The sequence below is a fragment of the Abramis brama genome (assembly GCF_963993115.1).
Source record: "Abramis brama genome assembly, chromosome: 22".
Classification (NCBI taxonomy): domain Eukaryota; kingdom Metazoa; phylum Chordata; class Actinopteri; order Cypriniformes; family Leuciscidae; genus Abramis; species Abramis brama.
Window position 1 is genome coordinate 27,316,205 of NC_139984.1, and position 121,896 is coordinate 27,438,100.

A 121,896-nucleotide genomic window follows, 5' to 3' on the forward strand; every position below is an offset into this window, starting at 1 on the left:
TTTTACAGTCTATGGTTGAAACACACGGTTATGGTAAGGGGCTTGACATTTCCCAAGCACACTCAAAGCGGTTGCCCAATCATAACACTGATCCAGCCGACCAATCAGAGCACACAGCGCTTTTCAGAAGGAGGGGCTTCATAGAGACAGGAAGTAAACTGAGCGTTACTGACAGACTGGGAAGAAAAAATATGTAAAATATGGTGCTGCAACAATGTCAAATATGTAAAAAAGAATATTTTGTGAACATTTAAGCATGAAAAGCAATTCTAGTAGACACCAAAAACAAAATCAAGTCACTCTTATTTATATAGTACTTTATACGGATTGTTTCAAAGCATAGCATAAAGCAAATGATGCAAACAGAATTCATTTTGGCTGTACAGCAGCTCTAAATGAAAATAGTGCCATTGTTCAGCTGAAGTCAGTTCAGTTTCGTTGTAAAGATCATCAATTATTAAATTAGTTAATTTCAACTAAAGCAGTTCTGCAGAAAACAGTGATGTCATCGATCAGCTCAGTTCAGTTCTCATCCTACAGCATCAGTGCAGTCAAATCAATAATATTGTTGAATATTAATAATCCCCAACTAAGCAAGCCAGAGGCGACAGTGGGAATGAACCCAAACTCCATCAGGTGACAGAATGGAGGAAAAAACCTTGGGAGAAACCAGGCTCAGTCGGGGGCCAGTTCTCCTCTGGCCAACGAACGAACATGGTGCGATTATGATTCAGAAGTCAGAATTACCGAGACTGTGGATCAGTAGCATTCAAATATTCATCCGGTCTCTTTTGCTTGAAGATCGGACTCCTCATGCCAGTATGCAGCTGAAGCTGGTCATGGGTCTGTGCGGAGGACTTGTTTGGTTCTTGTGGTCTTTGCTGAGGTTCTGTGCCGATGGCTGTCGTGTGGACGAGGCCTTCACAGGGGATTGGCTAGTAGACATGGTCTCTTCTGACATTCAGGGATGCGTTGTGATCGTGTCTAGACACAGGTCCTCCATCTGATCTGGATACGGACCGGATACGGCAGACTACGGTAACCTCAGGATAAACAGAGAGACTTGTATTAGCATAGATGCCATTCTTATTATTATGTAACGTGTACATCGGGTGTTATTGGAAGTCCTCCTGGTTGCGGTTGACCTAGTTTATGCAGCCTAACAATCTAATGGATGTGAATTATAGAAATGTGATAATTTGTTATGTGTAAGCCAGGTTAAAGAGTGTTTTTTGTCTAGATTTAAACTGAAGGAGTGTGACTGCTTCCAGAACAAGGTTAAAGGGGCATTCCACCCATTTGAACATTGTTTTTTATTTAAAGTGGGTCATATATGTAGTCGAAATGTAAAATAAATTTTGAATTTGGTGCCTTCGTGACCGAGGAAAGACAAAAAATAACTTCAGGATGCATTTGTATGAAAGACAACAACTCCCACAATGCACCACATTGCACAGCTCCGCAAGCCACTCCCACTAATCCAGAAAGCGCATATCTGCCTATAAGAGAAATCACTCTTCCGTCTACAAGGCTAGCTACCACCAGAGCTTGAAATTAATTTCACACAAAATGTCTAGTTAGTGGGCGAACTCATTAGTGCATTACTCCTCGTTTGTATTTCTTTCGAAAAGGTGAATTATTGCATGGTACCGGGATGTTCAGTCAGAACATATGCGGTGCGAAACTAGGATAGTTCACAACACAAACGTCCGTGTCCTCGTCTGATTCAGAGATTTCGTCCAGGAGAAATTGTCATCGTTGAAATTCTTTGCCGCAGACGGACTCTATCTCTGTGTTCGTAGCGGTTCGTAGTTGCATAGTGAGATCACCGGCGCCACCAGTCCGCCCTAACTCGAGCCAGTCCGGGCTCCTCGTCCGCGACAGGCAGGTCTTCTGCCTCGGCAGCTCTTCGCTATAATGCGGCTTGTAAAGGTAGCCACAAACACCTGATTCAAGCATCAGACTTCCGAAATCCTCTTCTTCTATATCATATTGAGCACTCTCCTCCGCTATTGTCATAACTTTACATCTGTCTCCACAGCGCCTGTTAGCTTAGCTTCAAACAAGATGGAGGATGTTGCTTTCACTTTCAGATCTGTAATAGGTCTGTAGCGTGAGCGGGTCCCGCCCCCTGGGAAAGATGAGGAACGAGTGTCTGTAGTCTCAACAGAAATCCCCCCCTCTTACACTTCCTCCTACAATGACGCAAAATGACGATTTTTGCGTCATTGTAGGAGGAAGTGTAAGAGGTAAATAACGGATTTCTCCCGTCTCAGGGGAAAATGAGAGAGTGTTGCACGACCATTCAATAGTATGACTGGGTTTCTAAAAATGCAAAGCTTAATGCAAATGGGTGGAGTGTCCCTTTAAGAATTTAGGTGCTAAATAGGAGAAGGAACTACCGCCTGAAGTTGATTTTGATATTCTAGGTATTATCACCTGGCCAGAATTTTGAGATCGCAATAAACGTGAAGGACTATAATGCGTTAAGAGCTCGCTGAAGTACTGAGGCGCTAAACGATGATGTTTAATGATGCGGTGTTGACAGAACCGAGCTAAGAACCCTTTAAGGTATTCAAAATCTGTGCTATATGGAGCTTAAAAGATGTTTTATTTCATTTTGTGCCCTTAGGTTGTACATTCAAAACTCAGTACGGCCAAAAAGACATGGAGAGACATATGTTAACACATACTGGTAAGTAATTTCCATTCTGTGTGTTCATCTTACACTTATCTGACATTATCAAAATTATGCCAGGTGAACATTAAAGTGCTGAGATCTGTCTCCTTTCTACAGGCGAGAGGCCTTTCGAGTGTGAACTGTGTCATAAACGTTTCAGTCGTCGCGATAAGCTGAATCTCCACAGCCGTTTGCACACGGGAGAGAAACCACACAAGTGTAAGCACTGTCCGTACGCGGCGGCCGACAGCAGTAGCCTGAAGAAGCATCTGCGTATCCACTACGACGAGAGACCCTTTAAGTGTCAGATATGCCCCTACGCCAGTCGCAACTCCAGCCAGCTGACCGTTCACCTCCGATCTCACACAGGTGAGGACAGCTGGGGATTATGCCAGTTACACTCAGGTTTGGGGTTAGTAAGATGTTTATTTCTTTTTAAAGAAATTGACACTTTTATTTAGCAAGGATGCATTCAATTGATCATAAGAGAAAGTAGAAGCATTTACAATGTTACAAAAGATTACTATTTCAAATAAATGCTGTTCTTTTGAACTTTTCACAAAAATATGAAGCAGCACAACTGTTTTCAACATTGATACAAATCGGAAATCGGATCATGTGACACTGAAGACTGTAATGATGCTGAAAATTCAGTTTTTCCATCACATGAATAAATTAGGTTTTATTAAAATACAAAAGTTATAATAAAATGTTTTAAGTTGTAATAACTCGCAGTATTACAGTTTTTATAGTATTTTCATCAAATGAAAATAAAAGGAGCCTTGATGAGAATTGAGAGAAATCAAACCTTTTACGGTTGAGTGTAAATATAATGCATTATATACTGTGTGTGTGTGTGTGTGTGTGTGTGTATGTATATATATATATATATATATATATATATACACTGCCATTCACAAGTTTGGGGTCACTAAGATTTTTAATGTTTTTAAAAGAGTCTCTTCTGCTCACCAAAGCTGTGTTTATTTGATTAAAAATACAGTAAAAATTGTGAAATATTATTCCAGTGTAAATCAGCTGTTTTCTATGTGAATATATAGTAAAGTGTAATGTATTCCTGTGATCAAAGCTGAATTTTCAGCATCTTTACTCCCGTCTTCAGTGTCACATGATCCTCCAGAAATCATTCTAATATGATGATTTGATGATCAAGAAACATTTCTGATTATTATCAGTGTTGAAAACAGTTCAGATTTCTGTGGAAACCGTCATACATTTTATTTCTCAGGATTCTTTGATGAATAGAAAGTTCAAAAGAACAACATTTATTTGAAATAGAATCTTTTGTAACATTATAAATGTCTTTACTGTCACTTTTGATCAATTTAATGTGTCCTTGAGGAATAAAAGTATTCATTTCTTTAACTTCTTTCAAAAAAAAAAATTTCTTACTGACCCCAAAGTTATAAGTTATAAGTTATATAAGTTATGTTATAAAAAAAACAAAACAAGATCAACTAAAATCTTTAAAAGGACCACAAAAATCAAGTGTTTTTTTTTTTTTTTTTTTTTCTGCCACACAGACCATTTCCAGGAACTACTGATATTTGAGAATTTACACTTGCATGTGAAACTTGCTAGAAGATTAATGAGATAAAACTGTTTTCCTGTTTCTTGTTTGAGAACACACACAATCAATTATAGAATTTTATATAGTTACATCATGAAGTTTTCCAAAATAATTTTATAAAATGACAAAATAGTATAGTTTATAGTTAAACAGCCTTGTACATTACAAAAATTGCACTTTTTATTTTGCTTGATTAGTATGTTGGTAACAAAAGGGGCTTTCGCACCGGAGGAACCTTTTCATAGTTCCTAGAACTAATGGTGGGAGTACCCACTTTTTGGCGTGTTCGCACCTCAGGAACTGGGAACGATTTTAGTTCTAGGAACACCTTTTGGGGGAACTAAATCACCTCCTACTTCAGAGTAGGGTCTAACCCTGCACAATAGAGTAGTGCAGGTATGACGTCACTTTGTTGGCCAACCAGCAGTTCGCATCACACTGGTTCCCTCGACAAAAACCCAATAGGATTTTGGATTATCGCTAAAAACAAGCTCTGTGATCAACAAAAGTTTATGATACTTGGACGTTTTGTTCATCAAGATAATTTTCACAGATGAACACAACTTTCATGAATTTTGAAGCCTAAATGCAGTCGCCAGAAGTAAAAAGCTAAAGGTAGGCTATAAACGAACTACACCATGGTCGCGCAACTTCAATGTCATCATCACTAAGCGTCCGACAACTCTTTCAGTTTTTATCAAAAAACATTTTCCCAGAATGTTTGAGTTAGTTTGAATAGTTGAATAGTTTGTAAGACCACAATTATAAACACAATGAGGCTTTTTTTATATCCGTGAACACAGTTTATAGCCTGTATGTTTACTTCACTAACTAACTCTACGAACATGGAAAACAGTGATAGATGGACCTCTCAACCTTTACGCTAAGGAGAAAATCCAACGCAGCTTTGAGGGGACCAAGTGAAACATGTTTATGTATTTCTGCTCAGCTAGCAACACTGGACATCAACCACACAGCAAACGCTAATGCCTTCTCATATACTGTCTACTTTCTTTGAATAACAGTTCTATGTAATGATGTATGAGACAGGACTGTTAAACAGATTGTAAACTAAAGACAGATAATGGAAGCGCTGTGTGCTCAGGCTCTAGCGTTCTCCGCTAGACTTCCGGTTCATTAGCCGCTAAAGGGAAATAACAAGAAGAATAACAAACTGCAGTAAATGGTCAAACTGTTTTTGCGTTACAAACCAGCATGTTTATAATTAAGCCACTACATTAAAATAGTATGTAAAAAAAATCTTTATTTGTCCCTTTACAGGGCAATTTAAGCAGCTTCAACCTCACAAACATACACATTTTTATAAAACAGAAACATCACGAATATCACAAACATCACAAACCCCGGGCATTTACAATAATTCTTCATATAGCTACTATTAAAATTCACGGTACTTTTATCTTTGTTTCAAATAAGTATTTACACTCATAACTGCATTTGAAACAAAAGACCTAGAACAGGGTTCACCAATCTCGGTCCTGGAGGGCCGCTGTCCCTGCAGAGTTTAGCTCCAACCAGCTCCAACACACCTGTTTGAAAGTTTCTAGTATGCCTATGAGACCTTGATTAGCTGGTTCAGGTGTGTTTAATTGGGGTTAACTAAACTCTGCAGGACAGTGGCCCTCCAGGACCGAGATTGGTGAACCCTGACCTAGAAGCTTTAACAGTCCTCCACTTGGGCACTCTATACCGCCTACCTGAGGGAAGCAGTTCAAATTCTGAAAACAAAATGTGAGATGTATCATCCAAGATAGTCAAAGACTTCCTAAGAACATTCCTCTCACACAGAGCAGACAAACCCAGCTGTACAGAGCCTGTAATCTTTGACCCTAAATGAATAATGCTCTGAAGCTGGGATCTACTTTTAACATTTAATCCATAAAACCAACAGATCATGGCAAAGGTCAAAACAGTTTCAATAAAAGATCTATAAAACATTATCAATATAGATTTATCCACTTCAAAGGATCATAGAGTAAGAAATACCAGTTGCAATATCAAGCAGGATAACAAGCTTTTGTGTACAGCTAAAATAACTGGAAGTAGATGACACCGGAAGCCGAAATGGCCACACACTTTTACGTGAAAAATAAGGTGTGAATGCAACCAGGAAAACGGCCATAGGCGAAAATTTAGTTCTCGGAGAACCACCCTGGTGGCTAGTTCCTATAACTACCCGGTGCGAAAGCCCCTAAATAGTATTCCTTTTTTGTGAATTATCAGAACCAGTATTAAAAATTGTGTTATTTGTGTTCAGTTCACATGTCTGGATGCTTCTTCCTCAGGTGACGCCCCATTCCAGTGCAACCAGTGCGACGCCAAATTCAAGATCAACTCCGACCTGAAGCGTCACAGCCGGGTTCACTCCGGCGAGAAGCCTTATAAGTGTGATCTCTGTGAGTATCGCTGTGCCATGAAGGCCAATTTAAAATCACATGTACAGCTGAAGCACAGCGCCTCCGACTCCTTCCGCTGCTCAAAGTGCGACTTCCAGTGCTCCACCAAAGCCATCCTGCGACACCATTCCCGCCAGCACCAGCCGGCCCAGCCTTTGCAGTGCAGCGAGTGCAGTTACTCCTGCTCCAGCAAGGGGGCGCTCAAGATCCACGAGCGCGTGCACTCGGACGAACGGCCCTTTAAATGCGAGCACTGTTCGTTTGCTAGTAAGCAGCGCAGTAATTTGTTAATTCACAGGAGGAAGTGTCATGCGGATAAACCGGACAGGCAGGGTAAGGGCGGGACGGGGGAGGAGCCTCCCAAACCTCTTAGCTCACGCTACCGGGCGAGACTGGAGGCAACGCGGGCGTTTCGTTGCGACTTGTGCGAGGCTTCGTTCGTCAGGGAGGATTCTCTTCGCAGCCACAAGAGGCAGCATAACAGTAACGCACAACAACAAAGTCATAATCAAGAATCACAAACTGTTAACAAACAACCTGTAGAAAACGCAGGATTTGCCCCTATTGCAACCGATTCGCCGTCTTCCTACAGCACAACGCATCTTAAGATCATTGTGGCGCCCTCTTTAGGACCGGAGGCTACTTTTGTTCAGGCTTCCGCTGCAAAAGCGGGAGCAGTTTTGCTCGGTCCGGATGATCACGACGTGCTTTTGAACCCTGTAATACAGCATGTGAACATGCTAGCACCAGAAGGCGGACTCGGGCACCAGACGGTTTTACTCACTCAAATCAGTCCCGGTGAAACCGCCCCTCAGACCAGCACTCAAAACTTCATCGCCTCCTGTTCTGCATCAGCTTCCGATGGCACACACACCTTCATCACGTCCTGCTCTGACCTGGAAAGCCTCCACAAGCTCATCCAGGAGGGCGGGACTGAGGTTACGGTGGTAACAGAGGCCAATCCGTCGATCGCCGCCACAAAGGAACCACTGAACATTGACGGTGCCTCTTCTCAGGACATGTCCAAGCACTCAGAGGACGCTATGCCTGTAGACAGTTTAGATATTGGTCCACCAGGGACCATTCTTGTTCATAGTCTCCCTCTGTCGATTTCAACACAAGACCAGCAGGCTATTAAGTACTCTCTGTCTCCCCACCATATATTTTCAGACTCCAACACAGTGGACATCAGTGATTCGTAGTTAAGCAAATCATGAGATGTCACTGTGATATCATAATATTTTTTTTCCTGTTTCTTTATCCAACTAATGCTTCATTCACATTGTGTTGGAATTCCTGTAATTATAAGATGGCAACTTGGACGTTCGGCTCTGAGGTGTTCATGGAAATGAATCAATGTGCAAGTTTGTTGGTAATGACAACAAAATACTTCATCACTACTTTCTTTAATTCACATTGAAATACAAAGAAAGCATAGCCACTGCCATTTTGGTGGAAATCAGAGCTTTCATAAAATTAACGGTTTATAACTTATAATTATGAGTTTGACAAAGACGTGAATTGATCTTACAAGTTGAAAATGTGTTATTATGGAGATTCTGGATAATTCTGGCATGATGTAACATATAGAGGTTGCCATGATGGATCAGGGTGTCATATTTTCATTTTCAAGTAATGCATCAAATCAAATGTGGACAAATCTCTCTACAGTAGGCTAAAATAAACATTCTTCTTTTTCAGTTTTTGACTTGCTTTTACCTTTTAAGTTATGTTTTTGTGTATTTCCTGTTTCTCAGGTGGTTAGTGTTAAACACTACTCTGGTAACAAAAAAGTAAACCTTCAAGAAACAAGTCATTCAAAAGTTTGGAGTCAGTAAGGTTTAAAAAAAAAAAAGATTTTTATTCAACAAGGACGCATTAAATTGATCAAAAGTGAGAGTTAAGACATTTATAATGTCACAAGAGATTTATATTTCAAATACATATTCTTTTGAACCTTTTATTCATGAAAGAACCCTAACATTATTTTTATCATGGTATCCACAAAAATATGAAGCAGCAAACTGTTTCGACATTAATAATAATGTTTTTTGATCATCAAATCAGCATATTAAAATTATTTCTGAAGGATCATGTGACACTGAAGACTGGAGTAATGATGATGAAAATCCACAGGAATTGCAAATAATTACAGTATTGGTGAGCACAAGAGACTTATTTCCAAAACATTTTTAAAATCCATTTGACGCCAAACTTTTGAATGTTAGCTACACACGCTTGAACGGGTTGCTTGTGCCGTGAAGTAAGTCGTAAGTTGCCTTTATATAAAAGTTTGTTAAATAACTAGGCTACTTATTTTTAATGCAACACTTTACAACAGGGTCTCATTTGCAAACATTAGATAATGCATTTTTTAAAGCATTTGTTAATGTTGGTGAATAAAAATACAATTCATTGTTCACATTAGTTTCAGTGCATTGATATTAATAGGCTACTCAACTTTTGAGTTGACTTAAGATTAATGTTAATGTAATTATTATTAATAGTATGTAGTTCATCTTAACTAATGTAGTTAACAACATATGAAACCTTCTTATAAAGTGTTGCCTAGTTTTCAAATAGCGTGTATCTAATATCTATAGGGATTTTTGTCACACAAAAAATCCCTTCATGTGTTGTATTCTTGTTATGACTAACTATTTCATTCTAGTCAAAGCCAGTGTACTAAGCGGTGGCGTTTTACTGGTTTATTCCCATTTGGTAAAGGAACAAGCTGAATTTCTCAATGGGAATAGAAGAATACAGTTTAGCTAGTACATTTTTTGCGACAAGTTTCAAATGTTTTAACAAGCAACACCTTTCTTGCCTGTAGATGTCAGTGCAACCTTCAAAATGCTATACTGTAAAGCCAGAGATCTCGGTAAGGCATCGCATCAGTCATCTCTTATCTCATGTTTTCAGTGTAATTTAGGAAATAAAAGTGCACTATGCAGATATTACACGTATGATCTTTGATTTCACGCCAGTAACTGATATCCACCTTGTAGCAGTTAACCAATGCCTACACACGCATGCGAAATATCGCGTTTCCTGCAGTGACAGTTGCGAGATAAGATCTTTCAGGCAGTTGTAGAGATGCAGATGGAGACGTATGAAATATGAGTGCTGCATTTTGCCTGTGCGTGCTTATGTCTGACCACCAGTCTCATATCAGGCCATTTCCCCCGCCACAAACTAACGCTCAGCTAATCCAACCAGATAAAGCCTGTGACCTCTTCCTCTCAGTGGATGGGTGAGCTGGAGAGCACCTGTTTGCACCGGTTTTCTACCAACAACAATCACATTTCATATTTTACTTATGGCTAATATCCTCTTGGTTGCATACCAGAACTGCTTGAATGTAGGGAAAATGCTTTTTAGTTGTGAAAACCATTTTCAGCGCTGGTTGTGCGTCGGTAGATTCAGTTCTTCTAAATTAATATTTTTTTATATGTAGCCTACTTATTTTAGTTATTAACTGTATAATTGTACAGTGTTTTCTTGACAATGAAAGTCACCACACTTAAATCCACTAGCTCTGCTTGGATTCACGTTTGCAGTTAAAGGGATAGTTCACCCAAAAATGATTTCATTAATTACCCACCCTCATTGTTCTAAACCCGTAAGACTTTCGTTCATCTTCCAAACACAAATGAAGATCTTTTTGATGAAATCTGAGAGCTTTCTGTCCCTCCATTGACAGCTACGCTACTATCACTTTGACACTTCAAAAAGTTCATTAAAGTGGTAGTTGCGTAGCTGTCAATGGAGGGACAGAAAGCTCTCAGATTTCATCGAAAAGATCTTCATTTGTGTACCGAAGATGAACGAGTCTTAGGAACAACATAAGGGTGAGTAAATGATGACAGAATTTAAATTTTTGGGTGAACTAATCCTTTAACTTTATAATCGTCAGTGATTTCATAACAGCAAGATCATGAAATAAATTCCAGCAGCCTTTGACGAGTGTTGATAGGCTAAATGTTTGATTTTTCATAATCTTTTATTGCATTTTGTTAAATAATGAATATTAACTGAATGTGTACTTTTTTGCTGTTAATAAGTAAAACTGTATAATTGTTCAGTGATTTCATCAGAGTTATGTGGATTGGTTATTTGCCAGTGTGATCTCTGGCACAGTAATTGAGTCTCTTAAAAGAGACTCTCTTTGATTCTCTTTCTGACCTGATGGTCACTTTCCTCATGTTTCTAAAAGCATGAGCTCTCCACTGGACACAAGTCAATATTTGGCGACCTCACTGTCACTGTCCCCCTCTGCATTCTTCAGACAGCCGAGTGTTTGCATGGAAGTGAAGGCTACATCTGAGTGGGAGTCTCACAGGGACAAGAGCACATTGATTTTTCCGTCAGTGCTAATAGATTTAGCAGCTCAGTACTGACCGCGCTCTCTCTTGTTCTCCTCTGAAGAAAACACTCTGTGACTTCGTATGAATGATGTTCAAACAGAAGAAAAGCCGAACGCTGTCAGACGTGCCATGTTTTGATTATCCAGCGCTCCATGAAGCTGTGCTGTGAGCAGATATCTGGAAAAATCTCTGTGTCTGAGGCCTTACAGTCATTGTCTTGTTCTGTTTCTAGTTTCTGGTCTTGGTTTTCCTTGGCTGTGTCTGAAATCGCCCCCATATCCTCATTCACTAACCTCTACATTAGTCCACTAATATAGTTCACTTGAGGGAGTGAGTGAGAACGAGTGAGTGAATTCAGACACTGAGTGTGCCGCTTTTGCATAGTTTGTTCTTGCTGTTTAATAATCATTTGAAACTTAGCAAACTAGCTCCAGTAGAAATTAAAAGATTTATATTGAACTCTGGTGTGGAAACTAGGTTGTATAAACCTCAGTTAAACAATTTAATAACCAATTAAAAAAGGATTTTATACCTGTATGATATTATGCTGTAGCACATTGGACCAGTGGTTTGGAAAATGGATGGATGGATGATTCAGCTGCGGACGCCATCTTCTGGTCAGACGTGGGAATTCATTCAGCGCGCCACCCACACAGTGCATTATGGGTATTCTCTAGCCATTGAGCGTAATGTAAGTTGTACACTCGTTATTGCGGTCCATTGTGGGATTTAATAAAAGCACTTGATAATGTCCACTGTGATTTCGGACACAAATGGCTTTCCCCTCAAATAGTGCCATATTTAAGGGTATAGGGGGCGATATCGGACACAGCCCTTGTTACTGTGTAGTTGTCATAGTTTCTGATTAGTTCACACCTATTCACTGTTCCGTTGATTATCATTCCGTGTGTATTTAAGTCATCAGTTCTTTGCTAGTTTTAACATTATCTTACTTCTGTTGTGTGCGTTTATCTCTTGGTGTTCGTTAAAGTCTCTATATTCATTCATTCTGCATCACACTTCATCGTCTTTGGATCATACTACTCAGCTCACCTGTGACAGATCTTTGCTGTGGTGGATTATGTGTTTCACTAGCACTGTTTTTTTTTTAGGAATATAACATTATGAATTCAACATGCAATCAAAACTGACCCTTTTGACTTTCTTAAAGGCCCACTGAAGTGCCTTGAAACCCACAGCATTCAATGTATTGACGAAATTTCCACTGAAACAGGAAGACAGGGTGGAACATATTGATCTGCTCCTCCTCCGCCAATAGCGTTTAGTTATAAATAGCGTTTTAGTTTTAAAATATAGCATTCTGTGTGGAATTCAAATGGGTCTGATATATTTTGTGATCGCACATCTGATCCGCTCTGTGCTATCGTGTCTCTGGACCGGAGCAGACTGTGCGCCCGCTGCGGTTCATGTGACACTAACGTGAAACCAGACTTCATTCTCCCCAATGGAAAGCGTATTTACACTGTCTGAATCGTTCCCTATTCCCTATATAGTGCTCTGTGTCATTCACCATGTAGAAAATAGTAAATATGAACAAGTGACTGATTTTAGTCGCGGCTTCAGCGTCTATTTATAATGTAGGGGGCGGAGCTTCAGATTCTAGAGAGCATTTGATTGGACAGGAAATCTGATGCGAACTGAAGTGCATAGTGATGTCATCAAAATCACTGATCCATATTGGCGGAAGTGAGAGACCCATTTTGAACGCTTAAATCTTCTAAATGCGAGTTTTGTCTTTGTTTTGGAGCACATAGATAACAGTAAGGCTAACATATTCATACTAAAAGCCCCCAAACATTTTTTGATTTCATGGGGACTTTGATGTATGTTCCTAGTCTTATCGGACACAATTAATTAGTGCATATTATGTTATGTGTTCATAATCTTTCATCAAAATGTAATGTTTATTTGTCAATTGTCAACATGTCCCTATTTTTTACCCCCTCTCCGCCAAATCTGACTCATTCTAGTACGTAATGCCAACTATTCGATTCCTGGTGGATAAAATGAAGTCGGACCCTACATTTGCGTTTCCCATTTTTTCACAGCTTCTGTAAAAGTAAAAGTTTGATGGTTTTTGAGACAAGAACCCTTTTCTTTTTTTTTTCTTTCGCTGTAAACGTTTAGTTAAGCTATAGTTCTTTGGCGAATAAAAAAAGAAATTCTTGATGTTCAATTATTCATTCTTCAGATCAGTTGACTCGGATGAATGTCACACATTTCCAATTCTAAATTTTGATTACCAATAGTGATTCTCATTGAATATTGTACATGAATGATGTATAACCATCATTATTCTTATCATTATTTGCATGATGTAGAAATACATTGTGCTCTAAATAGTTATTTTTGTCATATTACAGAAATGAGAAGGAGATTTTTTTATTTTTTTTTACATTATGATAAACAAGAAGGGAAACCGTGTAAAAAAAAATCGTAATTAAGTCAAATTAAATTTCCTATTTCTTTTCATTTTCATATTACCGCAAGACATGTTTGTTACAGCTTTTGTGAGATTCATCCACTAAAATCACAACCAAACTCCTGGGTTTGTTGAGCCACCAGTACATGTGGTGTAATTCTCTCCTCTGCCTATATGAGTCGCTAGTATCCATGAAAACAATGTCCACTTCAAATACTGATACTGATTAACCCTGAGTTAGAACTAGTTAAGATGGAACTCCTAAAAAAAAAACAGTAAGTTTTGTTTTTGAACTTCCATTTATTTGTTTTGCCCTCTTCATTTCTGTCGTCATGAAATTTTCCTTCGTCCTTTGTGTATATGTAAATGTTTTACTCTCAGTTTGGAGCGTGAGTAAGCACACAACTCTGGGTATGACGTGTCAGATGCATGCTTTCCGAATCCAAAAGGATGTGATTTGTAGACTTTTATAATGCACATAAGGACCATTTGATTGCTTATGAAACTTTTGGCACAGGCTGTTTTATTACACCAGGGAAGTGGCCCAGCCCCCTCTTTTTTTGCGAGACCCTTAGTGCAGGGCCCTTGTAAAATGGCATTATGCGTAAAGATGATTTCTATGTGGGAACAGCATAGGGCTCTCCTGCTTTTCCTTTGATGTATTATCTTGCAGACTTCCAGGATCTAATCCCAGCCACCCATAAGTAAAGACAACCCCTCCTTCTCTAACTTTCTTTCTCTTCCCGCCTATTTTTTTAAGTCCTAATATCATTAGTTCACCCAAACAACTGGAAATATTTGATCTTATGTTCTAATTCATGTTTTCTTTCTTTTTCGTCATAACGAGGGCATTCATTCATCCTATACATTTGAGAAAAGAGCAAAGACAATGTAGGGCGTTTAGGCTGGTTCAAAAAGGAGAAAGGAAGTTAAAGCGGACCTCTTGATACTGTAAAGCCCTTCTGGGTTCCTTCCTTCCTGTGTTTGAGATGTCAGCCTTTAAATGAGGTCGTAAAGTGCCCCCCAAAATGCAGAAGTGCCTTCACAGCTGTATCTTCACCTTCAAAGCATATATTCAGATGCATTCCATCCTGATGTAAACACATCTAGAAAAGGTGTCCTTGAATGTGGAAACACTGCAGGCCTGACTCTTTTGCAGCAAATGGACAGTGAGAGGAGGTGCTTAACCTTCAGGAAACGTTGACCATCAAACTAATTTTATATGAACTGTTTTGTCGTTGTTGGTTGTTGTTGTTTTGTTACCAAAGTGTTGGACACATCCGGTACAGATTAAACCCTGATTTGTGTTTTTTTTTTTTTTTTTTTAGCAATTAACATTAAATATATTTAAAATGTAATTATATAATTATATATATAATTATTAAAACAATTATGAGTATTGTTTGTTTTTAATGGTTTTCAATGGGAGGGTCAAAGTGACACTGACCAAAGGGTGTTTTTAAAACGGGCTATTTTTCATGCTTACTTAAAGGCACAATATGTAACTTTTTTGCTTTAAAAATAGCAAAAATCACTATATCTAAGTTATATTTTTTTTTTAGTTGTGTACTTACATTATCCCGACTGTTTCCAACAACTTTCAAACCAGGAGAAATTTGTAATTTAATTCGAGAAACGTCCCGTTTCTTTATTTCCGTTTTGTCGCCGCCAATGCCGTCATATCCGCGTTGTCCCTGGTTTCCGCTCGTGCTGCCATGGCAACCAGAGCTATGAACCAGAGCCGTCTGATAGTAACCAAAGCTACTGACGCAGACAACTTTGTAGTTCGCAATGTCTATCTGCACGCTGCTGTTGTTTCGTTCAAACATTACGGACCATGGCAAGCAGACTTTGGATAAAAAAGAGAACTAAAACGAGAATCAATATCAGTGCTGTGTTTTCGAGATGCCGAGAGCTCCCATAGACAGTATATAAACGACAGCTCCAGGTCCGAGACTTCGACCGCTCCTACATGTACTTTATTAAACAGGTGAGCACATTTACATAAAACTAATCAATGTTATATAGTTCAACAATGATAAAATGTCTGAATATGATCTGTATGTTATTCTAATGTTGATCTAGCTTACTGCTAGTCTCATACAGACAGACTAACACATACATTTCAACACATTCAAATGCAGTTTAGTGTGCTAGTGTAATGTTAGATCAAGTGAAACAGTGCTGTGTTACCTCACAAGTTTAATTTGTCTAATAAACTGACCTGTGGGTTGTAATTCTGCACTCGCGTGTAGTTCGGTAGAATGAAATGTCCATATTCCTTTTAACTGTTATATCCGCGGGATCGCGTCGCGTGTGGAGCTGATAGCTGTCTCTTAGCAATCCCGAACTGCTTCATATCACAGTCATGATAAAAGCATCTGTATTCAGTCATCCATAAACATTATTAGATCGGTCGGCTTGACGTTGACGACAAGATCCATAATTCTTAGCAAATGTTGCGTCATCAAACTACGCCTTTGTTATTGTAAAGAGGTTAGTGACCCCTAGTGGCGAAAAATTCCATACTGTACATTTAATTTATGTACAGTTTAAAACCCTGATTTTTGTGATTGTCTTTGTTTCTAGCAATAAACATTTAAGTAACATCAAAAATAAATAGCCGAAATTCATAAAATAAAAAATAAAAAAGAATTGGCCGCCATGTTGTAGAAAAGGTTACTTCTTGGATTTCACAACTTTAATTATTTTGTAATAGTTTGGAATACACTGTAAAAAATGATAAGATCATCATGCCAACATATGTTTTTTCATTATTTTAAATCATCAAAATAATTTAACCAACTTATACAATATTCAACCAGGCAAAATTTAAGAAAAAAGAATGAGCTGAAATTACTTTTGTCATGAAAATGACTTTTGAGTTGAAAAATTTAAGGCAGCAACTGAACTTTTGAACTTCATATCTGAAAGTCACAGGGTTATATCACATTTATATATATATATATATATATATATATACACTGTGTATATATATATATATATATACCAACATTTGTTAGATGAATTTAATATTAATTTTGATTATAATAAGTGATTATTATGAAATTGTTGTATGTGATTTGTGATTTGAATGTTTAGAAATTATCGAAGAGGACAGCAATGATGTTTAAAACTAGTTATTTTTAACTATTCTCACTTTAGAGGGAATAAAGCCAAAAGAAAGACAATACTTGTGTGTTGTTTTGTGCGATCTTATATCACAATTGGGGGCATTTTGTGTGTGCTTTTTCTACTTCTCAGCAGTTCTTTTAATCAGACACTGACGCAACAGCTCTGTCCTGCTCTTTCACAGTTTGATAACAATATGCTTTTGACCTTTTTTTGTTTTGTTTTGTTTGCATGCAATTTGATGACCCATCACCAACAGACTCAAGATGGCCTCTAATGTAATTAACCGGTCTAGTCAATGTTGATATGGATTTCTCCTCCCTATATGAGCATCTCTCAGCCTTGAAGAAAAATCAAAGTATTGATATGTTCCAAGAGGTTGGAGTGTTTTGCAAAGTGGCTTCTTTTATGTGTTCCCTTGTTCGTTTTTCTCAGGTAAACAGATTTAAAAAGAAGGACAGAGCAAAATAAAAAAAGGAAAAAAAAGCTCCTTGTAATCAACAGACCGTGTGCGTTTATGCCTCTTCAAACACTTCCCTTAATTAAAAAAGGATTATGAAATTCCATATAAATGAATAAGGTTTATTTGCATAGAGTTTGATCATTGAAAGGCCAGTGTCTTGCACTCAGAACAAAAGACATGTCTGGAATATTTGGTTTTGTTATGAAGCCGTGGCTCCGCTCTTGTAAATTGTATGTTAATGTCTTTAACTGAGGCAGGGAATTCTTGCTTTAATATGCAAATGAGAAATTGAAGAACTCGGGAAGAGCTTGTGTGTCGTGATGACGGTCATTTCTGTTTGAGCTCTGGAACTTACAATGAATAAGCTTGTGTTGAAATTTAAAGACGGCTTTTTATAAAAGTATATGTAAGTGTGTGTGTGTGTGTGTGTGTGTGTGTGTGTGTGTGTACACACATATGAATAATGGTTAATGATATTAATGGTTAACTTTAACTATATATATAGCTAAAGTTATCCTTGGATATTATTAATCATTGTCCATTATTCATAGCCTTAATTAGTTAAATGAGGATGTCAGCTTAATTTAGACTTTTTAGCCACCGTTTGACTTTTTAAATTGTCATTTCATTTATACGTTTAATGTAAATTTATCGTTTTATTTTAAATGTTGTTATTTAACACAAAACAAACAAGATGGAATGCTTTAAGGTGCTATAAAACATCATAGAATTTATTCAGTACGATTTTTTATTATTATTATTATTATTATTATTATTATTTTCAATTTCTCATCAAAATGGATCAGTATTGCTAAGTGTAGCAAAGTATTCTGATTAAAAAAGAAACATGTAAATGTATTATTGTTTTTATATGTTGCATATGCAATGCTTTTCTAGAAGAGAACTGTATGCATTTAGTAGGAGGAGGCCATTCACAGGTCTTGATTTGTCAAATCTCTTTTGTGGCTGTTCTGTATTCACAGTTGTGTTGTTTTTGTCTCTTATGCCTCTTATCCTGGGCTGTCAGGAAGCATTACAATGTGACAGCTCTTTTGTTGTTCTTTTGAGATGGAGGGCAGTGTTTTAAAACAGTTCCGCGGGGGGTAGAAAAATAAGTATAATTTTTTGCCAGTGGAGAGCATCTGAATGTGCCGGTTAAACCCCCATAAAAGTGCTTTAATGGACAAAGGAATTCTATCCCACTCCTCTGGCCAGAAATGTCATTTGTAATGACCTGGGTGCTCCACTTTTTGTTTGCAAAGAGCCATTCAGAGAGATACAGTGCTACCTAAGACCACAAACCTCCCATTGTTATGCAATGACTTTATGTAAAACATCAGAGCCATTGTTCTCGAGGTTTTTTTTCTTCTTTTTTTCTGAAAGTGTGATGCAAATAATTGCAGGGAGACGGGAACATGGGAATTATCAGTGCAATTGGCTTATATTCTTTTTATTGTTGATGTGTTTTTCTGTGAACATTTTAGTCTTTTATATAGTCAGTCCAGGGTTATTAGTTAACTGGTACTAAAACCATAAAAACATTTTTGTTTGTATAAATAAAATAAACATTAACTGAAATAAAATAAAATATTTTTAAAAAAAGTTAGTTGCCAAGGCAACATTCCTCATTTTCATTAAGTTTAACTTTTAATCAAAATGAATAAAAACCACAAATTTAAAAAGAAAAGAAAGAAAACAAAAATTACTAAAACTTTAACTAAAATGAAAATGAAAATGGAAAAATATGAAAATAAATCTAATTCAAAATATTAATAAAAACTATAAATAGTATCTGAATGTATGGAGCCCCTAAAGGGACATGGTGATGGAAAAAATATGAGATGGGAGGGGGAACAATTTTTTCAATGCTTTTACCACCGCAAAAGTTTTGCATTCCCCTTGAGAAACTTTACGTTCACTCGCAAAAGCTTTACATTCCCTCGCAAAAACATTTGCGTTCCAATGAGAAAAGAGTTTCTTGGGGGAACACAAACATTTTGCAAGCAAACACAAAGTTTCTCAGGGGAACGCAAACATTTTGCGAAAGAACGCAAAGTTTCTCCGGGAACGCAAACTTTTTGCGAGAGAACACAAATTTTCTCAAGGGAACGCACACATTTTGTGAGAGAACACAAAGTTTCTAGGGAAAACGCCAACATTTAGCGAGAGAACGTAAAGTTTCTTGGGGAACGCAAACTTTTTGCGAGATAACGCAAATTTTCTCAGGGGAATGCAAAGTTTCTTGAGGGAAAACAAAACATTTTGCAAAAGAACGCAAAGTTTCTAGGGAAAACGCCAACATTTAGTGAGAGAACGCAAAGTTTCTTGGGCAACGTAAACTTTTTGCGAGAGAACGCAAATTTTCTCAAGGGAACGCACACATTTTGTGAGAGAACGCAAAGTTTCTCAGGGGAACGCAAAGTTTCTTGAGGGAAAGCAAAACATTTTGCAAAAGAACGCAACGTTTCTCGGGGGAACGCCAACATTTAGCGAGAGAACGCCAAGTTTCTTGGGCAACGCAAACTTTTTGCGAGAGAACGCAAAGTTTCTCAGGGGAACGCAAAGTTTCTTGAGGGAAAGCAAAACATTTTGCGAAAGAACGCAACGTTTCTCGGGGGAACGCCAACATTTAGCGAGAGAACGCCAAGTTTCTTGGGCAACGCAAACTTTTTGCGAGAGAACGCAAAGTTTCTCAGGGAAACGCAAAGTTTCTTGAGGGAAAACAAAACATTTTGCAAAAGAACGCAACGTTTCTCTGGGGAACGCCAACATTTAGCGAGAGAACGCCAAGTTTCTTGGGGAACGCAAACTTTTTGTGAGAGAATGCAAAGTTTCTCGGGGGAATGCAAAGTTTCTTGAGGGAAAGCAAAACATTTTGCGAAAGAACGCAACGTTTCTCGGGAAAACGCCAACATTTAGCGAGAGAACGCAAAGTTTCTCGGGGGAACACAAAGTTTCTTGAGGGAAAACAAAATATTTTGCAAAAGAACGCAACGTTTCTCGGGAAAACACCAACATTTAGCGAGAGAACGCAAAGTTTCTTGGGGGACGCAAAGTTTCTTGAGGGAAAACAAAACATTTTGCGAAAGAACGCAATGTTTCTCAGGGGAACGCAAAGTTTCTTGAGGGAAAACAAAACATTTTGCGAAAGAACGCAAAGTTTCTCAGGGGAACGCAAAGTTTCTTGAGGGAAAACAAAACATTTTGCGAAAGAACGCAACGTTTCTCGGGGGAACGCCAACATTTAGCGAGAGAACGCAAAGTTTCTCGAGGGAACGCAAACTTTTTGCGAGAGAACGCAAATTTTCTCAGGGGAACGCACACATTTTGTGAGAGAACGCAAAAGCATTGACTTATTATTATTCCTCCCATCTCATTTTTTTTCATCACCATGTCCCTTTAGGGGCTTTATCTGAATGACACTAAAATATCACTGAGTCAGTCTAAACCTTGTACTCATTAAAATGATTTCCTTTGCCTTTGCATCTATCAGAGTTTAAAACATGAGTTGCATATGTTTGATTGCATGTGCGTTTGCAGTGCACTTGTTTGCTTCTCTTGTAAAATACAGTGTGCTTTGTCATTGAGTTTTAGCCTCAGACGTGACTTATTTTACTCCAGTCAGCAGATTTTGTTGTGTTGGCAAAGTCAAAAGCTCATAGCTCACACTACATAAAGAGACAACCTTTGTTTTCACTACCGTTTGGGAAAAAAATGGTTGATGACTCCTCCCACAGGAAAGAAACATCACATGTGCAGAGATCTCTTTATATCTCAAATTGTGTCCTACACTCTTAGAAGAAAACGCACTATATAGGTTCTGTCAGGCACTTCATATAAAGAACCTTTCAGGGGTTCCCATCATGGGATCATTTTATGGATTTAGTTTTCATTTATTTTTAATTCAACTTTATGAATTAAGCAGTTCTATGGACAGTAATAAGATTAAATGGAGAGCATAATAAGACATTTCTCATGAGATTTCTCATCTCGAACTGTGGACAGATTTGCTAAAAATCTGCAAATGTCAGAGATCCCAATATGAACTTACATGACCAAATGTTCTGAATTATGATGTCCATTTTATTTGTGTTGATTTCAGGAGAAACATCTGAGACAGGGTTGATACTTAATCAACTTAATCAGAGTGAGCAACAACAACAAAGGTAATTGCAACTTTATTTCTTGTAATTGTGACTTTATACCCAATGCGAACTTCACAAATTTCAACTTTAATCATGACAGTTGTGCCATTTTATCTGATGTTATATTTAACAATATTACTTTAAACTTGGTCTCTCAATCCCCAGTTATCTTCCATACAAGTCCTGTGATTTTTCATCACATTTTGCTAATTTTTCTCACGTACTGTAAGAAACGCTGAACAAAACCACTCTTAGCCAGAGAGACGATTTGAAATAAACCACCTTGGATGAATGCAAATCAGTGGCTCGGTCGAAAAGCATGTGTATCCAAATTCAGCAACCCCAAACCATGTTTTGAATAGTATGAATATGGTCAGATAGGTCTGATTGCGGGGGGGGGAGGCCGTTTAATGAAACAGTCAAGAGGGCGTCTGCTCTTTTCAAGCCATGTGCTTAATAAAACAAATTAGCATTAGGCTTTTTTAGAGATTCCACCACATTCGACAGATGGCCACGAGGAAGGCCAATATTTTCTTTGCCAGGGCATACCTTATCCTAAGAAAACAAACATGAAGGAAATCTGATCTCCACGCATCTCATCCCATTGTCCAACTGTGTTTCTCGCTGACTCCTGGCTGTGTGCGTTTCAAAGACCTCGTTTGCTTTACCTGCCCATTCAAGCTTGCATCTTCAGTGGAGCTGACAGCAAATGCCACGGCTGATATTTCAGGATGGAAATGTAGCATTAGCCATTATCTCTGAAAGGAAACAGATAAAATGAACAGCGCTGCTTGAAAAGGCCGAAAATGACGCCAAAGATTATTAATAGATCTTGTTTGATTACCAAAAACAGCATTTGCAATTAAGCCCTACCATTAGTAAGTGGAAAATTGCTTGGTCCTCTCACGAATCTGTGTCTTTCATTTGAAAGGCTGTTTGTTGGTCAACAATATTCTATGTCCTCCCGCTGTTTCTTTCAAAGCGACACAATGCACCGTCTGTTTTATTTCTAGCATGCGTCAGTTAGTCCATTAACTATTCTTGTCGTAGGAATTATTTCAGTCAACACAAACCTTCCTACATTAGTACGTTACTCCCACTGGATTAGTGTTGAAAACCATTTAGATTTTTTTTAAACACTCAAAACAAATAATTTTTCATGGCTTTACAAACTATTTGTTTGCACTTGTGGGAAGAGGCTTAAAAAAGTGTAGTTACTACTGTGTATATATATATATAGATAGATAGATAGATAGATAGATAGATAGATATGGTTAAAATGCACAGATTTTTATATTTTATTTGATCATTTATTGATATTTTTATTGTCATTTTTAACTGTTAGTATTTTTATTTAGTATATAATATTAGGTTATAGTATATTATATAGTATATTAAGCAATGTTATTCTACTAAGCAACTATACACACACACACATTTTGCTGTATTAAATGGGACATTATATATATATATATATATATATATATATATAATATATATATACTGGTACTAAAACCATAAAAACATTTTTGTTTGTATAAATAAAATAAACATTAACTGAAATAAAATAAAATATTTTTTTAAAAAGTTAGTTGCCAAGGCAACATTCCTCATTTTCATTAAGTTTAACTATTAATCAAAATGAATAAAAACCACAAATTTAAAAAGAAAAGAAAGAAAACAAAAATTACTAAAACTTTAACTAAAATTAAAATGAAAATGGAAAAATATGAAAATAAATCTAATTCAAAATATTAATAAAAACTATAAATAGTATCTGAATGTATGGAGGCCCTAAAGGGACATGGTGATGGAAAAAATATGAGATGGGAGGGGGAACAATTTTTTCAATGCTTTTACCACCGCAAAAGTTTTGCGTTCCCCTTGAGAAACTTTACGTTCACTCGCAAAACCTGTATTAAATGGGACATTATATATATATATATATATATATATATATATATATATATATAAAATTTTATTATTATTATTTTTCATTTTTAATAAGAATTGTTAAAAACATTTAAAATATTGAAATGTTAGTATTCTTATTTCATATATATATATTATTATATTATAGTAAATTATTAGGTTATAGTATATTATATAGTAGATTAATCAATGTTATACTACTAATCAACTATACACACACACACATTTTGCTGTATTAAATGGGACATTATATATATATATTTATTTATTTATTTTTATTATTATTATTATTAATTTTTTATATGAATTGTTAAAAACATTTAAAATATTGAAATGTTAGTATTCTTATTTCGTATATATATATTATTATATTATAGTAAATTATATACTATATCATTAAGCAATGTTATGCTATATGAAATATATATGACGTAACCAAAAGTGGATCAGAAACCAGAATTGTTAACTTCCTTGCGATTCTCATCCCTCCATTCCTCTGACATTGTGTCATTGGCCAGAACGTCTCTATGAACCCGCTGAACTCATGCTAATGAAAACACCTCATCAATACGGCACAGGGGAAAGAAGCCACGAGCAGATGAATTCTGAGTGCATGAATGGACAGATAATAGCCATCAAGAGCAGGGATGTGGAAACTTCCACTGTGGAGTGAAAACACCCTGGTCAGAGGGATCAGATTACTGTATGGGACTTAAGAAGGGAAATGACATTTTCATCTTTCATGCATATTTTGTATACGTGATCAGATTGATTATCCATTTAGGGGGGAAATCACAGTGTAGATCTCTAATTAATATATATATTATTTTTTTTTTCCTCTCATAGACATTGCTTGCTAAGGCTCATACTTAACACTCGTCTAGTCTAATTTGTTTCTGATTGTATTTGATCTATAAGGAAGTTTAGGAAAAACATCAGAGACAAAACTGAAACTCTATTGATAGCTATGTAAAAGACAGTTTTCATCTGAATAGATTTGAAGAAAAACATTTATATTCCAAGACAGTTTTCCTGACATGCACATTAGCGTACTAAGTATCGTCCTCTCGTTTCATTGATATTCATGCCGAGGTTGGGTCGCTCCGAGTGGACACTCAGTGGCACTTCCAGATGGAAGAATGATGCTTTGTTTTTATAGGCGGCCTGGAATGTGTCCAGATCTGTGGACATCTGCCAGATTAGCATATGAGATCCCACCCACCTGCACTATGAATGTGTTGGTGGTCTGATGATCTCTTCATGGATGAAAGTCGGCAGACGTTTTAAGAACTCAAGTTCTTTCAAATGTATGAAGATATGCATTGGTAACTAAATGCACTAAAAAAGGAAAAGTTGTTTGGACTTGGACACACTTGACTACAGTTTTTTTTTTTTACATTTTATTTCATATATTTTATTTTATTTCAGTCTGATTTTGTCTAGCATGCATGCAAACCCTTTTAATATAGTCTAAATATAACCTAATGCAGTTGTTTTTATTAAGTATGTACATATACATTTAGATTTTTTTTGGGGGGGGGGGGCATGTGACCTCTTTCAATACAGTCCTTGCTGAATAAACATTTTACTTTTTATTAAATTTCTTAAATAGTACAGTATCACAGTTTTATTTTATTTATTTTATTTATTTTATTTATTTATTTTATTTTATTTTATTTTATTTTATTTTATTTTATTTTATTTTATTTTATTTTATTTTATTTTATTTTATTTTATTTTATTTTATTTTATTTTATTTTATTTTATTTTATTTTCAGCCTGATAGTGTCTAGCATGAATGCAACCCCTTTTAATATAGTTTGCATAGAATAGCAATCTGTTACTTTAATTTCCTATTATCACTGTAAAGCTGCTTTGAAGCAATCTATATTGTTAAAAGCGCTATATAAATGAAGGTGACTTGACTTGACTTATTATTATTACTTGACTAGTATTTTCTAAGTATTTTTAAGTATGTATATGAGTTTTTATTTATTATTGTTGTTTTTATTATTATTATTATTATTTATTTATTTATTTTTCCAGATAGTGTCCAGCATGCATGTGAACTCCTTCAATACAGTGCAAAATAGCACCTCGTTCAGTGTTTTGACACCCGTTCCTCATCACCTTTTTTTTCTTTCTTTCTTTTTTTGTGTGTGTTTGTGAATTATGCAGTTGCTTTGAGAACACACAACCTGTCGAAAGTCATTCGAGCTTCTCTTGACCAATTCCACCTGTCTAAAACATTCATAGGGTTCCTTCCTTCCTCTGTGTGAAAACAATCCCTCAAATGCTCGTATGTAAATACCAACACCAATTCTTAGTAATGGATAAGATGCATATGCAAGACACACAAGACACACAAGCCCAGGGCCAGATATCATCTATTAAAAAGGCCCTGGTGTAACCCAACACCAATGTAGGAATGCATTCAATCACCCCTATTGTGTTTGGTTACATACAGTTCCCTTTTGTCTGATAAGTGCACCCTGGCCGGAGAGATAACAGCGCTGGCCTAAAAGCTCAAATGAGACACTGGGTGTCAACACCTCGGCCAACAGGATTCCTGGACAGATTAATCTTCTGGGTTCAGGGTCTATGTAGGTGGTAATAGTCTGGAAGTCATGATCTGGGAATATTTAGGTCGGAACTTTCTTAAATTAATGTTTGACCGTTTTATTGCTCAGGCATAATGAAACTAGTCTGACACCTAATGAGATGTCAGATACTGAAAATACTGGAGACAACCTGGACAATGATTAGTGCTTATGTTTTTTCTGTGTTATATATTAATAGCATCAGTTGGTATATTCTTGTTGTTTGGTTTGGTTCTTGTAAAATTGGTTGTTTTATTAAGAAATATTCTTATTGAATTCTTACCTCTTTTTTTAACAGAGCAACACCACTTTTTTTTTTAGTTTCCGAATCTTCCATTTAAAGATAAATCCACTGCAATCCTTGTGTGTTTCACTCTGTAAATCTCACTTAGGAACCTCAGCCGACACATCTGAACATGCTTCCTCTGTGAGTAAAGCCAATTAGCAACTCTGGGATTCAAGCCTCCCACTTCGGGGAATAAGCGAGTGCAGTTTGTAAGCATGGCCTACAGGTTTATTCTAATGTCACCGTTTAACATTCAGACTTCACAGCTTCTGCTCTTTTCCACAGACTCTCTCATGCCTGGACTGTTAGTCAGGATGTAATGAGCACTATAAACCGAGTCTAAACGGCCAGTCAAAGGGTCAGCATCTGAATAGGTAACATCAATTTTATGCCTGAGTTGCTGTGAGTCAGGATATGAAACCTCTAGGCATTGAGAAGAACAGCTTAAGATAAAAGAGCGAAGCGGAAGTTGACGGAAGATTTGTCATCCGACTTTTTCTTTTCAAAGTGCATGGGCCTCTTTAAAGTTTTAAATTACAGAAGACTTAAGTCAGCTTCATTTATTATTCTGTGTCATATTAAATTATTTATTTAAATATATATGATTATTATATAAAAATAATTGTAAATAATTATATGTCATAAAAAAAAAAAAATATATATATATATATATATATATATATACTTTTTTTAAGGCAGTGGCTAGATTCTATTTACACTAAAAACAGTAGTGTAAATGCAGAGACTGTTAGTGGCAGATACTATTTGCACCTCAGTGTTGTTGTGCATTAAACGCTATGCAATAATAACATTAAATGTAAATTATTATATTTATTAAAATGATCAAGTGGATGCCGTCTTATTGGGACAATAAAGCCCTCCCTACACCTAACCCTAACTGATAAACACTTTATTATAGCACGTTTATTTCCATTATTTTCTTCATTTTTAATACAGTCTTTCGTAATTTTGTCTGGCCCAATCAGACGTCAGTGGGCGGGGTTAGTGTAAATAGCCTCTGCCAACAAGGCGGGCTTTTTGCACTTAGTGTAAATAGACAATGCGTTTTTTTACTGTAACAGTTTTGTGCTATATATATATATATATGTATGCATATTTTATGTTATTTAGCATTATTTTATTGTGAAAAATCAGTGTCATCAAGTCAAAAATAATTTTAAGGCTTTTACAGTATTTTACACAACAATAAAATCCTACCTTAAAGACAAAGAGCAAATATCTAATAAAAATGTGCTAAAACTTAAATTATTTCCCCTGGATTAGAAAATTTAATGACTTTTGGAGAGACTAGCTCAAACTTCAGCCTGTATAATAGTTTCCATATGTAAGGCCTTACGCACCTTTAACAAGGTGTTAATTGCACAGTTTGTGAAGGGAAGCATTAGTTATTTCCATCTCGCTTTCTCTGTGGTGGGACACATTTTGTGCACAAGTTCACACAGGACCGGGCAGTAATTATACATGGCTCGTATGTGCAGTCAGCTATATCAAGAGAAGCACTGTTTCCCAACGCTCGAATGATGGGTGAATTCAAGTGCTATTACAGTGTGGTCAGCCATGAAGCGCACTAAACACTCCTCACGTCTCCAGTCACTCCAAAAAGAAGAGGTTAACAAGCTAATTTCCTAATTAAAATCCCCAAATCAATGCTAGCGGAGAAGTTTTGAACCCTTCAACCTGTATTTTAAGAAGACACAGACTTGAGGAAATCACAACAAGCAGAGTGATTTGTTGGTCTTGATCTTTCATCAGTTTTTTGGAGGGGGTCTAATCCAGAACAACTGTGCAGCTTTGGCAGGAAGGCAGCGTTACACAGTCGGGGGAGGCAGAGCCCATCTATTGTCCTTGAAATTGTTTAATTATCTCCTCAGCGGGGGTGTGAGCTCAGTCAGAAGGCCGGTCTGTGGAGGATTCAGGATCAGAGGCTCGACACCTTTCACTGCCGAGTCAAAGAGCCATTACTGAGAGTCAGGAAGTTAGGGCAGTTTAGCTTTGAGGGCTAAAAAATCAAATTTCACGCCTTGATTTTGGAGGTGAAATATTGTAACTTATAATAATATAAGTTGCAAGTACTTTCTTCCTTGCCTCGGTAAATCAATTCTAAAGGAATAGGAATGGAATTCCTGACACCAAGTTTAGTTTCCAAAGTTTCCTGTATACAGGTAATATAAATATACATTTTTAATCTGCTATTCAAATATGTTTAATCACTTACCAAAGTGAGGCAATTTTCATTTATTTATTTTGGCCTTTTTTGACTTTTTATTGACAGGACTGTGAAGGAGAAAGCAAGGAGAGATAAGACCATGATCGGAGAAGGACTTAAAGGGATAGTTCACCCAAAAATGAAAATTCTGTCATCATTTACTCACCCATAAGTTGTTCCAAACCTGTATGAATTTGTGTCTTCTGTTGAACACAAACAATGATATTTTGAAGAATAGTTGTTTCAACCCAAACAGTTGATGGGTCCCATTGACTTCCATAGTATTTTTTTTTATACTGTGGGCCCCGTCAGCTGTCTGGTTTTCAGCATTCTTCAAAATATCATCTTTTGTGTTCAGCAGAGTAATAAAACTCAAACAGGTTTGGAATAACTTGAGGGTGAGTAAATGATGACAGAATTTCAATTTTTGGGTGAACTATCCCTTTAAGTTATCCAATTTTCTCTAAAGGTAATTGTGGTATGTTGTTATACACCCAGAAAGACAATCTCCATTAAAATGCACTGGAAGGTCTTCTGTAACTCTGCAGTTACACCAAGCAGCCACTAGTAGTGCTGTGAGAAAGCAAGAGAGTTTGAATCCACAACACTGACACATGTAACTCCATGCTGCTCTGTATATATATACAGTATATATATGTGTGTGTGTGTGTGTGTGTGTGTGTGTGTGTGTGTGTGTGTGTGTGTGTGTGTTCACATGCCACACCTCATGGACATAATAGAATCCTACTGAGACAAATGACATATTATGTTTCATAATACAGCTAGGTTAACACAATTTTTGTGTAATCAAAATATTAAAGAGAAAATCTTTTTTCTTCTTCTTTTTCTTATTGCAAATGAAAGGTTACAGACATTAACAGTGAGAAGAAAATAAATAAATAAAACAAAACGGGGGGCTATACGGACATCATAAGAGATTGAATTAGGCTATGCAAATCAATACAATATTCAATTTAGTCAATATGAAAAATTAAAGGTTCCTTACAACAGACTCAAGATATTATATGGATATTATTAGAGTTCAAAGGTTTCTCATACAGGTTTGAGATGACATGAGGGTGAGTAAATGATGACAGAATGTACATTTCTATGTGAATTATGAGGTTATTCAAATAGTTCAGATTGTATCCATGCTGAGGATGGGGGGGGGTTGTCCTCAGAAAGAGTGTCTTACTCTTCCAGTGTTCACCAGGGCGGGTCGCCAGACCTCCCACCATACTACACAAATCTTGCATGTGTGAGTGTGTGTGTGTGAGAGAGAGAGAAGTGACGATATGCCAGACAGTTACAGAGAAACACTGCCTTATCAAACCATCAAGAGGCCAAATATAGAGACACACAGCTACAAGTGGACACAGTCCAGATATAAACAACTGGTAAACAACTAGCCAAATGCCTAAATATCACCGCTCAAGCCACTATTCTGTACTTCACTGGGATAGTTTGGAATGGGTAAAGAAACTAGATTAGCATGTTAAAGGGGTAGTTCACCCAAAAATGAAAATTCTGTTGTTTACTCACCTCACACTGACTTTTTCTGTCCAACAAAGGCAAAAATGTCAAATGTAATAATATTCCAAATATCTTTGTGTTTTGCAGAAGAAAAAAGAAAGACATTAAGTTAAGCAAATTAAGCAGAGATTTTATATATGTATAAAAGTGTAAACTATAATATCTCTAGTAAGAAATGCCTTTAAGACAACTACAATTTCTATATCCAAGGCTATTATAAAGTTATTTTGCTTACACTTTATTTGAAGGTGTCCATGTTAAACTGTAATTAAAAGTCATTTTAAGTAACTTCCTGTACTTACTATGAGGTTAAGATTAGGGTTTGGTTTGGCATGTAATTATGCATCATTTATAGTTATTACTATAGTAACTACATGTAACGTGTGTTAGGATACTGTAAAATAAAATGTCACCATTCATTGAGTGCAAATATTGAAATATACCCAGTTTAGAAGAGCATGATTGGGTTGGGCACTAAAATCAAATTTATAAACGTCATGCTTTACTAGTGATATGAGTCTAGACAGTCTGATCGCCCGCTGTAATAACGGCTTATCATATGATGGGAAAATTTAGGCCACCCCATGTGACCACTCTGAAAGATGACTCACAGCTTATGAACATTTTGCCATAATGCTGACCTCTGGGAGCATGAACAGGCCAGTAGAGTTCAATCTTTGATCAGCGTCCCTAAATTTGAGATACTATAACAGAACCCTGCACTTTTTCCCACATATTTTGATCCATTTTAATTTGATTGTGAAGCATTAGACTAATCTTGTTTGTATTTTGCGGGTGTGTAGATGTCCCCACCCTCCATTGACCCATTAGCTCTCCCAAGTCAAACACACCCAGCCCCCATCTCGCTCTTTCTTTCATAGGAGGAGGGGTGGTGAGGAGAGATTACAAACCATCTGAATCTCTTTTAACTGAGTGCCCAGAGAGAGGGATGAGGGCAATTATTCCTGCATGATGCATTCCTTCCCAAAAGAGCATTCCGGTTTTGTGCAACACGTGGAATGCAACCTAAAATGCATCTAAAGCAGATTGCATGTTTCCATGACCTCAGTTTTGGAAACGCAGATATAAACGCTTGTGTTATAGTCAAATGATTGGATTTGTACATTCAGAAATCATTCATATATGCTCATTTGTTGCTCAATTAATAGATATTCTGAGTCTTTTGAAGTCATACAGAGCACAAATTGTGTGAAATACTTTTATGGTAATTTTTGTTTTTTCTCTGATCTTTTAGGAGCTTGAGTGCTGTCATTGAATGGCAAAGAACTGTGTGAAGGTTTGAAGCAACATGAGGGTGAGTAAGTAATGAAATAATTAATTTTTTGTAATTTTTTGGGTCATTACTTCATAGATGTGGTATCGCCAGAGCTGTAGATGGCCAGCTGGACTCGAAACACATGACAAATGATAAAAATCCAGCTGCCGCAGTTTGAAAAACAGAAACCTGCAATTAGAGAAGATTAATAAGCACATGCTCTAATGAAGACCCCCACCCACCCCGAGCGCCCTCCCTCCCTCCCTCCCCCCTCAGCGGATCTCTGTGAGAAAAACTGTTTGTTTGTTTTCCCTCTCTTGGATCATGTTGATTATGAGAAAATGGTTCTTTAGTTGTAACTGTCACATGGAATTTCCCGCCTATTTTTTTAATCAGAACATTCATATTGCTCTATTTTAACAAGCCAAAACCTTGGGAATGCTAAATACTCATGGGCATTTGTTTTAATGGAAATTTCCGTTCTCATAATTTCAGTGAGAAAGCTGGGAAAGCATAAGAGTCTTATTTTTCTTTTCAGAAATTTATTTTGTTTCTTCCATTTGGTTATTTTATTTTATTTTATTTTATTTTATTTTATTATTTTATTTTATTTTATTTTATTTTATTTTATTTTATTTTATTTTATTTTATTTTATTTTATTTTATTTTATTTTATTTTATTTTATTTTATTTTATTTTTACTTCTGTCGTCTGTTGTTTTCCTCTTCAGAATTATTTCAAAATCTACAACCCTGTCTGTTTTATTTAATATTTTTCTATGTTTTATCTTATTATATTATATTCTATCTTTATTTTATTACATATATTGTTTTATTATATTGTTTTTCTCTTCATAAATATTTTATTTTATTATTTTACTTTTCTTTTTTCTTTTTTTTTCTCTGTAGTCTGTGTTGTTCTCCAGAATTATTTCTGAATATTTCCATAACCCAAACCAACTGACTGTCATTCCTTTTTTATTAATTTTGTCATGTATTTTTACTTTTTATTATTATTATTTTTTTTAGTCCAACTTTTAGTTAACTTTCTATATCAATCCAACAGTACTCAAAGCATAAACCTCCCATACAACCTTCAAACTTGCCTACATTTTCTTTTCTAGTTCCCCATAAATCCATCAGACGTATAGCTTGCCATGCCGCCCACAGCGCGTGTTCACACAGGTAACCCAAGAGCATCATAGTTCACGGTTGATGTTTTGCTATGAGTGCTCTCTTGTATGTATGTGTATAGTTTTGGTCAGTCATGTCTATCCGTGGTGTTAAATGAAGCACATCGTATCCCAGAACCCTCACTGTTCCCCTAGAAACACGACACCCCTGCGAGTATCATTTGCTGTTGCCTCTATTGGTTTTAACTGAGGCGTAGTCAATCGCTGCCACTTTGAACCGAGTAGCAATAAGCAGCAGAGGTAAATATAAATCTGATGAGGTGAAGAGACTGTGTTTGTCTCATGCTACAGATCAGGGCTCATCCTAATGGACGCATCTGGTTTATATTTTTCTGTGATGACGCTAAACATGTGTTTGTGTTTTTTGCGACATGAGGAACAGGAACTTGACTGATTGAGGGATCTCAGGGAAATGTTTATGCTGTGTCTTCTCATAAATAACTCGTTTGGGAACAGCTAGGAAAACTGACCAATACAGAATTCCTATTATATTGAACAGTTCTCTTACAAACAATTTTACTTCGGCATTACATTGATGGCATTCGATGGACATACGATGATGGTATTTATAGTGCATGCTATAATTTTACTCTGTTTTGGGGGATTCTTTATGATATGAGAGCTAAAGCATCCCGAATGTCAAAGTAAAAGGTGCCATTTTCCATGAACTCCCAAATGCTGTGGTAAAATCTTAACAGACTGTTTCCATTGTCTGCCTTTCATCTGCAGTCGTTTTGTAATGACAAGCCCCGGATAGGTCAGGGTTAACCACAGGCACCATTAATGTTCTGTAGATGATAAGAATGCAAACCAAAGTTTACGACTTTCTAAGCCAAGCCATATTTTTGAAACTGCAGTAGTTCAGAAATAACTGTTAGTTCAAGAGATTGACACTACTTTCATAGATGGCACCAACATTTTCTTACAAGGTAAGAGTCCTGCACGCAGGCGAACTGCTAACATATGATGTGGGATAATATTTACGTGGTCATTTGGCATTGGCGGACTGCGGGTCCAATAGCCAAGACTATTTCGACTCCGTTTGGGACCCACTGATAGACGCCTGCTTTCAAACGGTCCCATGCTTATCTGTGTTCACGCTCTCTAGTCTGAAGACCATCAAAGGTTTCTATTTACAACACGATTTTCAGCGTTGAGCATGTTAGCCAATCACGCTCCAACAGAAGTGATTGACAGCTTCTGTCATTAAAGGAGTGCTCTTTGCTCGCTTTCTGTGTAGGCAATTTAAAGGGGTGGTTGATTATGATTTCACTTTTTTAATTTTAGTTAGTGTGTAATGTTGCTGTTTGAGCATAAACAACATCTGCAAAGTTACAACGCTCAGAATATGACAGAATATGCTAATCAATGACTAGAAGATAACTACACATAAGCTACATAAATTTATCAACTAACCATTCAGAAATGTCCTGTTGCTTCTACATGTTGTCACTTCTTCTTGAGTCTCTCATCATTGTCTGACTCCAGTTTGAACATAAAAGCCTAAACGTTTTTGAAATTTTTAAAAAAGGACATGAACTCTTGAAGCTCCGCCCTCTGTGCCGGGAGCACCTGCTCATTTGCATTTAAAGGAACAGACAAAAACGGTGCGTTTTTGCTCACCCTCAAAAATTGACAATTTAACATGCTATATAAAAATATCTGTGGGGTATTTTGAGCTAATTCTTCACCTACACACTCTGGGGACAACAGAGACTTATTTTACATCTTGTGAAAAGGGCATTATACCACCCCTTTAAATAAAACAATTATTTGATATGCTGCTAAGAGTACCAATGGCCATATATACACCACAGAGTTTCAGGAAACACAACCACATTTAAATGCAAAGTGAATCCGCTAAAATATCCCCAATATTATATGACGTTAAAGGCTAATGTTTGGCCATATGTTCTTTTAATTGGAGACCTCTCTATATAGCCTGTGGTGTGATTAATGCACATTTGTTCAAAATAGCCTGTATGGGCAGATGTAGGCAAAAGTTTTGTATTGTTTACATGACGGATGCACGTTCTCATCTTTTTTTCCTGTTAATTATTACCATGTTGGGCTGCGTGTCTATTTTTCTTAAATGCATCCTCTCAGAATGCTGGTTTGATTGCTTGAGTTACATGAGAAAATAAAATGGATGTGGCCTGTTCTGTTTCGATGTATATATCGTGATATGCATATCGCAACGGCTTGCAATAACTGGGGTCATGAACAAAAGACAAAGAGAAAATCACTCACTGCTCTCGGCTGAATAACTTTTGTAGCTTTAATAAGAATCAGTATATATTTAATACATACAGTGAAAACTAAGCAGTGTTTTATTTTTACATTTGATTAATCAGTTTCTGTTGTTAAATTACCCTAATGTACGCCTTCCTGAAACCCTAAACCCTGTGGTTTACACTGATGTTAAAATAACACTTCTTATGCTACAGTAAAACACTGCTGTTCACTTTCAGAAGTTGTAGGGATATTTTCTTGTCACAAAAAGAATGTGAAACACATGTAGGTTATATAATTTGAAATATATTTTAAAGATAATTTAAGTTTATTTTACACATTTTAAGCATTAATCGTATTGCGTATCAAATATCGCATTATTTAATGAGTTATCGCATATCGCATTTTTCTTCAATATCGTGCAGCCCTAACATCAACTGTACGGACATTTCTCAAGTCTCTGATGTTCCATAGAAGAATGAAAGTCTAACATGAGGGTGCATTTCATTTTGGAGTGAATTGTCCTAAAAAAAAAATTCTTCCCTAAGATTTAATTTATGAACCTTCAGTCCTAGCAGCCGAGTCAGGTTATCTGAGGACGTTTATTTGCTGATGCGTGTCTCTTACCAGATCTCCCAGATTAACCAGTCTTAAACTGCAGCTATGCCTGGAATGTGTATAGTCATTGCACTGGTTGATAAATGACAGCGTATACCTAAACAAATGTGTCAAATCATGATCTATTACCTCACATTTTCACCTTTCCTCATTGACATTTACATTGTGTTGCAAGGGAACATCTCATTAACATTCAGTCTAATGTCTTATTCCTCAGAAGGACACACTTTTGGTCACATCAAATCAATGTTTTCGCTGATTATATGTGATATGTTTGTCTTAACCTCATTTTCCTCACAGCCACAGATCAATTTTGTTGCCGATCTGCCATTTCAAACCAGAGAACTTGAGCCACATCTTTTGTTAACTGTAATGAAATACATGTTTAAAAAGGAGCACACGCATTAATTTTTCATGTGGATTGTGGTTGACAACTTCAGCAAGGTCCACTATAACAACCTTCAAGGGCCTCCTGACCCTGGGAGGGGGTGACCTCTGACCTTATTTGGGCCTCTTTTATGAGGATTTTTTCAAGGCTCTGTCCAGATGGCTGAACTATCAAAGGCTTTTTTATGAGAAAAATCTGCAGGCAAAAGCTGAGTAGTATATTTCTCTCATTGTGCCTTTCAGATGCCCACTGGAAGTTTCAGCGGAAATTGGAACATTGGTTGAACATTTGGGCAACATATCAACTAGGTAAACCTCTTTACACCTTGTTCGGGAAACTATTGATCATAAAAAGAAATATAAGAATTTAATTAATATTTTTAGCAAATGTTTAGTTTTTATAATTAATGATATAATTTTATATAATTAATAATTTATATACATATAATTACACACACACACACACACATATATTAATAATTATATATAGTATAACAATATATATAATAGTATATATTTATGATATATAAAACTTTTATTTCATTTTACATATTTTAGTCATATATTAGTATATATATTTTATTTATATTTTTAAACAAATTATAATTCATTATTTTATTATATAATTTAATATATATATTTATATATTTATATATATATATATATATATATATATATATATATATATATATATATATATATATATACAATTTCATATAGAAAAATATATATAATATTAACAATTATATATATATATTAATATTTTTCAGAATATACTAAAATAAACATTTAGTTTATTTTAAAATGTATATATTAGTTAAATATTAGTATTTAATATATTTTATTTAAACTTGTAACAAATTTTCATATTTTGATAATTAATTATTTTATTATATAATTCAATATCATTATTATATATGTATAATTATGTATAAAATGAATATATATTAACAAAAAATTATATATATATATATATATATATATAATGAATATTTTTAAGAAATTGTCATATATTCATAATTAATTATACACATTGTAAAAAAAAAAATATCTGTTAAATTTACGGTTAAAAACAGCAGCTGTGGTTGCCAGAAATTTACTGTAAAAAATACGGTAGCAACATTTTAGATTTTACAGGCTTAACTTAAATTTACAGTAAAAAAAACATATTTCATTATCTGCTTTAATGTTAATTTACCCACCTATTGAAGTACTAATATCTGTTTTGTACCATTTTAATACACTGACATCCACCAATCACAGCGGAGATGAAAGTCACATGATCAATCAAAGCTCATCACAAGCAGCTTTTCCACAAGAAAGTTAATACTAATATATAGAAGCTGCACAGTGTCATTCACACACACACACACACACACACTAAACACACTAAACACACATGAAATGAAAAAAATGCAATAAACATTCATTTAACAACATTAAATGTAACATAAAACCCTAATGTACATAACCGATTAGAAAAACAAAGAAAAACTATGAAGAAACAGTTATTTCAACAAAAATGCATCAAATGTGAAGTGTCACGCAAGGAATTGTGGGAATGTCAATTTTCACCGTTGCATTTTTACAGTCTTTTACTGTTAAAATCACGATAATTTTTTACAGTGATATATATATATAATTAATTTTATCTTTAATTTAACAGTTAGCCTTATTTATTGTCAGCCACAAGTACCCTCAAATTATTTCTCAAATGTTATTCTCATAACAACGAATACAGGTGCTGAGTTTAGTTGCAGCATTAAAAGAAAAACATGTGTGTTCTGGAAAAGATGTGTCTTCACTCTTACACCTGTGTATTGATATATTTAGTAAAGGATGGCATTAAATGATATTAACACATGTGGGAGCGTACATGATAATCCACAGAAATCCACAGCGAGAGGATAACTAGTGTTTTTGGAAGGGGGAAAGAGTTGTGTGTCCCTGGGTCACTATAACTTCCTCGCTCCACATCACTCACATGGCTTCTTTATGAGAGATGAACTATGTGGATGGATTGGGTTTCTGAGGGACCACTAGTTTCGCACAGGCTCCCTTCACTGTCAGCAAACAGCCTGGCTTCACTAAATACGATAATGTTCCAGATCAGGGCTCAGATTTGAAGATTATGGATTTTTATTTTAATATCGCAGCTAAACAACAGTCAAGACCCCAAGCTGCAAGAAAACAACTATTCAATGCTGTAGGGTATTCTGGGCATTCTGTGTGTTGTTAGTGCATTTCTAATGTGTTTTATGAGGTTGCTAGGGTGTCGCTAGGTTATTCTGGGTGGTTGCTAGGGTGTCGCTAGGAATGTTCTGGGTGGTCGCTAGGGTGTTCTGTGCAAAAAAAAAAAAAAAAACTGATGGGAAGTAGTGGAAGTTTGTGAATTTGTAAGTAGCCTAAAGTCTCTGGCTTTCATTAATAACACTGCAGCTGATTGGTGGATGGCTCTCTGGTCAGGAAGTAGTGCACTGGGTTAATGACAGCTGCTGTAAACATTACCAGTCGGGCACCCTCACCACCCCTCGTCTCCTCCTTCCCCAGAGCATGCTTCACTTTTTCCATGTAAAAACTTCAGGAAGAAAAAAAACACACATGTAAGAGCACATCTAGAGCAGAGTACACTGCTCATGTTCATGCATTTGTTCGATCACTAATGCACATGTACACTGTTGTTGATTATTTCAGCCCCATTATTTTTCTGTTTGTTTTGTTGAAAATACTCATTTATCATTTATAATTTATTTAATTTGATATACATTTTCCATGCAAATTAAAGATTACAATAAATTGTCAATAAACAATAACAGTGGAGATTGAATAAATGATATAAAACAAATATAAGGATTCATTTATTATTATTAATAAGAAATAAATCAATTGATTAAATGTTATTTTGTCATATTTTTTATGATTTTGTACTAGGTTGATGGCTGGTCTCATTACTGTTTCTGGCCTTTTTAATTTAAAACTTTAAAAAAAATTAACTTAAAAAGGTAAAATAAAATAAAAATAATAATATTTTTTATTATTAAAAAATATTATTATTTTAAAAATGTAATATTATTATTTTATTATTAAAAAAATATTTTTATTATTATTTTTATTTTTTATTTTTGAAATATATTTCCCACAATTTCCTTTAATTTGTCTCTAATTTTTCTATGATTTTGTACTAGGATTATGGTTGGGTGTAGGTCTGTTTTAGCTTATTTTTATACCTTTCCGTATGATTTCTATAAAAGTGGACGTTACACCAAAACATTTAATAACGCAAAACCACGATTAATTAATCAACCTGATTTTGTTCAAATATTTAGATTACCTTATTTACAAGAGTGAAATTGCAATTGGAGCAAATGCATTTCTAAAATGTTGTTCTGTCTTTGTTCTTCATAAGGAGGTAACCTAAGCTGTCCTGCGCTTGGCGTTTTAATGTGTCCATTCCTGTTCTTGATTGCACTTGGAGGTCACCAGGATCTAAAGTCACTGGAAGCAGTTAAAATAATAGAGCTGACCACATGTTGGAGGTTATGAGATGCGGCCCCCCTGACATACAGAGGAGCCGCTGTTGGGAACACTGCTGTTGTGTCTCGCTGACCTGTTTGTTTAAAACTTACACAAATATTTGTGTAAACTGATTTACAGAAACATTTGATTCAAGTTATTGCTGATATTTCAATACAAATACACAAAAACCACATAAACTAAGCTCTTTTTCTTTCCATTTTTTAGATGGCTCTGCTTCTTTTCGTGTAATGGTGAGTAAACATGCGCATGTAAATATAAATCAAAATGTTGGTGTGTATGATTGTTGGGAGACGGCACACTTCCTGTTTACCTTTCCTCACTGACACTTTACCTTTCCATCACTAGTGCATTTACACAAATATACACATACTTCCACTCATCTTCATTACAGGAGAGAGGGGAGGTGGGGGATTGGGGGTTTATTTGAGTTAAGGGCTGGTGCAACTGTTCAGCAAATTGCACCATCTTTCCTATAAATTATTATTTCACACATGTGGTGGTAATTTCCTGTTCATTTATTTCACACATGTGAACATATCAGTCACAATATACACTTGCATGAACTTACAGTGAAATAAGTAAGGAATAATTGATGACGGGCCGTTGAATTATTAGAAAATAACACACACCCGAGGTGGTGATATGGACAGCGCCTCTATTACCTCGTTGTGGGTTTTGGTTCTTTTGCTGTTGTGGGCTAGCCTGGAAATCCAGACCTAAATCTGAAAGATTAATGGTCTGGCATTGAGTAATGAAAATCGGCCAGCTCGAGGGGCGGCACCAAGCATGCATTTGAAAATCTCACTGCACGCAATTGGATAACACTACGACCAATCACAACAAGCCCCATACGCTTAGCTACCAGCGGAGCTAACTGGTAGATTAGACTCTTTCCGTATCCGGTCGGCAAAACAGCAAAAACACCCTTCTTGCAAAGGAACGATTCGAGCGGCGTCTTCTGTTCCTCTTTTAGAGAAAAAGACAAGTCTAACTCGTTCATTGTAGAGGCCAAAGCCGTTTCAAACAACTGGTGTTCATCCATAGCCATCTTGCAATGTTTACTAATGACTTCGACGTCACAGCGCTGTCGTCATCTGTTTAGCTCGCCTCTGGCCCGCCTATATCAGATAACCTGATGTGATTGGTGCAGCTCGGATACAAGGGCATATTTAATGAGCATCATTACTCGACGCCAGAGTAAACTCGCTGAGCAAATTCAACTTGTGCTCTCGCGAGAACTCTAGATTTCCAGGGTAGTTGTTGGCTGTAAGGGCCTTTGAAATAACTGAAATCATTTGGCAAAGTGATACGGACATGTAATGCGGTCAAGACTGGAACTACCTTAGCCGTGCGTTTCCCTGAAAATAATTGCATACCTTTGAATGTTTGTCAACCAATCAGATTCAAGCATTCAACAGCCCCATGGTATAATACTGTTCAATGTGTGATATATCATAATGTGATATTGTAAAATACAGTATCCATTCCTTTATAAGCTACTGTTTCTTTCTCTGTTTAAATTCTCAACTCGTTATGACGGGATTGTATTAGTAGCTAAGTAGTGAGTAGAGATTTAGTTGGTATTTGCTAATGCAAGCATTTCTGTTGCTCACGCTTTGACCAAACCACTATTTTAAGCGTCAAGTATTTCAAAGTTGGTGCAAACCCTCACTTTTCTAAGCTTTTCAAATGGATCAAACTTGATTTTCACTGTTTCACTTTAGGAACCGCTTACTTATGTTCTAAAATTCATGTGGAACATCATAGCAACCACATAGCAAGCTGCTAAAATACACTTAGAGCAACATAGCAATGACATAGTGCTAAAAACCACATAGAACACCTTAGCAACAGCATAGCAATGTGCTAAATACACCTACAACACCATAGTAATGACATAGTGCTAGAAACCTCCTAGAACACCCTAGCAACTGCATAGCAATGTGCTTAAATACACTTACAGCACCACAGCAATGGCATAGCAATGTCCTAAAAACCACCTAACACCATAGCAACAGCATAGCAACGTGCTAAAATACACTTACAACGCCATAGCAATGGCATAGTGCTTTAAAACCACATAGGACACCCTAGCAACAGCATAGCAACATTCTAAATACACCTACAACACCATAGTAATGGCATAGTGCTAAAAAACACTTAGAGCACCCTAGAAACAGCATAGCAATGTGCTAAAATACACTTAGAACAGCATAGCAATGGCAGTGCTAAAAACCACATAGAACACCCTAGCAACAGCATAGCAACGTGCTAAATACACCTACAACGCCATAGTGATGGCAATGTCCTAAAAAACACCTAAAACACCTTAGCAACACCCTAGCAATGTGCTTTAATATGCTTAGAACACCTTAGCATCATGGTGGCAAGTTTTGCAGGGGCAAATAGTTTTTTTTCTTTTTTGAAAATAAATGTAGTTTCATCAGTAATTCCTCTTTTCCCTCAGTAAAAGAAGACTGCATGTCATCCCTCCAGTTACTGGCAACCTTGAACGGCTGTGCACTGGGAACAATTTGGATTAATGAATAATCAGACCCTTCTGAAACCGAATGGCCAAATCAGCTAACTGTTATCCATCTCTTTCCTCAGAGCAGCGGCCACCAGCCGGGCCCGGTCGCGACAGTGACCCTCAGCTCTGCAGCAGCGCACATCTGCAGCCCACGAGTGTCTCCAGCTGCCGGCGTCTCCGCGTCGTGTGGACACACACCTGTCCAATCCCAGCATCCGTTCAAAGCATCCGCTTGAGCTCGTTCAAAGGACCGCCTCTAGCGAACGGCAGCGCATCCCAAAATGACTTCCGATTAGTCTCTTGACTTTGAACTACCCAGCTGCTTTGTGACAACTTCTCCATTGGTCTGCTAAGCAGCGTACAGCGAAGTCGAGGGCCTGAAACGCTGACCGTTTAGTGCGCATCCAAAATGTGTATTTCATTAAGTCGCTTCTTCAACTTTTTCCTAACAATCTTTAATGGTGTCAGGAGTCGCGCAACCATCAGGGAGGCTTTTCCGTTCCGTACGCGCGGTTCGCTCGTCTCTTTATGCTAATCTTCTGAATGGCCTGTGATTGAACAGTGGGTGTCTGCCAGCTCCTTTCTGTGCTGTGCTTTCTGCTTTCTAATTTTTAGTTACTGTTGAATTCGCCGAGCTTCAGAGGACACAAAGGGCTCCTGAACGCAGGCCAGCCCACCCCACAGATGGTCGGGGGGATCAGAGCCTGTCAGCACACTCCAACAAGCCGGGCACCGGGGTTCAGTCTCCACAGGAGCATAGCGAGTCTGAATGGGAGCATTTCCACTCGCTTCTATAGCCCCCTGCCAGGCATTTGTAAAATGATTTGTGGCAAATTTGTTGGATCAATATGGATGCCCGGAGGTGAGGCTCCTTCTGTGTTGAAGCACCGCTTGGTTCCTCATGGCTAAGCTAAAGTGGATCCGTTTGAAGCGCTGCGGCGGTAAAGACATCTGGAGCTCGGGAGGTGATGACACGTTGACCGTGACAGAACTCGCTAAGCCGTCCAAAACACGCTGAAGGATTGTAATTAGTTGTGATAGGCTTGGGACAGAGCGATTGTGTTTGAGGTGACTCGCATTTGCTAAGTGAGTTTGTGAACATCTGGAAGCGTGACGAGGAAAAGGAAGAAAGGATAGGTTAGGCTAGTTGGTAAAGGAACATTCTGGGTTAAATACAGATTAAAAGTGAAGTGTGCAAGTTTGGCACCATTCATCGAGCTTCAGAGGACACAAAGGGCTTTTTTTTGTCTCCAAATCAATGTTTTCCCATTCTCTTCTGCCCAAAAAATGTACACCTGAAGGGTAATAATAATATATAATATATATAATATAATTATAATAATATGAAATAAATAGTTATTATTATAGGATGTTGTTGTTTTTTATTGTATTTTAATATTTAATTATTTAAATTTTATAATTAGAGCTAATAATAATAAATATGTATTATACATATTTATTAATACATTTTTCATATTATAAAATAAAAAAATCTTATTTTAGGTATCTTATTTAGGTATCTTATTTTATTGTATTTTATTTTGCAGTACAATAGGAATATTACAATAGTAATTTGTCTCATTTTCTAAAAATTAGCTTTAATAAAATAATAATAAATTATTATTTATTTATTTTTATTTATTAGTAATATTTATTAGTATTTTCTTAAGAAATTAAAACAAAGTACTATTGTAATATTCCTATTGCACTGCAAAAGAAAAATAATTAATATTATAAAATACTTTTTTATATATATATTGTTATTATTACTATTTTTAATATTATTATTTTTTATTTTTTTTATTATCTTTTGCTGTTGTACACATTCTTTTAAAGCAGTAATAATATTGACAATAATGATAATAATTATTGTAGGTTATTTATATTTTATTTATTTTGTTTTATTTTACTGTAAAATAGTAATATTACAATAGTAATTTGTCATAATTTTCACTACTAGAGTTTATAAAAAATAAATATTATTAGTACACATATTATTAATGGTAATGTAAAATAAAATATATAAAATCCTATAATATTAAATTATACTACTAATAATCATTTTAATTTTATAAAAAATTATAATATATTATAATAATTATTATATTTTATTTATATATATATATATATATATATATATATTACAGTAAAGTTCTTTTGACAGCAAAATTCATCACAGTTATGTACCTACAATGGACGTCTATGGAGCAATGGTATTATTTTAAAAGCAGAAATGCAAAGCTTGTATTTTTGTGGACCAGCCTAAATGATGGTCAACCAGCATGGTGCTTCAGGCGCTTCATGTTTTTCTGAATTTTATTGCACATTTTGATTGAAGTAAAGCAGTGTAGAAAGACTTTAAACCTGCATTGTGGCGTAAGCGTAAGCAGGTGTTAAATGCACTTTTTGCGGTTGCCTGCTGCTTTACAGGAGTGAATGTTCACATCTGATCTTCCCTCCCAGTCCATCTTTGTGTATCTCTTTCTCTCTGACTTTTTGTATCTCCCCTTTTTTTCAGTCTCTCTCTCTCTCTCTCTCTCTCTCTCTCTCTCTCTCTCTCTCTCTCTCTCTCTCTCTCTCTCTCTTATATAAGCCGTTGTCCAGCTGGATAGCACAAGGACAAAAGCTTCAGTCACTGCTGTTGAATTGACCGTGGTTACAGGTCATTGTTGCTGTGATTCTCATCTCATATGCTCACATCAAAAACCTGTTGCTAGAAATGTCACATCAAAAACCTGTTGCTAGAAATGTCACATTCACATTTCATTTACACATGAAAAACGGCAGATAATGCGTAGACACCTAATCCATTCGAACACGTTTCCATGCATCACTTCCACATCTGCACGTCGACTGGCTTGCATCCCAAAAACAATAGGTCTAAAAGCCTTCGATGTGATGTTGTGGTCAGTGCGATTGCTTAAACCCTGCTGACCGCTGAAGTGGGTTGGATTTCCTGTGGTACATAAACATCCCCAGTGATACACTAGCAGGTAAACTGAGGTTAGACACACCGCCACAGACCGCCACAGACCGCGGCCACACTGTTTGCATATTGTAATTTTACCCTGTTCACAACCCCTGCGGTTGCCTAGTGCTGCTACCATTTATAACTTCAGCAAGGCCTGATGGAGATGCTGCATTAGGCAGAACATCCCAGAGGAACGTTTTAGTGCTCAGAGGTTGATCGGGTGACATAGAGGTCATGGTTATGATCTGTTTAAAGGGGTCCTATTATGCTTTTGTATATTTGCAACTTTTTTTAGTGTGTAATGTTGCTGTTTGAGCATGAAAAAGGTCTGCAAAGTTAAAGCACAAAGTCCCTCCAGCGGGAGTTATTCTGTATATCAGTAACTGTTTCTGAACTCCCTGAAACGCCGCCATTGTAGTCTTGAGTTTTCTTCCGGGAACGAACACGTCACAATATTCCTCATTTAAATAATTAATACGCAAAATAAAGGGACGAGGCCTGGCTGAGTTAGTTAGTAGCGTGTTGAAACTCAGGGTTATGGTAAGGGGCGGGACATTTCCAAAACACAATCAAAGTTGACCAATCATAACACACTGATCCAGCCGACCAATCAGAGCATCATAGAGACTAAACAGAGTGTTACTGACAGACTGGGAAGAGAGGTGCTGCAACAATGTCAAATATGTAAAAAATATGTCTCAATATTCCTCATTTAAATAATTGGGTGGGGCCTTGATGAGTTAGTTAGTAGTGTGTCGAAACTCGTGGTGATGGTAAGGGGCGGGACATTTCCAAAACACAAATATGTAAAATATAATGTGTTTTTTGAACATTCAAGCATGAAAACCTATTCTAGTAGACAGTGACACCAAAAACAAAATGAAGAGTTTGTAAAAGGGCATAATAGCCCCCCTTTCAGAACAATCATCTCTGTTTCTCCTAAAATTCATGTAAGGAATCATTAATGACGGGCCGTTGAATTATTAGAAAAAAGTGGGTGTGCATTATTTTTCTAATATTTCAACGGACTACAGTCAATTATTCCACTTATACTACGGTCACCACACCTCAAGACATTGTTCAGATGTTGTATTTCAAGACAGTTGTCAGGTGTTTTTCTTTAAAACACTCTTGTGTGTTGGATAATGAAAAAAAAAAAAAATACATTTTTGATATTCTTGATAATATGTTTGAAAACTTTTCTGAAAAAGATAATGATAAAAAATCATCTTTTTGAATCATCTTTTTTTGTCATCTTTTCTAACAATCCTCGTCCTGTGCGTTTGTTCGATGGTCTCACTGACCTGAACGAGACTGATGATGTTTTTACTAAACAGCCCAAAATATGTGAGCCAAGGGTGTTTTTTGTAAAACTGAAGTTGGCTGATTTCCACAGCAGACTCGTGTGTTCCTCCGTCTGCCAGTTTTCAAAGAGGGCGGCGGCACAAAAAAAAAAAACATAATCGGCAGAACATCCCATAATTCTGAATGTGAGGCAACAGATGTTGATGGTGAAGAAAGGGGCTCTCAGGACCCGGGCCTGCAGAGCTGTCCATTGTTCGGCCTCAGAGCCATTTATGTGGTCGCCGTGGCAACGCTACGCCACTTTTATCCATTTCCCTTCGCTGGTCGCATGCTAATGCGAGATCATAGCTCTTATTGACAAAGATGATAGAAGCAGAACAACAAACAGAACGGCGTGGATGAAAGCTAACAGGGCTCCGAGCTTTCATGTACAAGGTGCAAAACAGAGTTTTATTTAGCAGCACACAGTTTGTTTGATTATCATTAAGAGCATAAAGCGAACAGAATATTTTATGATGTTCTCGTTCAGGTGAAAACGATGCTCTAAGTTGTTTACAGCTTATAAAATGTCTCGGCGGTGGCACTTGTTATTGGAATCCAAGAGCGATTTTGGTAAAAATGTCAGAATGACAATGTTGTCCATCATATCTATAGTGTATTCTAGAACGGTCTGCACGTGTCTGGAGGAGGTCAGCGCTTGTGCTTGTAATGGACGCAGATTTTCTTTTTATATGACAAAAAGACTATTGTCCCTGAGACCAAAGCTGTCCGTGTCAAAGGCAGTTGTAAAGTGTCCGGCCAGGTGTTGATCAGTCTTTGAGCTGCTGGACAATGGTGGGACTCATTGTTAACTGCCCTGTGCCGTCTCTCTAGTCCTTCACTCGCAGATATTGTTCATTCACTCGTAGATTAAGTCAGTTTTATGTGGGATTTGTAAGAAAGGTGGTTTTGGTACTTGAGGTATACAAATGTTTGAAATACTGTGAGTTATATTTCCGTCACACAACTGGAATAGATCTGCTACACTGCTGCTTTTACACTGCCAATACACACGACATGCTGTGTGAGCAAGTAAGACATGCTGCTGCTGTACAGTATAGCGTACATGAATCACCCATAGCAGATCTGTACAGGTGGAGCTGAAGGGTTTCTGAAAATGCAAACAATAGGCAAGAATGTTGTGTTGAGCAGCGAGCTCATTGGCTACCAACACAGCGGGAACCAATCAGCTGTGCCTTATAGAGAATGATTTAACTGCAAGCTGATTGGGTTAAAGCTACAATATGTTTGTTGTTGTTTTTTCGCCGCTAGGGGTCGGTAACCTCTTACAATAACAAAGGCGTAGGTTGATGAAGCATAAGCGGAATTATGAAACTTGTCGTCATGCCGAAGGATCTAATAATGTTTATGGATGAGTGAATACATTGATGTTTTAAACATGACTGTGGTGTGAAGCAGGACGCGATTGCTAATGAGAGACATCAGCGCCACACGCGAGTCCCGCGGACATAAAGGAATAAGGGCATTTCATTCTACCGAACTACAAGCCAGTGCTTCATTACTACTCACACAGGTCAGTTTATTAGACGAATGAAACTTGTGAGGTTTCACTTGGTCCACACTATCACACTAAACTGCATTTGAGTGTATTGAAAGTTATAATTGTATTCTATGTGTTAGTTTGTCTGTATGAGACTAGCAGTTAGCTAGATCAACATTAGAATAATATACTGCTCATATTCTAACATTTCATCATGTTGAGCTATATAACATTGATTCGTTTTATGTACAATTGCTCACCTCTACATTTGCACGTCTCTGTCAAGTCGAAGTTCGTCGTGGACGTGGAGCTCTCGGCATCTCGAAAACGCCACGCTGATATTGATTCTCGTTTTAGTTCTGCTTTTGTCCCAAAGTCTGCTTGCCATGGTCCATAATGTTTGAACGAAACAACAACAGCGTAAGCGTGCCACTAGACGTAACGCAGTTGTCTACGTCTGTCGCCATGGTTACTATGGCAGTACTAGCGGAAACCAGGGAAAAAGCGGATATTACGTCATTGACAATGACCATGGACGAGCCGTTATTTAAAACTGTATTTTCTATGAAATTTAAAATCTTTGGGAACTTTTGGGATATTGTAAGTACACAACTGCAGGAAATATATCACACTGTGCAAGTGATTTTTGGATATTTTATTACAAAATTCTTACATATTGTACCTTTAAGGACTTATGAGTTTGCGCTAGGGCTTGACATTAACTTTTTTGCTCACCAGCCACTGTGACTAGTGGTTTTCCAAGGTTTCTAACCACTCAGCATTTTTACTGGCCACAATTTTGACATCAATACCATGGGGAAAAGCTGCCATATAGATATTTTTAATATTATCTCATAATTTGGCAGCAGGAATATTAGGCTGCTGTCACTTTAAGACCTGACGCATGGATACATTATACTTTTACACATGTGTTTACATTCTCAACTGTTTACACTCACTTAAAACATAACTGACTGTGTCGCCAAGACGGGCAATTTTTGGTAAAGCTTGCGCCATATAGAGTTTCATGACATTCTCCTTGCTTATAACAAAAAATATATAATAAAAAAAAAACATTAAAAAAAGAAGAAATCCAAGGATACAGGCATGATTAAATTAACTTTTTGCCACATCTGAAAATCACATGTAGATTGAGAAAAAAAAATTATTATTATTTTTTTTACTTTTAAATATTTCATATTTTAAAATATGTATTTTTATAGAATTTATACAATGTCAAAATATGATGTATAATGTTGACATATCAATAATGTGTCACCACGCGTTTTATTATTTTATAACAACAAAAGGAGTCAAATTTCTGCTTACTAAAAGATGCACTGCAGTATTTCTGATTAGATTGTATCTATTTGATTTGGTCAGTAAGATTTTTAAAAATGAAGAAAAATTTAAGTTTATTAAAACAGTCATATTGTGAAATATTATTACAATAACGGTTTTCAATATTAATCTATTTTAAATTGTAATTTATTACTTGTAGTTCATTACTCCAGTCGTCAGTGTCACATGATCCTTCAGAAATCATCATGATAAGCTGATTTGCTGCTCAAGAAACATTTCAGCTTATTATCAATGTTGAAAACAGTTGTGGCGCTTAATAGTTTTTGTGGAAACCGTGATGCATTTTGTTCGAACGAGTTCAGAACAAACAGCAATTGTTTGAAACAGAAGTCTTAACTGTCATTTTTGATCAATTTAATCCATCTTTGCTGAATCGAAATATTAATTTCTTTTAAAACATCTTACTGACCCCAAACTTTGAATAGTGTATGTTGTAATTACAAAAAAAGAGTTAAGTCCAACTTTTACTTTCATTTGGCACTTGGCACGTTAATTACTGCTAACCGGTACGACATTATACAACCAATTTTAATTTCAATAAAAAGTCATTTTATTGGCCTTCAATACGACTGACAAATTGTTACAGAATCTGGATATCCAAACAAGTAGTAGTTTTAGTCCTCAGAAGGGTTTAAGCCAGAACCGAGGAGTTTACAGATGTCAGAATCTCATTGAGCCCTTGGGCAAATACGTAATCCTGCGTTACTTCAGACGAACTGGCCCTACAATTAGTGTACTTCAGTGTACAGGTGAAAAGCATCAGCTAAAAGGCGAGTGACTTGTAATATCAGTAGCAACAATTGCAGGTTGAGCTCTCTTTAAACTATGTGCACGTTTTCCACCCTTTTGCCGGTGGCATTGCGCTGAAACATTGGTGAAAAAGTCAAATCCACTCTTGCTCTGTCTGAAACTACAGTGTGCCTGAGGCGAGGTCTGAGAGTCATACCACACTGTAGTTAGCTGTGCTCCTCAATGGCTTTATGTTTGTGAGTTCAAACAAACGGAGTAATGATATATCCATTCTCAAGCAGAGCTTAATGAGAGACTTGAGTCATCTGTAGAGCCCGTGGACAAACGTGTTGATTATTTGTATATTTTAATAAATCAGATTCATCAAAAGTGTTTGCAAGTGTAAATTGTTTTGATCAAAAGACTGCACTTCTTGTTGACAATCAGTCTTGTTTGTAATTGATTTTACAGTATATGTATCGACTTCAAAGGCTTCCAGTGTGCATGCAAGCAGCTGATAGTAATAAAACGCTTTCATAATGATCTGTTTTCTAATTTCTCCTTTTGTTTACAGAAGCATCAAAGAAGCTGCTTTTGATAGAAAGCCGTATTTGTTTTTGAAAATTTGAACAATTTGAGAGACGCGTTTGTTTAATTTTTATAAAACACAAGCAAAGGACTAGAGCATCTTGATGTTGTTTGAACTGCAACACAATGTTGCTACTTGTATTGTCAAATCAAGTTGCCAGCAATGATAATAATAATAACACAACCATGCTAAAAACCACACGTAAATGTTTGTCTGCATGTGCAAACGAACACTAAACATGTGTATTCCATCTGGTTATTGCCTTCTTTTAACCCTATACTTTTCTGATCAATCAAGTCACATGTCAGTGAATATGCAAATTTGCATATTTAACTCATTTTCAAATGTTTTGTGTTAATTCAGGACAAACAGCATAGCATGGAGCCGCCAACGCTAAGGTAATGGGTTTGATTCCCAGGGAAAATCACAGCAGCATTGGCTTTAGCGGTTGTATTGATTCTTGTTCATATTGGGTTAGTCTTATTATTGGACATGTGTCTTTTATAATCTGCTTAATTAATTGTTACAAAACAGCTTCTTATAAGTCACTCTGACAGCATGCTCTATAGTGACACAGATGTCAGGTCATTGTCAGGAAACAGGGTCATTTGTGCACTGTGTGTCCCCATGACTTACTGCAGGTATTGAACAGAATATTGATAAATGTTTGTTTTTCATTTGAGTGTGTGTGTGAGTGTGTGTGCGTGTGATTATTTAATGTATGTTTAAACACATTTGTCATGAAAACAAGTTATGACTGTCACTGTGTAAATTATTATATTTCAAAAAATGTGGAGTAGAAAATTAACTTTAGAATTAGATTTAGAAGTTAATGCAAATCTGTGCATTTTTTTTTTATTATCATATCTAAAAATAAATAACAACTGTATTTAATAATTTGGGTTCCTGTTGTTAATTATAACCTTTAATATTATTGTATGTGTAATTAAGGGCTCCCTGTAGTTTACAGCATTAGCTAAGATAGATTTTCATATCCTTAAGAAAATTAATTATAATATAATTTAATTAAACACATATACACATTTGTTTTAAAAAAAAAAACAGTTTAATAAAAAAAAGAAAAAATAAGGAATTTTGTGTTTAGTTTTCTCCCCCGCTGTACCGAACTGAACCATCATGTTTATATACACACACACACACACAATTAAGCAGATTATAGAAGACACATTCAATAATATGATATATATATATATATATATATTGTTTGTTTGTTTGTTTATATATATATATATATATATATATTTATATATATATATATATACACACACACACACATATAGGATTTTTGCAGTTTGCATGTTTCAATTGTCTATAGTATGTGAAGATGCTTTATCTGTCTCTGTATGCTGTATTCAGTGAAGGTGTGTGTGGTCATTAGCATATAAGTTTAGACACAGGGTGCCTCCCGCCTGGTAAATGTTTATAGCCCTGTTCTTGAGATTGCGTCTGAGATTTGAAGAATTGAGCTCCTGTTGTTTCACAGCATGGCGGTGACGGCAGGACCCTTGTGTATCTCAATCGCTTTTCATTCTCCTCCCCTCCCATATCCATCTCATAACTCCAGAAGACCAAGACCTCTCAGCTATGAGAGATAGAAGACGTATCACAGATGATTTATCTCCTAAACTCCTAATATAGTCACCTGTTTGCTTTTCTTTTCTTTTCTAGATATCCAAAGAAATCACAGATGTCTCAAACTCTGCTCAGATGTAATCTAAAGTAAAAGATCTCAGTATGAGCTCAAATACTTCTCATCAAATTCTTCTCATCAAAGACAAATGATCTGATAATGCTATTAGCATTCCTTTTATTGCTGTGTCAACATGTTTATTTTTTGTTTCTTAATAAGTAAGCGTACTAGAAACTTCTGAGGCATACATAAATCAAACATTAATGAGAATTCATTTAAGTAGTTTTTATATACTGTAAAATGCTGTATTATGCACTTTCTGTAAAAATGTATTTTATGTGTATACATTACTATATATACTACATACTATATACAAACAATGAACAAAATCAAAATGGTTTTATTTTATAGAATATAGAAATGTATTCTTTTTATAAAAATGCTTTGTTTTTAGCAGTGTCTGTATATCTATTAGGCCTATATATACACTAAAAATAGACATTTTAGATATATATTGGGGCTGTCAAATCAATTAATCGCATCTGACATAAAAGTGTGTGTGTGTGTGTGTGTTTTATTTAGTTTATGGGAAATATAAGTTTATCAATATCTATAAACCAACATTTGATCTGAAATCTTGGAATTTTATTTAGGTTTATATATATATATATACAAACATATAAACAAACTTTTATGTTAGATGCTAGATATATATATATATATATATATAACATAAAAGCTATATATATATATACAAACATATAAACAAACCTTTATGTTAGATGCTAGATATATATATATATATATATATATATATATATATATAACATAAAAGCTATATATATATATACAAACATATAAACAAACCTTTACTGTCTGGAAATCCGTAATCTTCTTCCAGCGAGTGTTTGCCTTCATTAGGATGTGTGATGGGGGAGTTTATGGTGAGAAGTGTCCTCGGCAGGGGTCTCTGTTGACTGTGTGGCCCTTTCTCCCCCTCACACTTTTATTGTTTGTTGATGGAAGCAGTTGTCATACTCTGGCAATAACAAAAGCAGGCCCATCACTCTGTTTACCTCTGCACAGGAACCAATGGGCAATTCTCCATTAAATTACAGCCATGTGTGGAATCCAGATGCGTCTCCCCCTCATCTCCTCACACACGCTTTTAAAAGTTGGTGTGAGATTCAGTAGCTCATTTTTCCTTCTCTCTCTCTCTTTCTTTCAATGTGAATTTTTAAGAAACATTTCTGATTATTTATCAATGTTGAAAACAGTTGTGCTGCTTCATATTTTTGGACAGACCGTGATACATTTCTTTTCAGGATTCTATGATGAATAGAAAGTTCAAAAGAACAGCATTTATTTAGAACAGAATCTTTTGTAACATTATAAATGTTTTACTGTCACTTTTGATTAATTTAATGTGTCCTTGCTAAATATATATATATATATATATATATATATATATATATATATATATATATATATATATATATATATATTTGTTTAAAAAAAACTTTGGACGTTAATGTATACAGTATATATACACATACACAAGGGACAAAGCTATTACAAATATATATATTTCTTATATATATTAAACTATATTTCTTTCATTATTTCATTATTTCTTTATTTCATGTATAAAAAAATCAGTCTTTTCATAGCACAAAAATACAGACTGTATATATGATGTGGTGCTTGCTTTTTTATATCTTCATATAATATTTTTATATTTTCAACCTTACAACATTCAACTTCAGAAAACTTTAATGTAATGGTTATATTTAATAAAATAACATATTTTGAAAGAAATGTTTCATTTAAGAATTAATTTGTATCTCTGTTCATTCTAAAACCCTTTAGGAGAATAGACAAAGACACAAATGAGATGATGTTGACATACAGTATAAGCATTTAGATCTATAAAATTAATATGGAGATTAATAACATTAATAACAGCTTAGATCATTTAATACACTCTTAAAAAGAAAGGGTGTTTTCCGCAGTGCCATAGAAAAAAAAAAACATTATTGGTTCCTCAAAGAACCAATTTTTTCTTAAAGTGTGAAAAACAAAATTTGAAATATTCCAAATAACCTGAAACTTTTGTGCAATGGAAATGTTCCATGGATGTTAAAGGTTCTTTATGGAACCATCAGTGCAGACACAGAACCTTTATTTTATATAAAAGTGTAAAAAAAAAAATTTAAATAAAAAATTTCTAAAAAAGTTTCATATTCAGATCTCTGAATTATGTTTGCACTTTTTGTATCTTGGAAAATCTGAGCACATTTTGAAACATTATTGATATCTCTTTTTATTTATTTTTTTTGATATTTTTTCCCTATAAGAAAAGTAAGAAAATTAAAAGGTGAAAATCTCTATTTGCTCTCCATTTAATTCCTGAAACACTTTAATTGAGATATTATATTACATATATACGTTTAGAATCAGCTCTTCTTGCCACTCACACATACATTTCCAGCATCACATTCAACAAGCCAACGTAAACTAGTTTGAGACATGCTACTGAGTGTAATTTGTCCCGTCCCGTCCCCACCCCCGCCTCCCCTGTGATTGTCTCAGACCAATAAGCAGTTTACTTGTTATCTTAAAAGGGTCGCATCTCTCTGAGGACTTCCTGTGAGACATTCATGTGGACATTGCAGCATTGTCTTAGTGTTATTGCCAGTCATATACTCAGCATTTCATTACTCTGGGGGAATTCACTTGTCAGTATGAAGAAAAACAGAAGTGCTCAGAAATGTTGTTTTTACATTTATGCAAGTTTTATATTGAAACAATTCTTAATCTTAATCTTCATAATATCCTGTATAATAACTTCTAATATATATTTTGTAATAATATAATATGTTCCTCTAGTCAAAACCCTAGGCAGATATTGTTCAAGATTTATATTCAAAATGTCACTGTTCTCCAATATAGTATGTTGTTTATTTTCGGGGTCAGTTTGACCTCACCAAAAACACACTGGAGGAAGATATAATAAAACAAATTGTGCCGGGCATTTGGCAGGACTCTGTGACCCCAAACAGAAGTAATATAACATTTTTCTTGGAGGACATTTGATGGATGTTATTAAGCTGAAATATGAGTTCTCATCTCAATCTCAGTTCTCATAAGTTCAGGAAAAGTCAGGAGGTATCAACCTGATGTTTCAATGTCAAGTATGTTTTTGAAGGTTTATATAAATATATATATCGGTTTGTGTGCCAAAAAGAAATTAAGAGTCTATATGTTTTTATTGTTGGTCTTGTTATACTGTCTAAATCTATATCTATGTCTATAACTCTCTATATAAGTGAAAATTGCAAAATTCATGAGGTATCATGTAATTTTTACATTTTTACACCATAAACAAATATTTACTTACCAAATTTGACGATGGTGAAAGGATTCAATCTTGTGCCGATAAGCTCTCCATCATGGCCGACGAAAGTCTTCTGTCTGCTTCACGCTTTAAGAGATCTCGTGATAAATGTTGAAAACGTTATATTGATATTGAATTGAGTCAACATATGTTTTTAAGTTGAGGCAGCAAATGCTCTCATTAAAGGGACAGTTCACCCAAAAATGTTAATTCTGTCATCATTTACTCACCCTCAAGTTGTTCCAGAGTTTCTCTCTTCTGTTGAACACAAAAGAAGATATTTTGAAGAATGTCTGTAATCAAACAATTGATAGGGCTCATTGACTTCCATAGTATTTTTCTTCATACTATAGAAGCCAATGGGACCCTTCAATTGTTTGATTACCTATATTCTTCAAAAAATCTTCTTTTACGTTCAGTAGAAGAAAGTCAACATACAAACTAGTTGATACAGTGAAAACTTAACATGTCAAGTTGAATGAACAAATTCAGAAACTTCACGTTGTGCCAACATAAAAAATTACATTGAAACAAAAGAACTGCGAAATCATGATACTTCAATGTCAAGTATGTTTTTGAAGGTTTAATGTGGTTTGGGTGTGTGTGTGTGTGTGTGTGTGTGTGTGTGTGTGTGTGTGTATATATATATATATATATATATATACATATACAGTGAGGAAAATAAGTATTTGAACACCCTGCTATTTTGCAAGTTCTCCCACTTAGAAATCATGGAGGGGTCTGAAATTGTCATCGTAGGTGCATGTCCACTGTGAGAGACATAATCTAAAAAAAAAAATCCAGAAATCACAATGTATGATTTTTTAACTATTTATTTGTATGATACAGCTGCAAATAAGTATTTGAACACCTGAGAAAATCAATGTTAATATTTGGTACAGTAGCCTTTGTTTACAATTACAGAGGTCAAACGTTTCCTGTAGTTTTTCACCAGGTTTGCACACACTGCAGGAGGGATTTTGGCCCACTCCTCCACACAGATCTTCTCTAGATCAGTCAGGTTTCTGGGCTGTCGCTGAAAAACACGGAGTTTGAGCTCCCTCCAAAGATTCTCTATTGGGTTTAGGTCTGGAGACTGGCTAGGCCATGCCAGAACCTTGATATGCTTCTTACAGAGCCACTCCTTGGTTATCCTGGCTGTGTGCTTCGGGTCACTGTCATGTTGGAAGACCCAGCCTCGACCCATCTTCAATGCTCTAACTGAGGGAAGGAGGTTGTTCCCCAAAATCTCGCAATACATGGCCCCGGTCATCCTCTCCTTAATACAGTGCAGTCGCCCTGTCCCATGTGCAGAAAAACACCCCCAAAGCATGATGCTACCACCCCCATGCTTCACAGTAGGGATGGTGTTATTGGGATGGTACTCATCATTCTTCTTCCTCCAAACACGTTTAGTGGAATTATGACCAAAAAGTTCTATTTTGGTCTCATCTGACCACATGACTTTCTCCCATGACTCCTCTGGATCATCCAAATGGTCATTGGCAAACTTAAGACGGGCCTTGACATGTGCTGGTTTAAGCAGGGGAACCTTCCGTGCCATGCATGATTTCAAACCATGACGTCTTAGTGTATTACCAACAGTAACCTTGGAAACGGTGGCCCCAGCTCTTTTCAGGTCATTGACCAGCTCCTCCCGTGTAGTTCTGGGCTGATTTCTCACCTTTCTTAGGATCATTGAGACCCCACGAGGTGAGATCTTGCATGGAGCCCCAGTCCGAGGGAGATTGACAGTCATGTTTAGCTTCTTCCATTTTCTAATGATTGCTCCAACAGTGGACCTTTTTTCACCAAGCTGCTTGGCAATTTCCCCGTAGCCCTTTCCAGCCTTGTGGAGGTGTACAATTTTGTCTCTAGTGTCTTTGGACAGCTCTTTGGTCTTGGCCATGTTAGTAGTTGGATTCTTACTGATTGTATGGGGTGGACAGGTGTCTTTATGCAGCTAACGACCTCAAACAGGTGCATCTAATTTAGGATAATAAATGGAGTGGAGGTGGACATTTTAAAGGCAGACTAACAGGTCTTTGAGGGTCAGAATTCTAGCTGATAGACAGGTGTTCAAATTTATTTGCAGCTGTATCATACAAATAAATAGTTAAAAAATCATATAGGCCTATTGTGATTTCTGGATTTTTTTTTTTAGATTATGTCTCTCACAGTGGACATGCACCTACGATGACAATTTCAGACCCCTCCATGATTTCCAAGTGGGAGAACTTGCAAAATAGCAGGGTGTTCAAATACTTATTTTCCTCACTGTATATATAATGAAATGCTTTATTTGTTTATTTGGTCTTAGGCCTACATGTACGGTGAAAATTGCAAATAAAAGATATTGGGAAAAACAAAAATATTATTCTGACGCTTTATCGATGTTCTCAAGGTATTTAAAAAAAGGGGTCTTTTTATTGTTTTCATCCATGGGATGGGCAATATATCAATCAATAATAATTAAGTAGATTGTATGAGAACAGCTCATGCGGAGAAATACATGCTGTTAATTGGCCACCTAAAAGCTATTTTGTAAACATATTCATCTCCCTCCACATCATGCTTTCATCCATTATGTTATGTCTGCAATTATCTAAACATATAAATATGAGGTTTGCGTCTTTCCTTTCATAATCTCTCGCACAAAGAGAGTTTAGTTACAAAACAGATGAAGATAAATGCTGAATGAAGTCTGAAGTCACAACATAAAGAAACAAGGTTCACCCCTTGATGAAACTGTTTACAGAAACAAAAACCATGTTCTCAGAGAGAGCAACAAATGAATCGTACAAGCCATTTATTTAAATCAATCTATTTTCCATTTCTTTATTTGTATGTTTAATCCTTTGAGGAGAGCAGTCGCTGAGCTAAACAAATTATTTTTAGGGTCGAATCATTCCAGTGTGTAGAAACTTGAGCGCTTTGCACATTAAGAGTTGCTTAAAGCGCTTGTTTGATTTTGTCATTTTTTTTGCCTTATGATTCATTTTAATCTGGCCGAGCGTTTTGAGTGATGAGATGTTCCTGTTGGTTTGATGTTGATCACCAGCTGGCACGCCAACCATCAGCTCAGAGACTCAGCCTTGCCAGCAGCTGCTTCGCCACAGTTGTGTTGGAGGTGCCAAGACAAGCACATGGCATGCAAAACTGTATTTTTCTGTAATAAAAAACAATATTTTAAAAGAATTTCTGGTAACACTTTACTTATATAATGCATCCTATCTTTTTATAATAAACCTGTTGCATTATAATATTTGCAGCATCTAATTGGTTGCTTGTCACGTGTTTTAATGCATGATACTTTCTAAAGGTGTGTTCAGTGAATAGATGCATATAACTGTGGTTACAATTATTCATGAGACCGCACAATGCATAATGAGGTCCATTACAAGGCATAATTAATGCATTAAAAATACTTTCATAATGCATTATACATAAAGGCTTTAAGTAAAGTGTTACCGACGTTCTTTCTCTCTTTTTGAAAAACATCCAGGTTGATTGTCTTTTCTCAGTGACTTTTTGGTTTTGATCACTTTCCAGAAACTGACGTGGCACACAGTGATGGGAAAAATTACAGCAGCGTCTGATTGGTCTTTGTGTTTCATGCTTTACGCAGACGCGGGGAACATGTGTTCGGTTTACAAGTGCACTTCAAGCGTCACCCTGCTGCTGTCCAGTAGCTATTAGCCCTGATACCATCAGAAGAACTTTTTATAGAGGCCATCTGAAAAAACACACAAGGCTGAGTACAGAAATATCAAACGGGGTTCTTTTCCATCACCCAAAGGTTTCTCAAGTTAAATTGTAACATATTGACAGCTTTACAGTATTATTTGACACCCAAGGTCAAAAATTTTACAAGCTTGTTATTGGAAAGAATATTTAACAATGAAAGAAGAAGCTTTAATGATATTTGAAGATGATTCCATCTTGACCAATATATACAGCATATATATATATTGGTGAAAAAGGCATTGGCTTGCCTTTGAATTCACTTACCAAAAATATGATTATGATTTTTTTTATTTAAATGTTTAATAATACATATATATTGTTTAAGATGCATGTATATATATATTGTTTGAAATACATACTTATTAATAATATTGAGAATATATATATTGAGAATATATATAAAATTGAAAATATATATTATATATATATTTTTATATTATATATATATATATGCATGCATTTTGTCCAGTCAATAAAAAATAAATAAAATAAAATAAAATAAAATAAAATCAATTAAATATACATATATTTAAGTTTAGTCTATAGTTTGATTCAAACAATATATATAAATAACAAAAAAGGACAAGGAAATAAAGTTTTTTTAAAAAGTAATATTTTTGAAAATGTTATAAATTTAAGTGTTTTAAAGATATTTATATCTATGCACTGTATTAATGTGTATAGAGAGAGACAAATGGCACACATTTTGTAGAATTACCCATACACACACAAGTAAGTCATAAAATGTATGCAAGGTCACTCATAGTATAACTAAAAAATTGAAATAGAATTAGTTCATGATGTTGCATCTTATAGAAGTTAGCTGCACACAAATAAGATCAGAACCATTCATCATTCAATCACATTATCGACATTGTGTTTCTGCCAGCTTTATCCCAGAATCATAACCATCAGTCCACGTATCATTAATCAATCCAGAGCATCGGTGTGAATCTTCAGACAGCACGAGGGAAATTGACGTTTTAAACACTGATGTGCATGGCTTCATTCACGCAAACTGATGGAGTTTTCCTTCAATACTTCACTTATCAATACCTTCAATACCTTTATGTCAGCTCTTTAAATGTCCACTGTCAAAGGTTAAATCTTTTCAGAGTAAACATCGCCAGATATCCACAAACAAATATCTCGTCGTCTCTCAAAACAAAGGACAGGGAGAGGTCGAGGTCAAGACCTGTACACAAGTGCACAACAACGGGCAACAATAGTGTATGGCATAGAAAAGGACTTCACACTATTCATTTGGAAAATGTCTACACTCCTTTCAAAAAAAGGTTTCAAAAAGGGGTTTTTCAGCGATGCCATATTTTTGGTTCCCCAAATAAATACAACCTTTTTCTTAGTGTGAAGAACATTTTAACAATCAGAAGAACATTTTCCACACATGATCAATAAGTTATGGCAACGTATGTTTTTACATACTCATCAAAATAAATTAAGTTATACAAGATTCAACTCATTTTTTTTAAGTTGAAATGACTTGAACATCCAAGTTGATTGTACTTGAAAATTTAAGGCAGATATGGAATGGAAAGGTTCCATGAATGTTAAGTCAACACTAAATATATAATTATGTGTTTTCTGTTCTAACTGAAACTACTTTTCCATTTGCTAAATACATACTTGTTTAAAAGTAAAAAGGTTTTCAGAAATATTATCAAGTTTTATAAAGTTTTAGTATATGTTTTCATTAGTTCTCCAGTCATTGTGGATTGAGGATAAGAATTTTTAAACATTTTTGTTGCGTTAACTCCATTATGTTTTATAGTTTGCGCTCACAAAGAGCATTTTCAAACAATAACTAAACATGCATGACTTTTTAAGGGTTTCCATAACTTTTCCTTTCCAGTCTTGGAAAAATAGTTTTTGAATGTTGTCACATCACCGCTTGAAATACAGCTAGGCCTACATTAATGCATAAAACGCCATTATTTCTTTTGTCTTCAAAACCAGACCCCATCATAAGCACCTCAAAAAGAAACAAAAACCCCATCTGTCCATCCGTAGAGGAGGACAAATATAAGATGAGAGTTTTCTCATTCCCACCGTCCTGGATTTATGGCTCACTTCTTACAAAGTGAGAATTGTTTAGTTTGAGCACAACAGGAACACTGAACCCAAGCGAAGTTTCTTATTGCCGTCATAAAGCGTCTAGACTGCACACCCCTCCTCTCTGCACCTTCAGTCCGTGCGTGATAGACGTTTGTTTTTACTAAATATATAGAGTCCTCTTTGTGTCCTGATGGACAGACGCTCCATTTTTAAAGGCTTGTCTTTATCTAGAAACAGCGCTATTGGTGAAATGACACGGCTGGTTGTAATTAGCAGGACAACAATAAAACTTGATGCTAAACTGATTGAAAAATATTGTGTTAGGCCATTTCTAAACTCTCCGAAGCATCAAGATGTATAAGTATGAGTGTATGAGTGTGTATACACTGTATGAGTGTAAGATGAGTGAGTCACATGCAGTGCTTGCTTTGACCTCAGCCCTCGGTTGGTTTTAATGGATACAACACTTACATGTCTGAATTGGGGAAATGGATTGAAAATATTGGTTCTTCCTGTCCGCCTAAGTCACTGAGGGCCTCCATTAAGTTTAGGGGCATCAATCTCCTCTGGTGTAAGGCATACGCTGCTGACAGTGAGACGGGGTGGGGGTGACGGCCTATCTTCTTTTGAGAAAAGCTATAAATTCTTTCGCACCCTCAAAGCACTTGCCGTTCTCACATTGCCTTATGAAAAAAGGGGGCGGGAGGGAAGCGGGGGTTTAAAAAAATCTCATTCATTCCGAGCCGGGACATTTACAAAACCATAGCTGTCCATGGCAGGACAGGATGTGCCAATTGGTGCGTGCTTTAACAGCAGTTACTGACACATCTGACGTGCCGAGATTATACAGTGAAAAGCTGCGCATAATGCACGTTGTGAGCTCTAAAAGGCTGGTTGTGTGAGTTAAATAAGAGCCATTTGCATTCAAATCTAAGTGAAGAATTTTTAGGCAGATTTATCCAGTGTGTGCAAACACAGCAAATGACTCCTGCGCCGCCTTATCTAATAAACATCTATGGCATCCATGACACATCCTGACTAAAACCAACAGACCCAAACAAAAGACTGCTGACCAGGGCGTATTTTCATACGCAGTGAGTGACATCATTAAAAACGAAGACTCTTTCAGTACATTGTGTCTTGCTTTAAAATATTTCGGCCATTTTGACTTCATACTTGTTTAAGCAACTAAAAAAGCAACTAAAACATAATATTTTTATTAATGGAAATACAATTCTTATATGCACATTGTGATTTACAAACATTATGTTATGAGAAAAAATCAATAGAACAGAGAAAGTAATATATATATATATATATATATATATATATATATATATATATATATATATATATATATGTATAAAAGTGCTGTCAAATCGATTAATCGCAATTAATCGCAATAAATCGCTAACATAAAATTATCTGTTTATATAAATGTGCATAAATATATATAAAATGTATATGTGTGGATGTGTATATTTACACGCACACACACACACACACACACACACACACACACACACACACACACACACACACACACACACACACACACACACACACACACACACACACACACACACACACACACACACACAATAGCCTATATACACACATTTATTATATAAACAAAAACTTTTATGTTAGATGTGATTAATCGATTAGCACTACAGCCTATATATATATATATATAGGCTATATATTCCCCATCATATTTTAAAGTTATTAAATATTTAAATAAAAAATGTCATAATGCACACACACAAAATATATTGTTTCTTAACTAATATATCCATGTTTTCTCGTAAGGTGAGACAATTGCTTTACATACTGTATTTGAATGAACTAAACAACTGCAGTTTTTTTCCTCATTTCTCCTTTAACATTTGCATATATTTACTTGTCTGCTCTTTATTTGTACATTACACTATCAGTACACTGTGGCAGGCAGATCTTTGTGTTTAATGTGATGAGGACTTTATGTCAGTTGCAATTTCCATATTTAAATCACAGAGTGAAAAGGCACGACCAGATTTGTCTTCATGTACACTGTAAATAAATGTTAATGTTGGCTTCATTTAGAATAGAGGAAATCCATCTACATTATCAAGTGTAAAGTAACTTGTCTGTCACATTTTATTTGAAATATGTATGACAATGTAAAAAAAAAAAAAAATGAAAATACAATCAGAAATGTAAATGTTATACATATAAAAAATATAACACAAGCTAAATATATATTAGGATATTAATTCATAAAGTGAGACACCCAAAGATCCATATAAATATCTAAAATAATAATACAATAAAATATAAAATCATTCAGACATTAAGATCCATATGATATTGTAAAAAACTGAAAATACAATCAGAAATTGTATGATTTAATAATACTTATATAATAGGATATAAATTCCTAAAGTGATGAGACACCCAAAGATCCATATAAATATCTAAAACAATAATACAATTTAATATAAAATCATTCAGACATTAAGATTCATATAATAGTTTATTAAGAATTAGATTGTTCTTTTAAAATTATTCTCCCCGCTTGCGCGTTTTTCCTTCCCTCCCTCTCTATCTCTCTCTCTCTTTCTCTAACACACACACACACACACACATCTCCTCCCCCTTTCTCTCGACTCTGCATTTCTCATCAATGAAGCCTCATTTGAATAATGCGCGAGCACTTTGGACCGGAGCCAATCAGCTGTCAGAAGAGCATGATAAATCGCAATGCATTATTGATAATAATAATTACTTTGACATGCGCATTTCTACTCGAGGGGCTAATTTCCCCCAACCTGGAGAATTTCTAAAGGAGAGGGACTAAATAGTCTTACTATTCGCCCCTGATGGTTGTAGGTTACCATGTCGCGGCGCAAGCAGTCCAAACCACAGCATATCAATTCAGACGACCCCGCTTCGACAGAAAATGGTAAGTCTGAAGCGACAAAAAGTAGTGGGAACTTTGTTTATATTTTTGAGTTCGTGTACTGTAAGTTACGTTATGCGTTTAATTTCATAATCTGAATTATGTACTTCGACGTAAATGGAATCACAAGCCTTTAAATTGACTGGTTTTATGAATGGCCAAATCAACTAAAAAGTTGCTGTATACATCAAATTTGTCATAAATGTGTAAACTAACTTCGGCGACCGACGCGGTTTAATTCAGGTGAAGAAAAGGCGTAGTTTGATTTATTTTTCTTTAGTTTGTTGGTTAATATATAGAGACATTTTTTTTTTTTGCTAGTCTAATGTATTTACTAAATCGCTAATATTTATCGACTTTGTGCGTTTTACATTCTGCGAGTCAGCGGCATCTTGTTTTCACATATTTAGTGTTGCGTTTTGATGGGTGTCTATTACAGATTGGCTATTGAGAGAATATGCTAAGGATAAAATATAAAAATAGCCTATGTTTTGTGTTTGTTTTTGTTTTTTGTTTTTTTTTGGTTGTTGCTTCGATCAGCTGTATGACTGTTGGATAAATGTACATGTATATTTCAGACTATGCTCATGTGTTTTAATATTTGATGTGGCGTACTGGTATCACTGACCACTGTTAAACAAAGGTGCTCAACAGGTCGGCATGAAATGTGAGTCGCGAACATGCTTGACCACAAAGCAATAAATCCCCCACAGTTTCTTTTGGTCGCATATGGAGATGTGGATGGGGGATGGAAATGAAGTTGTGTTGCAATGGGGGTGTAAATGTAAACCACATCTACATGACTAACTTACGGTACATGACATACCGAAATGTGGTTATTCTTAGAGTAAAGATGGTATAGATGTGTTTAATTGTATATTGACTGAGGCTGATTGGGCTTTATTTGTTCTGTTTGTTTAAAGTTGACTTTAATCTCAGCCAGTTGAGTTGTACAATATTGCATGTGGAATTCTCTCTCAGTTAAGGTACAATCAGTATAACACTATCAGTAAAGACACATTGTATCCCTTGTACATTGATCAAACGCCCCCTTGTGGTGAGCTGATTTAATGTGCAGTTCAATTGATCCGTTCAACCCTAAACGATTAATTTTCGGCACAATTTGTTTAAATCAAGTCCTTTTAGCGTTTGATTGTACCTCCACTGTTTTTTTTGTTTGTTTTTTTTTTAAATTTAACATGCAATCAAGACTATGGCTTTTTATCCAGTTTTTGAAAGTGGATCCTCTTATCAAACTTTTTTTTTTTTTTAATCAAACTTCTGTTGGTTTGAGGTGTTTGGTTATCTGCTAGCTCTGAGAGCATTTTTTACATTTAAAGGGATGGTTCACCCAAAAAGGAAAATTCTGTCATTTACTCACCCCAAGTTGTTCAAACCTGTATGAGTTTCTTTCTTCTGCTGAATACAAAAGATATTTTGAAGAATGTTGGTAACCAAACCATAGTATAGTAAGTCAAATGGATCCATCAATTGTTTGTTTATGCACAAAATATCTTTTGTGTTCAGCAGAAGAAAGAAATTCATACAGGTTTGGAACAACTTTAGGGTGAGTAAATGATGACAGAATTTATTTTGGGGTGAACTATCCCTTTAAGTTGTTTGGTGAACAATTAACATGTCCAGTTTCGCTGTCAGAATGTTAACAGGTGGTCTTTCCCATTCATGAGATGATGAAATTTGCATTTAACAATGGCTCTGTTAAAAGGACCTCCCTAATGGTGCTGTAGCCTAATTTAATTTTCCTGGCTTTTTCTGCTATACGAATTACCGACTGGCTCCTTTTAGACTGTTATCAGCATTCTTTTATAATTCAGTAGGACTGCCTAACAACATTTGTATGTTAATTACTTGAACATCAGTTAAGCATATGCTGTGTGTTTATGAGCCATATGCATTTTGTTTGATTGAGAGATGGAAAATCTGTTGGAGGAAGGAGAAGTTTTTAAGTGCTGGTTAACCTCATTTTATTGGTAAATATTTTCTAGTAAGCTTTGGATTTCATGCTGTAAATGCTGCCATCGTCTGGTGGGACTGCATAACTGAAAAGTTGTATGTGACTGCTTATAATAGCAACTTGAGTTTATCTAATAAGTGTGTTTCTCAATGTTAAGCATCTGTTATGCAAATTAACATATCCAAATGTGCCACTTAATTCGTGATTTCAGAGTATAAATGCTAAATAGAAATAGACTTCTCTATAAAACTTTAATTAGCAGGGAGTACTGTTAACATGTATAATTGTTTTCCTTATTTACAGCGAATTGTTAAAAAGAACTCATGTCTTCAACTTTTTTTCTTTTTTCTTTTCTTTTTTCTGCAGGGATCTTGCACAGTGGTCAAAGTGAGGAAAATGGCAATGAGGCTAAGAGGCGACGATCAGAGGAGACCAGGGTTTGCTACAAATGTTGCGCTGAGTTCTTCGATGAGGCCGAGTTTCTTGAACATGAGAGAAACTGCACCAAGAGTCAGCAGGTAGTGATCATGAAAGATGGTGATCGGAGTGAAGTGCCCTCTGAGTTCTCCCAGCGTTCTCCGGGTAATTTCCTGGGTGATCACGGCGATAAGTCTACCAGCAATTTGCATTCAAAGCATAGCACAGAGTCTGATGAAATGATGGAAGGAGAGCTCATGCTCAACCAGGATGATCCCTCAAATCACGATCAAGATGTGTCTGGCAGTCCAGACATGAGGTACTCGGCATCTTCCAAAATGCAAGACTCTAATGTGACTCTTGAGTCCATGCCTGCTACCAAAGTCGCTGTAACACAACACTCATCCAATTCGGCCAATCAGAAGTCTCCACCCCCGCAACCACACCAAGATGCCCTTCTTGCAATCCCCATGATCTTGGAGCAGCTGGTCAGTCTCCAGCAGCAGCAACTGCAGCAGATTCAGCTAACTGAGCAGATACGAATCCAGGTGGCAATGATGGCACCTCAAAGTCTCCACTCTGCAGTAGGCGCTGCTGTGGATCCACTGAAAGCACTGGGTGCACATTTATCCCAGCAGCTCTCAGCTGCAGCTGCCCTCATTGGCAAACGCACGGGCTCCCAGAACTTGTCCTTGGAAGCCTTGAAGCAAGCAAAACTACCTCAATCCGCCACCATCCCCACATCCCTCGCTGGAGGTTTGGGCTCAATGCCCTTAAAAGCAGACATTAAAGGACTCCCTGATTTAGCTAGCCGACTTCCAGCGCTGCTTCCGCAGTCTCCAGGGGTCATGGGATTACAGAGTCCCTTTAATAGCCTTGCAGCAAGCATGGATTCCTCTAAAAAGGCGAAAAATAAGGTCCCTGTGATGCCCGAGTCAAAAATGGTCTCTGGCGAACACATGCTCAAGCACAAATGCAAGTTCTGTGGTAAAACATTTGGAAATGACAGCGCTCTACAAATCCACTTGCGCTCACACACTGGCGAAAGGCCCTATAAATGTAACATCTGTGGAAACCGTTTCACAACTAAAGGAAACCTCAAAGTGCATTTCCAGAGGCACAAAGAAAAATACCCACACATTAAGATGAATCCACATCCTGTACCAGAACACCTGGACAATATACCAACAAACAATGGCATTCCTTATGGCATGTCTTTGCCCCCCATGGAGGAAAATAATTTTAATGACACCAAACCAGTGCTGGGGATTCCTTCGACAAGTCTCCATCCACCAGTGCTCCAAGCATTCAAGCCCTCATTTGATATTCCAGTAGGTGGGGACATCTACTCCCAGAGGCCTTCTTCATCTGGCAGCGACGGTGCATCCATTTCTTCCAGCATGTTCGGTCAGGAGATGGCGGGACTGGATCAGAGCAAAGATTCGTCGGATGCGCTGGCTGGATTTCACCACCTAAATGGTAACAGTCTATCTGGTGAAAACGGCTCTGGTACTGCAAAACTTCAGCAAATGGTGGATGGCTTGGACAAGAGGACAAATGACCCCAATGAATGTGTTATTTGCCACCGAGTGCTGAGCTGCCAAAGTTCCCTCAAAATGCATTACCGCACACACACTGGTGAGCGACCATACAAATGCAAAATCTGTGGCAGGGCTTTCTCCACCAAGGGCAACCTTAAAGCTCATTATGGCGTTCACAGGGCCAACACTCCTCTTAAGATGCAACACTCTTGCCCAATTTGTCATAAGAAGTTCACCAACGCAGTCGTCCTCCAGCAGCATATTCGTATGCACATGGGCGGCCAGATTCCCAACACACCTTTGCCAGAGAGTCAGTTTGAAAGTCCTGAAGCACTGGATGCTAGTATGACTGAGGATAAGAACATTGACTCCACTGGGCATGAAGAGAGTATGGAAGAACAAGACTTGGATTTGGACATTCAGGAGAAGCTGAACAACTCTATAGAGCCCCAGCCCGACGGCAAAGAAGATCAGGCTCTCCAAGGTCCACCATCTATGTTTACAGGCATCGCTGCCCTGGAGAACCACATGAAGAGCCTTACTTCTGCACTGAACCTTCAACGGCAAAGCAGCACTGCTTCAGAGAGCGATAGCGGGCTGAAAGATTCCCCTTCAGGGTCTGGGGAAACGGATTACAAGAATGGCCGCAGTCCAGGTGTGTCAGATTCTGTGTCCTTTCACTCTTTGTCCCCTATAGACGGTCTCCTGAGTAATGGTCCGTCAAAATCCCCAGAATACACAAACCCAGACGATGGTGTTAAATCCAGACCAGACTCTGATGCTCCTCAAGATTTTAGTGAAAACAACGGAGCACTGGACTTGACATCAAGTTTTGCTCCAAAACCCATCAAAGAGGAGCCGGGCTTCTCCTTCTCCAATGGCGACTATGGTACGTTTTGTTAATTTCAACATGCTTAACTTTGGTACTGATGTTTTGCCAAACTAATAAATTTGTTCTCTCTTAGGTTCTAGCCAGTTACCGTTCATGAGGGTGCCTCCAAGTCTGGTCAAACTGGAGATGCAGATCCCTCCTGAGACTCCAATGGGTGCCCACAGTCTGTACAGCTCCCAGCTGCCTCAAGGAGCTGCTACTCCTCCTTCTACTTCTAATGCTCCTCGTCGGTCCACCAAGCAACATCTCTGCAACATGTGTGGGAAAAACTTTTCATCTGCCAGTGCCCTGCAAATCCATGAACGTACACACACGGGCGAGAAGCCGTTCGGGTGCACAATTTGTGGCAGGGCTTTCACAACAAAGGGAAATCTTAAGGTAACGCTGTCTTTTGCTTTGACTTTAGGCTTTTTAAGTGAATCAAATGCCCCGTGTATACCGCAGTAAATCTCATGAACTCTTATGTTTTACAGGTCCATGTTGGGACGCACATGTGGAATAATACAGCAAGGCGAGGTCAGCGCCTCTCATTGGATAACCCGATGGCTTTGATGGCCATGGGCACCGAATCCAAGATGATACCAGACATGCTGCCTCCCCCAAAGGATTTGATTCCCCCACCGATTAATTTCGACCCATCGGTGTGGAACCAGTACGCTGCTGCCTTCACAAATGGGCTGACCATGAAGACCAATGAGATTTCAGTCATCCAAAATGGCGGCATCCCTCTACCAGGAAGTCTTGCTGGAGGTCCTTTAGTGGGCTCTACTGGGGGAATAACCAAGATGGAGTCCTCTCAGGCGGGCATCCCTGGCACAGTTGCAGAAATGGAAAAGAATGGCTCTGAAAGCCTAGCAAAGTTTCCACATTTTATGGAGGAGGGTAAAGTGAATTAGAAAGCGAAAGGACTACAGACAAATGTTCCCAATCGACAGTCTGCGTTGTGCTTATGAGCCTGCTGAGATGTTATGAACTGGGCTATTTATTAATTCAGTCCTTAGTTGGTACAATCAATTCATGTGTGTAAGATTGCTTTTAAGAAGTTGCAAATTTACATACCCTTGTTAAATGAGCCTATACCTTAAAACGGGCCATGCCTTCCTTTTTGGACCCTTACATGCTAGCGATTACTTCTAATTGAATCTGATCTAACTACTGTAGTTTTTTTCTTCTTCCCCTTTTCTTTCTCTCTATTAATATATGCGGGTATTTTGTCAGTTTTGTTTCTAGAAGTTGAATGTAAGTCTTACTTGAAATAGCTTTATTCTGGAGCAGTCTCATTAGTGATAGGACACTCTTTTGAGTTACATTGTGCTCAGCTCTATGACCCTCAGGAGGATCTCTGCCACAGGTGACCAGAGATCTCAGTGTTTTAACAGTTAACATCTTGTTCATCTCTGCTTGGCTTCTCATGGTCCTGTTCTTAAGTTGCGTTCGATTTAAGGTCATTAGTCACAAAATGACATCCGTGGCATAGATGCCATACAGCAAATGTGTTTGTGGAATTCGTGCCTAGAAAAATGTAATTAATTGACCATTCCACACAATCTACTGAATCTACAGTTTCATTGAGTAGTTATAGTATAGATGTTTGTTTTGAAACTGGATTTCACTAAGTTATTATGAATTTTTTTATTCTCATAGTTTCTATCTGCGCTTAATACCAAAAATTTCGCTAAGTGCCTGTCTTGGAATTGTTTTATTTTCCCCTTTCTCTTCATTTTTTTTTTTTTTTTTTTTCCTATCACAAAAGACACCACAGGATTGTAATAAAAGCCTTTTGGATTTCATCTTTTGTTTAGAACAAAATATGCTGTATTTTTGCATTTAGCTGTAGCCCATTCATTTATTTTGAAAGTGATTTAATTGGAGACTTGTTTTCTTGCTTTCAGTGGTCCTTATCAAATATTGCATTGAGTTGCTTTCATTTGAGACCTTTGATAGGAGTTAAAAAGGCCGGTATAATACTGAAATGCCTAATCATTCCTTGCACTTTATTTTTCCTCATTCTGCTAAGATCTGATATAAACCAAGCTTTTGCCATTTATTCTGTGAACTTTGTTTCTTGGACCCATCATTCAGATATCATTTGCTTGCTTGCTGCCGTTTTAGGATCCACTGAGTTTTAGAATTCTGTAAATTTGCCGTTTTCCATGCATTTTATACCCATGTGCTGAGCAGGCATGCATATCTCGTCCCAAAAGGAGTCAGCAGTCATTCTTATTCCAGGAAAGTCATGGTTTACTACCCAAATGTGTATTGATTGTTGTGGGGACATGTTTAGAGATCGTAGCCATGCATTCTTAGTGAAAGAATGGACTTTTGTGTGTATGCACGCAGCGTATCTAAACAAAAACTTTATGCTGGTCAAATTTCTACCTCATTTAGATGTCGTTTTTTTTTTTTTTTTTTTTTTTTTTTTTTTGCATTGTGTTTGGAGTTATGGTTGCATTGTGCCCCCATAACCTGCTGATTTCTGTAATATAATGAATGTATCGCCAGACACTTTGCACAACACTTGTTCAGAATAGGCAGACTCCTCCTGTAAATTCTCTTTCTATTATGCATTTACCAAGTTGTGCCTTTTTTTTCCCTAGATGTAAAAAAAAAGGTGGTGTCAGATCTTGGTTAAATGGGGTCATGTCTGTACGATTGTTCAAATGTTGAGTCTGTTTTAGGCTTGTTTACAGTGTAGACTTTTTGTAAATGTTTGCTTTTTGTTTGTTCTCCCTTCCGTTCTGATATTTTTGAGAATAAAACCAAGGATAACTTTTCCAAAATGTTGTTGTTTAAATCCACATGCAGTCATTACATTACATTCGGAAAAAAGACACTTGAGGACACCAAAGTGGATATTGATACAATATGAAGGATACTTGTCTAAATTGATTCTAATGTAGGAATACATTAGCTAATAAGGTGAACTGAGCAAAATCAATGGTCATGGTATCCGCTATTTAAAAGGACTGTCTCCATTATCATCTGGTGGATTGCTTTACAAAAGTGCTGTGTCAGTATGGTGTTAAATTTTTTTTTTTTTTTTTTTTTTTTTTTTTTTTAATAGAACACTATGATATTTAATATCATTCACATTGAAATCATACTGAACTTTAACGTGATACTGAATCATTACCATATCCTCCTGGAACCCAGGAATAGACTTTTGTCCACTGTAGTGGACATTATATTTTAATGAATTTCTCTGACACCATACATGTCACAGTTACCAAAATACCAAATGTTTGGAGGTTTCACCATGACAACAACTTCTCCGACATTAATTTAGTGATAAAATTATGACTCTTATGGAAATATATTTTGTATCCTTTAAATCGGACTCATTTTCAAATTTTTCTCATGAATATGTTATGGGGTTTCTAATCAAGATATGACTTTCTGTTATGAAGCAGGGCAGTGATTCATACATGTCCACTGTAGAGGACACCAGGATTTAAATCATGTTTATCAGGCATTCTGGGAGACACAAGTGAATAAGGAAAGGAATTCTATATCAATATTCCTATGAAATATTAGATATGATTATGAAAATGTTGCCAATTATTAATTTTATTTTTTTTATCACATGTTGCCCAAAGAACACATTAATATGCAAATTAGATACAGTGTATAGATGCATTTAATGTAATGTGACTACCCATTTATGGCAATTTTACCTATGTATTGCATAAAGTAAAATGGTATATCAATTCATTTTATTATATCTTTCATAACATAGTTGAGAAACATCTTTATACAAATTTTTTAAAATCCTGAAACCTAAAAATGTATAGGTGAATGAAAAAAAAAAAAAGACATTTTTTTGTCTTTTTATTTTTTAAAACAACTGTCCTGGTGTCCACTACAAAGGACATAGCATAACATATGAATAAAATATATTTTCCCCCATTGGTTTCTTATGCTCTAAACAATTTATCATGTTATTTCACTTACAAAAAAAGTATTGTTGATGGTATACAATTTGAATTGTTTTTGTAAGGGACTATTAAAGTGTGGTTTTAGTTTTTGTGGTTTATGGATATTGTACTTGTGTGTTAATATAAGTTACACTTGTCTAGCTTACATTTTTAGTCAAATTAGTTTATCTAAGCTAAAAACATAGAATATGTGTGGAATGGCAATATGGCACACAACTAATATGCTGAATCTACAAAAAAGTATAGAAGCATGCCAATCAGCACAGACTTATAGCTATAGTTTGAGTAATTTTAAATAAAGAAGAAGGCATAATGATAAACAACTAGCTGAAACACACATGCCAGGGTGCTGATCTGGAAGCGTCCCATCATCATCATCATCATCATCGTGCTGGCTTGGCTTTACGCACAGCCCAACCCCTCAGCCTCCGCCCTGCGCGCGGGCGACTCCTGCTCCACTGCGGACAACAATGACGGACAACATTCCTCTGCAGCCCGTCCGACACAAAAAACGACATGACAACAAACGAAGAGACGGGTAAGAGCATAACACAACGTTAAATGAACGTGAAATCGCGTCGGCTGGAAAATGGAGGCTTTGTTTATGGACGGTGTATGTGAGATAGCATGGTGGCTAACAGCCCAGCTACCCTTAACCCGCAAAATAATATGTTGATAATGACATTATATCGCGACATGACACGAGTAGCTCTTTGTTTATTTTGCATATCATTGAATATTTGCCATGACGATGTCGTGAAGTGAATTTAGCGTCTTGATATTATTGTATATAGGAGAGACAAGTGCACATCCTTGTTCCGGGACACAGGTGATTTGTTGTCAATGATGTCACAATATGTCTCCTAAATAAACATTTCTTCTTATGTAGTCCGTTATCGCATAATACATATAAGGCCGCTTGTTAGGATGGTCGAAACTAGGCACCTAGACCAAGCTTTGAATGCAATATAATGCTCGGTTATTTATAATGGCCCTTAGAAATAAAATCCCCATTGATGCCACTATATTACTGCGGTGGCTTTGCCTTAGCAAAAAAGCACCATATAGCCTACCAACATGTTGTTTGGACATTATACCATGGTGGTGTACCATGTAAATTCGTTGCACATACAGGTATTCGCTTGCAAATAAGTTATATATATATATATATATATATATATATATATATGTATATATATCTGTGTGTGTGTGTCTGTGTTTATATATATATAGATATGTGTGTGTGTGTGTGTGTGTGTTTATATATTATTATATTACAATTTAAAATAATAGTTTTTGTTTGAATATACTTTAAAATATTATTTATTTATGTGATCAAAGCTGGATTTTCAGCATCATTACTCCAGTCTTCAGTGTCACATGATCCCTCAGAAATCATTCTAATATGCTGATTTATTGTCAATGTTGGAAACATTTTTTATAACCTGAGATACTTTTTTCATGATTCTTTGATGAATAAAAGGTTGAAAAACAACAGCATTTATTTAAAATAGAAATCATAGTACAACTGTTACCAACATTGATAATACATTGATAATAACTGAGTATCAAATCATCATATTAGATTGATTTCTGAAGGATCATGTGACACTGAAGTAATGATGTTGAAAATTTGGCTTTGCATCACAGAAATAAATTATAATATCTAATATATAAAATAAATGCAGCCTTGATAAGCATAAGAGACTTATGCATACATACATACATACATGCAGAACTAGTCAAAAGTTTGGAAACATTACTATTTTTAATGTTTTTGAAATAAGTCTCTTATGTATACACACACACACACACACATATATGTATGTATGTGTGTGTGTGTGAGACTGTGTGTATGTATGTATGTATTTCTGTTAAATGCAAAACTGTCATCTATAAGGAAGTACAATATCCAATACAAATCATTCTTGATAAGAGGTTGTTTGATGAAGGTGTTGGTAGGAGGCAGACGGTGAAAGCTAATATTTACTTTTAAATAAAAACTTTTTTTTTTTAGTGAAATTCCAGTATCTGTATGTGAAGTTTCTTTCTATTAAAGGGTCACAAAGTACTTGCTAATGCATTGCCATATTAATTGAAGTGCTTTGTGAAACAAGCTACATGTAATGTTGTTGTATATTTAGGTGCTGCCCATGGTCCAGATGCTGCGGAGGGGGAGATTTCCGTCCGCGGACCGTGTGGTTGGGCCATCCGGAAAAAAGAGAGCAGAGATACCCAAGAAATGTCATAAACAACCAGAAATACAATTTCTTCACCTTCCTGCCTGGGGTAAGAGACTACAAATGCTCAGGGAGAAGTTGGTGTTAACCACCAGAGTCATTTAGGAACGTGTTGAGAAATGGTTTATGTTGCTCAACTTGTTCTTTATTTGCTCTGGTGGTTAACAGAGTTGCCCATGACACACTGAGGCTGATATAAGTTTTCTTCCTGAATTTCTTTTTGAAAAACTCCTAAATACAACTGTTAAACCTTTTACAAATCTTGCTGCTTGTCGAGGAGATGTGCGTTATTGCATTTGTGATCAGAGTTTTGATTTTTCAGAGTTTTGATTTTTATAAATGCCATTCTTTCATAAAAGTCTTTAATTTTGACTTTGGCCAGTAAGGAACCATCTAGTCACATCCTAGCAACCACCCAGAACTCCCTAGCAACCATAGAACACCTTCGTATCAGTAGCTGCTTTTCCACCGTCGGGCCGAACGGTTCTTATTTTACCATGGTAACGACTGACGCATTAGTGTTACGTTCCAAGGAGCTCCGTTATCAGCCACACAGTGGAAAATGAAACCATATCCGTACCGGCTGGCCTGAATTGGCATGGAATGGAACGGATAAGCAAAGAGAACTCTTTCTGCTGGGTTGTTTCAACTCAAATATAGAGAAATCCAGCTTTTGGGTTAAATTTGTAAATTACATTTTTAACCCAACGTTTGGGTTTGTCCATATTTGACCCAAAATTGAGTTAAAACAGTCCAGCATTTTTTTGAGTGTAGCAATGCCTTGGCCACTATTCATTACAGCCTAACACAGGGGAGTCCAAACCCATTTCTGGAGGGCCACTGTCCTACAGAGCTTAGCTTCAACTTGCCTCAACAAACCTCTCTGGAAGTTTCTAGAATGCCTAGTAAGAGCTTGGGTGTGTCTCAATCTGTCTCTAGCCTCCTAGCTCGTGAATCAGTGTATCATGTTCATGAATTCAGGCACTGGTAAAGACCTTGCTCACTACACATTGGGACACTGATGACTATTTCCGGCGACGTGACAACGTCCTCATTGTACATCACTACTGATATTTATGAACAACAGCAGAACTGATATCTTTCTGACATTACTTGTAATGTTATTTAAAGTACATTATGATAAATGCTTGTTACATATACATGCAAAATTTCAGCCATAAATAAATTATAAATGTTAGCTAGATTATGTCCATTACATGTCTACCGATGTATGTTTAAGCTGAAATATAATAAAATAATGGTTTGTATTTTAAAAACATCAATCGCATAGCTCACGTGATTTAAGTTTCGTGCTTCAGAAGTTCCGTTAAGGGAACATAGTGAGCATCGATGCTCCTTGGTTCTCACGGTGCATTTTGGGAATTTTTAGGGCGTGAACGTTTCAGTGCACCGTAAGGATTTCGCGATCGAGCTCTTAAAATGGCCGACTCCCTGATCAGTGCCCTGACTACTGAACTAGGGAGCAGATTGAGACGCACCCCATGATTAGCTGGTTCAGGTGTGTTTAATTAGGGTTGAAGCTAAACTCTGCAGGATAGTGGCCCTCCAGGAGCAGGATTGGACACCTTTACCCTAGCATCTTGGGTAGAAGATGTCACGAACACCACTTGCAGTGCAGAAAATGTAAAAATCTGTTTACTCATGCCATGCCGAGCTCCACCAGTTTAAAAACAACCTTGACCAGATTGCTGTATGGAAAACATATTTTTTGCATTGCAAATGCCTTCTGGTTATTTTGAATGATTTGAAGGACAAATTATATTCAGAGTTCAATTCTGAATGTTTTGTAAATGAGTAGAACTCATAAAAAAAAAAAAAAATTAAGCTCTGTCTGGGATCGTCAAGACAAATGTCATTCCAGCTGAACAATGGTTGCTAATGTAGCCTATATGTGTTTCATAGTTAATGAAAATATATTGAATAATTGAATCTGAAAATATTTGCACAAAAACACCCTAATATCACTAACAAAAGAGTATGACATTTTTTTTCCTTAAAAATATAAATTTATACTTTTATTCAACAAGTACACATTAAACTAATCAAAAGTAACAGTAAAGGACATTTACACAAGATTTCAATTGAAAATAAATGCTGTTCTTTTGAAATTTCTATTCAATAAAGAATCCTGAAAACAGTGTATCATGGTTTTGACAAAAATATGAAGCAGCACAACTGCTTTCAACATTGATAATAATGAGAAATATTTCTTGAGCAGCAAATCATCATATTAGAATGATTTCTGAAGGATCATGTGACACTGAAGACTGGAGGAATGATGCTGAAAATTCAGCTTTGATCACAGGAATAAATTGCAGTTTACAATATATTAGAATAGGAAACACTCAATTTAAATTGTGATAATATTTCACAATATTACTGTTTTTACAGTATTTTTGATCAAATTAATGCCTTGTTGAGCATTAGAGACTTTAAAAAACATAAAGAAATCGTACTTACGCCAAACTTCAGAACGGTAGTGTATGAATCTTCAGTACTATGGTATATTTCGTCATACAATCACTTTTACCAAGTTTTGTTCAAACTTTGAGCTGTAAAATGATATCATATCTGGTTTAAAATGAAAATATATTTGTATCAGTTCACAGGTGCTGTCTTTACTTATCGTCACGTGTTTGTGTTTATAGGTGTTATTCAACCAGTTCAAATACTTCTTCAACCTGTACTTTCTGCTGCTGGCCTGCTCACAGTTTGTGAATGAGCTCAGACTAGGGGCTCTGTACACATACTGGGTTCCTCTGGTGAGTCACAGTACAGTTTTGTTATGATATATAGGCCTAATACTAATGTTCACACGGTCAAATTGTAATAAGGTTTTCTGCATTTTTTCCATCAGGGGTTTGTTTTGATTATTACGATCGTGAGGGAAGCCGTTGAGGAGATAAGATGTTTCCTACGAGACAAAGAGGTCAATTCACAGATCTACAGCAAACTCTCCACAAGAGGTGAGCTATTGTTTCCAATGAGAAAGCACTTTGTGTGCCAATGAGTTTGTGGTGTTTTAATGTAGATTATTTTGGGATGGTTTGTTTGGATGATATTGAATGAAGCAGATTCCTAATGCATAGATTTGTTAGTTAAATGTGTGGTAAATATTGTGAAGTGAGCAATCAGCTGGAGAGGATTATTTGTTGGTTTTGTACATTTCACTTGTACGTTCAAGTTTTATTGTCTGGTGTAGATTTGAATGTGAATTGTTGATTCCTTATGCAAGGATTTGTTATGTAAATGTGTTGCAATAAGTAATGAATTAAAGGTTTTTGTTGTTAGTTGTAGACCTAAATGGCTTTTAAGTTGATTCAGTGTGCATGGATTTGTAATGTAGGCCTAAATGTGTTACAAATAGGGCTGGTCGATTATGGCAAAAATCATAATTACGATTATTTTGCTCAATATCGAAATCAGGATTATTTAACAAGATTATTGGTGGGTGATATGATCAAAGTCTTATTTCATGATATGAGTCATTTTAAAGGGGACATATCATGCCAAATGCACTTTTTTAGCCCTTAAATGCATTTTGTTGTATATTTGGAGTGTTTAGAAGTACAGAAAATATGAAGTTATTCTCTTCAGGTGCTTCGTTGATATCTTTATATTCTGTTTTGGTCATATTTTTCAACCTGTTCCGATTTTTCTGTTATCTATGACGTTTTTTTAACTATTACGTCACAGTATTTGCAGCGGAACTGCCAAATAAGGACATTGACTTCCGGCCCAACACTTCGAGCAATCCGCCATTTTTATTTCTCGCTGCAATTTTGTAGTCCAAGCTAAAGGATGCAGAAGTTACGAGAGGGTAAGTTAAAATGTTCGGTTGTTGGATGTAGTAACCCACACGCTTCATTACACCGTTTAATGTAGATGAACTGCTGCGCTTGTTACAGGACGCATGTTTAACTGAAAGAACGAGCAGAGAGAGAGACCCGGTCGCGCGCGCGCTCACTCTCTCTCCTCAGAGCCAGGCGAAAGTGTAAACAAGACTTCACCGTCTCCAAACTAGACGCTGTCTTGCTCTCTCTCCCTCGCACATATTAATCAAAATAAATCGACACGGTGGTAAAAGGTCGGAAGACCAAAGTTTCATGTGTAAATACAGTACACACCATTGCGATACATCCATATGAAGACGTTGTTCTACAGGTTCGTCGTCTTCATTTTCATCTCGCTCCTGCTCCGACTCTGGCTCGAACATGTAAGGCTGGCTGGACAAGTCTTCCGTTGTTGACATTTTGTTAATAACGTGTGAATAAAACGTTTCTGTGCCGCTAGATAATCGTATCTCTGCTATCAAACTACAAAAATGGCCGAACGGGGTGGAGTTGAACCGAGTGTGGGCGGGGTATGAAGTGTCTCAATTGTATTTAAAGAGACCGCACCAAAACGAGTTGCTCTCAGACGCACATCAGAAAAGGGGTAGAAAAGGGTCCTGTGGAGCTATAATAATGAGGAATTCAGACCCAAGCATTGCAGTTCCGCTTTATATAGACTACAAATGTATGATTTATATGTAAAAAGGAACAATTTAAAAGCATGATATGTCTCCTTTAAATGTCAGTGAAATTTCACAATTATCAATACTTCAGCAAAAACTAATACTAGGTTAATTAATGTAAGTAGAAGTCCTCAAAAGAGTTAAAGAAGACAAGTAAACAGTCAGCAATACAGTAAGAACAAAGAAACTGATTACGAACAAAACCGACAAAATTAAATAAACAGTGGTTTAGGTTTTTCAGGAAGATGTACTAACAGTGGCATTCAGCTAAGTAATAGCCTACAACAGAAATTTAATAAAGTAATCAAATGTAAAATAGCACTGCTGTATACATTAAATATAGACTTATCCTTATTAAAACTACAGTTTATTCATTCAAGAGCAGTGAGTTATTTTATCTTTGTCATTTGTTATTTGATTATCATTAATGACAGCAGGTTAATTAGGCTGCTGTCACTTTAAGAGCTACTGCACATATCCAATATACTGTTACACACGCGCCCTTTCTCAGAGTTTACATTCACTTAAGACATAACCGACTGTGTTTACAAGGATACTTACCAAAAGAATTTCGACATAGGCTATCTGACCGTTTAGGCGCTTATCTGAAGCCCACAATATACTTTTCTAATGTGTGTGACCTCCCGTCTCGAAGCGCGCACAGGAGGCCGTCTAGGGAACAATATCTCTTTTGTGGCTTAATACACTTTTAATAACACTGTTTAATATCAAGCATGTCCTGCAGTTTAGCAATAGTAGACTGCATTTTACAATACTCCCTTATTTGACTGATTTGGATGTTAAGTTTGGGCTTTTAGTGAGGAACGAAATCGCACCGCTGTGAAGGACAGGAAGGTGCGCTGGACGGAATGCGGCAGCGGCATAATAATCGTTTTATCTTGATTATCTTGTTTTCATAATCGTTGCAATCCAAAATCGAAAAATCAATTACGATTAATCGTAATTGAAAATTTCACGATTCTTGGTAACCAATTTCGTTACCAGAGCAAAAACTATTGAATTAAGTACTTCAAAAAATGTTGTCCTGTTTTTTCTCATCCGTTGGAAATCTGTCGCAGTTTATTCAATTGCGCATTTAAAAACAGTTGTCAATCCAGACACTTTTCAGTGTACTTGGCAGCATAAACAGCTAAACTTGTATTCAGGGGCCGGTTTCACAAAGATAGACTTTGACTTTGGCTTAGATATTGTAGATAGTCAGACTTCAGATAGACATCTAAATCAGACCGTTGCACCAAGCACTTAAGACTCTGACTATCTTAAGTAGGACTACACTGCAATGCATCCTGGGTAAAATAAGACACTTTTCAAAACAAAAAACATGGCGGATCGAGTAAGCGCATTCAACCGCTCACAGTGCAGTTTACCTCAGCGGAAAATATGTGTTTGTTGGAGGACTATAACAGTTACAGGGACATTTTACTTGGGAAATTTAGCAGAGAATGTAACAAGAAGAAATGTTTAAATTATGAGCCATTTTCCCTTTTCTTTTGGCAGTTTGTAACTGATTGTTACTGCTGGTTGCCAAGGTAACATAGAGTCTTAGACCTAAGTTAGCCTGGGGGTAAGGTGTCTAATTTTTTTGGTCTAAATTAAGTCAGTCTTTATTTTTGTGAAACAGTCTAACTTGCATTAGCCTAGTCTATGAGCAAATTTTAGACTTGTCTAACACTATAGACCGGTCTAAAATAGGTTTGTGATACCGGCCCCAGATTGTTCATGGGTAATAATCAGAAAGCAATGAATTCTGCACTCTCTACAAATATACTTTGTAACCAACCAAAATTGTAACCAACCACTTTGTTGGTTCTAATAAAAGATTTGCAAGTGTGTGGCTCGTGTTGAAAAAAACAAAACCTTGTGTGTTTTCAGCTGTGTTAAGTGGATTCTGACTAACTTACTGACTTCCACCTCTGATTGGCTATTGCGTTCACACTCAACAGATATGATTGTGATTGCTTTATCAGTGACGCACGAGATGCGATGAGCCTTGGTCAATGAAAGCTGCGATGGAGTGTGTTGTAAATGGAATAAAACATTTGAAATTGTGCAATATATATAAATTGTGCAATATACAATTAGTTAAAGATTTATCAAAATTTATTTTTGTAGTATGAATATAGAAAGTCAATTAGAAGTCATCTGTGAACTTTGCCATATAATTGCTGTCATTGAAATGTCTATGAAACGGAAAAAAAACAGCAACAATATGGTGCCTTTTTTATTTAGATGAGGCTTGCTAAAGTATGCAGATGCATCAGCAATAAAGCAGACTGCAGTTTGTCTTTAATTTGAAGTAGGGATGTAAATTGTATCATATACTGGGGGATGAAAAGCATCTGACAATAAAAAAGGAAGAGAACCTCCTGTCGTTTCCATCACACGCCTTCCTTTGATGTGGCAGGCTCTCTTCTCTCATAAACTCAGTGTATGCGCGCTCAGCACTAACGGCCTCCATATAAAGCTCATGGAGCAGAGCTGGGGCATTTGCTAGCTACCTGGGAGGGCTTCTGATTGCCCTGCCCAGACCAACAGGGACGAAAAACATCAAAGTTCATCATATTTAAACTGGCCCTCAACTCGTTTTTTAATAGACTCACACCATTAAATGTGGGTGTGGGATTTATGGTCGCAGGTCACACCTTCCGGAGCAGAAAACTAGTTTTTCCCGGCTTCTGGATGTTAAAAATTTAACCTGTAGGGGTGTGACCTAAGCCATACTTATGTTTCTTCAACAACAACAAAAAAAGATTAATTGAAAGATTAATCAAAACCAAATATAAATATTTAAAAATATATAATGTGTGTAAAAAAAAATCTGCAACAATAAAGCATTGAAACTTAAATGCAATAAAAGTGTCCTTTCATTTCCAAAAAAATGCACATATACATATGTGCTAATGTCTTACATATGCATTGGTAAAGGTCTCCACAGGGGTTAAAGGTCCCTGACCTTTTCCAAACAATTTTAGCTGTGCATTTGCAATGGAATGAGAGATGGTTCTCACAGCACTCTTGTAAAGCCGTATAGGAGGGTATTGTTCAAAAACAAATGGAAATCTAATATGCACTCAGAGCTTTTGAAAAATCTGAATGGGGACTTAAAGAAGGCTTACATATTTGAATCTCCACTGGAGGTTTGCAATGAAATATGCAGATTTACGACCAGTGGTGAAACCTCCAATAGTTGAACAGATGTTTTTTTTGTTTTTTATTATTTTTTTACATTGATTCTTATTATGCAAATTTCTGTTGAAAATTATTATAAAACTTTTCTGATTCACAATGTATGTGGAATCAACAGAATTCTCACAGACATGGACAACCTGGAAATATCAGGATATCTTTGAAAGAGATACCCTGTAGTTTTCAGGGTATTTTCAGTTTGGGCATTGCTGTTTTTGATATATTACTTATAAATAGTTAAATATTGTTTTTAAATGTTTAAAAAGATCATTGTATGCATCAGCCACAATTTTTTTTGAAATGCATCGGTCTGATTGTCTCTTTATCTCTCTCCGCAGGAACTGTGAAGGTGAAAAGTAGTGGAATCCAGGTTGGAGATCTTATCATTGTTGAAAAGGTTGGTTTGCTAATCAGCTCGGTCATTGTTAGGAATCGAGATCTTTTGACAAATGGCATCTCATACCTCTCAATGCTTTAGCTGTTTACCTTCCCTAGAGATTAGGGCAATTCGACCCCCGAGTGGGGCAGTAAAGACATAACAAGCTTTATATGCGTATGTAAAATGAAAATAGTTCTTCAGTGCTCCTTTTCAAAAGGAAATTTTACGTTTTCACCCGTGTAAAACACATTAGAGCTATTTGGTAACAGATCTAAAGATCCAACATAGAACATTCATATTGTATTTATTTATTTATTTATTAAACTAACCAATGGATCAAAAAGCTCTATGATGTATTTAATGCTGAAAAGAGCTGTCAATCATTTTGAATGACTGAAGCATGTGACCCGAGGCCAGTGGTTGGTTATTAGTAATCCTGCCTAATTCCACTCTGGTATTTAGTGTTGCCTTTTGTTCAACTGTTGCCTTTTTTCCGTGTGCGGACTGAAGCCTATTGTAAGGAACTGGTTTCCCCCTACAAAGTCTGAGAACATGAAATCTGAGACATGTCCGCAGTCTCCAATTACCCATCAGGCCAATTTTCTTAAAAATGTTGATTTTACACAGAAAGACGACTCACACATGCTGCGCTCAATCTGGTTTTGTTAAAAAAACAGTAAAAAAAAAGAAAAAAAAAAGAAATGTGTGAATCACATTCTTAACCTAAGAAAAAACACATTTTATAATTGTAATCGTATCTGCCTGTTTTGCAAAAAGAAAATGCATTATGGCATTATTTTTCCCCACCAAATTCTAATTAATGACTCGCAGCATCTGGAGTTTTTTTTGTAATTCATATTATTCTGATTAGGTTACTGTTAGAACTAAAGTACATTAAAAAATTACTTTAATGAAAAAATCTACATACATTTTTGCATTACGGCACTGAAAGTGCTTGATTGTCATGAACAATACAAAAAAAAAATTCTTCAATATAATGTATATAACAATAGAATAGAATATTTCTCTCTCTTTTTAATTTTTGGGGTGAAATGTCACAGGTTTTGAAGTACTTGAATTATTCCGACTTGATAAATCAAATATGTCAGCAGCTTTCTGGCGGTTTCTGGCAAGCGTTGTGTTTCACCAGAACCTTGCTGTAATATGTTTGATCTTCTAACCCTAATCTGCGTAAAATCCAATTGGGTTTAATATTTAGAGGTTGCATATGGGTTATGGGTTACATATAGTAAAAGCCTAATTGATTAAAAGCGTAACCCGCGTTTAAGATACCGGTGTCACGTCCGATGTTTTGAAACATCTGCCGAGTTTAATAGCGTTGCGAATTCATCTTCTAATAACTACAAACAGAGCTGGGAGTGAAGCGAGGGTCAGGCCGAGTGGAACTGGCGGTCAGAGCTGCCACAGTGGCACCACCCAATGATTTGCTGCGGGCCGTACTGGTAATTGAGTAGATTAAAGCCAAACAGAACTTATACAACTAAACCAAGGTGACTGCTGCTGACGACATACTTGAGTTTGAGTCTTTACTTTTTATCTTTTACCTTGTTTTTCTCTTTCTCTTCCTCCCCCCAATCCCTATCTCTCCCTCCAAACTCTTTATAGAACCAGCGTGTTCCTGCTGACATGATCTTCCTAAGGACCTCTGAAAGAAATGGTAAACATCTGTCGGTCATTCATCCAAACTTCCCAAACAAAAGTGCAGGGGAAATGACATGGCCGCGAGGGCAACTGCATGTAGATGGAGGGATTAGCCTAAACCTCGGACATTTAATGAGCTACACTGAAATTGCCCAGAAAGATGGCATGCATTGCGATTTTTGAAATTCTCTTTAACACACCGACTGCTTTAGATTAGGGTGACCAGATGTCTCTGTTTCCCGTGGCATGTACGTGCTTGTTTAAAAAAAAACATATCAGTGCATACATTGGGTAAATTGTTTTTAGTTTTTGAAAAAAGAATAAGAAACTCTTTAAACAAAAGACAATTATAAAAAGTCACAAACAAACTGAACAGAACATTTTATATATTACATTGGTCACACTTTATTTTAGGGTCCAATTCTCACTATTAACTACGACTTGTGCCTCAATAAACTCCTAATTACTGCTTATTAATAGTTAGTAAGGTAGATGTTAAGTTTAGGTATTGGGTAGGATTAAGGGTTGTAGAATATGATCATGCAGAATGAGGCATTAATATGTGCTTATATACAATAAACAGCCAATATCCTAGTAATATGCATGAGCAACTAGTTAATAGTGAGAATTGGAAAGTGGAAAGTGTTACCATTACATTTTATATTTATATAGTAAAAAAGACACCATAGTTATTACATTCTCGTTAATTAAATCCATTTAGATAATACACATTATCAATTTAATTTGACGTTATTGTCGACAGACATTCATTTCATAAGTTTGCTGTTGACTAAATATAATTTAGAGTAGCATGAGAGTATGATATTCCATACTATTTATCTTGATCACACAACTGGTAACTTTGTCTCTATTATTTAAATAATTTCACATTGATATCTTGAGTTTGAAACCAGAAATATCCCTGGTTGTCATTACAGAAATCTGATCACCTTACTGTTGATCCTGTGTTTGGACTGATGCTATCTTGATTGACATTCTTTTTGTCTTTCAAATTTCAAGGCAGCCGTGAGGAAAATCAAGGCATGCAAAGTAGCTCAGAAAACTGAAGAAATAGATACGGCAAACAAATTTAAAGTGCCATCAGGAGTGAAAAAAGACAATGTTTCCTCTGAATAAGAAAATGGAGTAAAGTATTAAGATGTAGTCACATTCTTGCTTGGTAAATAGTTTTACATTGTTTATGATACAAGTTTTTTGTCAACATTTTTTTTAGGAATTTGGAAAAATTAGTAGGTACTAATTGGTCTAAATAGGTCCGATAAACATTTTTTTTTGATCTCTGGTTGTGCTGGAATTCCGCCTGGCTGAGATTTCCTTGTTTCAGGGGGTGGAAGTTGCCAGTAGTAGTTGATGTGTTATTTTTACGGGAAGGGAAGCATTGTTATCTGCCCCGCAGATGGACACCATTAGGCAATTATTAAGAGTCCAGGGTTGAATGGCAGAGCGACATGTCTTCAAATGAGTGGGGGTGGGTGGCATGTCCTAATGGCAGTACTAGCTTTAGGCTTACTCGAGTGGTTTGCCTGACTTTAGTTTTGGCGGCGAACACATTTCATTAAAGGTGTATGATCTTAGGCACTGCATGCGGTGTGTGTTAAATATGTTTTTCAGTAAAACAGAGTTAAAAATGTTATATCACACTGGCTGCCCTTCGGAGTTCACCAGTAAGACATTACAATGCATTTTAAAACGTATCCAGGAACAATGATTAGGAATATTATACCAAAAACTGACTTTTGGTCAATCCTAAAAGATTTGATGCATATTTAGACACTGATTTTTTTTGTCCTAAAGGCTCCTGTTTTCTGAGGACTGATCAGTTGGATGGAGAGACCGATTGGAAACTACGCCTCCCTGTGGCCTGTACGCAGAGACTCCCCACTGCTGCTGTGAGTCAGTCACCCATGATTCATTTGTTTCATATAAACATTACACAATTTTGTTGCTGGGAAAAGTATGTTAGCCCTTTACCTGGAATGAGTTCATCATACAATTTGATTGGGTCCAGTTGCATAAACTGCTTAGACTACTTGTTTTTTGTTTGTTTGTTGCAAAAGGTAACTATATTATCGCCCAGCTCTTTATATAATGTTGGATATATAAGTATGTCCAGCTTTTTTCCGCTTACATACTGTGGAATATACTCATGTAAAGCAATATATAGCAAATCTCATCTGCCTGTGTCGTCGCAAAATGTATATTATTGCACAGCTCCAATCTGCTAAATGCAACTATAAAGCATTAGGATGCTTTATGGTTTTCTGTAAAGCTGCTTTGAAAGTGCTTTATAATTTTTTTTGACTTAATTCATTTTGAATGCTATTTGATGTTGTCATGAACCATTTCTTTAAGCCTTTTTATATGTTCCCTCAGGATCTTCTGCAGATCAGGTCATTTGTTTATGCTGAAGAACCGAACATTGACATCCATAACTTCATCGGTACCTTCACTAGAGTGAGTGCATGTCATTGCTCGAGTATAGCGGCGTCAGAGGAGTTGCATTTTTTTGAGACCTGGCAAAACCCACATTGCTTGACAAGTTTTTTTTGTGTTTTACATCTGACAGGAAGATGGAGACCCTCCAGTCAATGAAAGTCTGAGCATTGAAAACACTCTTTGGGCGAGCACTGTCATTGCTTCTGGTAACCGACAGAAAGTCATTTCTAAGTATATCAAATAGGGGTGTGCGATATGTACCGTTTACAATAATATCGTAATTTTTGTTTTAATTATGTCACTTACTTTGCAAAACTGTAAAATAATTTTACATTTTGAATTGCATTTTAGACACATTTGAGTGTTTTCTGCTTTTGCTTTTTCAACAAAATATATTGTATTAAAAAAACGTGTCAAATTAGTTTAATGCATGATTCAATAACTATGTTTCCATCCAAAGTTACGAATTTAACTTAAATGTAAAATTGGATATCGCATAAAACATTTGCTAATAAAGCATCGTTTCCATCGCATGTGTTCAAGAGCACAAAATCACCACTTCCATTTTTATTACAGATATTTTGCACTAATTTTATTTTTTCCTACATTATAAATGACTTGTGTGACTTTTTTTGTGTGTGCGTGTGTGTGCGATGACCCAAAATTTGCATAAAAATAGGTGGATGGAAACTGGTCTTGGTGACTGAATTAATCAGCTGTTTGAACGAATAATTTGAATGAATGACTCACTGTCAATGCTGTGAACTAACCACCGCAAAGAATGAAGATTATGAAGCCTTGGGAGTCTAATTATCATTATCGACAAAATACCAGAAAATATCAAGAAATTATTTTTCTGTCAGGATCGCACACCTCTAATCTCAAAGTGGCTTAATGATTCTCAGCCATCTTATAATGTGCAAAAGGGCACCATTCCTTCTTTAAAGCCGAGAGAAGCTGAAAAAAACGTGTTACATAATCCTCATAAATGTTTTGTCCTCTAATCCAAGGCACAGTTGTCGGGGTGGTGATTTACACCGGTAAAGAGCTGCGGAGTGTAATGAACACCTCCAACCCAAGACATAAGGTAAAATTAGCAGTATCATAAAGTCAACAAAATCTTAGACATTTGTGTTGTCACACTCTTTCTGTATGTGACGTGCTGTTGCAGATTGGCTTGTTTGACCTGGAAGTGAACTGTCTGACGAAGATCCTGTTTGGTGCCCTGGTGGTGGTGTCACTGGTCATGGTGGCTCTGCAGCACTTCGCTGGTCGCTGGTATCTCCAGATCTTCCGCTTCCTTCTGCTCTTCTCCAACATCGTCCCTATCAGGTAGAAGTTTACTCTCATTGTCTGTAAAATCTAAAGCCGTTTGTTCAGTCTGACTCACAAGTTCGGACAACTTGAAGATTTTGTAAGTGCATTTAGATGTGTTTGTAATCAGATTGTAGTTTGATTTCTCACATACTGAATGCCTTGTAATGCTTGTTAAATGGTATCAACCAGAAATTTGAATACATATTGGCATCATTTCTATACATTAGCCTTTCAACAGTCCTCATATTGGTGACACACGTTTGAATCTAGTTTCCTGATCCCATCCCTCCATAATGTCCTGTTTTCTCTCCTAAAAGTGGCAAAAGGCCACTCATTAAAAGTACTTATCTTGCTTTATTTCCAGTTTGCGTGTGAATTTAGACATGGGCAAAATGGTGTTCAGTTGGATGATTAAGAAGGACTCTAAAATCCCCGGGACTGTGGTTCGAGCCAGCACCATACCAGAGCAGCTGGGCCGGATCTCTTATCTGCTCACCGACAAAACTGGTATGATTTCCTTTTCTGCTTGACCTGAGACATATCACAAAGCTTGAATGTCATATATGTATTTACAGAGCTTTAAAGTTGGCATGAAACGGAAGTTGCGATAATCGTTTCTTCCATGTCGTATATCAGTGAGAAACGACTACTTGAGCAAGAAAAAGGGTGTGACTTGATTTTGTCCATGGGGAGTTGATTGGATTGTTGTGGTTTTCTATTGGTGGATCCCATGTGTGTGTCAGGTTGTCCCGCCCTCGCGCCAGTAAACATGTCATCAGAGAAGAGAAGAGATGTTGCTGCAAGAGGGAGGGGAAGTTATTTGAATTTAAAAAAGATGGTTGAGCGTGCATAGATAAATGATTTATAATAAATACTGAAATAATCCGTCAATTTTGATTTTATGATGACTTTAATTGAACTGTAAAAGCGTATGTAAAATCTGCATCTTTTTTGTTGACAAAGTGACAAAAGTTGACATTATAAATGCATTTTAATGCATTTGCCTTTCATAGTGTGATGATGCAACCGTTAAGAAATGAAGTAAGAAATTAATACTTTTATTCATCAGGGATGCATCAAATTGATCAAAAGTGACAGTAAAGACATTTATAAATAATGTTAACAAATATTTCTGTTTCAAATATATGCTGTCCTTCTGATCTTTCTATTCATCAAAGAATCCTGAAAAAAATTGATCATGGTTTCCACAAAAATATTAAGCCGAATAGCTGTTTTGAACATTTATAATAATAAATGTTTATTGAGCATCAAATCATCATATTATAATGATTTCTGAATGATCATGTGACACTGAAGACTGGAGTAATGATGTTGAAAATTCAGCTTTGCATCACAGGAATAAATTACATTTTTAAAAATATTCAAATCCAAAATTTTATTATTTTATATTGTAATAATTATTCACAATAAAACTGTCTTTACTGCATTTTGATTAAATAAATGCAGCCAACTGCATTAAAAAAAAACATAAAACATTTTTTATATATATATAAAAAAGTCATCTTATTGACTCAAACTTTTGAACTGTAGTGTATTTCAGAGTAAAGCAGAATATATTGTAGGAAATAATGTATGGTGAGATATTGCTTGGGTTGCATAGTTATCTTTATATAAGGGCAAGTTAATTGTAAGAATGGACATTTTTATGTGACTCAGGAGAAAAGGAAAAAGGAAGTTGTGAGTTTGACAGTTGAATTTATGTTCCTTAATGCAAAGGGCTTTTCTGAATGAACCAAAGCAGAAATGAGCCCATTATGCTGGTGTTTGAGAGTTGATAGTGCTGAAGTGTTTCCCTCAGTGGCTCACAGGTATCTGAGGCTCTTGCCATGGGGCTTAAACCTGTGTGCTGAGAGCGCAGACATGCCACTTATTACAGCTACAAATCAGAGATGACCTGAAGGCTCTCATCCTCACACACTAACCACACAGAGTCAGTGAGCTCTACCCTTCAAATTTATGCTTTTGACCGCCTGTAAAATGATGGCCTCTTTCCCACACGGACACTGATGTAGCTTGACTGAGCCAGTGAATAAAGGGGGTCAGAGGTCATTGTAATGTAAGGGGTAGACCAGCGACGCCTGACTGAAATACTACCGTGAGGCTCTGTTAAAGAGTGGCCAACGCAAGAGGTGTCAGGAAACGAACCTGAGGCTCTTTGTCATTAACAAGCCATTAGTGTTAATATTGTGTAGTTTGAGGTTTTTGGCTACAGGAAGTGCATGTCGATCAGGGAAGGTTGTTAGAGATGGACATTTCCTTTCACAGATTTGTCTCTGTTATCGGTTATGTTCGAAATTGAACATGGTGTACTGCATACTGCCTACTATTCAAAAAAACAGGATATAGTATATATTTTACAGCTAAAATGAGTTGTGGTGTATTGGTAAAAGATCTGGGATGGTAACCGATAGATTAGTTTTATTTATAATTACCCCGTTGTGACCTTGATCTAGACGTTTGATCTCATTTATTTGATAGGCCTGTACCAGTAAATGCATTTTAGTTTGTTTTAGTGATTTTGTGCTTTTTTCCCCCCTTCATTTTTGCTTTTTAGCTTTAATTTTATTATTTATTTCAGTTTTAGTTTCAGTCATTTTAGTACTTCATTCTAATATTTATATTATTTCATCTTTATTTCAATGAACAAAGACCATTTTTAATCATTTTAGTATTGAAAGTTACTAAAACATCTGCTAAAATGAATATACTTATAATTATATAAGCAGATCTGTTTATTTAGGCATGATGGGTCGCCCTCCTCTAATGTTAATGGTTTTCACAGGGACTCTCACTCAGAACGAGATGGTGTTCAGACGACTCCATCTTGGAACTGTGGCGTACGGGATGGACTCCATGGATGAAGTGCAGAGTCACGTGTTCAGCGCTTACACTCAGGTATTCCCAGGATTCTCTGCATGGCAAAATACAGGGTGGGCCATTTATATGGATACACCGTAATAACATGGGAATGGTTGGTGATATTAAAGTCCTGTTTGTGGCACATTAGTATATATTAGTACACACCACCCATCTTGAGGAGTTTGCCCCCTCACATATACTAATGTGCCACAAACAGGACTTTAATATCACCAACCATTCCCATGTTATTACGGTGTATCCATATAAATGGCCCACCCTGTACACGCATACACCCACTTTTTTGACAAAATAACAATTATTTGTGCAAATTCTGCTGTAGATATTCGGCTCTACTGTTTATATCTCAGCATATCCAAAGCATAATTTATGTTCTATGAAGTTTTTGCAATAATGTCAGATTTATCATATATTTGTTATGCTTTGGTTATGTCTATCAACTTCTTTAAAAAAAGGAGAGAAAATAATAAATTTTAATAATGAATAAAAATGTCGATCTGAGAAATCTAATGAAAAATAATTCATTTTAATCCCAAAATTTAAGCACATAATAACTATAATGTGCCATGGTCATGGGTTCGATTATCAGGGAATGCATGAACTAATTACCATAAATATTAGTTGCTTTGAATAAAAATGTCTGGCAAATGTATAAATGTAAATTTGTCATATTGATGACATGGGATTACTTGTGATATATGATTTTGGTCGTAGCACCCATCTAAAATATGCAGATTTGGATGCAGCCTGTCACTGTATAACTGGGCTGTTTAGAAAAGCCCATCACAAAGCACTATTGTTTAGCTTTTGTCCAGAGAACAGAGCAAACTCCTCGTAAAATGAGTCCCTTTCACCTCTTACTGATATGTTTAGTCCGTTTGACACCAGAGGTCACTGAAGCAGGAAACCAGGGTCATAAGTACTCTGGCCTCTCAATAGCTTATATACGAACTTACAAACTCTGTCATTAGCGCTCGGAAATGTGCGCTCTATAAATAGTAGCTCAGTGCTAAAGGTAATTGTTCATATATGTAACACATCTGGGAGCATTTATGAGTCCCTTTTCAGGATATTAGCAAGGGTCGGTTTATTAGCAATCAGACGTGGACATTTTTATCATTATGTCAAGCCAAAGTGCTAATATTTGCTTCAAATCTGGTCACAGAGAATCAAAATAAGGAGAATGCCTCTTTATAGGTGCACGATACTGTCTTTAGACTATAAACAATTTTTAACTTTGAAGAAATGAGTAACTTTTTACAAATGTGTTTGAGTTGTCTCATTTTGAAAAATTCAGCATCACATACTTCCTTTGTGGAGAAAGCAATCCCAGAATGCATTGCGACAAGCTCGGAGGAAAGAAATGACCCCAATGTATCTAGATATATTTCGAATATTTACTTAAATTTCATTCAGTAACTAAAAGTATTAATAAAAATAGTTTAGTGTGCTTAGATTTTGTAATGTTTTTAAAAGAAGATATATAATACAGTAACAACAGTAATATTGTGAAATATTATAACCATTTAAAATAACTGTTTTCTGTTGTAATAGATTTTAATTTATTTCCAGAATGAAGTTCAAAAGAACAACATTTATTTGAAATAGAACTTTTTTGTAACATTATAAATGTCTTTGCTGTCACTTTTGATCAATTTTAGTGCATCCTTGCAGAATAAAAGTATTATTATTATTTTCTTTTTTTAAAAATCTAATGACCCCAAACGTTTAAATGGTAGTTTAATTACAAAATCACTTAATTCACCTTTAAAAATGAATTCAGTCACCAAGCAGTACATTTAAAGGGATAGTTCACCCAAAAATTAAAATTCTGTCATAATTTCCTCACCCTCATGTCTTTCCAAATCCATAAGACTTTCGTTCATCTTCAGAACACAAATGAGGATCTTTTTAATGAAATCTGAGAGCTTTCTGTCCCTCCATTGACAGCTACATATCTGACACTTTCAAACCAGAGAAAGATAGTAAAGACATTGTTAAAGTAATCCATGTGACTCCAGTGGTTTAGCATACATTTTATGAAGTGAAACGAGTGCTTTGTGCAAAAAAACACATAATTAACCACTTTATTGACAGAATTATTAATGACAGAATTAAATGTTTTTTGTGAACTAACCTTTTTAACGTTAATCAAATCAGTTATGATAACCACTTTATTGTCATTTTAGATTGAACAAAGTAGACAATCATGTTAAAGGGGTGATGAACTGAGAAATCAAATTTTCCTTGAGCTTTTGACATATAAGAGGTCATCATAAGAATATCCTGTAAGTTTCAGAACTGAAAACGTCCTCGTTAGTCCAATAAAAGCTTTTATTAACACCAGGCACAGCGAACGACAGGTTTTTCAAAGTGGGGATCTATAAGGTCAAAGGTTATCAAACACCGCCTCCGCAGAAGAAGATCAACGCCTACTTCAACACTGCCTGTTTAGCCCCGCCCACCGATTCGCGCATTACATGAAACTCATTATAATATGCAAAACTGTTATCCAATCATAGCAGTGGGCGTTTACTTCCAAGTCTTCAATGCGGCACGCCCATAAAAACTGAGCGTTTCAGGAGCTAGGCTCAAAACCAGGGTAGAAAATAGCCTATTACTTGTTTTTGAATGTAAAAACCAAGCGAACGTCATAAGTTGACCTCAGACAACAATATAAAAATTATATTCATGACTCCTTTAAATCTGATGTTCACAGCCCCCTCATGACCTCCAGGCCTCTCGTGCACCGGGCGCCACCAAAGTGAGGAAGACCATCAGCAGTCGAGTGCACGAGGCAGTGAAGGCCATCGCACTGGTGCACAATGTGACTCCGGTGTACGAGTCCAACGGTGTGACGGATCAAGCGGAAGCTGAACAGCACTATGAAGACACATGCAGGGTGTACCAGGCCTCCAGTCCAGACGAGGTACTGCAGTCTTATTCATGATGCTCAAATCACCCTTATATTAAATAACCCGTAACACTTTACACAACGGTTTTATTAGTTAGCATTAGTTAACTACTTTAGTTAACGTGAACTAAGAATGGACAATACTTCTGAAGTATTTATTAATCTTACTTCATTTTAATTTCAACATTTACTGATATATTATTAAAATCAAAAGTTGTATTTGTTAACATTAGTTAATGCAGTGTGAACTAACATGAACAAAACAATGAACAACTGTATTTTTATTAACTAACATTAACAAAGATTAATGAATACTGTAATAAATGTATTGCTCATTATTATTTCATGTTAGTTAATACATTAATGTTCACAAATGAAACCTTATATGAAACTATATACAGTATATATAAATAGATTACAAATCATATATTTTTTTTAAATAGCATTCATAAAACATGAGCATTTAAATAACATAACATGACCATTTGAACTATTTAAAAACTTTTTAAAAAGCTGAACAATTTGTTGTTATACACACACACACACACACACACACACACATATATATATATATATATAAATAATTTGGGGGAAAAATGGTTCTCATGCATGCGAGTCTAGACACATTTCATCCTCCTCTGCGCAGGTATTAGATGATTCACAAATGATGATTCGAGCATATTCACTTCTGCAGCCGATCACTTCTGCAGATGTGCTGTCTCGAATTCGATTATTTCTGGCCAGGAGCGAGTGATGCATGCAGTGATCAGTCGACCCATGCTGTGGTTACGTGGGCACCAAACACATCATTTCTGGTTTGGTTCTCACCACTGCATGCCAGCGCACTGACTGTGTGTGTGTTCAGGGAGACACTGACTAACTGCATTCATGTTCTGGAGCAGAAGCCCTGACGTCTGTCGGACAGACATGACACAACGATCTGGTGTTCTTTTGGAGACGATTGTTGCTTCTTTAGCCATGCTTTTCTTTCCCCTGATATTAAAGGAAATCGAATTAAAGTTCATACACCAAGTTTTTAGAATTTTAATATTTCTATTCATGTTGGCTTCATATCTGTGTGAAGCCAAAATTTTTTTTAAATAAATGACTCTAAAATGTCAACATTTTTCTTTCTTGAAAACATTTGAACACTACGGAGCCCCTAAAGGGACCTTTGCAAAAATACAAATATCACGTGCGTTTCTCGTGAGCATGTGAAAGTCTGTATATTTTTATTTTAATACACATCCTAACCATTATTTAATTTTTTTTTTTGGATTTTGCTAACAATTAATACCATCTGAGAGTCTGAACTAACCTGTGATTTAAAAAGATAAAATTATCTGAACTTTTTTTAAAGGACCTTGACAGTCATAAGGGGCTACCGTTCTCTCTGTGATGTCATTTCCTGTTTTATGGTTTTCTTGTCACGTGCCAATAACATTCCTGCATTGTTGGCTCTACCACACTGTCTTTCATTTGGTGAATTAAAGTTTTTAAAATATTGATGTTTTAAAACCAAAAAAAAAATGTTTAAGAAAAAAATGTACCTAAATATTTATTACTTGTGTTTTTAATTCAGAAATTGAAAACGTTCATCATAGAAATTTTGTTTTTGTTTTTAAAGAAGAAAAAAAATAAAAAATAATAATAATATTATTTAAAATAAAATATAATTTTTAAAGAAAAACTTAAGACCTAAATATATTTTACTTAAAAGTTTACAAGTTGTTTTTTATTTTAATATTTTTTTATTAAAATATTAATATTTAGAAAATATATATATAAAAAAATAAGATTAAATATTTTTTAATTAATTCAGAAAAAAACACCTTTTTTTGTTTTTTTAAGCTTTATTCATTGTTTCTTTTTAAATTAATAGATATGAACACAGATAGTTTGAACAATTTCTTCTCAAAATGCTTCAAAGTGGCATCCCTTATTGTTCTGTGCATATCTTGTGTACGCCTCATTTGTTGGTTTCTAACAGCGAGGGCAGTTTTTCGGCAGCAGTCCGCCCATCTGGATACTGTGAGATATGTTATTAGCAGCTAGTCAGGGAGGGCATAAGAAATCGGGTTTTTTGATCTCTCTGTAACCCTTGGTCTGGAAGTTATTGGGCAATAACTTCTGCCTCCCAGAAATACCCCCCTTCAGCATCACACTAATGGATGGCATCTGGTTTGCCTTTATCTTCACGTTCCCTGAAGAGAACATGCTTATAATTGGTGGCTCATTGCATACTTGCATTTTTTTGCGCCACACGTCCAAAAAACAGTTGCAGGATGTTAAAACGAAATGATTCTGTGTTTGATTTTGAGTTCGTTTTTGTTTAAGAAAACTGCATGTAGCACGTTTAAGTAATTTGCTTACAGTGTAGACAAGAAGCCCGACTTCCTGTTTGTTTATGACATTTGTTTATGAAACTCGGCAGTTTGCAAATGCGGAAATGTTTAATATGTTATGTTTTCTCTTTTGATCTGCTTCTCTCATGCACTAGGTGTCTCTGGTTCAGTGGACGGAGAGTGTGGGACTGACGCTGGTGGGCAGAGATCAGTCTTCTATGCAGCTGAGGACACCTAGTGGACAAATTCTCAACTTCACCATCCTGCAGATTTTCCCCTTTACCTACGAGAGCAAACGCATGGGCATCATAGTGCGCGTGAGTGGTGCATGCAGCAGTTTTGGATCATCTTAAACCGAAACATAGGTGTCTGTAAACTCCCTTAGCTATGTTTGACATACAATAGGGAACCAAAAAGTCTGAGATCACGTAAAAAAATAAGTGAAATAGGTCTGTATTAAATCATAAAAATGCAAAATACAAGCATTTTCACTGCTAGTCTGAGATTTTGAAACTGCGTTTTGTAATTATCTTATGTATTTTGTCATGTTTAACGGGTAGTTTATGGTTTCGATTTTTTTTTTTTTTAAATTTTACATAATTGCAGGCAAGTTGACCTCATATTAATTGAAATATTGCGCATTTGTATCTTTGTATCTTTAAAAAAAAAATTATTTGTCACACCACAGGACAATTATTGATTAATTATGGTGGCCAAATATTTGTTTAATGCATTAGACTGTCAATGAAAAAGACTTTTACAGCATTTATTAATGTTAATTTCTACATATACTAATGCATTTTTTAAATTTTAAGCATCAAGATAATTAGCATTAGTTAATGCATTATGAACAAACATAATTTAACAACAAACAATATTAAATATCTAAATTAATTTAAAAATAAAATAAGATTATAAATGAATTTAAATTATGAATTGTAATAAAATTAATTATACATTAAATGAAAATAAACTAAAATTATAAATGAACCTGGATGGATAAAGTATGTAAAAATGATTGTTCGCTGAGTGCGTTTACATGCACCCTCACAATGTGAATATAATGTGATTTTGGCAATATTGCCTTTAAACTTTACCTCATGTAAACACAACACTTCGATCAAACTAATGCGATTAAGCTCATAATCGTAGTAACCATAATAGCATTAAATTGTGGCGTACGCCGATTTTAATCACAATAAACAGGCACGTAAACGCCTTAATCTCATTATTACCGCTCTGACCAAAGTGTGCGTGTGCTCGGACGTGCACGTACGTTTTTCACACAACTTCATGATTCATGAACTCAGTGACATTATTCTGAAGTTTTCCTTCTACTCCGAATCGCTAAAATCTCTGCTACTGATCTTAGTGTCTGGCAAATATTCATTTGAACACCCTAGTATCTTTTGCACTGGCAAGAACCACTCGCATTTGCTCCAGAGAACGTGAAAATCTAGTTTGTACTCTACCCTTTTAAACAATGTGATAATTGAAGATCAGCCCCCAAAATTATATGACTAGACTGGCTGTTATCTGAGAAAGTTGTGACCCTGCCCTGGGCTTGATGACTAACTCTCCCCGAACAAACTCTCAGCTATTGTTGTTGGCCTGGACTGAAGGAAATCAGCAACTGAACCTGGTTTCCTCTGCAGAATCCTTTAAAACACCTTCAAGGACGATCAAGGATCTCCCATAATGCTTGGAAAATGCTTGGTCTCGCTTACCTGTGAACTTTTCCTTTTTCGTTTGGTACATTGAGTGTCATTGATCCTGATTTCTAGTGTTGCCATATTCCTCAGTGTCCACTCTATACATAAATGACAAATGATTTATTAACAAAACATATTCTGCTCATGTTTGTTAGGATGAATCCAGCGGGGAGATTACGTTTTACATGAAGGGTGCTGATGTGGTGATGGCTGGTGTTGTTCAGTACAACGACTGGCTGGAGGAAGAGGTCATTTCACTTTTTTCAAACAGTTAAACAAATACAAAATTATATTTACGTCATGCTTATGCCAAGAAGCTTCGTGACTTGTATGTTGAGAATTTCTTCCTTCTTTATCAGTGTGGGAATATGGCCAGGGAAGGTTTGAGGGTGCTAGTGGTGGCCAAAAAATCCCTAACAGAAGAACAATACCAAGATTTTGAGGTGAGTTTTCAACACTTAGTCATTAGAAAGTCCGAAAAGACTTTTCCGAAGAAAAATAGATGTAGACGTATCTTATGTTTATCAAGGCTGCCTTTATTTGATTAAAAATACAGTAAAAACAGTTATATTGTGAAATATTATTACCTTTTAAAATAGCGGTTTTCTATGTGAAGATATTGTAAAATGTAGTTTATTCCTGTGATCAAAGCTGGATTTTCAGCATCATTACTCCAGTCTTCAGTGTCACATAAATAATAAATCATGATAATATGATGATTTGATGCTCAAGAAACATTTCTGATTATTGTCAATGTTGAAAACAGTTGCTGCTAAAATTATTTGTACATTTTCAGGATTTTTGGATGAATGGAAGCTTCAAAAGAATAGCATTAATTTGAAATATATATATATTTTTAATAGTATATATGTAGTAATAATAATATATAAGATAAATATAATAAAAATAATTAAGTATATAATTAAATTATTAGAAAAAAATATATATCTATTTAAAAAAAAAAATATAAAAAGTATTTAAAAAAGAAAAGAAAAGACAATATAGGCAAATTTACTCTGGGCAGTAGATCTGATTTACACGTCACCTAGTTGTGTGCGCCGTCTTTCACAGAGGGTTTTAGCCATTACGTTAGCCATTAGGTTACGACTGGCTGACGGCCATTTGACTCTCAAATGACAAAAACAGAGTAAGTCACCTTTTTAAAGCTGTCAGTCAATTCAAATTTTAATCAAATTATTTACATTCAAGGTTGACTTAACCTGATAAAGACAGGGTGCAAGTTTCATTGCAGTAATTTATCACTTTTTGTAATTAACAGCACTAAATTGACAGCTTATTAACAGCTTGACTTTCTTTTCCATCAGTGATTTGAGGAGGTAAAGCAGTGGCCAAAAGTGATGTCCAGGGGGATATTTGTTTTTAATGACCCTACAAGTTTGATTAAACCATCAAAATATGAGAAATATTTTATTTTATGTTTTTAAAAATATATATATATTTTAAATATGATGGAAGAAAAAACACTAAACTTGGTTAAGGTATCTGACAAAATTATTAAGCAAAAAAGACAGCTACAGGTTTTACTTTACTATGCAAAACAGGAAACCTCATAACTAATCAGTTTTTAATATTTTGTTGGTTTTCTCTTGTTTTTGCATGTGTTCATATTTTTGTATGACAGCCTGACCAAAAATTATGTCCGTACAATTTGGCATGTTTCATTGCATTATCATCACAAAAACAATTGACTCCAAGCACGACTACATAAAATGCGTATAAAAACTGTAAAATATATAATATTTGAATAAAAGGTGAAGATGTCAATTTTCCTAGGCTGGACATCACTTTTGGCCACCACTGTAGATATTGAGAGAAACCATTTCTGATTTGTGTTTAAGACACAGAATAGTGATTCTTAACTGGTGGGTTGTGACCCAAAAATGAGCCACAGGTTTGTGTTCCTGTGCCCTAAATGCAATTAATAACATGCATCTAACCATATTATGGTGCATTATTAGAACTGTAATATAAATAGGCTTTAAAAGGGAGGAGAAAAGACACTTGTTCTTGATCATCAGGCCGTGGATCCAGTTGAGCTGAAATCAAAATATTTTGGTGCAATGTCATGTTACTGTTGCTTGGTAATATGACTATGCCAATAAAATATGTGGGCAATGTGTCAATTTTCCTTTTCGGCCCGTATCATATAGATAGCTTTAGATTTCTTGGTGTTAATGTTAAAATTAATAAGGGTCATGTTTGATTTTAAAGACATTTGCTGCATTTGAACTTACTTGTGAAGTGTCCATTGTAAAACGGGGTCCTGAGAACCGCTGGTATAGACGGTGACCTTTGGATGTTTATAACTACAATATCCAGGTGCTGATCTATATTTATCCCGATTAAACGGTTTCCTAGCAACCATCCATCGTCAACAGTAATTGTCATAAAGAAATGTAACATGTTTTCCACAGGGAACACCCCCAAAACGAACGTTACCCCGCCCACACGCACAGAGAAAGAGTTGTTTCTTCTCACAGGCCCACGTTCCCACTCTCAGAGCTGAAGTGTGTAATTGTGTTTGAGCGAGTGGGCGGCAGTGACTCACCGAGTGTGTGAGTCACCAAGTGAGAGTGTGTTCCTGTGTTACTCGCACTTGCACACATTGTTTGGTCTTTATCTCATTGTGATTGTGGGCCGTGGCCTCAAAACTGCATTCTGGCTTCGCTGAACAGAGCGGCAAATCTTTTTGAGGGGTCAAAGCAAGGCTGTGTCATTTTCACACTGATTATTTGACTGCCGATGCCTCTGGTTTGGAGTCTCAGTGGTCTGAACTTTCTCTTTTGACATGTCTGATATGTTTGCTTTGATTTCAGGAAAAAGTACTGAGCAGTGTTTAGAGATGAATTTTTAGCTAATAACCATAACAGATATAGAACGTGAAAAACATGAACAAATGTAACGCACAATATGATATTGTTAGATCAATAGATGTTTGTAGACTGAAAAATACCATTATAACAGTATTATAAGTAATACTTTTCTATAAGTAAGACTATAAAACTTGATAAATCGCGATTAAGTTTGTAAAGAAGTATGTAAATATGTATGTGTGTGTGTATATATATATATATATATATACTCATACATGCACACACACACACACACACACACATATACAGTGCAATGCATAAGTGAATACACCCATGCTAAAGTTGACTAAAAAGAGGAATAAAAAATCATATTTTGGAAATTGAACTTAATGCCTTAATTTAATTTTTTTTATTTTTAAGTATTTAAAAAAAAAAAAATTTAGGATACTATGCATCCTGATAAAGTTCCCTTGGCCTTTGGAATTAAAATAGCCCCACATCATCACATAGCCTTCACCATACCTAGAGATTGGCATGGGGTACTTTCCATAAGATCATCTCTCAATGCAAATCAAACTAGCTTTTAGGCTAACTGAAATAAAATCATGCCAATCTCTAGGTATGGTGAAGGCTATGTGATGATGTGGGGCTATTTTAATTCCAAAGGCCAAGGGAACTTTATCAGGATGCATAGTATCCTAAAAAAAAATACTTAAAAATAAAAATCTGCCTGCCTCTATGGGAATTTAACATAGGGGTGTACTCACTTATGCACCATGTATTTTAAGGAAGAACATTTATTTATTTACGATACATTATTCATTCACAAAGAAAATTGGTGTCCTTAAAGGTTGGATTTTTCCTAATTTTTTAAATTAAGGCATTAAGTTCAATTTCCAAAATATGATTTTTTATTCCTCTTTTTAGTCAACTTTAGCATGGGTGTATTCACTTATGCATTGCACTGTATATATTTACATTTTATAAAAAAAATATTTTTTATTTGTTATTATAATAATAATAATTATTATTATTATTATTATATTATTATTGTCAACACTACTATAAGAAATTATTTGTATTATTATTATGTATATATATAATGTATTTAATGTAATAACGCACTTGCTAAATAAATATATTCTTTATTTATATTGAATTATTAATACTCAAGATTTTATGCCCCTAAACATGATAATAATACAATAAATGTGTGTTAATATGTGTGTGTAACATGTCATGTGTGCCGCAGGCTCGCTACATCCAAGCCAAGTTGAGCGTGCACGATCGCTCGCTGAAAGTCGCCACAGTGATCGAGAGTCTGGAGATGGAGATGGAGCTCTTGTGTCTCACTGGGGTGGAGGACCAACTACAGGCCGATGTCAGACCCACTCTGGAGATACTGCGCAACGCTGGCATCAAAGTCAGTGTCTGCACGCACAACATGCACATACAATGAGATTTTAATGAGCTATGGAGCACAATGCACCAAAAATAGAAGCGCTCATCAAAAAGTCTTGACATGCAACGCTCAGTTGGTGGTTGCAACTGGTTAGAACAGAAACTCAGATTAACTTGTGATGATGAGATGTGATTTATCAATGCTTATCGCTTGGTTTGGAACACTGAAATACACTATATAGTTGCATTTCTACAGTCTGTCACGTGTAGAATTTCACTGTGTACTTCTAAAATGGGTTGTTTGTTGACGTGTTGTTAACACAAGCGCTTGGGTACATCAATGTCAGGCCTAATTTAACGAAACCTGTTCTTTGTCCAGGTTTGGATGTTGACCGGGGACAAATTAGAGACTGCAACCTGCACAGCCAAGAACGCCCATCTAGTGACCCGCAATCAGGACATCCACGTGTTCAGGCCTGTAAGTCTTCTCCAGATTTCTTATTTCAACCTTCATTTTTAAATGGGCCATATCTTGCACTTCTAAAATGATTTATCAACCCCCCCTCAATAAAGTTATAAAGTTCCTTGCACCAGAAATTATATCCTATTCTCTCCCTTACCTAAACAGGCTCTAGACCCTAAAACTAAAAGATTGACTAGCCTCAGTGCAGGAGAAATGAGTAAGGCTTTACAGGTTGCAAATCTTTCATTATGTTATGGTAGATATTTTAATAGTGCCTGAATCTTTCTGGAGACACTTAAAAGCATGAAAAAGACTTATATTTTTAGGATAGTGAAATATAAATGGTTTTGGACTGTGCTTGTTATTGTGCTTTTTGTTTTGGGAAGTCATTTCAGGAGAAATAAATCTGGAAATGAGAGACCATGAGCAAAGAATGCTGCCTAGTATTGCAAACCACCTTGACCATAACATAAAAGACATAATCGCTCACAAATATATATTATAAATACTGTTATACGATATAATATATATACTGTTCAAAAGTAATGGGTTGGTAAGATTTATTTTATGTTTTTGAAAGAAGTGTCTTATGCTCACCGAAGCTGCATTTATTTGATCAAAAATACAATAATAATTTGATTCTAATATTGTAATATTATTGCAATTTAAAATTACTGTTTTATGTTTTAATATATTTTAAAATGTAATTTATTCCTGTGATGCAAAGCTGAATTTTTAGTCTTCAGTGTCACATGATCCTTCAGAAATCATTCTAATAGAAACATTTCTTATTATCATCAATGCTGAAAACAGTTGTGCTGCTTAATATGTTTGTGGAAAACCATGATACTTTTTTTTTCTTCAGTATTCTTTGATGAATAGAAAGTTTAAAAGAATATTTTTTAACAGTATAAATGTCTTTGCTGTTACTTTTGATCAATTTAATGCATCCTTCCTGAATACAAGTATTAATTTCTTTTAAAAAATAAATAAAAAATCGTAATGACCCCAAAATTTTGTGCATGTAAGCTCCTAAAAAAAAAGTCTCCCAAGTGTCTCCAACACAAAAGTGGTCCACAGCTTGATTGAGTTTAGTAGCGTTCTGAGAAGCAAACAGGGAAAGTAGCATCCTGTGCCCTCTCTATGTGAAACATGACTCTATGAGCTGTTGTGGAGTTCCCATGTGGCGTGCTGCCACAGAAAGATAGGCCGCTCTGAGGAAGGTTGAATCTTCCCCACAGCAGCGGTTCCTGGAAACCAAAGACAATGGCTGGCACAACATGAAAACAAGCACCTCGTTCCCTCTGGATCGAAGAGGCATCTGGATTGGCTTCCTCATGGACACAAATGGCATCCAGATTGAAGTTTGGTGTGTTTAAAATTGACAGATAAATTGCTCTGGTGCGAACTGGTTGTGGTTCATGTTTCGGAGATAACTAAAAGGGAATAGTTCACCCGATAATTGTATACTCACCTTCATGTCATTCCAAACCTGTGTGATGTTTCTCGTATGGAAAAGAGCAGCCTGAACATTCTTACTAACTTCTCTTCTAGTAGTTCACAGCAGAAAGAAAGTCATATACGTTTGAAAATGACTTTGAGTTTGTTTACTCCTTTAACCTTTCAATCTAACATCTCAAGAAAGCCATATCTGCCCAAAGCCATCTGTAAATACAAAAACAACAGTTACTAATGGTGAACTTCCTGTGTGAAACTTGCAGACAGCAGGCAATGTAAACCTCACAGTTTAGACGGTTGAGCTGATAGCTAGTTGAATCTGCCATGGTCTGCCACGCAACTGACAGCTGAAGTTAATATCTCAGTCTTGTGATCTTGCTGTGGTTCACCGCTGAGATCATTATCCGAGTGGCTGATTGTGTGTTTGTATGAGAAAACACACTCCTGATGGTGATCTCTCCGATGTGTTGCAGGTAACCACTCGAAGCGAAGCTCACCTTGAGCTCAACGCCTTCAGGAGGAAACACGACTGCGCGCTGGTGATATCGGGAGACTCTCTGGAGGTAATGTGAGCCCACATGTACACATTACATTTGAATCAACCCCTTACACTTTTGCAAACTTTAGAGCGTAACTCAACTCAAGAGACATTGAAAAGAAAGCAGAATCTTGAGCTATTGCTTTTCTAAGCTTCGTGTCGGACAGTTTTGCATTGGCAAGAACCACTCGCATTTTCATTAGAAATTTATATGAACTTGAATCAGAGTACTGATAAATCTGTAGATATGATAAGTGTAAAACATGATTAATATAATGAGGTTAAAGGCCCTGTTTACACCTGGTATTAAGAAGCGTTTTGGTCGATCGGATCACAAGTGGACGAGGCTAAATACAGGTGGAAATGGGGTCTAAACTGTTTTGAGCTTGTCCACTTTCAGTCACTTCCAGAGGTAACTGGATATCCAGACCGGGTTGCTTTTGTAGTGTAAACGTTCATGTGGTCGAATGTGTTCGAACAGCCACAAAAGACCGCCTACTCTCCGCCTGCTGACCTAATGTGTAAAAATTATGGGAAGAGCTCTAGCCAGACGGGATTCAAACTTTGTCGGCTGAAGATCCAAATGTAGTTTGAAGATGAAAAATGTACCAAGCACAATGTTCTCTCGCCATTCCTGATTTCTAACACACTCACAGTGTTCAGTGTGATCTTGTCGGAGCAGAAACGAAAGCTGATGCTCTCTGTATGCTTTTCTGTCGTCGTTCTTATGTAAATTGCGCTAGCTTATTTCTTATTGAAAGATCTGAAAAAGCCCATACATAGACCTTCCCTCGAAGAAATCAGGACAGAAGTGGTTGAAAGTGGACAAAAGAGACGGATTAAAACACCAGGTGTAAACGGGAATTTCTCTCCCTCATCTACTTGTGATCCGATCGACTAAAACACATCTTAATACCAGGTGTAAATGTATTTCATTTATTAGTCTCAAATGTGTGTAATTCATGTGAAATTCACACATGACATTATGTGGATTTTATATCCTGTTAATATAAAATCAGTTAATATAAAATTCTGTTAATTTACGTTAATTTTAGTAAATGACCAGTTTGGTCAATAGCTTGATTTATTTATTTATCCTAAACATTGAGGTTTTGTGTCATTCTGCGTTCTACAGTATTAATTTGTTCTGTCTGATGTCTCGTTGAATGGCCTGTTCTCAGTCCTGATGTTGTTGTTGCTGCAGGTCTGTCTGAAGTATTACGAGTATGAGTTTATGGAGTTAGCGTGCCAGTGTCCGGCCGTCGTGTGCTGCCGCTGTGCTCCCACACAGAAAGCTCAGATTGTACGTCTGCTGCAGGAACGCACCGGCAAACTCACCTGTGCCGTGGGTGAGTATGCAGAAGCCATTGACGCTGTGCACTTCTTCTGCCTCTAAATCAATTAAATATACAGTGACATATTGTTGTAGACTTTCCTCGACAAAAACCCAATAGGATTTTCCCCTTGGCTTTTGGATTATTGTAGAAAATAAGCTTTGTGATCTACAAAAGTTTGGACAAGTGAAAGATAATTTTACGTGCCTGACCGGACAAGTAGCCTTATTAAAACTTCAGTGACAAAAAATAACTAGGGAAGCAAGAATGATTCTGATTTTATTACATTCATTGTAAACAGCGATTGATAACGGATAGTGTATTTCTTGTAACAAGATCGCACGTTTTTTTTTTTTCCTTATGGTCATGAATAAACACAGACATAAATGAAGTAATAAAAAATATCAGTATTATTTATCTTTATTAATAAATATAATAGGAATGAACAGCGATAGACATAATTAAAACATTGTCCCCCAGTTTCACAGACAAGGCTTAAGCTAGTCCCAAACTAAAATGTTCAAGCTGTTTTAACTGAAAGTAACTTGCACTGATATATCTTACAATATGTCAGTGCCATTGTTTTGTCTCAACATGCACACCAGTAATATTTTTTTTTTTCTAAGGCGCGTTTATAAAAGCTACTTAAATGTCCCACTTGAACGAAGGCCTAATCCTGGCTTAATCTAAGCCCTGTCTGTGTAACCCGGCCTGTAATGTACAGAACAAATCTAGATGACTAGCTAAAGATAACTGTTTAGTACTATTTAGTGCTTTCAATATCATCCAGTTCAGACCTTTTCTGATAATTGGAAAAAACTATGCTGATATATAAGTTTCCATTGCACGTTTAATCTTGACACGTGACATAACATCAGTTTTATTGCCCTTTCATAAGGTCTCAATCTGGGTCACGGCACCAGCTGTCCCTGGCTCATCGTTCACTGTTTTCTCTTTCTCAGGGGATGGAGGAAATGATGTCAGCATGATCCAGGAAGCAGACTGTGGCGTGGGAGTGGAGGGCAAAGTAAGAGCTACCAGTTCCCTGAGCAGCAGCCCTGTCACACACACTGTCGCCTTCTTCCGGAGTCTTCCCTCCATCTGCGCTCACTGCGTCAAACACACACCGTACACAGGCTCTTTTCAGACCTCTGCTGAGAGATTCTCACATTTCTTACATTACATGGCACTGAAAGCATGTAAAATGACTCCAAACTTTTTCACGCAACAACTTCCCATGACTGATTTACAGCGTGTTAGTTTTAAATCAAAATTCACCCTATTTTTTTTCTAAATAGAAGTTTCTGGTCTTATTTATGTTATTTTAAAGAATACGATGTCTGTTTTTTATATATATTTTTAATTGAAATAACTATCTCAGCCCCTGAAACAACTTTAATTGGTAATCATATTTTAATACATTTTATTTCACTTAAGCGGTAAGGTATTTCAGGCCATGCTATATTGAGTGTAATAGCATCAAAATATTTGAAAAATTCATTTGGTCAACTAGTTTAGCAAAATTTTATTTTTCTTATTTATTTAGATTTTTATTTTATTTATTTTACTTTATTTTATTTTATTTGAGACCATGCTTTTTGTTTATTAGCATTTAACAACCAACTAGGCAATTAATGTGTTCAGCTAGTTTATCTAAAGGTTTTTTTTCTTATTCATCTAGATCTTTATTATTATTATTATTATTATTATTATTATATTATTATTTATTTTATTTTAATAGTTCGACTAGGGATATAATGTATATGAAAATCTCTTGCTGTATTGACCAATCAGGACTATCCATATTAATATCAGAAATATGTCACATTACGGATGTCAAATACTTAACGAATGGCGCATCATGTTGTCTTAGGACCACCAAAGATTTCAAAATAAGTAATGAAAAAAAAACTTAAATTGACACCACAGTTTAGTTCAGGAAAGTCTGATTTCAGGAATCCCATCCGGAGGTGGACTGCCAATTTAGAAACACATTTTAGACTTCAGACGTTTTATGAGTCTAAATGTACCTAAAATACAAAGTTGACCCACTTGTGATGCGTCAAGCAAGATTTCCTGGTCATCAAAATGAGACGTTATGAGAAGGTTAATTGATATTGAGTCATTCATGACTAACACAGTAAGCCTTGATAGACTTTGACGTGGTTAAATGGGACGTTGGTGTTTTTTTTGTGTGTGTGTTTTTTTTTGCTTTACCCAGTGATCCGAAGAGGCTTAATATAGCCCGGCTTAATCTAGAAAACATTCTTGCTCGTGGTCCAAAAAAGCGTGTGTAAGCGCTCTGACCTGTTTGTTTATTTATCTGCGTGTGCAGGAAGGGAAGCAGGCGTCTCTGGCTGCAGATTTCTCCATCACTCAGTTTAAGCACTTGGGCAGACTGCTCATGGTCCACGGCAGAAACAGCTACAAACGCTCCGCTGCACTCAGCCAGTTTGTCATCCACCGGAGTCTCTGCATCAGCACCATGCAGGTAGTGTCTGCTCGAGTCATTATCCAGCACTAGCCCATGAATCACAGTAGCTGCAAATAAACAGTGTAGTGTTGAAGGTTTCAGGTCTTACAAAAAAGAACATGTATTGGTCAAAACTACACACACACACACACACACACACACACACACACACACACACACACACACACACACACATATGTGTATATGTATATGTGTGTATATGTATGTGTGTGTGTGTGTGTATGTATGTATTATATATTAATTATTAATTTGGTGTCTGTGAATAATTTAAATATTACAGTTTTTATAACACTAACAAAAAAAGAACCCAAAACTACCATGCTATAATTTTTTTATATCTTTTTTTTATAAATACATATACCAATGTATTACCATAGTTTTTGGAGATACACCATGATTTCTTTACACAATTTCAATTATTTTGGATGAGCAATCATAGTAATAATAGCAATTTTTGGGATGTGTCCCATGGTAATGTTGAGATATTTTATTTTATGTATTACAAATAATACTTATTTATATTATTATAATTATATTTATTTTTGGATAATATAATACCATGGTAAAACCATCATTTTTGCATGTGTACAATGGTTATTCCATGATACTATGTCTTAAATATAAAAAACAAAACACTAAACTTGTCCGTATTTATCTGACAAAAAAAAGGCAAACTACAGCTACATGTTTTTTTTTTTTTTTTTTTGGGTTTTACTATGCAAAAAAACTGCATACATTGACTACAACATAATCAGTTATTAATATTTTGTTAATATTTTTCTCGTTTATGCATGTGTTCATAATTTCTTTGCATTACAGCCTGGCCAAAAAATGTCCACACAATTTGGCAAGTTTCATAAAACAATTGACTCCAAGCACAACTACGTAATATGCTTACAAAATCTGTAACAAATTTTTAATAAGGGTGAAGATATTGCCAGACATCGCTTTTGGCCACTGCTGTACAATGAAAAAATACCATTGTATATGAACATGGTAATCATTTAGTACCGTGGTGTATATCAAACTACCATTATATTGCCATCTAATGCAATTACTGTACTATTGTACCACTGCAGCACTTTCCTGACAGGACCAATGAATATACCAGGGCTTTAGTTGCCTGCTGTCTTATATTTCTGCTGATGTTTTTCTTCCCATGTGTCCTCACAGGCCGTGTTCTCCTCTGTGTTCTACTTTGCATCTGTTCCACTTTATCAAGGCTTCCTCATTATCGGGTGAGTGTGCGGGTGATGATGACTCATTTGCACTCGGTGAAATCTCTCTGGCATTTCAGCCATGTGTTTCAGACAGCTCTGACATTAGAGGATCGCTGAGGGATTTGTTCCATCGAGAGTCACGGTCACTGAGCTAGAAGAAGCTCGCCAAAGCTGATGTCCATCAAAAGAGTCTTTGTGAAGCCTGTGATGAACAAGGGGTTAAAGCGGACAGGCTCTTCTAATTCAGCGAAGATGAGTTCAGGACAGGGAGAGAATAAAGCTGAAATTTCACCCACACTAGTACAGCGGTGAATCTAGATCTGTCACTTTGACTTTCTATGCATATGAAATATATCTGGGCGATTCTGTTGTAACGTGTACAAACCAGCAAAATTGTTCTATGTCGGGCGCATCTTACTTTTATTAACAGATAGATGTCATAGCTTGATGTTTTCAATTATTGCTTCAAAGAATTTCCCTGGCTTGGAGTAGTTATGAAAAAATCTCAGAAAATCATGGCAATTTCTGTTTTTTAGATGTGTCTAATATATATCTTTCTAGTTATATATTTTAAAATATGTAACTGGCTAGAACTTGTATTTTTGTTAGTGCAAACATCATAAAATTATTTTTAAAATCCTTGTCCAGTGATGATGGATAATTGGAAAATCATTGGTCTGATGGTTTTGCAAGCGAAGACATCACAAAATTTTAAATAGCATAAAAAATAACATGAAAGTATACTTTAAAAAGTCAAGTATGCATTCTTCATCAAAAATACTAAATGTTAAGCCCTATTTGGATGGGATTAGTTTCCTGCTCGGAGGACGTTAAAAGAAATTTGTGTTTCACAAGCGTACTTTGTGGTTGTAATCCCATCCACGACCTCAGTAAAAATTCCAGAGCAAATTACCTACTGTTTTTCGGCAAACTCAACGGTCCTCTGAAAAATCGAATCTGTCCGAATGTTAATGTCTGTAATTGCTAATATTGTATTACCTGAGCTATTAGGTAATACATTTATTGTATTGCCGTTTGCGCACCAATCTTTAGCATGCTTTTATTTCAATCCAATATGGATGGTATCCGACAAAAAAATTAAACGATAAAATTAATAAATAGAGACAAATCGCGTAAACCGCTAAGACTGCCCATTTTAATATCAATGTCAGGTAAGAGTAAGATACTTGTCTAGATTTTTCTGCTCACTTATGCAAGTTTATTATAAACAGCCACTTCTATAAACTCATGTGAAGCATACTTAAATAGGGCTTTTATAATAAATTAGAATTATATATAAATAAATTATTAAAAGGCACTTACGTCATACGTGTTGCACGCAAAGAACAGGTAAAAAACCTTTTGAATTGAGAAAATAATTGTATTAATTTAGAAAACTTTAAACATCCTGAACAACATCTGGGTTTCACGGTTTCCACAGAAATATGAAGCAGCACAACTGTTTTCAACATTGATAATAAGAATAAATGTTTCTTGAGCAGCAAATCAGCATATCAGAATGATTTCCGAAGGATCATGTGACACTGAAGACTGGAGTTAAAATTCAGCTTTTCCATCACAGGAATAAAAATACATTTTAGAAATAGAAAACATCATTTTAAACATTTTTTTAATAATTGTATTAAAATGATTGCAATATTTTAGCATTATTTTAAATTATTTTATTTCACAATATTACTGGGGGTTTTTTTTTTGTTTGTTGATCAAATAAATGCAACCCTAGCAACTTTATTGTATTAACATTTGTCTGTGCCGATGTGCCTTACAGCTACTCCACTATCTACACAATGTTTCCTGTTTTCTCCCTGGTTTTGGATAAAGATGTCAAGTCTGAGGTTGCCATGTTATATCCTGAACTTTACAAGGATCTTCTAAAGGTATTTGACCCTATCATTCTCAAATTAATAACCTACACTACTATTTAGTTAATGAATCTTTTGTGTTTTTTAAAATATTAATAACAGTGATTGTTTGCAGGGACGGCCTCTCTCGTTCAAAACGTTCTTAATATGGGTCTTGATCAGTATCTACCAAGGTAAGCGAACAATGTGGTTATTTTACCATATGGTGCAATGCATGAACTGTGCAACAACCTTCACTCAACAAAGTAGTTGTGCTGTAAATTGAGTAGACCATTTATGTCTCCCACTGACTGAAGCGTATCTGTGTTTGTAATGTCCATTCAGAGGCTTGTTAAGAAAGCAGCAGCAGTAGCACAGTGTGGTGAATGTTGTTTCATCCAAACAAAACCCACACACGTGTTTTTGCTCGCCCGCACTGAATGGTTTATTTGTGTCTGTGGCTACAATAGTCGAATAACACAAGGAGGTTTTCCACGATTGCTTTTTGAGCCGCACTAGCAGCCTCCACCCTGCTGTCTTTGTGTGTAAATCTCTCAGCGTCACACTTTGTCATTCCATTAGTTTAGAAGGTGATTCTGTTTGTGTTAGACAGCACTGGGTATTTCCTCACTTCTTTGAGAGCTTGTTTTCAAAAGAGAAGTCCTACATCCCTCGTTGTTATTCTCTGTCCGTGAAGTGTTTTCACTCAGATTCCCCCATCTATAGCATGTTTACATTTGTGCTTTAAATAGAGCCTTCAAAGTTGAATGGTCTTGAATTTCATGCATGCATTAATCAAGTTTTTCAGTCCCAGTGGTGTTTGAGGTTGAGCTCAAAGTTCACAATAACACTTCAGGACAGGAAGCGCTCAAAAAAAAGCTAAATCCATGGAAGTGTTCTTCCTCTTCCTGAGATCGCTGATCGGACAATCTCAGGGATTTGCTATGGTCTCATAAAGTGAATCTGAGACAAACGGTTTCTTTTTGTCATGACCTTTGTCATATATAGTATTTGCAGCTAAAAATTAATACACAAAAGTTCTTTATTTAACTTGAAAGAATGAACTTTCCAATCCTTTACTCCAATAATAACCTTCACCCATATATCAGAGTAACACAGATATTATTTCAGAAATTTCATATTTCAATGTACCTGTCAAGCGTGTATATTAACTATTTGTTAAATATGCACTTACACATAGTATATACATATATGTGTGTGTGTGTGTGTGTGTGTGTGTTATTTATATTTATATATATATATATATATATATATATATATATATATATATATATTCGCATTCGCATTCGCATTCGCATTCGCATTCATATTCGCATTCATATTCATATTCATATTCATATTCATATTCATATTCATATTCATATTCATATTCATATTCATATTCATATTCATATTCATATTCATATTCGTATATGTGTGACCCTGGATAACAAAACCAGTCATAAGTCGCACGGGTATATTTGTGGGAATAGCCAAAAATACATTGAATGGGTCAAAATGATAAATTTTTCTTTTATTTCTTTTTTCTTTTTTAGGATATTAAGTAAAGATCATGTTCCATGAAGATATTTTGTACTTCCTGTACAGTAGATATTTCCTACTGTAAATATATAAAATATTTATTTTTGTGAGTGAATGAAGCACAATCGAGAACATAAATGGACAACTTTAAAGACGATTTTCTCAATGTTTCGATTTTTTTGCTCCCTCAGATTCCAGATTTTCAAATAGTCATATCTCGGCCAAATATTGTCAAACCATACACCAGTGGAAAGCTTATTTATTCAGCTTTCATATGATGTACAATTCTCAATTTAAACAAATTTACCCATGTGACTGGTTTTGTGGTCCAGGGTCATATATATATATATGTATATATATATATATATATATATATATATATATATATATATATATATATATATATATATATATATATATATATACTCACACACTAGGGCTGTCAATTTAACGCGTACATTTAATTAATAAGTAATGGGAAAAACCGGCCCCTGTCCCAGACCGTAGTTCATCTTACTTTTCATAAAGTTGATTGGTGACGAACATTTTTCGCTGCGTATTGTGCTTAAACGGTCAGATACACCCAAAATAATGTCAAAATGTCTTTGTCGAGTATTCATGTAAACGCAGTCAGTTATGTAAGTGAACATAAACAGTTGAGAAAGAAAACTCATGTGTAACATATAATGGATTGGTACGTCAGGTCTTAAAGTGACAGCAGCCTAATATACCTGTTGTCAAATTATGGGATAAAATTAAAAATATCTATATGGCAGTTTTTTCGCCATGGTATCGATGTCAAAATTGAGGCCAGTGAAAATGCTGAGTGGCTAGAAACTTTGGAAAACCACTAGCCACAGTTACATGCCACAAGTTAATGTCAAGCCCTGTATACATGTATATAAGCACACTGCTAGAAGCACACTCCTAGTGTGCGTATCCAGCACGCTTCTAGAAGTCTCTTCATAGATGCTGGTGGTAATAGAGATGTGCTGTGCTCTCTGCAGGGAGCATCATCATGTACGGGGCTCTGCTGCTGTTCGAGTCCGAGTTTGTGCACATCGTGGCGATCTCGTTCACGTCTCTGATCCTGACGGAGCTGCTGATGGTGGCGCTGACGGTGCAGACCTGGCACTGGCTGATGATCGTAGCCGAACTCCTCAGTCTGGCCTGCTACATCGCATCCCTGGTCTTCTTGCACGAGTTTATCGGTAGGTATGCTTTCATAAACACATGGGGCCCAAAAAACAGATTTTTTCGGGGCAAGAACACATCTGCTAACAGCGGGAAGTTTGACGAGAGCGACGAAAGGTTGTAAGAAAAGCGTGTGTGGAAAGCCCTTATATGGAGATGGTTTTGGGCCTGTTTTATGCAAATGAATTACCTCGTTTTCTCATTTAGAAAACTCCAAATTCACTAACATCAGAACGATGTGAAGAACAAATTCTTGTGTGTACAAACGTGTTGTAAATTAGGCCTAGATTTTTCATGAGAAGTTCTCCTGTGCGTACAAATATGAAATAATCCATGCAGTTATTAGTGAATGAGACCCTTTTTTTCATGCGCACTGGTCAATTTTGAGATTTTGGCCTATTTGTCTACTCTTTTCATAACGTGTTTTATGAGTAGTGGAAAGAAACATTCAAAATACTCTTTTAAATGTTTATTTTATTACACTTGATCTATTTGCACCTGTAGATTTGAATAACAATACATATCTTTAAAGGGCATTTTCTCAAAATAAGCCAGAAATCTCCACTTCACTTCACTTATTTTTACAGAGGGGTTTGTTCATATATCATTTGCCTGATTATATACATTTTATTCCTTAAATTCCTTTTCTTTTTCTTCCTGGCTGTTGACAGCTTTTATGATTTATAGTGATAAAAAGAGCTATCCAAAATCCCCTCTGTAGCTCTTTTGACTCTAATATGTAAACAAAATGAAACGAATTTTCGAATGGGGAATGTATGCAAATTAGTGCATATTTCATTAGATAATGCCTCATTTGAATGTTAAAGCATAACATGCAGAAAACTTGTAGTACAAAAATGTTGTATTCTTAATGTAATCAATCAACTGGGAAAGTATGGCGATATCTATTAGTGATATTTTTTACCCTGTTCACCTGGGCTTGTCTTGCCTTAATCACTTTTTGCATTTAACACACATTACTTAGCAAATAGTTTTGCGGTGTGATTAATTGTTTTTGTCATTTTAGTGATATATGTTGCATCTATGCTTTCTGGTCAAGGTTTTGCTACTGCTTTATATCCTATTATCGTCATGAAATCCTGTTGTTATCGAGCGATCTTGACGTCAGAATTTCGGACACATCCAGGTAAAAAATGTGGCCACATTCCACAAAACCAATACTGTTTTCCCCAGAGAGAGTTAAATCTGATTATATAAAATGTGGCAATCAGCATTCCAGGGCCGCTGTGGCCCGTTTCTCTCGTACGACACCGGGCAGCCCGAGAGCGGCCCACAGCGCTATACAGAGCTCACTGCGGAGGGAAATACCACAAGCCTGCTCTCATTTCCTGATGCTACCCTGGCCAAGGTCTTTGTGTTGATCAGAGTGCTTCTCAATTTGAAGAGTTCTACACTTTCTTACAAAGAAAAGCAGTTGAGGATTCACATATTTATGTTATTTTAAATGCACACGTGCCAGTAGCTCAGCTGTTTTCACAATGCTTATTGCTCGCACTCGTGCACACGTAACCTACGTATGTCAGGGTGACGTTTTGATGAATATGTAAATCTATGCTGTGCGATTTTCCTCTCAATAACAAAAGAATCACACAAAAAAGATGACAGCGGTGAGAAAACAGCAGGTAACAAAGCATCTGGTCATAGCGATGTGGATATGTTTGCACCAACTTGTCAATAATTGATATAATTAAAATTACACTAGTATGATAGTTTGGTTATAAAGTATATTTGAGACTATAGACTATGTAGACCTGACTATGTGAGACTATGGTTTGAATTAATCCTTTTTTGCAAGACACATTGACATTAAAGTGTAGAATACCTTCTTTGGCATTATCCTGAACATTGTATAAGCTTTCATTTCATTTGTCATTGAACGAAAGAGACATGAACGTCACATCCTTTGGATTTTCCAACCAGAAACATCCAGAGTCCTTCACATGAAAATCAGTCTACAGTCTTTCATAGACAAGCTAGGAAGTTGGGGAAAGCTCTCGTTTTTTAACTTGCGTTACAAGCTGTTCACATATTGGCAAAAAAAAGTGATTAATACATGTAATTTCGTACATGTAGCCCCTTTATATGAACAGGTAAATAAAACTATTCACACGAGACCCTGCGTAGACATCCTTGTGGCTTAGTTTTTATAATGATATGCACCAATTTTTTTATTTAAATTGCTTAACATTTTTCTAGTTTAATGGTATTTAGTGTAAAGATATCTAAAGTTATTTTTTGTTATGCTAAATAAAAACTATTTAGTACCAGAAGTTTATTTTTGTGACAGCACTTTTTATAAAATAATATTTAAAGAAATGTGAAAATTTGTACATATTTTTTTATTTAATTCAGTTTTTAAAAAACATTCATAACATAAGATCATTAAAAAAATATCTGTCCCAACAATAAACAGTCAAAAAGTTAGCTACTTTTATAAAAAATAACTTCGATCCTGTTGGTAATGCATCCAAGACCTTCAACATAACCATTTTCCTTTTGTCCACCAACAAATGAGAATCCGTTATTGGATCTCGATGCGAATCCTGGCAGAGAAGATGATGGATCCATGATGGAGGAGATGACTTGTGACCATCTCGGGGCTCAGTGCGTTCACAGCGCACGAACAAGTGTCTTTTCAGTTGTGTTGATGAGGCATTCGGACACCGCAGCGCTCCGAGTGCAGTCCAACTCCGGTGGTGTGTGGCACCTGACCACATTAAACAAAGACTGGTCAGCGACTGCCTCGCAGTGTGACGCTAGTTTCCAGCAATCGCACAAAACATTTTGGCCAACTTACATTTCAGAGTCTCTCCTTCTACTGACCTGACTGTGGTCAGAGTATTTCACAAGCTTCGTTTTGATGTCTTTCCCTACAATTCTGGGAATAAAGGTTTAAAAAAAGAGCCAAAGGATTATTCAGCAGGGATTGTAAGTTTTATATACAAGAATAGAACAAAACCGTTGATGGGAAAGACTTTTATGTGAGCGTGTGACAGACAAGACTTTTGGATCTTGAGGGGATTGACAGTGTTATGTACATCTCAGATGTATGTTTTATGTAATATTTAGTCCGCTTACAACCATCTGATACAGATTGAAATGGCATCCATTGGCAAAATTTGTTAGATACAATCTGATTGGTCCCAATGAAACTTCTGAGGTTTTGTAGGTTCTTAAGGATTAGTTTAATAAAAAGCTGTGCAGTGAGTGTTTCTGAAAACACACCACAATTTTATCCCTTAAAACTCATCTTTGGGAATCAAAATGACATATTTAAAAGGTTTTTCCTGTGAAAATCATTTCTTCATGCCTTAAAATAGCTTGAATTTAACACCCTTGCTTCATGTAGTATACCCAGAATCATGAATATGCAAATGAGCCCCGCCTCCACTCACTCACTTCAGCTCAGAATACCTGATCCACTCGCTCGACTGTAGTAAACGCTACACAATGGCAAGTGGGAAGTTTAAGTGGAAGTTTAGTTCAGCCATATTCAGTGGCAGTTCAGTGGCTCTTCTAAAAATCAGCATCCTTAGAAACGCTTTGAACATCATAGAAAGTCACTGTGGAAAAGCTCTGCCCGTCATGTTTGAGGCGGTAAGAAACAGGCGGTGAAACATAGCAAAGGCCGCTACTGCTCTTGAGTATCTTTTAAAAGTCCCCCTGTGGTGAAAATCAAGCTTTTAATGCTATTTATATGTCTATGTGGTGTTTTTTAATATGCTTTAAGACAAACCATGTGCAAATACATAAGTCGACACCATTGCTGAGTATTTTCTCCTTAAAACTGCAGTGAACCAAAGACAGTCTCAAAAACGCGGTTTGAAATCGCTGGTGTTTCTGACGTCACAAACTACCTTGTAACCAATCAGGTCAACGTGTGATCGTCAACCAGTGGATCTCTGAGCTGAGTGAGTGAGTGGAGGCGGGGCTCATTTGCATATTCATAGAATCGCGTATACTAAATGAGGCAAGGGTGTAGAGTCACATTCAAGCTATTTTAAGGCATGAAGAATTTATTTATTTATTTTTCAAGAAAAAAACATTTAAAAATATAATTTTGGTGATCGAAGGTGAGTTTTAACGGATAAAATGCTTGACTACAGGGGCACTTGTTTTGATGCCACTAAACCTGGAAAACTTTTCTAGATTCTTTCAAATCTTTTAAATATGACTTTGTTTCCTGTTAGATGAATCAAAACATTCTCACCAACTCCTGGAAATTTCATAAAGTCAGCCAATCAGATTAGACTTTGCCAAATCAAGAAACTCTTTGCCACTTTTGTGCAGTATGACTCAGAGTCTGTGAACAGACTATGGATGTGGCGTCTGAGACTAATGGAGATGGGCACTAACAGTATTTTTATTTGTGTCTCTCACAGATGTGTATTTCATCGCCACCCTGTCTTTTGTGTGGAAGGTGACCGCCATCACTTTGGTCAGCTGCCTGCCGCTCTACATCCTCAAATACCTGCGACGACGCTTCTCACCTCCGAGTTACTCCAAACTGACCTCTTGAACCCTTTACTGCCTCACTCGCCTCAGTCTGGCTTGCTCTCTAACCACTAACTCGGCTCGAACAAACCTAACACTGCTGGAACGTCAGGTTTGATTCACTCCTTCATTCACCCTGATACTAAAATCACAAGTCTGATTTTTCTATATTTTTGGTCAATGAGCCAGTTAAGTAGTTTAGCAGTCTGGTTAGCCCTGAGAAGTTGCTCATACCGACAAGAATGGACACTTGTTTGACGCAGTCCAGACGCCATTCGCTCTGAATCATGTAATTTCTCTACTGTTTAAGTTGCAGTGAATCACTCTCCCTGAGGAAGACTAAACACACTGGTTAGCTTTGGGATTCATCCATGAGAGAGACAACAGGGAAGTTTTTCCGTGAGATTTAATAATCTATTGCTATTATGCGTCTCGATTGCATTTGTATTCTCATGTGAAAAGGAATAATTTGCACAAAGAGGAAAAGGGAAATTGGAGTTGACTTGTTTTAGGGTGTTTTTTGGTACCTTTTTTATTTATTTTCCAAAACTACTGAATTTATGTGACTTGAAAGGATGTGATCAGGTAAAAACAGAAAGTATCTGTTGTTCCCCCCCCCCCCCCCCCCCCCTCCAAAAAAAGCAAAAAAAGAAAACATAAAACACTAATATTTGTATTTGTAACACTTTACAATAAGGTTCCATTAGTAAAAGTTAATGCATTAATATCTTTCTTTGTTAACATTTGTTGATCAAAATACAACTGTTCATGTTAGCTCAGGTCCATAAAATAATATTAACAGATACATCTTTTTATTTTAAATAAAATAAATTCTAACTTATCAAAATTCTCAAAATTGTGAGATATAAATTTGTTGTACTTTTTTAGGGTTTTTTTTGCAATTGATTTATCTCTCATTTTATCTCAATTTATCTCTCAAAATTGTGAGATAAATTGCTATTGAGAGTTTTTCTCGTTTCCATCAGAAAAAAAAGGTAATTCCGAGTTTATCATAATCCTGAGAAAAAAAGTCTAAATTGCAAGATATAAAGTCGCAACTTTGAGAAATTAAGTCAGAATTGCTATATATATATATATATATATATATATATACCCACTTCTGACTTTTTTCTCGCAATTGCAAGATATAAACTTGCAATACTTTTTTTTGTAATTGGGTCAAAATTGTGAAATCAATTGTGAGTATTAAAGTCTTTTTATCTCATAATTTGGACTTTATAACTTGCAATTGCAAGTTTATATCTCATAATTCTGAGAAAAAATTTCAGAATTGCGAGATATAAACTTGTTTTTTTTTTGTTTTTTTTGCAATTGCGACTCTGAAAACAGATTAATTGAAATTTCCAGTTAAGTGTACAATTTACAGATAAATTGTAATTGCAATTGTCTTTTTATCTCGCAATTCGGACTTTATAACTTGCAATTGCGAATTTATATCTCACAATTATATCTCATATATAGTCTCAATTCTGCCAAAAAAAAAAAGGTCTGAATTGCGAGATATAATGTCGCCATTCTTCGGGTTATATTACTTTATTAAATTGCGAGATATAAACTTGCAATACTTTTTTTCTTTTTCTTTTTTTGCAATTGCGACTTTCTCAAAACTTTTTATCTTGCAATTCAGACTATAACTCGCAATTGCGAGTTTATATCTCAGTTCTGAGAAAAATATATAAAGTCACAATTCTGAATAGTCGCAATTTGCAATTATGAGAAATAAAGTCACAGTCGAGGGGTATAAACTCGCAATTGCAATAAGGTGTAAGATAGAATCTCTCAAACTGATGTTAACAAATGGAGCCTTATTGTGAAGCGTTACCATATACAGTAGATGTGTGTTTGTTGGAAAGGATGTTCAGATCAGATTATTCTTGTGCTTGTTTGAGTGCTTTTTTTTAATGGACACTGAATTTATTAACTAGGTTAACTGGAAGTGGAAATGTTTTATTAGCATACTAACCAAACACTGCTAGTCACTGCAGGGTTGATACAGTGCCATAAAAAGCAATGCTATTTTAGCATCCTCCTGTCCACAGCAGTGTTTGTCCACTCTTGTGGTGACCTCTGACGCTAGACACGCTCACTTTGTACCCCAACCTCCCCCGACTGACCATTATGACCCGGAGAGTCTTTTTAAGACTACTCTCAATCACTGGTTTACAGAGCCAAATCCCATGATGCATCAGTCAGCACTAAACGCTGTAATCTTCTCCTCGAGGTGTCCTTAAACCCAATGTTTGTCTGTGTTAATGATCCCGAATGCGATGTGCACTTAGCATTGATCACTATGTTGGTGTCTGTGTTTTTAGTGCCATATCATCTTTCACCTTCAGACACTTTATTGTGTCGAACTGACAGACTCTCGTCATATTCGACGTCTCTTGCATGGATCAGAGTTTGTGCAGATTGTGATGTGGACCTAGACTTAGACCGAATGCCATGATCTTCTCCTGACTACTTTTTGTGCTGACTGGTTTTTATGTTTATATGAAAATAGTTTTTTTGTTTGGTAATGTAATCTGCTGAATTGTAAATAACAAAAAAATGGCTTTTATTTATTATAATTTTTTCTTATTTGTGTTGGAATTTGCACTCTAATACTTGCAGAACAAAAAAGGGACAAGTGTGTCTCAGGATAAGAGGTGTTTAAAATAAAAAAAGATCTTTTCTTAACTAATTCTCTGCTTGTTTCTTAA

General features: G+C 36.0%; 3 protein-coding genes across 3 annotated transcripts in view; all 3 read left to right on the forward strand.

Annotated features, from left to right (window-relative positions):
* The window catches only part of zfp64 (zinc finger protein 64 homolog (mouse)), a 12,955-nt gene extending 4,567 nt beyond the window's left edge, over positions 1-8,388 (forward strand). The window contains exons 4-6 of the mRNA XM_084099640.1: positions 2,633-2,695; positions 2,798-3,049; positions 6,578-8,388. Of these exons, the coding sequence (XP_083955766.1) occupies positions 2,633-2,695; positions 2,798-3,049; positions 6,578-7,890 (1,628 nt within the window). The 3' untranslated portion in view covers positions 7,891-8,388. The remainder of the gene's footprint in view (positions 1-2,632; positions 2,696-2,797; positions 3,050-6,577) is intronic.
* Positions 8,389-63,764: 55,376 nt separating this feature from the next.
* sall4 (spalt-like transcription factor 4) lies at positions 63,765-71,480 on the forward strand. The gene is made up of 4 exons (XM_084099704.1): positions 63,765-63,896; positions 66,235-68,715; positions 68,792-69,096; positions 69,192-71,480. Exons 1-4 carry the CDS (start codon positions 63,830-63,832, stop codon positions 69,612-69,614), a joined length of 3,276 nt encoding a protein of 1,091 aa, XP_083955830.1. The 5' UTR covers positions 63,765-63,829; the 3' UTR covers positions 69,615-71,480.
* A 1,583-nt stretch (positions 71,481-73,063) lies between these two features.
* atp9a (ATPase phospholipid transporting 9A) lies at positions 73,064-119,796 on the forward strand. The gene is made up of 28 exons (XM_084099641.1): positions 73,064-73,191; positions 74,798-74,942; positions 77,563-77,676; positions 77,772-77,880; positions 82,976-83,034; positions 84,643-84,694; positions 86,494-86,588; positions 87,073-87,153; positions 87,266-87,341; positions 88,146-88,222; positions 88,307-88,467; positions 88,817-88,959; positions 91,256-91,368; positions 94,070-94,279; positions 96,765-96,926; positions 98,477-98,569; positions 98,681-98,764; positions 102,408-102,578; positions 102,936-103,034; positions 104,951-105,040; positions 106,220-106,364; positions 107,312-107,376; positions 108,685-108,840; positions 110,017-110,081; positions 111,853-111,961; positions 112,062-112,119; positions 114,475-114,678; positions 119,065-119,796. Exons 1-28 carry the CDS (start codon positions 73,124-73,126, stop codon positions 119,199-119,201), a joined length of 3,141 nt encoding a protein of 1,046 aa, XP_083955767.1. The 5' UTR covers positions 73,064-73,123; the 3' UTR covers positions 119,202-119,796.
* Positions 119,797-121,896: the final 2,100 nt, after the last annotated feature.

Excerpts from the sequence above, each read along its gene's own strand:
- sall4 (XM_084099704.1), top strand. The coding sequence starts at position 63,830 with ATGTCGCGGCGCAAGCAGTCCAAACCACAGCATATCAATTCAGACGAC. Across the intron at positions 68,716-68,791 it reads CTTCTCCAATGGCGACTATG|GTTCTAGCCAGTTACCGTTC; the intron begins GTACGTTTTGTT and ends GTTCTCTCTTAG. Across the intron at positions 69,097-69,191 it reads CAACAAAGGGAAATCTTAAG|GTCCATGTTGGGACGCACAT; the intron begins GTAACGCTGTCT and ends TATGTTTTACAG.
- atp9a (XM_084099641.1), top strand. The coding sequence starts at position 73,124 with ATGACGGACAACATTCCTCTGCAGCCCGTCCGACACAAAAAACGACAT. Across the intron at positions 88,960-91,255 it reads TCTGCTCACCGACAAAACTG|GGACTCTCACTCAGAACGAG; the intron begins GTATGATTTCCT and ends TGGTTTTCACAG. Across the intron at positions 98,765-102,407 it reads AACAATACCAAGATTTTGAG|GCTCGCTACATCCAAGCCAA; the intron begins GTGAGTTTTCAA and ends TGTGTGCCGCAG.